The sequence below is a fragment of the Lissotriton helveticus genome, chromosome 1_1 (assembly GCF_964261635.1).
Source record: "Lissotriton helveticus chromosome 1_1, aLisHel1.1, whole genome shotgun sequence".
Lineage (NCBI taxonomy): Eukaryota > Metazoa > Chordata > Amphibia > Caudata > Salamandridae > Lissotriton > Lissotriton helveticus.
The window spans coordinates 130,760,671-130,904,849 of NC_136057.1; the positions used below are offsets into that span (position 1 = coordinate 130,760,671).

Consider the following 144,179-nt stretch of genomic DNA (forward strand, 5'->3'; position numbering starts at 1 on the left):
AATTTTCGGTGGGGGGTGAATCCCACAGGTGTTGCAGGCCCATTTTATTTAACAAACTTCTCAGTTTGCGCAGCCAACTAATTTCACGGAAGCGGTCCGTGTTTACGATATCCCTTAGGCCCTGTGTGAACACGGCCAATTCCTTTGTACAGCAGATTCTACGCCAGAATAGTATTGGGCGTAGTATGGCCAGGTCCTTCAGAGCTTATCTTCCTAGGTTGTTCCTTAGAGGGAGCATCGGTATACTTTGTGGCATACTAGTAATTGCGCTGAAGAACGTGTGTTCCGCTATTGTAAGGTGGGCCAGGTTTCCAAAGTTCCACAGCTCGGCCCTGTAGAGAACTGAGCTCACCACTTTGGTATTGTAACTTTGGAGTACCGGGCTTAGGGGTTTAGTAAAAGTAGTTTTAAATTCTTTTCTTAGGGTTCCAGCGAGCTGCCTATGCTTTAGTGTCATGCCTTCAATGTGTGGCTTCCACCTCATATCTTTCTGCAGTTTGATGCCAAGATAAATAAAAGCATCAACCTGCTCCAGGGGTAGCCCACCCATCATCATTCTCTCTTTAAACAATCTTTGCTAATTGAATGCCATAAACGTTGTCTTAGGAAATTAATTTTAAGACCCCTCAGAAGACAAAACTCTTCAAAGCGCTGGAGGGCACGCTGCAATCCCCCTGGCGTTTTTGAGATTATCAGCATGTCGTCCACGAACATTAAAATTGGAATTTTTCTACCAGCTAAGACAGGTGCGTCAGTATTAATAGCATCAAGAAAATTTGCAACTCCATTTATAACAAGCCTTGGCAATGCAATAGGTCTCGCATTTGAAAAAGTTAGAGCTATCGGCATTGTAAATGGTAAAGTTTTTATCTATGTGTTAGTTTTGAAAATAGATAAAGAAATGCCATTGCCATTTATAATGCTAATACCTTAAAATGTTGCATTGTAAATCACAATGTATTTTATGTATGTTTTAAAAAAAATAATAAAACACTTAATGCTGACATCAACTCACCCTGCTATCCTTACGCAGTCGGTACATGGTGTGCCATTCGTTGGGAATTCATAAAGGCAGAGGTTACAACTATAAAACAGCTTGAAGGGCTGAGCCCATGTTCACTATAACAAGAGCATAACTTAAAGTACAAATATTGATACTGCTAGTATAATATGCGAGAAAGTATGATTGAAGAACAATTTCACGTATGCTAATGATGCAGCACAGTGGACTTAGGCCCACTTTGGGAAGCAGATCATATGTTCACAACCACGAAGAATCGACTCCAGTGTCTTCCACCCGCATCCATACAAGGTGCATCAGGCCAGTTCGGCATTAGCCCTCAACTGTAAATAATGTCTGAAAAGGGAAACAAAAAAGACAGACTGAAAGTCTAGTATAGTGTGAAATGTTACATTTTTTCGCCAGTTGTGAAAGGAAACCAGGACAAACTAATTAAGTGCTTGAAGCCTTGCAGTAAAGATTGTAATCTCTTCGTTCCCAGCATCTGTGAGATGCAAATGAGCAAACTGCGTGATGCTAAGGGCCTTAAAAACAAGGACATTGTGCTGCATAACTAAAGACTTATAAGGTCCCAAAGGCGAGACCTATTGGCTATGCCAATGCTTGTTTTGTCTGTAGGCGAGACCTAAACATATAGGGGCAGATTTACAAGCCCCTTGCGCCTCTTTTGCGCTACCGTTGCATCACTTTTGTGACGCAGCGGCGGTGCAAAGGATGCGCCATGGTGCGGAGTATTAACAACGTGACGCATCTGGGAGATGCGTCACTTTGTAAAGCCCTGCGCCATAAGGAGGCGTTCCAGCGCTGGGGGGGGGCGTTCCTGCGCAGGTACGCCTCCTAAAAATGGCTGAGGGAAATCTACAAGATTTCACTCAGTCACTTTTAGGCCAATGCTGTGTCAAAACACTACCCCTGCTTGAAGCAGGCGTAAGGCTTGACGCAGTATTGTCCAGATAGGGCCTCCCAAAGCATTGCCCGAGCTGCGTCGCACTTGCGACACAACTCCAGCAATGCGCCGCTTTTCAGATGTCCCCTCCAAGCCACCTCATGCTTTAGTGTTTTTCGGACAGATTTACACTGCCAAAATCTCACCGCATCCTTGCGACTTGAACAGCGTGAGCTGCGGTGAATTAGGTGAGGGAGACGAGGGGACGAAAGGTGACGTGGAGGCACAATGGGGATCTAGCGTGGTAAAGTGCACTGTGCGGGAGACAGCGCCGCATTCCGTGCAGTCACTTTTAAGTGCGTCATTGAAGTGCTATTAACGAGCTGTAAAAGTGAAATGCCACTTTGCGATCATTGTGGAGATAAAGAGAGGTGTAGCGGCTGAAAAAATGTGTGCGTGGGACAGAATTACAAAGACGGGGGGAGGCTGCTGGTCTAGAAGACCACGTCAGCCTTTACACAAAACAAGCATTGGCAGCGTGTCTGTAAAAGTGACGCCGCGCGGCCGCGATATAAAACCCGCGGGTGGTGACGCAAGTTGTGCGCACGCAAGTTGTGCGCGCGCGCGACATGAAAAAGTGCTGTGCGCTTTTTAGCAAGCTGGTCGCCAGCCAACAGCGCTTTCAAAATTCACCTTCTAAAGTCTCTCCGAGCAGTGCATGCGCGCTGACTCAGCGAGACCTAAAAAGGGTGTGTGGTGGGGTGACCACCCAAAAAGGGCACTTTCCTACATGACCTTCCCTCCCCAGGCGTAAGGTGATGAGCACTGACCACCTCCCTCTTGCTAGTTCTCATCATCTAACAGGAAGAACCTGGAAAGGCCATCTGCACTGGCATGGTCAGTCTCTGGTCGGTGTTCCAGTGTAAAGTCCATACCCTATAGCACGGGTACTCATAGTACGGCCCGCAGGCCAACAGCGGCCCAGCAAGCCTTCCCTGGCGGCCCACGGACCGTCCAAACATCGTACCCGTGTTTTAATATATGTATTTTTTAAAGTGTGTCAGGAAACACCCCTGCGGCAACGGTCTTTTAAAGACATGTTAAGTGCTCGGGTGCGGCTGTGTGTGTGTGTGTGCCCGGAAGCTGTCTCAGCCAGGGCACACACAGGCAGGGTGAGATGAAGAGGGTGACAGAGGTAGAGGGAGGAGGTAGAGGGGGAGAGAGGAAGAGCGAGGGAGGGAGACAGAGGCAGACAGAGGGAGAGCGAGGGAGGGAGACAGAGGGAGAGCGAGGGAGAGGCAGACAGAGGGAGAGCGAGGGGGAGCGAGGGAGAGAGACAGAGGGAGAGGCAGAGAGAGGGAGAGCGAGGGAGAGCGAGGGAGGGAGACAGAGGGAGAGCGAGGGAGAGGCAGACAGGGAGAGTGAGGGAGGGAGACAGAGGGAGAGCGAGGGAGGGAGACAGAGGGAGAGCAAGTGAGAGCGAGGGAGGGAGACAGAGAGAGAGCGAGGGAGAGTGAGGGAGAGCGAGGGAACTGCAGACAGAGGAAGAGCAAGGGAGACAAGGAAAACCTAACCCACGAACAAGGATTGATTCATAACGCGCCTTAATGCATCCTGCGCTGTTTATTTACTAATTGCGTGCATTTGTGTGGCTTCGAATTTTAATAAGTAGGGACTCGTTCTCCTAGTTGGAGAATATTGTTTTAAATCAGAATAGTGTTTATATTTGTTTATATTTGTGATTGCCCCCTCACCTGCACATTAATCGGTCTTTCACCGCTGCTTAGCGGGTCCTCGGCATCCTTAGCTTAATTTTTTACGCCATCTTGGCTTGGGACGAGTCTGGACGCCGGGTGGGCGCCATCTTGGGACAACAATAGAGTTGTCAGGCGGTCTACTAAGACGCCTATTTAAGACGGGCTCCCCGGCAGGCTCGGCTTGACAAGGAAAACCTAACCCACGAACAAGGATTGTTTCATAACGCGCCTTAATGCATCCTGCGCTGTTTATTTACTAATTGCATGCATTTGTGTGGCTTCGAATTCTAATAAGTAGGGACTCGTTCTCCTAGTTGGAGAATATTGTTTTAAATCAGAATAGTGTTTATATTTGTTTATATTTGTGATTGCCCCCTCACCTGCACATTAATCGGTCTTTCACCGCTGCTTAGCGGGTCCTCGGCATCCTTAGCTTCATTTTTGACGCCATCTTGGCTTGGGACGAGTCTGGACGCCGGGTGGGCGCCATCTTGGGACAACAATAGAGTTGTCAGGCAGTCTACTAAGACGCCTATTTAAGACGGGCTCATGTTTACGTGCAGCGATTTCGCGCAGCGAGCGCGCCAGAGGCGAGCCCATCTGCGCCCATCCGCGACCTACCGGGACCCGGGGCCATAAACCCTGGACCTTCTATCAGGTATTGTAGATCAGAGTTAATGGCCGTGCTACACGGGAACTGTGAGCTCAGTGCGGACTGTCATGCATTATTAGAGAGGGAAGGGCTACTCAAGACAGTGTCTGAGCAAAATGTTGTAAAGCATAGGAAACTGGATAGGACGCTAAAATACGGCCTTTTAAATACTAGATCACTCCAGAAGCACAATTTCGAAATCTTTACGCTACTACAAGATGGGGAGATTGATATTCTGGGGGCTACAGAAACGTGGCTGGAAGATTCATCCATGCCAGACGTTGTGGCCTCCCTTCCCCCTGACTACTTGGCATTTTGCCAGAATCGCGCCAGTACCAAGAGAGGAGGGGGAGTCGCTTTTCTTTATAAGAATTGCTGGAAGGCTGAAATAATTTGTGCTGAATGCTTGGGAGGCGCTGATATATTAGGGGTTAAATTAGAGGCGGATAGAGAGTGCTTGGTCATCCTGCTGGTGTATCGTCCCCCTAGGGCTACCCCCGATTTTGTGGATGGCTTCGTGGAGCTGGTCCATGACCTTAGGTCGCGCTATAAGGACCTATTGGTCATGGGAGATTTTAATTTCCATTGGGAGGCCTCCCCTAAGGAGGGGCAAGCAAGCCACCTAGAGGAAGCACTAATCACGCTTGGTCTGACTCAACTTGTAGTTGGTCCCACTCATGACAAGGGCCATACGTTAGATCTGGTATGGTCAACTGACCCTGGAGATGGGATGATATCTGGTCAACCCTGTGCATGGTCTGACCACTATCTGGTTAGGGGACAGAAAGTACCACCCAAATTTGGAGAGAAATCTAGGCCGGTGTGGAGAACGGTGAGGCGATGGAACTCCATAAACGCAGAAGATCTGGTGAGAAACCTGTTAAACCCCGTCACTCCGACTATCGGTGACGATAAACTTGAGGTTATCCACCAGATGGTAGTGGACAAGTTAAAATCCACTATTGACCTTATGGCACCGGCCAGAAGGGTGAAAGTGGTGGACAAAGGGGCTGGAGCGCCTTGGTACAACGATGAGTTGAGGTTAAGGAAACAGGCACTGCGTAAGGCAGAGAGAGCCTGGAGGCGGGATTACAGCTCGATGGCACGGAGCCTATACCAACATGAGCTGGCTGTGTATAAAAAGGCTATTGTAGCTCGAAAATCCGAGTTTTTTGAGACCAGGATTGCCACAGCTCGTAACCCGCAAAAAGAAATTTTTAAGGTACTCTCTGAATTGAGGAAAAATAAGGAGCAGAGACTTAACTTCTCACAGGAGGACTGGCAACTTTTCCAGGACTTCTTCATCAAGAAAATTGAAGATCTTCTGCTAGAAATTTCGCGCACCCCTGTTTTGGAATGCTCGCTCCAAGTTGAGTCTATCATGCCCAAAGTGGATAACCCTCTAAATATCATCCCCTTGATTACGAAGGAGATGTTAACCAGCTTGATAGGGAGGGTAAAATCAGGCTCCCAGGCGGACCCCTGTCCTCCAAGTGTCTTTAAACTAGCTTTGCCAGGAATGGAGGAGGATATCCTCCACCTGCTTAATAAGTCCCTTGAAACTGGACAAGTTCCGGCTATGTTTAAGGAGGCCCGGCTGATTCCGCTGTTAAAAAAGCCAGGGGCAGACACAAAAAATTAAAAAAACTTCAGACCCATTTCCCAACTTCCTTTCTTAGCAAAGGTCTTGGAACAACATGTGTTGTCACATCTCTCTAAGCAGTTGGAGTTAAATGATCTGCTAGAGCAAAATCAGGCTGGCTTTCGGGTCCATCACAGCACGGAGTTGGTGATGGTGTCTATTTTAGACAAATTAAGGCGCAGAGCCGATAAGAGGATCCCCGGTGCCCTGGTATTACTCGATCTCTCCGCGGCTTTTGACACGGTTTGTCACAGTCAATTGCTGTCGCGTCTGAGAGACATGGGCATCAGGGGGCATGCGCTAGGTTGGCTCTCCTCCTTTCTGCAGGATAGATCACAGAGGGTGCAGTTGTCCGACCTAGTTTCAACATCAGCGGCCATCACCTGTGGAGTGCCGCAAGGCTCTGCCCTCTCACCACTCCTTTTCAACATCTACCTGCAGCCACTAATTTCAGCTCTTAACCAGATGGACTGTCAGATTTTTAACTACGCTGACGATACGCAGATCATTATCCAAATAGAGGACTCTCCAGGTGCTCAAACCCGGTTGCATAACATCTTAAGGTTTACAGTAAATTGGATGACTGCCAACTCCCTGAAGATCAACCCTGACAAAACCGAGGTGCTGCCCATAGCCATCCAGAGCAGTCTGTGGAACGACGGTTTTTGGCCCAGGGAGTTGGGCAAGTCACCGGAACCAGCAACCGTGGTGAAGAGCCTGGGAATTTACATCGATAGCACGTTGTCCATGAACAAACAGGTGTCTGTAGTCGTAGGAACTTGCGTTGGTCTTCTGAGACAGATTCGTAAGATCTCTCATCTGCTGTCTTTTTCCACCTTAAGAAGCGTTGTGTCTGCCATGATTTTGGGACGCCTGGACTACGGCAATGCGCTGTACTTAGGGCTACCCCAGCGACTACTTACGCGGCTGCAGACGGTCATGAACGATGCAGCAAGATTGATTTTTAAGAAACCTAGGACAACGCGTGCGTCTCCTCTCCTGTATCAGCTACACTGGCTCCCTGTCAGACAGAGGGCATTGTTTAAAGGTCTGTGTATTTCACACAAGGCACTTTATGGTAATGCGCCCAGTTATATTAAAAGCAGACTGGCTGGATACACTCTGGGTAGGGTACTTCGATCTTCTGAAGCTACTCTTCTGGCGAACCCTCGCTTTCGCCTGTCCACGGTTGGGGGGCGTGCCTTCTCCATTCTGCTCCCTGCAGCATGAAATAAACTTCCAACTGACCTTCGGAAGGAACCTAATCTTGTGCTCTTTCGCCGAATGCTAAAAACAATTCTTTTCCGAGAAGCATGGAGTGCGTTATAGGTCTGACATCTGCTATCTGTGGGACTGGTTTCTCTTTGTACAAGCGCTTAGAGACCCTGGGGTGATAACGCGCTATATATATGGAAATAAATAAATAAATAAAGAGCGAGGGAGGGCGAGCGAGGGAGAGCGCGAGAGAGCGAGGGAGGGAGACAGAGGCAGACAAAGGGAGAGTGAGGGAGGGAGACAGAGGGAGAGCGAGGGAGGGAGACAGAGGGAGAGCGAGGGAGGGAGACAGAGAGAAAGCAAGGAAGAGCAGGGGGGAGGCAGACAGAGGGAGAGCAAGGGAGAGCGAGGGAGGGCGAGGGAGGGAGACAGAGGGAGAGCGATGGAGAGGCAGACAGAGGGAGAGCGAGGGAGAGCACGAGAGAGCGAGGGAGGGAGACAGGCAGAGAGAGGGAGAGTGAGGGAGGGAGACAGAGGGAGAGCGAGGGAGAGCAAGGGAGGGAGAACGAGGGAGAGCATGAAGGAGGCAGACAGAGGGAGAGCGAGGGAGAGCGTGGAAGAACGCGGGTGAGCGAGGGAGAGCGAGTGAGGGAGACAGAGAGAGAGAGGGGGAGAGCAAGAGAGAGGCAGACAGAGGAAGAGCGAGGGAGAGCGCGAGAGAGCGAGGGAGGGACACAGAGGCAGACAGAGGAAGAGCGAGGGAGGGAGACAGACAGAGAGTGACAAAGAGTGAGGGAGGGAGAGCAAGGGAGAGGCACACAGGGAGAGTGAGGGAGAGCGAGGGAGAGCGCGGGAGAACGCGGAAGAGTGAGGGAGAGCAAGGGAGGGAGACAAAGAGAACGAGGGAGAGGCAGAAAGAGGGAGAGCGAGGGAGGGCGAGTGAGGGAGGGAGACAGAGGGAGAGCTAGGGAGAGGCAGACAGAGGGAGAGCGAGGGAGAGCACGAGAGAGCGAGGGAGGGAGACAGAGGTAGACAGAGGAGAGCGAGGGAGGGAGACAGAGGGAGAGCGAGGGAGGGAGACAGAGGGAGAGCGAGGGAGAGGCAGACAGAGGGAGAGCAAGGGAGAGTGCGGGAGAGCGAGGGAGAGCTAGGGAGGGAGACAGATAGAGAGCGAGGGAGAGGCAGACAGAGGGAGGGCGAGTGAGGGAGGGAGACAGAGGGAGAGCGAGGGAGAGCACGAGGGAGGGAGACAGAGGCAGGCAGAGGGAGAGTGAGGGAGGGAGACAGGGAGAGCGAGGGAGGGAGGGAGAGGGAGAGCGAGGGGAGGGAGACAGAGGGAGAGCAAGGGAGAGGCACACAGGGAGAGTGAGGGAGAGCGCGGGAGAACGCGGAAGAGTGAGGGAGAGCAAGGGAGGGAGACAAAGAGAGAACGAGGGAGAGGCAGAAAGAGGGAGAGCGAGGGAGAGCGAGGGAGAGCGAGGGAGGGCGAGTGAGGGAGGGAGACAGAGGGAGAGCTAGGGAGAGGCAGAGCGAGGGAGAGCACGAGAGAGCGAGGGAGGGAGACAGAGGTAGACAGAGGAGAGCGAGGGAGGGAGACAGAGGGAGAGCGAGGGAGGGAGACAGAGGGAGAGCGAGGGAGAGCGAGGGAGAGGCAGACAGAGGGAGAGCAAGGGAGAGTGCGGGAGAGCGAGGGAGAGCGAGGGAGGGAGACAGATAGAGAGCGAGGAAGAGGCAGACAGAGGGAGAGCGAGGGAGGGCGAGTGAGGGAGGGAGGGAGAGCGAGGGAGAGCCCGAGGGAGGGAGATAGAGGCAGGCAGAGGGAGAGCGAGGGAGGGAGACAGGGAGAGCGAAGGAGGGAGGGAGAGGGAGAGCGAGGGAGAGGCAGACAGAGGGAGAGCGAGGGAGAGCGCAGGAGAATGTGGGAGGGCAAGGGAGAGCGGGGGAGGGAGACAGAGAGAGTGAGGGAGAGCGAGGGAGAGGCAGACAGGGAGAGCGAGGGAGGGCGAGCCAGGGAGGGAGACAGAGGTAGAGCAAGGGAGACAGAGGCATACAGAGGGAGAGCGAGGGAGGGAGACAGAAGCAGACAGAGGGAGAGCGAGGGAGGGAGACAGAGGGAGAGCAAGGGAGAGCGAGGGAGAGCGAGGGAGAGGGAGGAACGAGGGAGAGCGAGGGAGGGGGAGGGAGACAGAAGAGCGAGGGAAAGGGAGGGAGACAGTGGGAGAGTGAGGGAGACAGAGCGAGGGAGGGAGACAGAGCGACGAAGGGAGGAAGATAGAGTGAGGGAAGGAGGGAGACAGAATGAGGGAGGGAGACCTCAGAGTGAGGGAGACCTCAGAGTAAGGGAGGGGGAAGGAGAGAGAGGGAGACAGAGGGAAGAAGGGAGAGGGAAGTAAAGAGAGAGGGAAGGAGAGAGAGGAGAGGGAAATAGAGTGAGGGAGAGGGAAACAGAGTGAGGGAAAGGGAAACAGAGAGAGGGAGACAGAGGGAGAGTGAGGGAGAGCGAGGGAGGAAGACAGAGGGAGAGCGAGGGAGAGGCAGACAGAGGGAGAGCGAGGGAGAGTGAGGGTGGGAGACAGAGGCAGACAGAGGGAGAGCGAGGGAGGGAGACAGAGGGAGACAGAGGGAGAGTGAGGGCGAGCGAGGGAGCGGCAGACAGAGGGAGAGCAAGGGAGAGAGAGTGAGGGAGAGCGCAAGAGAGCGAGGGAGGGATATAGAGCAGACAAAGGGAGAGCGAGGGAGGGAGACAGAGGGAGAGCGAGGGAGGTAGACAGAGGGAGAGCGAGGGAGGGAGACAGAGGGAGAGCGAGGGAGAGTGCGGGAGAACGCAGGAGAGCGAGGGAGAGCGAGGGAGGGAGACAGAGAGAGAGCGAGGGAGAGCCAGGGGAGAGGCAGACAGAGGGAGATCAAGGGAGAGCGAGGGAGGGCGAGGGAGGGAGACAGAGGGAGAGCGATGGAGAGGCAGACAGAGAGAGAGCGAGGGAGAGCACAGAGAGAGCGAGGGAGGGAGACAGAGGGAGAGCGAGGGAGGGAGACAGAGAGAGAGCGAGGGAGAGCATGGAAGAACGCGGGAGAGCGAGGGGAGAGCGAGTGAGGGAGACAGAGAGAGCGCGAGGGAAAGCGAGGGAGAGGCAGACAGAGGGAGAGCGCGGAAGAGTGAGGGAGAGTGAGGGAGGGAGACAGAGAGAGAGTGAGGGAGAGGCAGACAGAGGGAGAGCGAGGGAGAGCAAGGGAGGGTGAGTGAGGGAGGGAGACAGAGGGAGAGCTAGGGAGAGGCAGACAGAGGGAGAGTGAGGGAGAGCACGAGAGAGGAAGGGAGGTAGACAGAGGGAGAGCGAGGGAGGAGACAGAGGGAGAGCGGGGGAGGGAGACAGAGACAGAGGGAGAGCGAAGGAGAGGCAGACAGAGGGAGAGCGAGGGAGAGCGCGGGAGAATGAGGGAGAGCGAGGGAGAGCGAGGGAGAGCGAGGGAGGGAGAGAGAGAGCGAGGGAGAGGCAGACAGAGAGAGAGCAGGGAGGGAGACAGAGGGAGAGCGAGGGGAGAGGCAGACCGAGGGAGAGCGAGGGAGAGCGCAGGAGAATGCGGGAGAGCAAGGGAGAGTGGGGGAGGGAGACAGAGAGAGAGTGAGGGAGAGCGAGGGAGAGGCAGACAGGAGATCGAGGGAGGGAGACAGAGGTAGAGCGAGGGAGACAGAGGCATACAGAGAGAGAGCGAGGGAGGAGACAGAGGCTGACAGAGGGAGAGTGAGGGAGAGCAAGGGAAAACGAGGGAGAGCAAGGGAGAGCGAGGGAAGCAGACATAGGCAGAGCGAGGGAGAGCGAGGCAGAGTGAGGGAGAGCGAGGCAGAGCAAGGGAGGGAGACAGAGGGAGAGCATGAAGGAGGCAGACAGAGGGAGAGCGAGGGAGAGCGTGGAAGAACACGAGTGAGCGAGGGAGAGCGAGTGAGGGAGACAGAGAGAGAGGGGGGAGAGCAAGACAGAGGCTGACAGAGGGAGAGCGAGGGAGAGCGCGAGAGCGAGGGAGGGACACAGAGGCAGACAGAGGGAGAGCAAGGGAGGGAGACAGACGGAGAGTGACAGAGAGCGAGGGAGGGAGACATAGGGAGTGCAAGGGAGAGGCACACAGAGGGAGAGTGAGGGAGAGCGAGGGAGAGCGCGGGAGAACGCGGGAGAACGCGGAAGAGTGAGGGAGAGCAAGGGAGGGGGACAAAGAGAGAACGAGGGAGAGGCAGAAAGGGAGAGCGAGGGAGAGCGAGGGAGAGCGAAGGAGAGCGAGGGAGGGCGAGTGAGGGAGGGAAGACAGAGGGAGAGCTAGGGAGAGGCAGACAGAGGGCGAGGGAGGGAGACAGAGAGAGAGCAAGGGAGAGCGAGGGAGAAGGAGGGAGACAGAGGAGCGAGGGAGAGCGAGGGAGGGGGAGGGAGACAGAAGAGCGAGGGAAAGGGAGGGAGACAGAGGGAGAGTGAGAGAGACAGAGCGTGGGAGGGAGACAGAGCAAGGAGGGAGACAGAACGAGGTAGGGAGACAGAGCGACGAAGGGAGGGAGACAGAACGAGGGAGGGAGGGAGACAGAGCGAGGGAGGGAGACAGAGTGAGGGAGGGAGGACCTCAGAGTGAGGGAGACCTCAGAGTGAGGGAGTGGAAAGGAGAGAGAGGGAGACAGAGGGAAGGAGGGAGAGGGAAGTAAAGAGAGAGGGAAGGAGAGAGAGGGAGAGGGAAATAGAGTGAGGAGAGGGAAACCGAGTGAGAGAGAGGGAAACAAAGAGAGGGAGAGGGAAACAAAGAGAGGGAGAGGGTAACAGGGAGAGGGAAACAGAGAGAGAGGGTGACAGAGAGAGTGAGACAGTCAGAGTGAGTGAGACAGAGGGAGAGAGGGAGTGAGAGGAGTGAGACTGTCAGAGTGAGTGAGACAGAGGGAGGAGAGAGAGGTAGAGAGAGGGAGGAAGAGGGAGGGAGACAGAGAGACTGAAAAAGAATGAGAGAGAGAGAGAGAGGTGTGTATGCCGGGTCTGGTGGCTCAGTGGACGAGGCGTCCCCACCCCATCCCCCACTGACCCCGCCCCCACCGATGCGGCCCTCGGACACAACCACACTGTAAATTTGGCCCTGAGAGAAAGTTTGTGAGTACCCATGCCCTATAGGAAAGTGGACAACCTCAACAGTTTGGGGTACACTCATCAGCATTAGCCACCGGAGAGGCCTGTGGTTAGTTTGAACCTTGAAGTGAGTCTCAAACAAGGAGGTTCTCAGCTTCTTCAGGGACCAGACCACAGCAGAGGCTTCCCTCTCAATGGCACTCCAACGCTGCTCCCCAAAGTCACCTGCTGAAATAGGCAACTGGTTGATCCTGGCCCTCATCATTGGTTTGTGACAAACACTGCCCCTAGCCCATGTTTGAATAATGAACTGTTTCCCATAATCTGGTGCTTTTTGGGACAGGTGCTGAGCACGTGGCTGCTTCAGGGTGGTCAAATGCATTTTGACAGCCCGTGGTCCAAATGATCTTCTTTGGCTGCTTCTGGGTTTTAGGAACCACCCAGTCAAGAATGGTCTAGATCTTGGGTTGGAGAGGTCTCTTTGCCTCTACCTACAGGGTGGCACAAGTAGACAACTGAACTCTGTCCTATCTGGCACTTATTGACCTTGATAGAGAGGCCAACCTTCTGCAGGCATGCTAAACCACTCTCAGGTGGACCAGGCAATCCTCCCAGGTCGAGGTAAAGGCAGCAATATCATCTAGATATGCTGCTCTAAAGCCATCCAGGCCTGAACAAAACTCTACTCACTAACCTTTACAAAGTGTTGGGTGCATTCTTTAGACCAATGGGATTCACTTTAAATTAAAAATGTCCATCTGGCACGCGCCCTGGACATCTTTAGGGAATCCTGATCCTGCGCCCACCTCGTCCTGAAACACTTGAGTAAGGTAAGTCCCTGCGCATGCGCCCAGCCCTGAAAAACCGAGTGAGGTGTGAGCCGGAAAAGGTGCTGTCAAGAGTGCAGCAGGCGCAGTGGTACCGGGGCTGACACTTTGACTCTTGCACTGCCTCGCATGTCCATGGCTAACCCATCGGGTCACAGCGCATTTCACGCAGGGACTGCCGTCCCAACTTGAGTAGCGCACCTGCCGGCCCGCACCCCCAACCCTTCACAACATTAACACTGACTCACCGTGAGACACCCGGAAAGGCAATCCGTTTACGCCAGAGTGATTGCATCACCCCTAACCCCCCATCACACCCTGAAGTATTTCCTCTAATGACCTGACAGATTACCCCCCCCCCTTCCAGCAATGCACTGACAGGCAGGGGCAGAGCTCCAACTCCATTCACTTTGATGCCAGGTGCTAATCACCGCACTTCCTGTGAGTAATCCGGGCTGACCTTTCACTACAGTGACAATCATCAGGACTTGTCCGTTGAATGCAATGGGCCCCATTAAACACCCTGTGTATTAGCATGGCAGTGAAGTCTACAGCCGTGTGTGGGGGTGTAATACAGTATTACACCCCCACACACAGCTGTAGACTTCACTGCCATGGATGGGATTGTTAATCCTCCCCAAGTGGCTAGTACCGCACCCAGGATGGGGGGGATGCTTGGTTCAGTGCAATGACTCGACAGTGAAGGGTCTGTCTCTTACACCACTAAAACGCCCATGCACTATGTGAAAGTAGGCCAGAGGGAGGACTTTGAGAAAGTATTTTGAACATAAATTCATGGGGGGAGGGGTGCATTTTTGCCTTGTTGACGTCTGATTTACAGCGCTCTAACACCTTCGGGTAATGTCCGTGCTTTATAAAAAAAACACTAAATAAATAAAATTGTAACTCATGAAATTGGGGCCTTGAGTATTGACAGCTAATGTTTGCTGTCGGTAGCCGCAGCAGAATGAGGCCTGCGTGAATGATGGTTGGAGGATTTTCTTTTGTATTCTCTTTCTCAACCATTACTTTAATTTATCGTGAATGGACCCTGGGTTCCTGCATGTTAACAATACCTGGTCCATGGTATTGTGTTCTGTGCTGAAGCATTGCCATAGGCTATTGGCTCCCCTTTCAGCCAATGGCAGTCTCCTGCTGCTACTGTGTGAAAGGTCATCCCATTGTCTCTTGTTTTCAAAAGGACCAGCCCGACCTCTTCGACTTTCTCCTCACTCAGTTTAGTAACCGGAGCACCCAATAGGAAGACAGTTTAGTTAAAGCAGCAAATGGGAGGACACACACACACACACACACATCACACTCACAGCTACACACACACACAACCACACACACAACTGCACACACAACTGCACACACACTCAACCACACCGTCAGTGCACCCTTTCACCAGGCACAAACACCACCAGTCATCCGTGCACGCTTTCACCAGGCACAAACACCACCAGCCGTCAGTGCACACATCAATTGTTAACGCATCCACAATTACCTATTGTAGCAATCGCAGTATGGCGCACTTTACTTTTAAACATATTCATCTAAAGCGCAGCATGCCACCATTGCTACAAAAGTAAATACACATTTTTTTGGCCTACAATTTATAGACTTTTGTTGCAATTGGTGTTGCAATATTTAGCAATGCCAATAGCTCAAACTTAATTAATGCGAGACCTATTGCATTGCCAATGCTTGTTCTAGAATGTTTCCATTAACGCTTTACAGATACACACGCATTTATGCTTAATCCCATAAAAAGATAACTCATAATTTCCCTTTCTCTGTTCTCAACTTGCCTATAAACAACAAAACGATTACAATTTCTGAATAAATCAGAAAAGAAAAGGACACGTTTCCAGGATAAACAAAGTAAATGCAACCGACCATATGACAAAAAATATTGAGAATAATCCTTGTTTTTAACTATTTGCTTAAAACAATGTGATATTTTCTGTAAAAATAAATATTTAAAAGCATTTCTTTCAAAGTAAGACCTTTTGGTCCTATTGTTTTCGATACATAATTTTCAATAGCTTTATTTTACTTTGGGTCCTTCCACCTGGAGGGGTAGCTCTGCAGAGATACAGGAAATGAGGTGACATTGTGCCAGGAGCTGGCGTTGAGTGCCACATGGTACGGGTGGGGGGTACAGCACAGCTTGATCAGTTCTTGCAGGGAGAGGGTGAAGCACGTGCTTCTCCTTAAGTCCACCCATGGGAGATCTACCCTGTTCTTGTGAGGGGCGTTATAGAAGATGAGGTCATTTGCAGGCAGTACCTATGGCCTCTCACATCCTGAGTGGTAAAGTGGTACAGTCGGGTCCCACAGTGCCTCTGGATTTCTGGTATTTGCTGTATTTTAAAAAAATCTTGGAGTTTCTTGTTGCTCAGATGGGTGCAATTTCTGGTATTTCTATGTTTCCCTCGTCTTCATATCTTGATTTTGCTCATAAGAAAGTGTCACTCATAGTCATTTAAATGTCACTCTTATTTACACTGAAATTGTGAAAATGTCACACACAGCAATCTGAACCCTTGGCAGCTTTGAACTAGGCATTCTGTCGTTTCCAATGTACAGTGACAGCTATTATCACTTCCACATCATTAGACAGCTTCTGCTTGTTAGGTTACGTGTATGAGATTTCCAAAGAGAGGAGCACAGCATTGAAACGCAAAACTACAAATCCCATCCTATTGGAACGCGGAAGCGAAGACGCAGCCATATTTAAAACAGAAGCCAATGAGGTGCCGTCCTACGCATAATCTTCGGCCACCGCAATGACGTACACTGGCTCTAACCAATCGCTGCTATGAACGTCCTTCCTGCCGGGCAAGTGGCATATTCTGCGACCAATGGTTTGTCATCCTGTGCGTGTAACTGCACCAATCAACATAGGAGGCAGACCAACGGCTTTGGATGTAAACAAAGCCAGGCGGTAGATTCCGGGTACAGTGGGGCCCGGACGCACAATGGTGTCTGTGGGACTGGACGACATCAGCCACGGCCTGGAAGCGGCGCCAGTCATTGTGAGGAGGGAGTGGAGCTTCCAGACTTCAAAGTAAGCGCTACCAGGCAGCTCTTTTCAAAAGACGAAAGACAATCACTCACTTCTGGCCGAAGACTGCCAATCACTCACTTCCGGCCGAAGACCGCCAATCACTCCCTTCCGGCCGAAGACCGCCAATCACTCACTTCCGGCCAAAGATCGCCAATCAGAGACAGGGAGCGCTGGCACGTGGAGTAGGCCTCTCTACTGCGAAATATATAATGGCAGGGGGGGGGTTCAAAGTATGGAAGGGCAGCCTTCGAGGAGGGCCAGGGCCGTTTCTGCCATTAGGCAGGACTAGGCGGCCGCCTAGGGCGGCAAAATGATGAGGGCGGCATTTTAGTCTGGACTCAGTGCACTGTGCAAGTGAAGCGCACGCACCTGACCAGGCCTGGCTGTGGCCTGCTGATCTTTGCAATTGAATTGCATTTGCTGATGCTTGTTGTTGCTGAGCGGTGTGCGTGCGTGCACACCCTAGATTATTATGGCATCACGTGTGTGTATCAGAGCGGGATGCGGGTCTGACTGCGGGACACACTAGTGGGTCCCCAGGGCCGTCAATCTTGTAGCGCTGGGATAGCGCTGCCAATGACGGCCCTGGGGAACATTCTTGGCCAATCCACGAGCAGTGCTTCTGCCAGGTAGGGCAGGCCAGTGACAGCGGTGACGCACGGCGCACCAGTCCCACCATCTCTCTCGGTGCGCGCGGCGCGGGGGACGGTCTGTGTGTGTCGTGTCGGCACTGGCTGGGCCTGGCGCCCCTTTGCCCATAATTTAATTAGCACTGGTCTGCAGCTGCCACCTGCCAGCCAGTGCCATCACACAGGGAGTCTTTTCCTGGGTCTCCTGACTCCATCTCCCGCCGGCCGCCGGCCCTCTCCTGACCCGACCCACCCCAGCACCACGACTCACACGAGCCAAAAACAGCGTAGTCGCCCGTGGTCAGGCCTGGCCGTGTGGTGGTCGTGTCGTACGACGGTACGCAGCAAGCAGCAGGTCGTGAGTGACTTGAGCACTACTACTACACTAGCAGTCAATCAGTGCAAGCACCGCCCGCCGGTGAGTCAGTCAGTCAGTCAGAAGGCCGCTGGGCCTGGCTGCCTGCGAAAATAAATATAAAAATATATATTTCGGATCCATCCGATTCGGATGCATTTGCATGCTGCAAATTCGAATATTTGTAAATGAATCATCTTAATATGTATTGTAATTGTGTAATAATGTTCATCACTGACACTGAGTCAGGCCTAATGTATGTTGTAAATGAGGCGGAGGCGGGCGGGTGACGGCCGTTGAGGAATCCACAGAGATTACCAGGAGTGTTTCAGGAAATCTACGATACTCATAGATTTCCATGAGTATCTAGACTACAGAACAGACAGACCGGTAAATGCAAATAGGTGCAGCTAGAAAGAGTGTGAGCGATAATCACTACTGAGTACTGACATATACGGCCAGATAGGCATCAATAGCTGCGACATGAGACAGCTCGGTACGATGCGCGCTGGAACGACGACTGGTTCAGAGCTCTACAAAACAAATCATCTAAAATACGCAGAGCATTTTATCTGAGACATAGGCGATGATGGACAGACAAGGCTCTATATTGAAAGCAATGTTGTCGAAACTAAGACCAGCACAGGAAACAAGACAGACAAAAACACATACTGAGGGTTGGGGGCTGCTAGTTACCAAATCAGAGCCGTTCCCTGGCAACCGAAAACATCTCTCCTGATCAGCATCCCTTCTCTTGCTCTTCTGCTCTCTCTCCCCTCTCTCACTCGATCTCATTCTCTCTGCCTCAAGCTGCCTCGTTCAGAATCTCTCTGATTCTCCTCTCTTTTCTTCCATCTCCCTCTTTCTGCCTCATCTTTTCATTTTCCTTCTACCGCACTCTCTGTCTTCCCTCCAATCTCCTTCTTTCAATCAATCAATCAGGTCATTTGTAGAGCGCACTACTCACCCGTAGGGTCTCAAGGCGCTGGGAGGGGGGGGGTGCCGCTACTGCTCGAACAGCCAGGTCTTGAGCTTCTTCCTGAAGGAGAGGTGGTCTTGGGTCAGGCGCAGATTGGTCGGAAGTGAGTTCCAGGTCTTGGCGGCCAGGTAGGAGAAGGATCTTCCTCCTGTTGTCGCTCTTCGGATGCGGGGGACGGCGGCGAGGGCGTGGTTGGTTGATCTGAGGAGGCGCTTGGGAGTGTAGAAGTTGATCCGGTTGTTGAGGTAGCTCGGGCCTTGGTCGTGTAGGGCTTTGTGCGCGTGGGTGAGGAGCCGGAAGGTGATTCTCTTGTTGACCGGGAGCCAGTGCAGATCTCTCAGGTGTCCGGAGATGTGGCTGCGTCGGGGGATGTCGAGGATGAGTCTCGCGGAGGCGTTCTGGATCCGCTGGAGTCTCTTCTGGAGTTTGGCGGTGGTTCCGGCGTAGAGGGCGTTGCCGTAGTCCAGTCGGCTGGTGACGAGGGCTTGGGTGACCGTTTTCCTTGTCTCGGTGGGGATCCACCGGAAGATCTTACGTAGCATGCGCAGGATGTTGAAGCATGACGAGGAGACGGCGTTGACTTGTCTGGTCATGGAGAGGGAGGAGTCCAGGATGAAGCCCAGGTTGCGTGCGTGGTCCGTCGGTTTGGGTGCGGTGCCCAGGGCGGGGGGCCACCAGGAGTCGTCCCAGGCGGAGGGCGTGGAGCCCAGGATGAGGACCTCCGTCTTGTCTGAGTTCAGTTTCAGGCGGCTGGTCGTCATCCATTCGGCTACGTCTCTCATCCCTTCGTGCAGGTTGGCTCTGGCGGTGTCGGGGTCGTTGGTCAGGGAGAGGATCAGCTGGGTGTCGTCAGCGTAGGAGATGATGTTGAGGTTGTGTTGGCGTGCGATGGTCGCGAGGGGGCTCATGTAGACGTTGAAGAGGGTGGGGCTCAGTGAGGATCCTTGAGGGACGCCGCAGATGACTTTGGTGGCCTCTGACTTGTACGGTGGTAGGCGGACTCTTTGTGTTCTTCCGTCGAGGAAGGAGGTGATCCATTCCAGTGCCTTCTCCTGGATTCCGATGTTGCTGAGGCGCTGTACTAGGGTGCGGTGGCAGACAGTGTCGAAAGCCGCGGAGAGGTCCAGGAGGATGAGGGCCGCTGTTTCTCCGTTGTCCATCAGAGTTCGAAGGTCGTCGGTGGCGGCGATGAGGGCGGTCTCGGTGCTGTGGTTCGCTCGGAAGCCGGACTGTGAGGGGTCGAGGGATCCATTCGTCTCGAGGAAGGCGGCCAGCTGTTTGTTGACGGTCTTCTCGATGACTTTGGCCGGGAACGGGAGGAGCGAGATGGGACGGTAGTTCTTGAGGTCGGTGGGGTCTGCTGTAGGTTTCTTGAGGAGAGCGCTGAGTTCGGCGTGCTTCCAGCTCTCAGGGAAGGTGGCGGAGTCGAAGGAGGTGTTGATGATGTCCCGCAGGTGGGGTGCGAGGACAGCGTCGGCTTTGTTGAAGACGTGGTGAGGGCAGGGGTCAGTCGGAGATCCGGAATGGATGGAATTCATGGTGCGGATGGTGTCTTCGGTGCTGATCGGGGTCCAGGTGCGGAGGGTGGTGGTGGGTGGCGTCGTTGCGGTTGTGGCTTGCGTTGGTTGGTTGTTGAAGCTGTTGTGTATGTCCGTGATCTTGTTGTGGAAGTAGGACGCGAGGGAGTTGCAGAGGTCTTGCGATGGGGTGATGTCGTTGTTTCCGGCGCTGGGGTTGGAGAGCTCTTTCACGATGTTGAAGAGTTCCTTGCAGTTGTGTGCGTTGTTGTCCAGCCGGTCCTTGTATGCATTTTTCTTGGTGGCGCGGATCAGTTGGTGGTGTTTCCGGGTGGCGAGCTTGAGGGTGGTCATGTTGTCCGTCGTTGGTTCCCTTCTCCAGGCTTTCTCGAGGGCTCGACAGTTCTTCTTGGAGCTCTTGAGTTCGTCGGTGAACCATGGTGTTTTTCTGCTGCAGGATCTGCTGGGTGGGGTTCTCAGAGGGGCGAGTTCGTCCGCGCAGTCGTTGATCCATTTCGTGAGGTTGTCGGCGGCCTGGCTGGGGTTCGCTGAGTTGGCGGGAGGGTGCTGGCTCAGGGAGGCGGTGAGCTGGTCGGCTGTGATCTTGTTCCAGCTTCTTCGAGCAACCTGTTGCTGGAGGTGGTGGATCGTCGTTCTTCTGAAGGTGAAGTGGACGCAGCTGTGGTCCGTCCAGTGGAGTCCTGTTGCGTGGCTGAAGGTGACGTCTTTGCTGGATGAGAAGACGGCGTCGAGAGTGTGTCCGGCGAGGTGGGTGGGGGTGGTCACCAGTTGCTTGAGTCCGAGGTTGTCGAGGTTGTCGAGCAGGGTGATGGTGTTGCGGTCGTTGTTGTTCTCCAGGTGGAAGTTGAGGTCCCCCAGGAGGATGTAGTCGGCGGAGGGACTCTCTTCCTCTCACCCACATTCAAGCCAGTCTCTCCTACCTATCAGATCGACTCCCGGTGGCATACCAAAACTTGAGCCCCCCCTGCAAGGTAAGTAGAGGGGCCCCTTCCAGGCACAATCAGGAGCTCTCCGGTGTCTCACAATGGTGTCTGACACAGCGAGGTGTGTGTGTAGTGCAGTGTGCAGAGTAATGGTGTCTGACACAGAGAGGTGTGTGTGCCGTGCAGTGTTCAGAGTAATGGTGTCTAACACAGCGAGGTGTGTGTGTCGTGCAGTGTGTCTGACACAGTGAAGTGTGCTGGGTAGTGTGCAGTGGTGTCTGATACAGCGAGCTGTGTGTGCCGGGTGCAGATACAGCGAGGTGTGTCATGCAGTGTTCAATGGTGTCTGACACAGCGAGGGGTGTGTGTGCTCTACAGTGTGCAGAGCAGTGGTGTCTGACACAGTGAGGTGATCCATGCAGTGTGCAGTGCACATATGGCCACGAGGGCCGGTGACACTGCACTGCAGTCAGTGACCTCACCACTGGCAAAGCACAGCGCAGGCAACAGATGGGAGATGACCTCACCGCTCAAACTGAAGCTAAACTCGTGAGAAGCAGGGTGGGAGAAACGCGAGGTGTCTGTTTCCACTTCCTGTCCGGCCTGGATAGAGCCAGGAGGTCTTCACAGGAAGCACACGAGGACGAGAAGAGGCCTGTGGCATTCTTTGCATCTACACAGACAACACCAAGCCTGCTTCACCTCTTACACCCGCCCGTCCCACAGACTCCCGCAATGGTCAGCCTTCAAGGCACTATCTCTCCCAGATTCGCAATTTGACACATCTGCCCCCACTTACAAAATAGAGCAATGTTGTTCATTATTGTCAGAATTAGGACATGTGACTACTGCATGTGTGTGTGTGTACATATATCTAGAGGCATCTGCTGAGCGAGAACTGATGTGAGCTAGGATGCTGACGTCAGTTTTCACATCTATGAGCCGGAAGACCACCCCCCTTCTTCTTGCCAGGCGGTGCACTGAGAAGGCTTCCCGCCATTTCTGAGTTCACGTGTTATCATTATGTTAACTAGCTGACCTTCATGAACACAGATAGCACATAAATGCAGACAGAATCCTCAACAGGGAGAACTGTGCGAAGCTTGGGCAGAGATCGAGTGTGATAGGCTGCTACACAATGGTGGGATAAATTAGGGGTGCAGAGGCAGGGTTGGATTGGGATTCAAAACTGGCCCGGACACGCTAAAAAAAGTGGCCCACATTTGCATATTGCCTTTCCCCACAACACTGCTTCGGCGAAATTTTATATAAAGGGCGGATGGGAGGGGTTACAATACAAAAAGTGCACCGATTAGTTTACACTGTTGAACCACACCTGAAACAAGTGAGGCCACTTTTGCTCAGGCCCCCTGCCCCCGGCCAATCAGCATTTATTAATCGACCGGCCCAGGGAGACAAAGGGAGTGACACCCACAAGCAATGGAGGTAATGGACGCCCATCTGCCTCCAGCAAGGTCACTCGAGCACCCGCTGGGTCGCTGGCCTGGCCCACAGCTGCTGCTCAGGCACCTGCCCGCGTTACCTATCCGACGCTGTGCAGAGGGTAACATACAACTAACTCAAAGGAAAACATACATTTCAGTGCGATGCACAAGTGGCTGCCTTTGTTTTATCTACCTCGCCTTTCCTATTCTAGTCACTCTCGTAGCACTTGGAAGGACGTGAAACCCCGGTGGTGTAGAACAGCATGTGGGAGGGGTGAAAGGTCAAGGAAGCAGCTGCTGGATGGGGAGGGCCACCATTCATCTTGTGATGTCATGCTGTGATGGCTGTGGTGATGCACCAGCACGTGCCGGTGTCTTACCCAGCGAGGTGTGCAGTTCAGTGTGCAGTGGAGTCTGACACAGCAATCCGTTTGTGTGTTCACAGCAGTGGTATCTGAACGGCGGTGAGGTGAATCATTCATAAATAATTTATCTGTTATCTCCGCTGCGGCCTGACTCCGGACCGAGCCCGTCCTCACGGTCGGCTGGAGAGTGGCGCAAAAACACTGTCACTGTAGTCTGCCCTGCTGAATCTGGTCTACGGGCAATGGAATATATACTGCACTTCTGAGAGAGAGGGAGGCTTGCTTTACTACTGACAGGCACATCATTGATCTTTGCTCATCCTATTGTGCAGTGATGTGCTTCCGTTTATTGTATAATATGTTTGGATGTATATTATCACTGAAAGAAAGTACAAGGCTTTGTCTGTGTTCCACTTTGCCCTTTTTTCCAAATCTATAATTACTATTGGTTTCTAAAGTGATGGAAAAGCCTCAATGCTTGGAGGTGGAGATAATGATGTAGCCTTCTACCATGGTTGAGTCAATTACAGTGATTAAAAATTCTTTCTGATTTTGGGGTCAAGGGCAACAAGTTTTCATGTGTGTTTTGTCCTTGGGACAAGGAGGCCCAACCCCCTGCTGTACAAACCCTTTTGCTGCCAGTTTGCAGTACCACATTATGGATCAGGGAAGGGCACTGCCTCTGCCTGCAGTTAAGGTCATTTGTTGTCCATATGTTCATATTGTTCAAACTTGTATTTATGGTTCCTTAATTGAAAGCCTTTATTTTTAGGGTGAGTGCTCTAAGTAAATGTTGTAAGCTCTGACTGCACTTCTGACAGTGGTTACAGTATAAAAATGTGTACACATGATTGCAAAGTTAATACAAGTTATTGTATATCTAATGCATTTATTCTTCTAGCCTGGATGACGGGGGAGAGAGTGATGGTAGAAAAAGGGAGGGGGGGGGGGCGGCATTTTCAATTCTCGCCTAGGGCGGCACAACACCTAGAAACGGGCCTGAGGAGGGCAGTGACTGCGCGGCATCTGCAGTGCTTCAAAGTATGGAAGTGCTGCCTTCAAGGAGGGCAGTGACTGCGCGGCATCTGCAGTGCTTGAGGCAGGGGTTCAAAGTATGGAAGGGCAGCTGCTGTGTGTGGACGCAGTGCTTGAGGCAGGGGCTTATCCTCCATTTATTGCAGCATTATCCCTGTACCTGTGTCTGGTACTCTTTTGTAACATGCACATGGCACTTTTCTCTTGTAATACACTGTTTGCTACCGCTTACATTTTGTTTGCTTTCGATACTTGCACAAGTGCCACCATTGCCTACGTAACGTTTGTTCTTGTGTTTGAGTGTCCTCCATTTATTGCAGTATTTTACCTCTATTTGTACTTTGTACGCTTTTGTAACTTGCAAACATGTCACTTTTTCCTCCTGTAATGCACCGTGTGCTACCTCTTGTATTTTGTTTGCTCACAATTGTCACTTTTGCTTCATGTAACTTATCGCTTGCTTTTGTGTAATTTGTTCACTTGTAATTTTCTCCTCATGTATCATTACTGTTCCTATTGTGAAGCGCTCTGACACCTTCGGTTAAAGTCCGCGCTATAGAAAAACGCATAAAATAAAAAAAAGTTAAACACATTTTTCAGTTGTGTTGATTCAGTTGAGCAATCACACCCGAAAACATTATTTTTTTCTCCAATGCGCCGGAGTGGGGCATTGTGTGCTCGCTGGCATGGGGTTACCTGGTCACTAAACATACAAGTCAGTCTTTCCTGCCTCTGTAACATATTGTGATATTTTCTTTGAGCTTTACTGAACAACCTGTGTCATTCATCCACTATTAATGTTCAGTAAGTGCTGCTCTTTTTGCTGTAGTACAGACCGTTCCAACATTTTAGTTTTTCTATTCGTAGTTACGTTTTTTAAGTGTTTGTTTCAAAGGGGCAACAAATGCCTTTACTGATATCCCCCGTGTACCAGATTTTAGATAACAATGGCAGCTTGTCATTACAATATTGACAAGGTGGTAACCACAGAGGAAAGTGGAAATGATTTCACCTCAAAGGAGGGGGCAGTGAGTGTGGAGTTCTCCATATCAAGGTGGATTAACACTGCTTTGGAAACACCATTTGTTAATTTAACCTGTATTTAGACCATACTTGTGGCACAGCAGTGACGAAACTTGACATGGCACCTGTCAACTTTTAACCTATACACTTATGGTTTGGGCACAGCTGTTCAGATTGCCATTTCTAAAATTGACACATATTGTGCTCCAGGTGGGATAACACTTTTGTTTATGTCAGAGTAATCGTCCTCTGTAAGTTCTTTAGTGCTCATTCCTGGAGAAACCATTCTATATGGCAGAAGGTATAACCTACCATATATTTCTAAGGATAACGCTGGTTCCAAAAAGTGGTGACCATATTAAGGAACAAGGCTGACGAGTTCTTTACACAGTCGTGTAATCTCAGGAAGACTTGCAATGTATTTGTTAAGGCCACCTACGTGGTGTGTTATGGTGCAAAAAACATACCAAGCCTAGGGTGGCCAGTACTTTGAAACCACCCAGGGTATACTTTGGGTGGCCTCACTAGACTAAGCTGCTGTAATTACAACACAGTGGCGACATCGTTAAGATCAAGGAGACTGGCACTGATAAGTGTCTTTTCTGCTTTCCTGAAGAGACTGACATTGCTTATAGCATGTTTTGCAGGTCCCAGGTGCCCTTTGCATACACAAACTAAGGAACCAAAATCTACTCATTCCTATTTTGGGGAAAGTCCCACACTGTAAAGAAGTTAAGACAAAACATCAGAACCCACATACTGATCACTCGGTGTCTAAGATCACACATACAGTTAGAATATGGACTTTTCTGGATTGCTGAGATGCATGTTGCTTTAGCTATGTTCTAAAGCGATTGAGTGTATCACTTATGTGTTGTGATTCACCAAACTTTGATGCAAGGACATAACAGTGTGTAGTAAGTAAAGTACCTCAGTCGACTAGGGCAGCCAATGCACAGGTATGTCTGAAGGTCACAAGTTTGAGTCTTGACTGGTTCACTCTTCTCTTGCTCTAATTCGGTTAAAGGTGATAAAATGAGGACTGTTGTTATTGGCACCCAGAGAAGATATGATTTTGTTTGTTTCGTAGGCTAAATAACTAGTAATCCATATTATATGACATGCAATCCTTATAAGCTTGCAATCTCTGCATATTGTTTTCTTTATATAGTTTAATAGTGACAATACTGTTCATCCGTTATAAGGCATGATTTCTCAACTGTAATAAGCTTTGAGCTGCCACCCTACATTCTTCTTGAAATAGTGCAGCCCTCTTTTGCATCTCATCACAGACTTCCGAGAACAGACTGACTCGCCCTTTGTTCTTGCATCGCTAGTCACTGACAAGTCACCTATAGGCATCCTTGAACCTCAGGCCTCAATACACTAGTAGCACACTGCAACCAAACATTGACCCAATCATATGATAATTCGCATTCAATCTTCATATCGCACACCCCAGCCAATCAGATGTTGAATCTCCTCATGACCTGCAAACAATTCTTTCCTTCTTCATGTTGATTAGTACAGTTCATTTTCTCCCTCTGAGTCCCCCTTCTCAGTCAGACATGCACTCTAGACGTGTTGTTACTCTGAATGCATACAGTCCCTATGGCTCCAGAAGGGGTTGTTGAATCCTATTCCCTACTGACAAGGGGCTGTACCTAATCCCTTAACCCACCAAAGGAATGTCCTTATCACGATGTATAATTTACTCTAGAAATAGATTCTGTTTGACAACACTCCCATTACAGCTGTTATACCAGTCTATTGGAAAACACTCAAATGCATTAGATCCTTCAATATTTTTTTATGAAAATCCGGTACACCCATCTGAAAGTCTAGAAAGAGACACATTGCTCAAAAAGAGTTTGGCTAGCAGTAGGTCAGTTGAGATTACCCTGACAACACAATAGTAATTTATTAGGTATTCTACAATCACTAAGATAGTGGTGTACCCTTTGACAAACCAAATATCTGCATGAAATCCAGAAAGATAGCATTACAAAGCCTTACTGGTACTAGGACAATCTGACAGTCCTTCATGTGTTGTGTGCTCATTCCCCTTTTTGTATTTAGAACATCTGATACAGCTTTTTATAGCAGTCCATCAAATCGTCCACTAAAAATGCTTTTGATTGTGATCCTCCGTTATTCAGCTACTTAGGTTTACAACACCAATGAGGATGTGTATAATACAAACTCTTAAAGCTTTTACTTAGGTGGGTACATAGCTAAGCCACATCTTTGGTGATAGTGAGTTCTTTTCAGCTACTCACTTCTACATTTAGGGGATGTAAAATCCAGAGGGATCATATTCTTGAAATCCTTTTTGATGTAACATTCGTCAAGCCTCGGCTTTAATGATGCATTGGATTGGCATTTCTTCCAATGAGTCCATGTCATTTTGAGTTATTGCTTGTGCTTTTCTATTGGTCTCGCCTTGGGGGCCTTATAAGTGTTTTGTTATTCAGCACAATATCCTTGGTGCAACTACATCTACTGTTGCATGGCTAAACACTTATACGGTCCCAAAGGCGAGACTTATTGGCTATGCCAATGCTTGTTTAGTATTTTTGTTTACCCTGGCCTCTTCCACTACTTGTAGATATCTTAATCACCTTGTACATATCACGCATCCAGATATGTCACTGAGCACAATATGTCACTTGATCACAACTCGCCTTGACTTTCACCTTGTTGGCTGCCGTGTATATGAAATTTATTATATGTGGGTATATATAAATGATGCAATTTATATAAAATATCCCAATACCTTGAAACCCTGATTCTGTGCTTTTATTGTGTGTTCCAGAAAATGTTTTCACATTTAACCTGTGCATAAAATAACTTGTTCCTCAATTGAATTGTATTTATAAGAAATATTTTGGTTACACCCAACAGAACCATTGTACTTTTTGCAAGACTATACCCAGGTTCCAAGGGACACAGGGTCACCCCATTGTTTATTGAGCATGATTCATTGCAGCCACTCCATTTCTCCCTTGTTCAGCCTGGTGGCGGATTCCCATGCCATGGTCCTTTCTTATTTCCTACATGGCCCGCTTGTTTATACCCTCTGCTTTCATGCTGCTTTGTTGTTCTCACCAGTATATTCCATTCTTGGCCGTTTATGGTAGCAGGCTACTCATTTAGGAGGTTAATGTTTTTCTGAATACACAGTTTGTAGATCGAGGCAACAAAGTCTCGCGCTTTGTAAATTTGTCGCTGCTTCTGATGGCCAACGGCCGTCGCGCCCACTACCTCCGTAGTGGTGGGCACGTCCGTTGGCCGTCTCGGCCCCGCCCACTACACTAAACCGCCGCACTGCGGCGGAATAGCCGCCGTGGTTAAGCAGCTAAAATAAACAGCAAAGATTTGTAAACCTTGTTTCTAGTATAGTAATTTCCTTACTAATGTGTCTCTTTTAAGACGGCCGCCAATGTTGTTCTCGGCCAACATGGCCTACCCAGCTTGTTTCTCTTGTCCTTCAATGTCTATGGATCGCCTGCAAACACAACAAGCTTTCATGTGGTTGCACAGCAGCAGCAATTATCCCCGCAAGTGCTGAGCTAGTTTCAGCATGGCTGCCACACGCCCTTCTTTTTATCAGCACGGGACCCTTCCCTTGCCTCCCTGACTAGGAGTGCAAGTAATTCACTTCCCATCATTGAGTACAAAGTCTCCCATGCATTGCTACTGTGCATGCAGTGTCTCCTGTAGCACGTGTGCTGTCGGCAGCACACGCAATCGGAGCTCCTCCTGTGATGTGCACCCGCGCTCCCGGGGAGCCCCCAGCCGGGGAGCCTTGACACCGGTCCTGGACCCCTTTCACCCCAGACAGACGCATGGAAACCACTGAGCTCTAGTAAATGCATAAGGTCTGGTTTCATCAGCTGCTGTTGCGAATTGGGTTCTGCCATTGGAGTACGTAGGCCTTGTTACACAAGCACAGCTCTTGGGAGTACAGATCCGTGCACTCTCCCTCCTCAACAAGCAATAATAGGCCCACTTAGTGCATGTGAGAGTCTGGGACGAGGGTGAGAAGACTGTATTCAGTCTAATATTTACTGCTGTCTGTCCAACTCCACAAGTGGCAGCGGGACAGCAGAAAATCACCAAAAATGAGCACACACAGCCGACAGTGGCAGTGCCGCCTGCCCACCCAAACTCTGTGGTAAGGCATCCTGAGGGTGTCCCCAACTTACTCTCCATTGTTTACATTAACTTTATTGGCTGCCCAAAGCACATGTGTGTCAGCAGTATTGGAATGTCAATAAACATACACAGAGCAGAAGCTGAGGCAGCATATTGAAAAGTGTTGTATGTCCTGTGCTTGAGGGGACTCACAGACCCATACTTATCCTTCACCATCTTCCTATATTTCTGCAAACCTTTATTTTTTTGCAGATTTATATAACTCTACATGAGCGCCAGATAACATGTCACATTTTTTAGGCACAGAGATTTGCCTAGAATCACATGATGTTGAGCCAAGGCTGGGACTTAAGCCTGATTCCCCAGTTCCAAAGTTGGCAGCTCTGCCCATTATGGCACATCTCTCATACCCATAAAGTTCACAGCTCTGTTCCTCCACTGCAGCAGGAATTCCAAGTCAAGACTAGGTATGTACCTGTCGGAGACACATGACGGCACCAACATGGACTGCCCACACAAGGGGAGAGGAGTTGGCCCAATGGCTAGGGCGGTCGACCTTGAATCTGGGGAACCGTGTTCGAGTCTCGGCAGTGATGCGAAACATCCTGTGATGCAGGGCAAATCACGTAGAAACCTGAAGGTCGAAAAAAGGCTAAGATGTTCAGACAGACACTGGACTTAACGTAACTAACTGCAATACATCAGGTACCACAGAGTCAGGCAGCACTCAACATGACAGTTTGAGTCCTATCAGCCCACCCAGATGGCGGAGCCTCATCATGTAGGACATCGCGGAACCGGGTCTGTGTACTAAAGCCCTGATGTATTTTGGCTTTCGTATCACTAGGCCATAGTCCAGTCACCGTAAGTGTCCTTACCATCGGTGGAGCTGACAAAAGCAGTGCAAAGAAATTATAAAGTGATGTGCGTTAAAATGACTATCGAGGCAAACAATGAAAATTTATTAGTGTTCACCTGGACGTCAGTCTAGAAAACAGTGTAGGGACAGTGTGAAAAAATCACTGTCTGATTTGCTTGGTAGTAAGTAAGGCCAACATGTTTCTGCCGTGAGGTGTATATTCACCTGCATTCGTCAGGGCCAAGCTGATATATGTGCTACTGCAAATTGCACTATTATTTAGTGTACTAATAGGAACAAATCCTCTAACAAACCTTGCTACAATTACCAAGGGTCAAAAGAGGGGTCACTAGGACCATCCTACCGTATCCACTTGATCGGTGCAGGTGTTAGAAGAGGTCTTCCCTGTGAGAAATAAGAAAGAGAAGAAAAGGAATAAACAGATCTTGTGGTCAACTAGTACTGTTCTATTGATTGTAGATACAGAGTGCCGGAAAGTCTATTTATAGCACTTATTAAAAAGTGTTACGTATGCCAAGCCAGTGAAAGACGAAACAATCAAAACCTATGACTAGCCATTCATAAATAATGATGGCCACTTGAAAAGTGCGCTAAATAAAGTCGCAAACAGGTAATCTGTGCATCAAGTAAGTTATGTAAAAACTTACCCAACTCTGCGTGGGAAGAAAGCCTCACCTCACCCGGCAACTGCTCGGAAGAATGAGGCCCCGCTCTAAACATATAAATAAGGACACTTTCAGGATTTGATAAATGTCACAATCCATGTTTGCATGCATGCTCAAGAACAGATGTTCAACTAACCACTCGTTTTCTAAAGCTACCCACAGTGTACGCCGGACCCATAGGACCTAAATGGGAGCCCATAGTATATTTAATCTAAAAATAATCCTTTAGCAATTTGTTTTAGGAGACGGCAGCAGGCTGGATGTGGCTGAACCGTCTACATTCTACACACTAATGCCTTGGAAGTTAGGGACACTAGTCTCTATATCAAGAAATGATAGATAAACCAGAGAACGAAGGTCTCTGGAGCTGGATGATTTGACAGGAAGAATGACGTTCAATAGTGAGGCTCTTGCCTCGTGATTTGAAAACAGTGCTAGCATTGTTGGTTTCACTTAAGCAGGGACTCATGATAGTGCAGCACTCATGAGTTGTGGACAGGTTGACAGCGTATGAATTAACATGTCAGCCATCAAGAGTAAACTGATTGTGCCAATAGCCAGAGCAAGCGCTGAAACGGCGCCTGTACTCTGGAAGTGATATTACAGTGTATCAAGCCAAAACAGCCCTAGAACGCGCTGAATACCTAGAGTTTAGCCCTCTTACCTGTCCGTCGGTACCTCGCGGCGTGGTCTCGAGCCGAAGGGGAGGCACCGACGGTCAGGCGGGGCTTCGTTTAAATACCGTCAGTAAAAGTGGTAATCGACGGCAGCTGGTGCGCTGTAATCAATGCAGCGCATGTGCAGAGAGCCTACTGCTACTCGAAGACAAGCGCGTCATATCAAATAGCACACGCGCCGGCTCGAGATACTATCCTCTCGCGCATTTGAAACCCTCAGTGTAGGATCTTCAGTGAGGCGGCGGTAAGCCCTGGTGTCGCTCAGTTGTCTCTTGCATTCCTCGTGATAGATACAGGTATCTTGTAGCACGATGGCACCGCCTTTGTCCGCGGGTTTAATCGTCAGAGTTTTATCGTTTGATAAGACAGTCAATGCCAGTTTCTCAGAGGTGGTCATGTTGTGGAAGGTCTTCTTCCGAGGATGGGTCACTCCCATGATCTCTTGCGTCACCGCTTGTTCAAAAGCTATGACCCTAGCCGGCACCTGCTGGTTCAATGGGGTGAACGTAGATTTGGGTCTAAGACCTGTATTAAGATCCACTTGGTCTCCCATATTATCAGCGTCCAAATTTGGACGAGATATTTTGAAGAAGAAATGCAAGCGTATCTTTCTGTAAAAGCTCTCAAGTTCGCATCTCAGATTGAATCGATCCCCCTCGTTTGTGGGGACGAATCCCAAACCTTTGTTAAGGACAGAGTTTTCGATTGGTGTGAGGACCCTCGTGCTGAGGTTCACTACTAGAACGACGGGTTAGGTGGATACATGGGCATTGGGTGGCCCATAGGTGGTGGTCCCATTGGTAACTGATGGTAATTCCAAGGTCCTGGAGGCCACCATTGGCCCGGGTTAGGGTACTGATATGCTCCCCGACCTCTGTTTGGTCTCCGTTGGAAACCTCTCCCTCTGCCTCCGGTGTTGGATACTGCGTTGGAATTTCCTTGGTCACTAGAACCGGAGTCAGAGCCAGAGGAGGAGTAGTTAGACCCATATCTCTTGCCCTTGGAATTGGTCAGATTAGCTACATAGGAGTCACTTAAATATGGATAGGCTGATTCCATTGAGAAGCGTGCTAAATCTTTCTTAAACTTGTCCATTTTGTTCAACAAAATGTTGTCCCGGTATTCCTTGTTGGTTTTATTCGCATCTTCTAAGTTCTTCTTGTAAAGCACAGGTCAAATTGCCGCGTTGATTTGTCCCTCAAGAACTTGGATCTCAATTAAGAGGGCATCAACTGTTTTCTTAGCAGTTTTAATTATCAGAATGAGCCAATCGCGGGTGCATTTCCATGCGATCAGTGCCCAATTCCTCAAAAACTCTTTGTCGGTGAGAAAGAGTCACGGGGCAGTGGTAACAATCAAACCCGATGGTGCACATTTACCATGTAAGTACTCATTCATTATCACTCCATGTAGGGAAATACGGGAGTGATTCTTCTTAAGGTTCAGTAGTCTTACCCAATCATCCTCTGTTGTAGTACTGGATGTCGAGGGTAAGTCATCAAGTATGCTAGGATTATTAGTGAGGATGTTGTTCAAATCCTCTTCATCAAACGCCAAACCACCAAAGTCATCCATGGTCGGCGAACTACGGGTAGCTGACAGATGAACTGGGTGAGCGGATAGCACCGTCACACTTGCTGTGCGATGCGTGTATACATAGTAAGACCCGCAGCCAGAGCTGCTCACTGCAACAAAATAACAACTTTCAGAGGAGGGTCAGAGGGAAAATTTATTTAACGACCGTTCAGGTTAGTACCCCCAGTAGAACTAAGTAAACAACAAAGAAACCTGAAGGTCGAAAAAAGGCTAAGATGTTCAGACAGACACTGGACTTAACGTAACTAACTGCAATACATCAGGTACCACAGAGTCAGGCAGCACTCAACATGACAGTTTGAGTCCTATCAGCCCACCCAGATGGCGGAGCCTCATCATGTAGGACATCGCGGAACCGGGTCTGTGTACTAAAGCCCTGATGTATTTTGGCTTTCGTATCACTAGGCCATAGTCCAGTCACCGTAAGTGTCCTTACCATCGGTGGAGCTGACAAAAGCAGTGCAAAGAAATTATAAAGTGATGTGCGTTAAAATGACTATCGAGGCAAACAATGAAAATTTATTAGTGTTCACCTGGACGTCAGTCTAAAAAACAGTGTAGGGACAGTGTGAAAAAATCACTGTCTGATTTGCTTGGTAGTAAGTAAGGCCAACATGTTTCTGCCGTGAGGTGTATATTCACCGGCATTCGTCAGGGCCAAGCTGATATATGTGCTACTGCAAATTGCACTATTATTTAGTGTACTAATGGGAACAAATCCTCTAACAAACCTTGCTACAATTACCAAGGGTCAAAAGAGGGGTCACTAGGACCATCCTACCGTATCCACTTGATCGGTGCAGGTGTTAGAAGAGGTCTTCCCTGTGAGAAATAAGAAAGAGAAGAAAAGGAATAAACAGATCTTGTGGTCAACTAGTACTGTTCTATTGATTGTAGATACAGAGTGCCGGAAAGTCTATTTATAGCACTTATTAAAAAGTGTTACGTATGCCAAGCCAGTGAAAGACGAAACAATCAAAACCTATGACTAGCCATTCATAAATAATGATGGCCACTTGAAAAGTGCGCTAAATAAAGTCGCAAACAGGTAATCTGTGCATCAAGTAAGTTATGTAAAAACTTACCCAACTCTGCGTGGGAAGAAAGCCTCACCTCACCCGGCAACTGCTCGGAAGAATGAGGCCCCGCTCTAAACATATAAATAGGGACACTTTCAGGATTTGATAAATGTCACAATCCATGTTTGCATGCATGCTCAAGAACAGATGTTCAACTAACCACTCGTTTTCTAAAGCTACCCACAGTGTACGCCGGACCCATAGGACCTAAATGGGAGCGCATAGTAGATTTAATCTAAAAATAATCCTTTAGCAATTTGTTTTAGGAGACGGCAGCAGGCTGGATGTGGCTGAACCGTCTACATTCTACACACTAATGCCTTGGAAGTTAGGGACACTAGTCTCTATATCAAGAAATGATAGATATACCAGAGAACGAAGGTCTCTGGAGCTGGATGATTTGACAGGAAGAATGACGTTCAATAGTGAGGCTCTTGCCTCGTGATTTGAAAACAGTGCTAGCATTGTTGGGTTCACTTAAGCAGGGACTCATGATAGTGCAGCACTCATGAGTTGTGGACAGGTTGACAGCGTATGAATTAACATGTCAGCCATCAAGAGTAAACTGATTGTGCCAATAGCCAGAGCAAGCGCTGAAACGGCGCCTGTACTCTGGAAGTGATATTACAGTGTATCAAGCCAAAACAGCCCTAGAACGCGCTGAATACCTAGAGTTTAGCCCTCTTACCTGTCCGTCGGTACCTCGCGGCGTGGTCTCGAGCCGAAGGGGAGGCACCGACGGTCAGGCGGGGCTTCGTTTAAATACCGTCAGTAAAAGTGGTAATCGACGGCAGCTGGTGCGCTGTAGTCAATGCAGCGCATGTGCAGAGATCCTGCTGCTACTCGAAGACAAGCGCGTCATATCAAATAGCACACGCGCCGGCTCGAGATACTATCCTCTCGCGCATTTGAAACCCTCAGTGTAGGATCTTCAGTGAGGCGGCGGTAAGCCCTGTTGTCGCTCAGTTGTCTCTTGCATTCCTCGTGATAGATACAGGTATCTTGTAGCACGATGGCACCGCCTTTGTCCGCGGGTTTAATCGTCAGAGTTTTATCGTTTGATAAGACAGTCAATGCCAGTTTCTCAGAGGTGGTCATGTTGTGGAATGTCTTCTTCCAAGGATGGGTCATTCCCATGATCTCTTGCGTCACCGCTTGTTCAAAAGCTATGACCCTAGCCGGCACCTGCTGGTTCAATGGGGTGAACGTAGATTTGGGTCTAAGACCTGTATTAAGATCCACTTGGTCTCCCATATTATCAGCGTCCAAATTTGGACGAGATATTTTGAAGAAGAAATGCAAGCGTATCTTTCTGTAAAAGCTCTCAAGTTCGCATCTCAGATTGAATCGATCCCCCTCGTTTGTGGGGACGAATCCCAAACCTTTGTTAAGGACAGAGTTTTCGATTGGTGTGAGGACCCTCGTGCTGAGGTTCACTACTAGGTCGCCGCTCCTGTCGTTGGTGGACCGGTCCTGTTGTCGGTGTTCTCTGATGACCAATTCACTGACTGCTGCCCTCTTCTTTTGCCGCGGTTCCTCCCCCAGCCTCGCCAATCTTTATATGCATCAGTTTGAAGAGGATTATATCCTGAACCACAGCAACCCATTTCGTCATCAGGTGTTGCTGTGGAAAAGATATATTGATGACATCCTTGTGATTTGGAGAGGTTCTACGGCGGATGTGACGACTTTTCACAACTGGTTGAATTCAAGAAACCAATATCTAAAGTTCACGATGGAACGTAGTAAGGAGAAGTTGGCCTACCTCGACCTCCTTATTTTCCCGGGTGAAGGTGGGTTACAAAGTGAACTCTACAAGAAGCCAATGGCCCGCAACTCTTTGTTATCTTTTCAAAGTTTCCACCCTCAATCACTACGTGAGAACTTACCAGTGGGTCAATTCCTCAGGGTGAGACGAAATTGCTCTACCAACAGTTTGTATCAACACCATGCCAGAGAGTTGTCATCGAACTTGAAAGAACGCCACTATCCGAATCATTTAGTACGTCGCGCATGTAAAAGAGCGTTTAACAATAATCGGGGGGGGGGCGGAGCCAGACTGGCGACCAAGATGGTCGCCCGGGCTCCCGGCTCTGTCGACCTTCTTCCCCCGCCGCCTGATCCTGTCGGCTATCCTGCTCTGCGATGGTGCTCCCGGACGTCGGAAGGGGTGCTGAGTTGTTGTGTCCGACTCCGAGGGTTTTTCGAGCCCTGAAGACGGAGATATGACCCTTCGTATTTTGTGGCCTGCACGAGATCTGAAGCCGGGACCCCGCGTGATGCTGCTACCGCCCGCGAGTGCAACAACAACGGCCATACAGACCCTGAAGGTGCCGGTCAACCGCTATGGAGGTCGGCCCATCTCCGAGAGTGTACATCCAGCGCCTGATCCGCGGAGCCTGGTGAACGCGAACCACGCCACCCCTATATGCCGATTATGCTCCCCCCCCCCCGTCTGCTGACTGATGCTATAGCGACCTAGATGCCGTCCTTTGTTCCCACACGGAACCCTGGTTTGCCCGCGTGCAGCTGTTTTCATCCCGCACTCCGGGTGATCGTGGCCGGTTGAGGCACAATGCTGCTGCGGTACTTTTTGGTCTGGGGGGGAGCTCATTTGTGACCGTCAGTGGGGAAGTGGAATTGGCTACCGTATTGTGTGCAGCGTGGAGGACGCGGTAGTACTATGCTCCTCTCTATATCGAGGACTGGTGGCACTTGTGTTCGTTTGAGCGGCGCTCATGCTGGGAGCCCCTTTCGGGGGTAGCGCCTCCATGGGACATACCTGACCATAGCGGTGGCAGTCTGCTCTGCAGATCGAAGGGTGGAGACGAAATCTGGAATGGATCGATACAGAGACGCCCCGGTGTATGTGGACTGGAAAGGGAGCCCGAAGCTGGTACTATCCTTCTGAGACTTTGTTGGTGTGGCCCCTTCTACAGTTTTCCATGCAGACTTTGCGGTGAGGTGTGGAGATGACTATCGATGGCTGAGAGGGAGGGCTTGTACTTGGAGTACTCCCTGGTTTGTTCCAAGTGGATTGTCACGGAGATACCTGGTTCTATGGGTGCATGGTTTCTTTGGAGACACCACCAGATGTGTGTTTATCGCTTCCCTTTCACGCTCCTTTTCTGATGGCGGGCTTCCTCATGAGACCCAGACACTGCGTAATGACTATCCTTTTTGCACTCAACTTTATTCTCAGGATCGTGAACGACCAAGTGGCGGTGGATGGCTTTCGAGGGTGTCGTATACTGGTGCATTGCTAGATCTCCAGCTTCCTCCGGACTGGCCTGTCTGTTCACTCCGGTATTTTGATTGCCCGACCCTGCACCACTTGGACTGGGATTGGATTATGATTAGGGCTGGGTGGCTCTACGTGAATGATGGTACTCTGATTTCTGAGGGCGATGCACAGGGGGACTTTCATCTTGGCGGTGTGACTTGAGGATCTGAGCGGCGAATGTTATCCTGTTTATGTCGTTATCTTGAGGCTTTGTTAATAACTCTGGTGTAATTGAAATGCTACGTGGCGGTGGGGGGGGGGGCGGGGGCCCGTAGTGGGGACCCTCCAATGTTTTCTTCCTTTCCCTATCGTGGGGGGTTTTCGTTAACTTTTCTTCTTTCCCTCTTTCTTCTTTCCCTCTTTCTTCTGTTTTTGTGTAGATTATTGTCTTTCCTCTCCATTTTTCTTCCTTCTGTATTTCGGGTTTTTGACACTGGGCGATAGGCACGCTGCTAGGGGGGTGGGCCGTAGCCGTATGCAGGGTGGGGGGGTGGGGGGAGGGGTATTATTGTTTTTGTTCCCTTTCTGTTACTATGGCCCTTTATTTGTGTTGTATTTGCTTTTCTATAACTTTCTTCTTTTTCCTTCTTTTCCTGGGATCCGAGTTGAGGTAACTCTCCGTGTGATTTGCTAGTTCAGATAATAAGGGTTGATGTTTTTACTGTTTATTATTTATCCTGATTATATACACCAGTGCTAATATCTCACCTACAGTAGTCCTGACTGTGAATATCCTGTCCTATGAACAGCCCTTGACTTGTTGTGGCTTAATTGTACGGCATTGGATCCTGCTTTAACTTTAATTTTAAAAGAAACCTTCTTTAATCCTGTTATCAATGTGGTGCGAATATTCTCCTGGTTACAACGGAGTGTTTGGAAGGCGGATTTCTGCATTTTTATGGCTTAATTGATTTGAGTTGATCGCCTCTGTCCTGGTGGCCGACCGTGCTGGTTTGTAGGCCCGTGACTGTAACTGACTTAAGTAACAATAAAGGTTTACAAAAAAAAAAAATAACAATAATCGGGAGGCGCTCATACAACATAGGAAGAGAGACGCCACTAATGAACGGATGACTATGGTGCAAACCTTTAGCACATTATCAAACAGTGTGAAGAAGACCATATTGAAACATTGGAAGATCCTCAATACAGGAGTGGGTGAAATTCTTCGTCCACTGTTTGCTTTCAAAAGAGGACCATCTATCCGGGACAGTTTGGTACACACCAGACCCCGTACTCAAAAGAAGCCAACCACGAATACCCTCTGGAGTATGAGCCCAGTACGTGGTCACTATCCGTGTGGGGGCTGCGCGGCCTGTCCGCAGACACAAAAAACACTGACAATAGACATTGGCACAGCAAGACCCTGGCGACTAACCAACCACACTAATTGCAATTCAGAGAAAGTGATCTATTTGATCACATGTCCGTGCATGAAGAAGTATGTGGGCCACACCACAAGGAAGATCAAGTCACGTATCAGTGAACACAAGAGCACAATACATTGCAACAAACAATCTACATGTCTCACGAACCACTTCTTAGACATGAAACACAGAGCCGAGGACCTAACATGGGTGGTACTAGAACAGCCTTACATTCCTCCACACATCACAGATGTCTCACGCTTCCTCTTTGTCAAAGAACAACGCTGGATTTTTAAACTGAGGACAGACATGATTGGGCTTAATGACAACATTCCATGGATCTCGATCTGATGATCGCATTTACCATTGAGTACTCAATACACTAGTAGTCAGGCATGGTTCAATACCAGATTTTCATAGGGATCAGGTTGCTCAGGCCGCCACCTCAATCCTTAGAATTAAACATCGGGCACATCCCTGGCGAGGTCGTATCCGAATGGTTCTGGTGAGACCTGAGCACCCTGGGTGTTCAGGAGGCCCACCCGGTATTCATATCAACTATCAGGTATTCTGACAATATTTGATTAAATAGAATGGGTTACAACCAGGTGGTTGCCTGACATGACTCTATTCAGCTGCTTATGTAGTCCTGAGGCAGACATGCTTCAGTTTTGTGTATAAGAACAATTCTAGCAGCCCAGTATACCACGTGTTTTGCTGAGGCTACATGTCCTGTTTACACTCTGTCCCGACGTTCCAGATCCTGAGATGGCCACTTTTTAATAACATGCTCTGCTGTCAGGAATTATTTCATTTTATGAGCACTGCAGTTGACCAGGGCTGGACACGGCAGAGAGGGATCTTGAAGACACTGTTCCCCTTGTGCATTAACGAGGGATGCGTCTACACTATATGGTTAATACCACCAATCCAGAGGTGCATTTAAAAGTACATAGCACTGATTGATTTGCTGTGGCCAACTTTATTCCAAAGGGTTACCCCCTATGTTGGTTACTCTTCACATGCATTCCACCGGTAGGCATAGGTTCCCCTCACGAGCGCTTCTTAGCGGCGCTGCAGTTGGCAGGGAAGGATTTCGCGTGCACACACGCATGCGCGAGAGGATAGTCTCTCGAGCCGGCGCGTGCGCTATTCGCATGCGCGAGAGGATAGTATCTCGAGCCGGCGCGTGTGTTATTTGATATGACACGCTTGTCTTCGAGTAGCAGTAGGATCTCTGCACATGCGCTGCATTGACTACAGCGCACCAGCTGCCGTCGATTACCACTTTTACTGACGGTATTTAAACGAAGCCCCGCCTGACCGTCGGTGCCTCCCCTTTGGCTCGAGACCACGCCGCGAGGTACCAACGGACAGGTAAGAGGGCTAAACTCTAGGTATTCAGCGCGTTCTAGGGCTGTTTTGGCTTGATACACTGTAATATCACTTCCAGAGTACAGGCGCCGTTTCAGCGCTTGCTCTGGCTATTGGCACAATCAGTTTACTCTTGATGGCTGACATGTTAATTCATACGCTGTCAACCTGTCCACAACTCATGAGTGCTGCACTATCATGAGTCCCTGCTTAAGTGAACCCAACAATGCTAGCACTGTTTTCAAATCACGAGGCAAGAGCCTCACTATTGAACGTCATTCTTCCTGTCAAATCATCCAGCTCCAGAGACCTTCGTTCTCTGGTATATCTATCATTTCTTGATATAGAGACTAGTGTCCCTAACTTCCAAGGCATTAGTGTGTAGAATGTAGACGGTTCAGCCACATCCAGCCTGCTGCCGTCTCCTAAAACAAATTGCTAAAGGATTATTTTTAGATTAAATCTACTATGCGCTCCCATTTAGGTCCTATGGGTCCGGCGTACACTGTGGGTAGCTTTAGAAAACGAGTGGTTAGTTGAACATCTGTTCTTGAGCATGCATGCAAACATGGATTGTGACATTTATCAAATCCTGAAAGTGTCCCTATTTATATGTTTAGAGCGGGGCCTCATTCTTCCGAGCAGTTGCCGGGTGAGGTGAGGCTTTCTTCCCACGCAGAGTTGGGTAAGTTTTTACATAACTTACTTGATGCACAGATTACCTGTTTGCGACTTTATTTAGCGCACTTTTCAAGTGGCCATCATTATTTATGAATGGCTAGTCATAGGTTTTGATTGTTTCGTCTTTCACTGGCTTGGCATACGTAACACTTTTTAATAAGTGCTATAAATAGACTTTCCGGCACTCTGTATCTACAATCAATAGAACAGTACTAGTTGACCACAAGATCTGTTTATTCCTTTTCTTCTCTTTCTTATTTCTCACAGGGAAGACCTCTTCTAACACCTGCACCGATCAAGTGGATACGGTAGGATGGTCCTAGTGACCCCTCTTTTGACCCTTGGTAATTGTAGCAAGGTTTGTTAGAGGATTTGTTCCTATTAGTACACTAAATAATAGTGCAATTTGCAGTAGCACATATATCAGCTTGGCCCTGACGAATGCCGGTGAATATACACCTCACGGCAGAAACATGTTGGCCTTACTTACTACCAAGCAAATCAGACAGTGATTTTTTCACACTGTCCCTACACTGTTTTTTAGACTGACGTCCAGGTGAACACTAATAAATTTTCATTGTTTGCCTCGATAGTCATTTTAACGCACATCACTTTATAATTTCTTTGCACTGCTTTTGTCAGCTCCACCGATGGTAAGGACACTTACGGTGACTGGACTATGGCCTAGTGATACGAAAGCCAAAATACATCAGGGCTTTAGTACACAGACCCGGTTCCGCGATGTCCTACATGATGAGGCTCCGCCATCTGGGTGGGCTGATAGGACTCAAACTGTCATGTTGAGTGCTGCCTGACTCTGTGGTACCTGATGTATTGCAGTTAGTTACGTTAAGTCCTGTGTCTGTCTGAACATCTTAGCCTTTTTTCGACCTTCAGGTTTCTTTGTTGTTTACTTAGTTCTACTGGGGGTACTAACCTGAACGGTCGTTAAATAAATTTTCCCTCTGACCCTCCTCTGAAAGTTGTTATTTTGTTGCAGTGAGCAGCTCTGGCTGCGGGTCTTACTTTGTATACACGCATCGCACAGCAAGTGTGACGGTGCTATCCGCTCACCCAGTTTATCTGTCAGCTACCCGTAGTTCCCCGACCATGGATGACTTTGGTGGTTTGGCGTTTGATGAAGAGGATTTGAACAACATCCTCACTAATAATCCTAGCATACTTGATGACTTACCCTCGACATCCAGTACTACAATAGAGGATGATTGGGTAAGACTACTGAACCTTAAGAAGAATCACTCCCGTATTTCCCTACATGGAGTGATAATGAATGAGTACTTACATGGTAAATGTGCACCATCGGGTTTGATTGTTACCACTGCCCCGCGACTCTTTCTCACCGACAAAGAGTTTTTGAGGAATTGGGCACGGATCGCATGGAAATGCACCCGCGATTGGCTCATTCTGATAATTAAAACTGCTAAGAAAACAGTTGATGCCCTCTTAATTGAGATCCAAGTTCTTGAGGGACAAATCAACGCGGCAATTCGACCTGTGCTTTACAAGAAGAACTTAGAAGATGCGAATAAAACCAACAAGGAATACCGGGACAACATTTTGTTGAACAAAGTGGACAAGTTTAAGAAAGATTTAGCACGCTTCTCAATGGAATCAGCCTATCCATATTTAAGTGACTCCTATGTAGCTCCTCTGACCAATTCCAAGGGCAAGAGATATGGGTCTAACTACTCCTCCTCTGGCTCTGACTCCGGTTCTAGTGACCAAGGAAATTCCAACGCAGGATCCAACACCGGAGGCAGAGGGAGAGGTTTCCAACGGAGACCAAACAGAGGTCGGGGAGCATATCAGTACCCTAACCCGGGCCAATGGTGGCCTCCAGGACCTTGGAATTACCATCAGTTACCAATGGGACCACCACCTATGGGCCACCCAATGCCCATGTATCCACCTAACCCGTCATTCTATTATGACCAGTCTTTTTTATGGCAGGGCCGGGGGAGGAACAGCGGCAAAAGAAGAGGGCAGCAGTCAGTGAATTGGTCATCAGAGAACACCGACAACAGGACCGGTCCACCAACGACAGGAGCGGCGACCTAGTAGTGAACCTCAGCACGAGGGTCCTCACACCAATCGAAAACTCTGTCCTTAACAAAGGTTTGGGATTCGTCCCCACAAACGAGGGGGATCGATTCAATCTGAGATGCGAACTTGAGAGCTTTTACAGAAAGATACGCTTGCATTTCTTCTTCAAAATATCTCGTCCAAATTTGGACGCTGATAATATGGGAGACCAAGTGGATCTTAATACAGGTCTTAGACCCAAATCTACGTTCACCCCATTGAACCAGCAGGTGCCGGCTAGGGTCATAGCTTTTGAACAAGCGGTGACGCAAGAGATCATGGGAATGACCCATCCTCGGAAGAAGACCTTCCACAACATGACCACCTCTGAGAAACTGGCATTGACTGTCTTATCAAACGATAAAACTCTGACGATTAAACCCGCGGACAAAGGCGGTGCCATCGTGCTACAAGATACCTGTATCTATCACGAGGAATGCAAGAGACAACTGAGCGACACCAGGGCTTACCGCCGCCTCACTGAAGATCCTACACTGAGGGTTTCAAATGACATAAAAAGTCTAGTAGAGGAAGGATTAGCGGAAGGATGGATAACTCCTAACGAGGCTAGATACTTGATCACAGCACATCCAGTGACACCATACTTTTATTGCCTTCCGAAGATTCATAAGGCTGTCAGACCGCCACCCGGACGACCCATTATATCGGGTATTGGCTCTTTACTTGAGCCCTTATCCACCTTTGTAGACTTCTTCCTGAAACCAATCGTGAAAGAAACACCGACGTACCTACAAGACACGGGGGATGTGCTCAGACTATTAGCAGATACTGAGTTCAACGTGGAGACTGACCTTATGGTCAGCTTTGAAGTTGAGTCTCTGTATACATCTATCCCGCAACAGGAGACGCTAGATTGCATCAGAGTCCTCCTAGAAGCCAGGCGACTGGATACAATTACACCAGTACCCTTCATCATGGAGTGCGCCAGGCTTGCCATGATGGAGAATGTAGGAAGGTGGCTACCTGACTATGGTTACCCCGGATTTTTTGCCTGTGTTTAGCTGGTTTTTTGACTTAGTTGACCTGGTTCCCTGCTAATCAGGGCCCCAGGCCATCTGCTCTCTCTGTAAAATGGATTCCATGTACCCTATGTACATACCCCAATTGGAAATGGACCCCTTGTCAGCCCCTGTATAATGCACTATAGGTGCCCAGGGCATAGGGGCCACCAAGGCCTACCAGGGGCTGCAGCATATCTTTTGCCACCCCTGGCTGGTTCTTAAATTGACACAACTGGCTGATCACTCAGCTGGGGTGAGGTGGTGTAATCACCCCTTGCTTAGATGTAGTATACCTATATCTAAACCTATATCTGGACACATATTAACCTGTGAGCCACTCCTATGGAAGGCCTCATCAATCCTGGAGGCAGAGTGCGTGGTTTCATGTGAGATGGAGCTCTAGCATGAGCTGAGCCTGTCTGCAGCTGTCGGGAACAACTCCCTAAGCTGTTTCAGGATAATGCCATACCATATACTCTTAAGTGCCTTATAATCCTCGCGGTTATATAGCAACTTTGGTTTGGCTTTATCAAAACATGTCGTGTAAGGTGTCATACGATTTGGAATACTATCCCCTCGCCAGTTCTGGCGACGGGGATAGCATTCCACCCCTCTAGAGGGGTAAGACATGTTACTTTGCTTAAATGCGGTTGATTTCTCCAAAGACCTTAGATCCACAAAATGGATGCCTCTGCCACAGACAAATGTCTGGACCCCTGCAGTTGACCGAAACTCAGCAGATGGGGCCTGGACAAAGGGTTTCCTGTCACAGGAGGGTGTCACCACCCTCCAGACAGGAGATAGTGGATTGTAGCAGGGAGGTTTGAAAGAAACCAGACACTGCCTGGGGCGCACAAGGCTGCCCCTTGCATAATCCGGCCAAACCGGTTCTGGGGCACTCCAGCCCTCATGCCAGGGCGGCCTGGATCAAAGGAAAGGGGTGTATCCACCCCCTTCCTGGGTCCCACCCATAGGGAGGGACCTAGCAGGTAATCACGCCCCCCAGATTGGAATAAGAGTGGGAGCAGTGCCAATGCACATCAGATTTCCTGGAAGAAACATTAGAAACGAAACTCTGGACCCTTGGACCTCCATCTCAACGTGGAAGCCCGAAGATTCTCCCTTGTGGTCAAGGAGTGACCACCCTGCAGCAGCAGGCACCATCCAGCCCTCGACGTCTACTTAGTTGCAGTTCCCGCCGGAACTCGAGCGACTGAGATCGACGAGATCAAGCTTGCCTGCCTTCCAACAGCCCGATACACAGTCCCTGCAGAGCTGAGACCCGTGGAGGCGACCGGAAGCGTGGGGCACGCCATCTTGAATTGACCACGAGACGCTGACCGTGCAGCCCACGAGTGACCCTCGAAGCTGTGCACCGGGGTTTGAGAAGCCCCCACCCGGAGCTGCTCCTGAGCCGAAGTTCAGCCCTCCACACTCGACGAGTGCTGCGTGGGGCCCTTTGGCTCTATTTGGCTCAACGCGTTGGCCCGGTCACTTGCCAGCTGGCTAGTGGTCCCTGTGCCGACGAACTACCTAAGAAGACTCGTGAATCTGGTTGCTCCAGATCCACACCAGCTCCCCTGAAAAGGAGCCCCGACTCTGACCTTCCTGGTCCGAGTGAGAAGCAATCTTCCGATCCCGCGTGGATTGCTCTTACCATGCTTGTTTGCTCCTAACTTGAAGCCGACTGCACCGACGGTGAGAGCCTGCGTGGGACAGATCGTGACCTGCTCCTGGACGTCGCAGATGCCCCCGAGCCCACGTGACAGCGGAGAGAAGCTCCTCGACGACCACCTGATTGCGCCCGACATTGCCTGGTTCCGTCCTGGTTCCACCCTGGTCACTGCTGAGTGACCCAGACTCTGTCCCCTCTGCTTTCAGGTACTCTACAACTTGAGTCCACCCTTGGACTCCACCGGACACTTCATCTTCAACCTGCCTGCAGCCCTTTCAGCTTCAAGCACCAAGAGCCTGCGTGTCAAAACCCGACGCCACTTCGACCCTGTGCACCCACTTCCTGTGGGTGAGGTAACTTTGCTCCGCCGGTGTTCCCACACTGGTGCACACCTCTAGGGTCTGTGTGTTAAGTTTTGTTCCTCTAGGTTCAGCGGAAGTGTCCTTAAACTTTAACTCTATGACTTTTACGCACCATTGGTTAACATTGGTGCATGCGTGCGCTTTCCGCACATCTCCCGAATCCCGAGGGCCATTCCCGACTTCAGCATTGCTTGTCCTGACTGCTCCCAGCGATTCCCTAGGCCCTAGGCCTAACCACTGTTCGAGTGGCCTCTCTTATACCACTTGTTTAGTATATGGTTTGAGTGGCCACCCGCCCTCATCCATAATTGTGCAACTTGTATGTTTAAACAGTGCTTTTGATTTAACGCTTGTGCCCCTTTATTCATAAAGAATACTGGGGATTGTTTTTAGTAATAAACACATATATTTTTATAATATATACTTGTGTGGTGTCCTTTCATTTGGTATTACAGGATTGTATGTGGTAAAACAGCTCGCTTAACACGACCTCTTAAGTTAAGCCTTTAGGCTGCTTAGTCCATGCTACCCCTAGGATAGCTTGTCTAATAAGGTTGACTTACAACCAGACACCATAAGGAATTGTTTGGTCAGGTAGTAGGTGGTTCCAGAATTGGAAACATCCCCTACCAGGCCAACTTCTCACATTGGTGAGCAGCGGTGCGGATTTGAGCTTGCTGTTGTTTTACCATTGCAATCTTTATATCAAATTGAAAGATCACATCAAGTACCTCTAGGTACATATAAATCAAAAGCTTAGCATATTAAGTTCTACTGAACTTAGTAGTTGTAGGTTGAAGGGATTAGCACACCCTGACTACAACTCACTAGCAAGGTACAGTAGGAAAACACTTAGTGTAGGTAAGTGCACCACTTACACCTCACTAGTAACCATGTCTGACACAGGAAAAGCCTCAGGGTCTACTCCTGTGACAGTTGACCCTACCCAGGCAACTTTTGGATATGACAAACTAACCCGCAGAGACTTGATTGCCTTGTGCAAAGCAAGAGGGTTAAAAAGGGGCAGAAGCCCCACCTGCCTAATCCTGGTAGAAATCCTAGAACAGGATGACTTAGACAAGGCGAAGCAAGCTTCCCTAGAAACAGGAAATGGAGGGAACCCCCCTGAAACTGATCCCCCTCAGGAGGAGGAAGATGTTGAGGACTTAGAAGTTCAGGATCAGGGTAGCCAGGTTCCAGTTGCCAGGCTTAGCCAGGCCAACTTGGACCTACTGGGGAATGGAGAGGGCCAGCACCTCCCCAGAACCCAACATGTTATTCTCCCAGGCAACAGAAGAGTGAGATCTCCCTCAGGGGACTCTCATGTTTCTAGTGCCTCCAGAGAATCACAGAGAAGCATGGGTGCTTCTCAAAAGCTAGAGCATAGGGCCAGAATGAGGGCTGTCAAACTCCAGATAGAGAGGGAGGAGGTAGCCTTGGCTCAAGCTAGACTTGCCTTGGCAAGAGAGCAGAAATTGTGTGGCTTAGATGCCACTGGTGGCAGCAATATTCCTAAAGAGAAACCCAGGTCCTATGATAGTAGAAACCTGACAAAGATTGTGCCCCCCTACAAGGAAGGGGATGACATCCACAAGTGGATAACTGCTCTTGAGAGAGCCTGCATGGTACAGCAGGTTCCTGAGGAACAGTGGGCAGCAATCTTATGGTACTCCTTTTCAGAGAAAGGGAGAGATAAGCTCCTCACTGTCAGACATGAGGATGCAAACAATTACAAAGTCCTGAAGAGTGTCCTAATAGATGGGTTTGGCTTAACCACTGAACAGTACAGGTTGAAGTTCAGAGACACCCAGAAGACACAGACTCAGGACTGGACTGATTTTGTTGATTGTGCAACTAAGGCTCTGGAGGGTTGGCTACATGGCAGCAAAGTACATGACTTTACAGGATTGTATAATTTGATTATGAGGGAGCAGATCCTAAGTAATTGTCAGAACCAGCTCTTACACCAGCACCTGGTGGACTCTGATCTGACCTCTCCCCAAGAATTGGGAAAGAAGGCAGACAAATGGGTCAGAACCAGGATTAGGCCTAAGAATCAGGACAGTAACCAGAAGAAGGAGTCTACCAAGCCTCAAGATAAGGGTGGGGATAAAAATAAAGAAAAGACTTCCCCAGGGCCCCAAAACTCCACGGATGGGGGTGGGTCCCAAGACACTTCTTCAACTGAGAAAAAGCCTTATTGTTATGCCTGTAAACAGGTGGGGCATTACAAAACAGACAACTGTTGCCCCAAGAATAACAATAAAGAAAATATACCTCCAAAGCCAGCTTCCACACCTCCTGTTACTGTCAGCAGTAATCCCCCAGGAAGTGGAAGCACACCCAGGAATCTGGGTGGGTTTACTGTTGGAGCTCAGGTGGACCCTGGCCTATCCAGGTCCCCATCACCCAACGATCTTGTTTATGAGACTGGCATGGGGTTTGCCAACTTCTCTGCTTGCCCAAATACTTTGAGCAAGTATAGACAAGAACCCATCATCAATGGTTTGAAAGTTGAAGCTTTTAGAGACACAGGGGCTAGCATCACCATGGTGGCTGATGGCATAGTCCCCTCTAAGCAACTTTTACCTGGTGCCACATACCAGGTTACAAACATTGATGGAATCCAAACAAATCATCCCATGGCAGTAGTAAGTCTCAGCTGGGGAGGTGTCATTGTCCCAAAGAGAGTGGCAGTGTCACCAAACTTGCCTGTAGACTGCCTACTTGGTAATGATTTGGAAATCTCAGCCTGGGCTGAGGTTGAACAGGAAACCCATTCTAGAATGGTGAATTCCAATGGAAAGGTTAGTGGGGCTGTCATGGCTACAGCCCCAATTCAAGATGTCCTTCCTGAAAAGGTTGGTAGGGCTGAGAAACTCTCTGCCCCATCTTTAGCAAAAACTCTTCCTGAACAGAATAGCAAAGCTGTTATGATAACAGCAGAAACCCAAACTGAGTCTCCTCCTGAAAAGGTTGGTGGGGCTGTGATGGCCACAGCCCAAACTCAAACTGATATGTGTGTTGTGAAGCCTGAAATGATGGATAACTCCACACAAACTGAGAGCATGGAGGAGAAAGAGAAATCTCCCCCTCACCAGACTTTAGGACAGGATCAGCCTCCTCAGGGAACTGATCTTACCCCTGATGAAGGAACTGCCCCAGAGGTTGTTAGGCCTGGCCTGACAGAGCCTCTGATGGCGGTGGACCCTTCTCAGGTGGGATCCAGTCTGGAGCAGGTAACCTGCCCCTCTCTCCCTTGCCTTAGCCAGCCCAGGGCTGCAGAGGACAAGAAGGACAGTGAGACCCAGAGGGACCCCTGTCAAATAAAGCACCCCCATCAACAGATTAGGTGCACCAAAACTAGTAGCCCTAGTGAGGTGAAAACTTTAAAAACTCCTGAGGGAGCCCCCTTAAAAACAGTTAGGGACCTCCCACAGATGGATTCTGTTGGGCACAGCCAAACCTGGGACCCAAAGGGCCCAAACCTGAACTGTCCCTCCAGCAAGCCAAACAGAGGGACCCAGCCTCCAGCTTTAGGTAGCCAGAGGTTGACCCTGAGAGCACAGTGCAACTCAGTTAAAGAAAGAAAGGCACACATGGTGGAAGATAATTGGAGGAAGCCAAGCCCTAACTTAGTAGAGCCTCACTTCAATACTCCATATCCAAACCAGCCTTTAACTTTGCATAAACACACCCAAGGTAGTAATTCCCTATGGTGGAGACCCTCTAATACCCAAAGGGTGAGGGACTGCTTAGTGGACCATGAGACAGGGAGTACCCATGCTAGTGCAGGTACTTCCTTATATGGCCACTCAGGCAATATAGGCTTACCTGGCCAAGGATAGCCTTATCTCCTTTCGTTTGGGGGGGGGTTATGTAGGAAGGTGGCTACCTGACTATGGTTACCCCGGATTTTTTGCCTGTGTTTAGCTGGTTTTTTGACTTAGTTGACCTGGTTCCCTGCTAATCAGGGCCCCAGGCCATCTGCTCTCTCTGTAAAATGGATTCCATGTACCCTAGGTACATACCCCAATTGGAAATGGACCCCTTGTCAGCCCCTGTATAATGCACTATAGGTGCCCAGGGCATAGGGGCCACCAAGGCCTACCAGGGGCTGCAGCATATCTTTTGCCACCCCTGGCTGGTTCTTAAATTGACACAACTGGCTGATCACTCAGCTGGGGTGAGGTGGTGTAATCACCCCTTGCTTAGATGTAGTATACCTATATCTAAACCTATATCTGGACACATATTAACCTGTGAGCCACTCCTATGGAAGGCCTCATCAATCCTGGAGGCAGAGTGCGTGGTTTCATGTGAGATGGAGCTCTAGCATGAGCTGAGCCTGTCTGCAGCTGTCGGGAACAACTCCCTAAGCTGTTTCAGGATAATGCCATACCATATACTCTTAAGTGCCTTATAATCCTCGCGGTTATATAGCAACTTTGGTTTGGCTTTATCAAAACATGTCGTGTAAGGTGTCATACGATTTGGAATACTATCCCCTCGCCAGTTCTGGCGACGGGGATAGCATTCCACCCCTCTAGAGGGGTAAGACATGTTACTTTGCTTAAATGCGGTTGATTTCTCCAAAGACCTTAGATCCACAAAATGGATGCCTCTGCCACAGACAAATGTCTGGACCCCTGCAGTTGACCGAAACTCAGCAGATGGGGCCTGGACAAAGGGTTTCCTGTCACAGGAGGGTGTCACCACCCTCCAGACAGGAGATAGTGGATTGTAGCAGGGAGGTTTGAAAGAAACCAGACACTGCCTGGGGCGCACAAGGCTGCCCCTTGCATAATCCGGCCAAACCGGTTCTGGGGCACTCCAGCCCTCATGCCAGGGCGGCCTGGATCAAAGGAAAGGGGTGTATCCACCCCCTTCCTGGGTCCCACCCATAGGGAGGGACCTAGCAGGTAATCACGCCCCCCAGATTGGAATAAGAGTGGGAGCAGTGCCAATGCACATCAGATTTCCTGGAAGAAACATTAGAAACGAAACTCTGGACCCTTGGACCTCCATCTCAACGTGGAAGCCCGAAGATTCTCCCTTGTGGTCAAGGAGTGACCACCCTGCAGCAGCAGGCACCATCCAGCCCTCGACGTCTACTTAGTTGCAGTTCCCGCCGGAACTCGAGCGACTGAGATCGACGAGATCAAGCTTGCCTGCCTTCCAACAGCCCGATACACAGTCCCTGCAGAGCTGAGACCCGTGGAGGCGACCGGAAGCGTGGGGCACGCCATCTTGAATTGACCACGAGACGCTGACCGTGCAGCCCACGAGTGACCCTCGAAGCTGTGCACCGGGGTTTGAGAAGCCCCCACCCGGAGCTGCTCCTGAGCCGAAGTTCAGCCCTCCACACTCGACGAGTGCTGCGTGGGGCCCTTTGGCTCTATTTGGCTCAACGCGTTGGCCCGGTCACTTGCCAGCTGGCTAGTGGTCCCTGTGCCGACGAACTACCTAAGAAGACTCGTGAATCTGGTTGCTCCAGATCCACACCAGCTCCCCTGAAAAGGAGCCCCGACTCTGACCTTCCTGGTCCGAGTGAGAAGCAATCTTCCGATCCCGCGTGGATTGCTCTTACCATGCTTGTTTGCTCCTAACTTGAAGCCGACTGCACCGACGGTGAGAGCCTGCGTGGGACAGATCGTGACCTGCTCCTGGACGTCGCAGATGCCCCCGAGCCCACGTGACAGCGGAGAGAAGCTCCTCGACGACCACCTGATTGCGCCCGACATTGCCTGGTTCCGTCCTGGTTCCACCCTGGTCACTGCTGAGTGACCCAGACTCTGTCCCCTCTGCTTTCAGGTACTCTACAACTTGAGTCCACCCTTGGACTCCACCGGACACTTCATCTTCAACCTGCCTGCAGCCCTTTCAGCTTCAAGCACCAAGAGCCTGCGTGTCAAAACCCGACGCCACTTCGACCCTGTGCACCCACTTCCTGTGGGTGAGGTAACTTTGCTCCGCCGGTGTTCCCACACTGGTGCACACCTCTAGGGTCTGTGTGTTAAGTTTTGTTCCTCTAGGTTCAGCGGAAGTGTCCTTAAACTTTAACTCTATGACTTTTACGCACCATTGGTTAACATTGGTGCATGCGTGCGCTTTCCGCACATCTCCCGAATCCCGAGGGCCATTCCCGACTTCAGCATTGCTTGTCCTGACTGCTCCCAGCGATTCCCTAGGCCCTAGGCCTAACCACTGTTCGAGTGGCCTCTCTTATACCACTTGTTTAGTATATGGTTTGAGTGGCCACCCGCCCTCATCCATAATTGTGCAACTTGTATGTTTAAACAGTGCTTTTGATTTAACGCTTGTGCCCCTTTATTCATAAAGAATACTGGGGATTGTTTTTAGTAATAAACACATATATTTTTATAATATATACTTGTGTGGTGTCCTTTCATTTGGTATTACAGGATTGTATGTGGTAAAACAGCTCGCTTAACACGACCTCTTAAGTTAAGCCTTTAGGCTGCTTAGTCCATGCTACCCCTAGGATAGCTTGTCTAATAAGGTTGACTTACAACCAGACACCATAAGGGATTGTTTGGTCAGGTAGTAGGTGGTTCCAGAATTGGAAACATCCCCTACCAGGCCAACTTCTCACATTGGTGAGCAGCGGTGCGGATTTGAGCTTGCTGTTGTTTTACCATTGCAATCTTTATATCAAATTGAAAGATCACATCAAGTACCTCTAGGTACATATAAATCAAAAGCTTAGCATATTAAGTTCTACTGAACTTAGTAGTTGTAGGTTGAAGGGATTAGCACACCCTGACTACAACTCACTAGCAAGGTACAGTAGGAAAACACTTAGTGTAGGTAAGTGCACCACTTACACCTCACTAGTAACCATGTCTGACACAGGAAAAGCCTCAGGGTCTACTCCTGTGACAGTTGACCCTACCCAGGCAACTTTTGGATATGACAAACTAACCCGCAGAGACTTGATTGCCTTGTGCAAAGCAAGAGGGTTAAAAAGGGGCAGAAGCCCCACCTGCCTAATCCTGGTAGAAATCCTAGAACAGGATGACTTAGACAAGGCGAAGCAAGCTTCCCTAGAAACAGGAAATGGAGGGAACCCCCCTGAAACTGATCCCCCTCAGGAGGAGGAAGATGTTGAGGACTTAGAAGTTCAGGATCAGGGTAGCCAGGTTCCAGTTGCCAGGCTTAGCCAGGCCAACTTGGACCTACTGGGGAATGGAGAGGGCCAGCACCTCCCCAGAACCCAACATGTTATTCTCCCAGGCAACAGAAGAGTGAGATCTCCCTCAGGGGACTCTCATGTTTCTAGTGCCTCCAGAGAATCACAGAGAAGCATGGGTGCTTCTCAAAAGCTAGAGCATAGGGCCAGAATGAGGGCTGTCAAACTCCAGATAGAGAGGGAGGAGGTAGCCTTGGCTCAAGCTAGACTTGCCTTGGCAAGAGAGCAGAAATTGTGTGGCTTAGATGCCACTGGTGGCAGCAATATTCCTAAAGAGAAACCCAGGTCCTATGATAGTAGAAACCTGACAAAGATTGTGCCCCCCTACAAGGAAGGGGATGACATCCACAAGTGGATAACTGCTCTTGAGAGAGCCTGCATGGTACAGCAGGTTCCTGAGGAACAGTGGGCAGCAATCTTATGGTACTCCTTTTCAGAGAAAGGGAGAGATAAGCTCCTCACTGTCAGACATGAGGATGCAAACAATTACAAAGTCCTGAAGAGTGTCCTAATAGATGGGTTTGGCTTAACCACTGAACAGTACAGGTTGAAGTTCAGAGACACCCAGAAGACACAGACTCAGGACTGGACTGATTTTGTTGATTGTGCAACTAAGGCTCTGGAGGGTTGGCTACATGGCAGCAAAGTACATGACTTTACAGGATTGTATAATTTGATTATGAGGGAGCAGATCCTAAGTAATTGTCAGAACCAGCTCTTACACCAGCACCTGGTGGACTCTGATCTGACCTCTCCCCAAGAATTGGGAAAGAAGGCAGACAAATGGGTCAGAACCAGGATTAGGCCTAAGAATCAGGACAGTAACCAGAAGAAGGAGTCTACCAAGCCTCAAGATAAGGGTGGGGATAAAAATAAAGAAAAGACTTCCCCAGGGCCCCAAAACTCCACGGATGGGGGTGGGTCCCAAGACACTTCTTCAACTGAGAAAAAGCCTTATTGTTATGCCTGTAAACAGGTGGGGCATTACAAAACAGACAACTGTTGCCCCAAGAATAACAATAAAGAAAATATACCTCCAAAGCCAGCTTCCACACCTCCTGTTACTGTCAGCAGTAATCCCCCAGGAAGTGGAAGCACACCCAGGAATCTGGGTGGGTTTACTGTTGGAGCTCAGGTGGACCCTGGCCTATCCAGGTCCCCATCACCCAACGATCTTGTTTATGAGACTGGCATGGGGTTTGCCAACTTCTCTGCTTGCCCAAATACTTTGAGCAAGTATAGACAAGAACCCATCATCAATGGTTTGAAAGTTGAAGCTTTTAGAGACACAGGGGCTAGCATCACCATGGTGGCTGATGGCATAGTCCCCTCTAAGCAACTTTTACCTGGTGCCACATACCAGGTTACAAACATTGATGGAATCCAAACAAATCATCCCATGGCAGTAGTAAGTCTCAGCTGGGGAGGTGTCATTGTCCCAAAGAGAGTGGCAGTGTCACCAAACTTGCCTGTAGACTGCCTACTTGGTAATGATTTGGAAATCTCAGCCTGGGCTGAGGTTGAACAGGAAACCCATTCTAGAATGGTGAATTCCAATGGAAAGGTTAGTGGGGCTGTCATGGCTACAGCCCCAATTCAAGATGTCCTTCCTGAAAAGGTTGGTAGGGCTGAGAAACTCTCTGCCCCATCTTTAGCAAAAACTCTTCCTGAACAGAATAGCAAAGCTGTTATGATAACAGCAGAAACCCAAACTGAGTCTCCTCCTGAAAAGGTTGGTGGGGCTGTGATGGCCACAGCCCAAACTCAAACTGATATGTGTGTTGTGAAGCCTGAAATGATGGATAACTCCACACAAACTGAGAGCATGGAGGAGAAAGAGAAATCTCCCCCTCACCAGACTTTAGGACAGGATCAGCCTCCTCAGGGAACTGATCTTACCCCTGATGAAGGAACTGCCCCAGAGGTTGTTAGGCCTGGCCTGACAGAGCCTCTGATGGCGGTGGACCCTTCTCAGGTGGGATCCAGTCTGGAGCAGGTAACCTGCCCCTCTCTCCCTTGCCTTAGCCAGCCCAGGGCTGCAGAGGACAAGAAGGACAGTGAGACCCAGAGGGACCCCTGTCAAATAAAGCACCCCCATCAACAGATTAGGTGCACCAAAACTAGTAGCCCTAGTGAGGTGAAAACTTTAAAAACTCCTGAGGGAGCCCCCTTAAAAACAGTTAGGGACCTCCCACAGATGGATTCTGTTGGGCACAGCCAAACCTGGGACCCAAAGGGCCCAAACCTGAACTGTCCCTCCAGCAAGCCAAACAGAGGGACCCAGCCTCCAGCTTTAGGTAGCCAGAGGTTGACCCTGAGAGCACAGTGCAACTCAGTTAAAGAAAGAAAGGCACACATGGTGGAAGATAATTGGAGGAAGCCAAGCCCTAACTTAGTAGAGCCTCACTTCAATACTCCATATCCAAACCAGCCTTTAACTTTGCATAAACACACCCAAGGTAGTAATTCCCTATGGTGGAGACCCTCTAATACCCAAAGGGTGAGGGACTGCTTAGTGGACCATGAGACAGGGAGTACCCATGCTAGTGCAGGTACTTCCTTATATGGCCACTCAGGCAATATAGGCTTACCTGGCCAAGGATAGCCTTATCTCCTTTCGTTTGGGGGGGGGTTATGTAGGAAGGTGGCTACCTGACTATGGTTACCCCGGATTTTTTGCCTGTGTTTAGCTGGTTTTTTGACTTAGTTGACCTGGTTCCCTGCTAATCAGGGCCCCAGGCCATCTGCTCTCTCTGTAAAATGGATTCCATGTACCCTAGGTACATACCCCAATTGGAAATGGACCCCTTGTCAGCCCCTGTATAATGCACTATAGGTGCCCAGGGCATAGGGGCCACCAAGGCCTACCAGGGGCTGCAGCATATCTTTTGCCACCCCTGGCTGGTTCTTAAATTGACACAACTGGCTGATCACTCAGCTGGGGTGAGGTGGTGTAATCACCCCTTGCTTAGATGTAGTATACCTATATCTAAACCTATATCTGGACACATATTAACCTGTGAGCCACTCCTATGGAAGGCCTCATCAATCCTGGAGGCAGAGTGCGTGGTTTCATGTGAGATGGAGCTCTAGCATGAGCTGAGCCTGTCTGCAGCTGTCGGGAACAACTCCCTAAGCTGTTTCAGGATAATGCCATACCATATACTCTTAAGTGCCTTATAATCCTCGCGGTTATATAGCAACTTTGGTTTGGCTTTATCAAAACATGTCGTGTAAGGTGTCATACGATTTGGAATACTATCCCCTCGCCAGTTCTGGCGACGGGGATAGCATTCCACCCCTCTAGAGGGGTAAGACATGTTACTTTGCTTAAATGCGGTTGATTTCTCCAAAGACCTTAGATCCACAAAATGGATGCCTCTGCCACAGACAAATGTCTGGACCCCTGCAGTTGACCGAAACTCAGCAGATGGGGCCTGGACAAAGGGTTTCCTGTCACAGGAGGGTGTCACCACCCTCCAGACAGGAGATAGTGGATTGTAGCAGGGAGGTTTGAAAGAAACCAGACACTGCCTGGGGCGCACAAGGCTGCCCCTTGCATAATCCGGCCAAACCGGTTCTGGGGCACTCCAGCCCTCGTGCCAGGGCGGCCTGGATCAAAGGAAAGGGGTGTATCCACCCCCTTCCTGGGTCCCACCCATAGGGAGGGACCTAGCAGGTAACCACGCCCCCCAGATTGGAATAAGAGTGGGAGCAGTGCCAATGCACATCAGATTTCCTGGAAGAAACATTAGAAACGAAACTCTGGACCCTTGGACCTCCATCTCAACGTGGAACCCCGAAGAATCTCCCTTGTGGTCAAGGAGTGACCACCCTGCAGCAGCAGGCACCATCCAGCCCTCGACGTCTACTTAGTTGCAGTTCCCGCCGGAACTCGAGCGACTGAGATCGACGAGATCAAGCTTGCCTGCCTTCCAACAGCCCGATCCACAGTCCCTGCAGAGCTGAGACCCGTGGAGGCGACCGGAAGCGTGGGGCACGCCATCTTGAATTGACCACGAGACGCTGACCGTGCAGCCCACGAGTGACCCTCGAAGCTGTGCACCGGGGTTTGAGAAGCCCCCACCCGGAGCTGCTCCTGAGCCGAAGTTCAGCCCTCCACACTCGACGAGTGCTGCGTGGGGCCCTTTGGCTCTATTTGGCTCAACGCGTTGGCCCGGTCACTTGCCAGCTGGCTAGTGGTCCCTGTGCCGACGAACTACCTAAGAAGACTCGTGAATCTGGTTGCTCCAGATCCACACCAGCTCCCCTGAAAAGGAGCCCCGACTCTGACCTTCCTGGTCCGAGTGAGAAGCAATCTTCCGATCCCGCGTGGATTGCTCTTACCAAGGCTTGTTTGCTCCAAACTTGAAGCCGACTGCACCGACGGTGAGAGCCTGCGTGGGACAGATCGTGACCTGCTCCTGGACGTTGCAGATGCCCCCGAGCCCACGTGACAGCGGAGAGAAGCTCCTCGACGACCACCTGATTGCGCCCGACATTGCCTGGTTCCGTCCTGGTTCCACCCTGGTCACTGCTGAGTGACCCAGACTCTGTCCCCTCTGCTTTCAGGTACTCTACAACTTGAGTCCACCCTTGGACTCCACCGGACACTTCATCTTCAACCTGCCTGCAGCCCTTTCAGCTTCAAGCACCAAGAGCCTGCGTGTCAAAACCCGACGCCACTTCGACCCTGTGCACCCACTTCCTGTGGGTGAGGTAACTTTGCTCCGCCGGTGTTCCCACACTGGTGCACACCTCTAGGGTCTGTGTGTTAAGTTTTGTTCCTCTAGGTTCAGCGGAAGTGTCCTTAAACTTTAACTCTATGACTTTTACGCACCATTGGTTAACATTGGTGCATGCGTGCGCTTTCCGCACATCTCCCGAATCCCGAGGGCCATTCCCGACTTCAGCATTGCTTGTCCTGACTGCTCCCAGCGATTCCCTAGGCCCTAGGCCTAACCACTGTTCGAGTGGCCTCTCTTATACCACTTGTTTAGTATATGGTTTGAGTGGCCACCCGCCCTCATCCATAATTGTGCAACTTGTATGTTTAAACAGTGCTTTTGATTTAACGCTTGTGCCACTTTATTCATAAAGAATACTGGGGATTGTTTTTAGTAATAAACACATATATTTTTATAATATATACTTGTGTGGTGTCCTTTCATTTGGTATTACAGGATTGTATGTGGTAAAACAGCTCGCTTAACACGACCTCTTAAGTTAAGCCTTTAGGCTGCTTAGTCCATGCTACCCCTAGGATAGCTTGTCTAATAAGGTTGACTTACAACCAGACACCATAAGGGATTGTTTGGTCAGGTAGTAGGTGGTTCCAGAATTGGAAACATCCCCTACCAGGCCAACTTCTCACATTGGTGAGCAGCGGTGCGGATTTGAGCTTGCTGTTGTTTTACCATTGCAATCTTTATATCAAATTGAAAGATCACATCAAGTACCTCTAGGTACATATAAATCAAAAGCTTAGCATATTAAGTTCTACTGAACTTAGTAGTTGTAGGTTGAAGGGATTAGCACACCCTGACTACAACTCACTAGCAAGGTACAGTAGGAAAACACTTAGTGTAGGTAAGTGCACCACTTACACCTCACTAGTAACCATGTCTGACACAGGAAAAGCCTCAGGGTCTACTCCTGTGACAGTTGACCCTACCCAGGCAACTTTTGGATATGACAAACTAACCCGCAGAGACTTGATTGCCTTGTGCAAAGCAAGAGGGTTAAAAAGGGGCAGAAGCCCCACCTGCCTAATCCTGGTAGAAATCCTAGAACAGGATGACTTAGACAAGGCGAAGCAAGCTTCCCTAGAAACAGGAAATGGAGGGAACCCCCCTGAAACTGATCCCCCTCAGGAGGAGGAAGATGTTGAGGACTTAGAAGTTCAGGATCAGGGTAGCCAGGTTCCAGTTGCCAGGCTTAGCCAGGCCAACTTGGACCTACTGGGGAATGGAGAGGGCCAGCACCTCCCCAGAACCCAACATGTTATTCTCCCAGGCAACAGAAGAGTGAGATCTCCCTCAGGGGACTCTCATGTTTCTAGTGCCTCCAGAGAATCACAGAGAAGCATGGGTGCTTCTCAAAAGCTAGAGCACAGGGCCAGAATGAGGGCTGTCAAACTCCAGATAGAGAGGGAGGAGGTAGCCTTGGCTCAAGCTAGACTTGCCTTGGCAAGAGAGCAGAAATTGTGTGGCTTAGATGCCACTGGTGGCAGCAATATTCCTAAAGAGAAACCCAGGTCCTATGATAGTAGAAACCTGACAAAGATTGTGCCCCCCTACAAGGAAGGGGATGACATCCACAAGTGGATAACTGCTCTTGAGAGAGCCTGCATGGTACAGCAGGTTCCTGAGGAACAGTGGGCAGCAATCTTATGGTACTCCTTTTCAGAGATCTACTTGTGTGGTGTCCTTTCATTTGGTATTACAGGATTGTATGTGGTAAAACAGCTCGCTTAACACGACCTCTTAAGTTAAGCCTTTAGGCTGCTTAGTCCATGCTACCCCTAGGATAGCTTGTCTAATAAGGTTGACTTACAACCAGACACCATAAGGGATTGTTTGGTCAGGTAGTAGGTGGTTCCAGAATTGGAAACATCCCCTACCAGGCCAACTTCTCACAGAGAACTACTTCCAATATCAGGAGGACCTGTACTTACAGGTCTCAGGGACCTCAATGGGGAGTGTCTTTGCACCCAGCCTCGCCAATCTTTATATGCATCAGTTTGAAGAGGATTATATCCTGAACCACAGCAACCCATTTCGTCATCAGGTGTTGCTGTGGAAAAGATATATTGATGCATAGATGTGAAATCGGACAGTATCCAATATCATCCCTTTAAGGCACACATTTTAATTATCTTTCCCGTTGAGGGAAAAAAATACTTCCACTCGGTACTATATTAGTTGAATATATGAATCATTTAATGGAATTTAGTTTTCTTTCGTATTTATCAATTTCTTTGCATTTTTCATATGGATTGTGATCCAATGCATTTCAGGCAATGTCATTATGTGATATCCAATGCATTTCGGGCATTACACTCATGCCCTTCATCAGGGAATCGACACTGAAAACATAATGTGATAATGGTTTGTCATATGGTAAAAAATAAGGGGTAAAACATAATCATAGTGGTACATTTCCTAGATTGATGACTATACTTCATATAAACATAAGACGTACAGTGATACATATTACTTCAAAATAGTGTCAAGGGTGCACAAACAAGGTGAGGTGAACAAAAAACGGCGTATCACTCACAAGCCTTTCCTCAAATGGTTGAGTTACATCTGTAAAGAAATGTAGAGTGTAGGGTTAGCGTTATGCTGGGCGCTTAACGCGGGGATGCTTTCAAAGGGCCGTCCGCCCTTCGGCTGATGTGGACTAACCTGGTAGGTTGGGGATTCAAATCCGTAAGTGAATCTTCTGTAGCAACGGCACGAGCGGATGCCGGCAGTGCTTTAATGTGTAGTAAAAGTTCCGATCACGTGGGCATGAACATAGTCGAAAGACTATCAGAAACTTCTATCGGAAACTTCGATGGGTATATCTCGCGGGAGGGTGCTACGGGTAAACCGTGGGGTTGGGAAATGGTAAATGCAATTGGGTAAAAAATATTCGTTGCTGGAATAGGGTTGGAAAAATTGGAGAACTATTGGGTGGTTAGGAAATGTTGGTTATGAGGATTAATAAAAAGGTGCTGGTGGGACTCGAACCTTTAGGTGGCCATGTTAGTTGTGGGGATGCTCTGTGGGTAGAGCTATTCTGGATGTGGGTAATGGGTTTGTGTTTGGTAGTGTCTGGTAGTGAATAGATCTAGCACATTGTAAGCACAGTACAGTCATAAGAACAATATTCATAGGTAACACGACAGTTCGATTCTTTCATTTAAACCTGCCGGTTTCTGGGTAGACAGTTTATGAATCCAAAAGTTCTCTCTTTTGAGGAGGTGTTTAGTATTGTCTCTTCCCTCTATTTTCTGGGCTGTCTCTAGTATGATAAACTTAATTTGGGAAACGTTGTGATTTGCTTCTGTGAAGTGCGCTGATAATGCTGACTTCGTGTTTTTCAATCGTATATTAGATTTGTGTTCTGTTAAGCGCACTTTTATTCGACGTTCGGTTTTCCCAACGTACATCTTGCCACATGGGCATCTTATTCCATAGATCAAGTTGCTAGTGTCGCACGTAGCATTTACCTTCAGTTTTATCGGGTGGCCTTTCATTGGGTGGTTAATCGTATTACCTCTTATTGTGCTGTTACAGTTGCCGCAATTCAGGCAAGGTTTAGTTCCTGAGTATGTGGTGATTTCTGGAGGCCTACTTTGCAAGATTTCGCCGATATTCCTAGCTCTGGTAAATGCAAATAGTGGTGGAGCGTTAAAAGATTGTTTGAAATCAGGTTCCATGTTTAATATTGGCCAATGCTTCAGAATCACTTTTTTGAATTTCTTGCTGGCTGTTGAAAATTTTGAAACTGCTACAGTTCGCTGTTGTGAAGGTTTATTTCTCGGTGTTAGGAGTGTTGTTCTATCAATTTCTTCGATCCTTGCTTTGGTATTTTCCATTAGTGTTTGAGGGTACCCTCTATTGATGAATTTGTTGGTGGTTTCCTTAAGTCTTATGTTGAGAGTATTTTCCTCTGAGGTAATTCTTTTGACTCTGGCCATCTGAGAGAAGGGTAAGTTTCTTATCAGATTAGGTTCATGGAAACTTGAGTATGATAGCATGTTGTTTCTGTCTGTTGGTTTAACATATAGGTCTGTGGAAAATCCATGTGGGGTTGTTGTAACTTTAACGTCCAGAAAGTTCACCGTTGTGTCTGACATATCCCAGGTAAGTTGGTTTCGTGGGTCTATTCTGTTGAATTCGGTCAATTCGGTTTGCAGTTTTTCCTCTGTATTAGTCCAAATGATGAATAGGTCATCAATATATCTGATGATCATTTTCAAATTGTCCGTCCATTCTTTTTTGGTCAGGATGTGTTGATTTTCGTACCACTGCATGAAAATATTAGCATACACGGGTGCCGCGGAATTGCCCATGGCCATCCCAGTTAGTTGTTGATACCATGATTCATTGACTTTAAAATAGCTTTGGTACAGGGTGAAATACATAAGTTCCATTAGAAAGGTCTGGAGGTCCTGGTCTAATTCTGTATTCATGAGTGCTGCTTCCATGGCTTCAATCCCCATGTTATGGGGTATGCTGGTATAGAGGCTACGCACATCTGCTGTGCAAAGTATGATTTTGTCTTGTGGATCCCATTTCACTTGTTGTAATTTCAATAGGAATTGTGAGGTGTCCTTTACATAGGTCTGCATGGCTTGTACTGTGGGTTGTAAGTACTTGTCAAGTAATTGGCCTATTGGTTCGTGGAGACTCCCACATGTCGATACTATGGGTCTCATTGGTGGATCCATGGTGTTTTTGTGTATTTTCGGTACCATCCGGAGGGTTGGGCTTTTAGGGTTGGAAGTTATGAGAAAATTTCTTGTCCTCTCTGTGATGGTTCCTTGTTTGTATGCCCTATCAATGATCATCCGTAATGTTTTGGAATATTCTTGTGTCGGGTTGTAATCCAGTTTGCTGTACGTGCTGGTATCATTGATGTGTTCCATCACTTTGTTTTCATACATGGTTTTGTTCATGATAACAATTGCACCTCCTTTGTCTGCTTTGGTGAATACTATGTTGTCATTGGATGCAAGTTTATGTAGTGTGTCCAAGTCTTTTTGCGTGGTATTTCTATGCTTGGGTTTAGTATGTTTCAACTTGCTTAAGTCTTGTTTGACTAAGTTCTCAAAAAGGTCTAATGTTTTGTGGCTTATGGGTGCTTGGAAGGTACTTGGAAGTCAGTTTCTTCAAATTAATGCGTAAACTAAGACTAAGACATTTCTTTGACAATATTGTAACCAGAACAACCACAACAAGAGAAGGATCAACTATTAGGGTTAAGACCACCAAGTACCTTCCAAGGCGGATGTGATGACTTTTCACAACTGGTTGAATTCAAGAAACCAATATCTAAAGTTCACGATGGAAAGCAGTAAGAAGAAGTTGGCCTACCTCGACCTCCTTATTTTCCCGGGTGAAGGTGGGTTACAAAGTGAACTCTACAAGAAGCCAATGGCCCGCAACTCTTTGTTATCCTTTCAAAGTTTCCACCCTCAATCACTACGTGAGAACTGACCAGTGGGTCAATTCCTCAGGGTGAGACGAAATTGCTCTACCAACAGTTTGTATCAAGACCATGCCAGAGAGTTGTCATCGAACTTGAAAGAACGCCACTATCCGAATCATTTAGGACGTCGTGCATGTAAAAGAGCGTTTAACAATAATCGGGAGGCGCTCATACAACATAGGAAGAGAGACGCCACTAATGAACGGATGACTATGGTGCAAACCTTTAGCACATTATCAAACAGTGTGAAGAAGACCATATTGAAACATTGGAAGATCCTCAATACAGGAGTGGGTGAAATTCTTCGTCCACTGTTTGCTTTCAAAAGAGGACCATCTATCCGGGACAGTTTGGTACACACCAGACCCCGTACTCAAAAGAAGCCAACCACGAATACCCTCTGGAGTATGAGCCCAGTACGTGGTCACTATCCGTGTGGGGGCTGCGCGGCCTGTCCGCAGACACAAAAAACACTGACAATAGACATTGGCACAGCAAGACCCTGGCGACTAACCAACCACACTAATTGCAATTCAGAGAAAGTGATCTATTTGATCACATGTCCGTGCATGAAGAAGTATGTGGGCCACACCACAAGGAAGATCAAGTCACGTATCAGTGAACACAAGAGCACAATACGTTGCAACAAACAATCTACATGTCTCACGAACCACTTCTTAGACATGAAACACAGAGCCGAGGACCTAACATGGGTGGTACTAGAACAGCCTTACATTCCTCCACACATCACAGATGTCTCACGCTTCCTCTTTGTCAAAGAACAACGCTGGATTTTTAAACTGAGAACAGACATGATTGGGCTTAATGACAACATTCCATGGATCTCGATCTGATGATCGCATTTACCATTGAGTACTCAATACACTAGTAGTCAGGCATGGTTCAATACCAGATTTTCATAGGGATCAGGTTGCTCAGGCCGCCACCTCAATCCTTAGAATTAAACATCGGGCACATCCCTGGCGAGGTCGTATCCGAATGGTTCTGGTGAGACCTGAGCACCCTGGATGTTCAGGAGGCCCACCCGGTATTCATATCAACTATCAGGTATTCTGACAATATTTGATTAAATAGAATGGGTTACAACCAGGTGGTTACCTGACATGACTCTATTCAGCTGCTTATGTAGTCCTGAGGCAGACATGCTTCAGTTTTGTGTATAAGAACAATTCTAGCAGCCCAGTATACCACGTGTTTTGCTGAGGCTACATGTCCTGTTTACACTCTGTCCCGACGTTCCAGATCCTGAGATGGCCACTTTTTAATAACATGCTCTGCTGTCAGGAATTATTTCATTTTATGAGCACTGCAGTTGACCAGGGCTGTACACGGCAGAGAGGGATCTTGAAGACACTTTTCCCCTTGTGCATTAACGAGGGATGCGTCTACACTATATGGTTAATACCGCCAATCCAGAGGTGCATTTAAAAGTACATAACACTGATTGATTTGCTGTGGCCAACTTTATTCCAAAGGTTTAGCCCCTATGTTGGTTACTCTTCACATGCATTCCACGGGTAGGCATAGGTTCCCCTCACGAGCGCTTCTTAGCGGCGCTGCAGTTGGCAGGGAAGGATTTCGCGTGCACACACGCATGCGCGAGAGGATAGTCTCTCGAGCCGGCGCGTGCGCTATTCGCATGCGCGAGAGGATAGTATCTCGAGCCAGCGCGTGTGCTATTTGATATGACGCGCTTGTCTTCGAGTAGCAGTAGGATCTTTGCACATGCGCTGCATTGACTACAGCGCACCAGATGCCGTCGATTACCACTTTTACTGACGGTATTTAAACGAAGCCCCGCCTGACCGTCGGTGCCTCCCCTTCGGCTCGAGACCACGCCGCGAGGTACCGACGGACAGGTAAGAGGGCTAAACTCTAGGTATTCAGCGCGTTCTAGGGCTGTTTTGGCTTGATACACTGTAATATCACTTCCAGAGTACAGGCGCCGTTTCAGCGCTTGCTCTGGCTATTGGCACAATCAGTTTACTCTTGATGGCTGACATGTTAATTCATACGCTGTCAACCTGTCCACAACTCATGAGTGCTGCACTATCATGAGTCCCTGCTTAAGTGAACCCAACAATGCTAGCACTGTTTTCAAATCACGAGGCAAGAGCCTCACGTCATTCTTCCTGTCAAATCATCCAGCTCCAGAGACCTTCGTTCTCTGGTATATCTATCATTTCTTGATATAGAGACTAGTGTCCCTAACTTCCAAGGCATTAGTGTGTAGAATGTAGACGGTTCAGCCACATCCAGCCTGCTGCCGTCTCCTAAAACAAATTGCTAAAGGATTATCTTTAGATTAAATATACTATGCGCTCCCATTTAGGTCCTATGGGTCCGGCGTACACTGTGGATAGCTTTAGAAAACGAGTGGTTAGTTGAACATCTGTTCTTGAGCATGCATGCAAACATGGATTGTGACATTTATCAAATCCTGAAAGTGTCCCTATTTATATGTTTAGAGCGGGGCCTCATTCTTCCGAGCAGTTGCCGGGTGAGGTGAGGCTTTCTTCCCACGCAGAGTTGGGTAAGTTTTTACATAACTTACTTGATGCTCAGATTACCTGTTTGCGACTTTATTTAGCGCACTTTTCAAGTGGCCATCATTATTTATGAATGGCTAGTCATAGGTTTTGATTGTTTCGTCTTTCACTGGCTTGGCATACGTAACACTTTTTAATAAGTGCTATAAATAGACTTTCCGGCACTCTGTATCTACAATCAATAGAACAGTACTAGTTGACCACAAGATCTGTTTATTCCTTTTCTTCTCTTTCTTATTTCTCACAGGGAAGACCTCTTCTAACACCTGCACCGATCAAGTGGATACGGTAGGATGGTCCTAGTGACCCCTCTTTTGACCCTTGGTAATTGTAGCAAGGTTTGTTAGAGGATTTGTTCCTATTAGTACACTAAATAATAGTGCAATTTGCAGTAGCACATATATCAGCTTGGCCCTGACGAATGCCGGTGAATATACACCTCACGGCAGAAACATGTTGGCCTTACTTACTACCAAGCAAATCAGACAGTGATTTTTTCACACTGTCCCTACACTGTTTTTTAGACTGACGTCCAGGTGAACACTAATAAATTTTCATTGTTTGCCTCGATAGTCATTTTAACGCACATCACTTTATAATTTCTTTGCACTGCTTTTGTCAGCTCCACCGATGGTAAGGACACTTACGGTGACTGGACTATGGCCTAGTGATACGAAAGCCAAAATACATCAGGGCTTTAGTACACAGACCCGGTTCCGCGATGTCCTACATGATGAGGCTCCGCCATCTGGGTGGGCTGATAGGACTCAAACTGTCATGTTGAGTGCTGCCTGACTCTGTGGTACCTGATGTATTGCAGTTAGTTACGTTAAGTCCAGTGTCTGTCTGAACATCTTAGCCTTTTTTCGACCTTCAGGTTTCTTTGTTGTTTACTTAGTTCTACTGGGGGTACTAACCTGAACGGTCGTTAAATAAATTTTCCCTCTGACCCTCCTCTGAAAGTTGTTATTTTGGGGCAAATCACGTAATCTTCCCGTGCCTAACAAAAAAATGAATGTGTCCTTATGTAACGCAACTGGTGCTATGTAAAGCGCTCTGATACCAGATACCTTTGGGTCAACCGTTTTGCCCTCAAAAGCTTTTGCAGGATGCTCCATGACTTTCCCTACATTTGTCACGTGGTACGAGGTCAAATGCCGCCTTGAAATCCACAGAGCACATGTGCTGAGCGGCGTCTTACACTCTTCGTGATCAGACACACAGCCATCAGATTGGATAGGATCCCTTGGTTCTCTGTGAAGCCCGTCTGATTCAAGGGCAGTCTTCCAGCTTCTAATGCCCACTCAGACAGGCCTTGTGACAACAGGGTTGAGAAGTATTTGACGTCCACTTCTGTCAAGGCCCTACTTGTACACTCACTGTCCTCAGTTCACTCACAGTAGCAGAATGATAGAATGATGTGAGTTCTCTTTTCCCCCGGCAGACCTCCACACAAGTCTTCTGGTTATAAGCTCTCGCATGAACCCCGAAGGGAAAGGGGACAGAGAAGAGACTGCCTTGCTTCTGGGTTCACTTCTGCACCGCCAGGCACCCACTGTTGCTAATCTGGAGTAACACTTCTCTGCGAACTGCAATTAAATAACATCAAATTAATAAGCTTCTCTAACTTATTCTTTTACACTATTTTACTCTCTTATTGAATACATTCGCTTATACCACCTTTGTTAAGGCTTAGCCTCTCTTCAATGAGTCTTTTTGTACCTTTAACTTATAACTACAGCGGTATCCGGGACCATGCTCCAAATTGAAATTATCAGACGGTCTCCAAATATTTCTTATAACTAAAACTGTATCTTTTTTCTTTCAGGTACATGCAGTTATAAAGACTGGATTCTACTCCTTGATGCAGACCTCCGTGAGGTGAACAGGTGAGTGTAACTGATTTGCTATGAACAAGTTTCTCCAATATTTACATTGTACTCCTATTTAATAAATATATTAATATCCTATCTAGCTCATCGTCACACGAGACGCTAGCTACCCTAAAACTGATTCTACAAATGAACTTGAGCTACACTAAACCCTGACTACCTAAGAAAATTCCTGAGCTCTCCTTCTCTCTCAAACCGTTGTTGAAGTGCGCAGCTTCGAACGCTGCCAATGCACTTCATTGCTGAGCAGCTGTCCTCGCGCCTTTAAAGGCTGTAACCGGCAACTTCTGAGTCTTTAACGCGTGCCTGCAGTGATCTCTCTCTGATCACTGCAGGGGGCGCGTTCAAATCAGACAAAGCATAGCTCAATCTGTGTCCCCCGATCCGACTGCAATAGATTACGGCTACACAGTCTGCCGCACAGGCAGTCGGACGCGGAGCCTTGACAGTACCCCTCTGCAAGGCCACACCTCCTGGCTTGGGTTTGTGAGGATACTGGTGATGAAAGGCTCGTATTAATCTAGGAGCATGAACGTCAGATCTCTCCTCCCAAGATCTTTCCTCTAGTCCATAGCTTTTCCAATTGATCAAATAATGTCTTTTCTCTAACCATTTTTGAATCTAGAATCCTTTTTAACCTCATATTCTTCCTTGCCTTCAATCAACAATGGTTTTGGAGGTTGTGTTTCCATAAAATATGGTGACACCTTTTTTAACAGAGACACATTAAAGACGGGATTTATTTTGACCTGCGAAGGGAGTTTTAGCCTGTTAGTCACGGGATTTATTTACTGATCTACTGAGTATGGACCTACAAAACAGGGCTGACATTTTCTATTTCCTCTGAGCCTCAGATTCTTAGTGCTCAACCTCACCATATCTCTCAAATTTGCCCCTGGTCTCCTCTTCTTAGTCGCACTTAATCTGTAACGTTCTTTCACTAGAGCCAAATTTCTAGTTGCTGATTCTTGAACTTTTGTTAGATGTTGAACTAGATCTTGTACGGCAGGCACCATCACCTCTTGAAATGCTACAGAAAAGTTTAGGTGCCGCCCATAATTTAAATAGAAAGGGGAAAACCCTGTGGAAGCATTTTTAGCATTGTTGTGTGCGAATTCAGCTGCCCAAACAAGATCTGGCCAATCACCTTCCTGATCTAACAGAAACAACCGTAAGTATTTTTCTAATTCCTGATTGGTTCTCTCTGTCTGACCATCAGTTTGTGGGAGAAAACTTGTGGAATACCTAATTTCTATGCCCTGCTTTCTAGTAAAGGCCTTCCAATAATGGGACAAGAATTGATATCCTTGATCGGTATTCAGAATCTTAGGGATTCCATTAATCTTAATCAAATGCTGATTGAACTGCATGGCTAACTGTTTGGCATTTGGGTTTCCCTTTAAGGCGACAAAGTGAGCCATCTTAGAGAAAGCTTCCACCATTATTAATATTGAACTGTATCCCTGACTGGAGAGCAAATCCACTATCAGAACCATGGTGAACCATGTTGACAGTGTGCCATGGGTGAGGAGGAGTGGGTAAGGGTTGTTACAGCCCGTGAGGGGCTTGCCGATCCGACTTTCCTCGTGCACAAGTCTTGCATCCTACTACATATTGTTGAACATCTTTTGTCATGCTGGGCCACCAAAATTGTCTCTTAAGTAATTCTTCCGTATGAGGAATTTCAGAATGACCGGCCAAGGTACTGTCATGGCAGTCAAACAATGCTTGCTGTTGGAGTTCACAAGTTGGCCAATACAATGTGTCTGCGTGGTAAGGCAATCGCTGGCGAATCTCTCTCCCAGGACCTTCTTCAACCCATTTTCGTATTTCCTCAAGTGTCTTTTCTTTCCTGATCTTTTCTTCTATTAATTCCTTCACAGTGGCCCCAATTATTTTGGTTTCAGGAATGATTCGCAGCTCCTGCAAACATGTTTTTTTCACTTCAGTATCAATTCTGGATAAGGCATCCGCCTTTCCATTATTCTTGCCTGGTCGATTGGTGATGACAAAGTCATAGTCAGCGAAGTATAGGGACCATGGTAGTTGTTGAGGAGCCAGAGTTCTGGCTGATTTCAAAAATTGCAAATTCCTGTGGTCCGTAAATACTGTCACTACATGATTTCCCCCTAAAAGATTGTGTCTCCACTCCTGAAAGGCATCCTTGATGGTCAATAATTCTTTTTCCGTAATAGTGTAGTTGATTGCTGCCGGAAGTAGTTTCCTAGAATGTATGCGATTGGATGCAACTGTCTGGTATCTTTATGACGCTGTGACAAGACTCCTCTGATAGCTTCCTCTGAAGCATCAGTTTCTACGTAAAATTGTTGACTTGGATCAGCATGTAACAACACTGGTGCTGAGGTGAAGCTGTACTTTAAAGACAAAGGCTTCTTCTGCCCCAGTAGAACAATGGAAAGGAGTTCTCTTTTTTTAAAGTCTGGTGATTGGTATGACCTTCTGAGAAAAATCCTTAATGAACCTCCTGTAGAAATTAGCAAAGCCAGTAAAGATTAGTACTTCCTTCACAGTTGCTTGAGTAGACCATTCAAGTACCACTTCAATCCTTTTTCTTGTCCATAGTCAGACCCTCTGGAGCAACGATAAATCATAAGAAATCCACTGATCTTACTCCAAAGGCCCATTTCTCTAACTTTGCATACAAACTGTTTTCTCTTAGACGCTGTAAAATTCTTTTGACCTGTAACTGATGCTCCTCTTCGGTAGATGAATAAATCAAAATATCGTCAATTTTTTACAATTGCACATTGATCAATAAATTCCTTTAACACGTCGTTGATAAAGTATTGGAATGCCACGGGGTGTTGCAGAGACCATATAGCACTACCTGATATTCAAATAATCCATATTTGGTTCTGAAGGCCGTTTTCCACTCGTCTCCTTTACGCACGCTGATAAGGTGGTACACACCCCACAAATCTAATTTCCTAAAAGTATTTGCACCTTTCAGTTGATCCAGTAAAACTGAAATCAAAGGTAAGGTATAACGATTCTTAGTAGTTATTCTATTCAGTGCGCGATAGTCAATACAAGTCCTTAATTCGCCATCCTTCTCGGGAATGAAAGAGTGGTGAAGAGACTGGAGACTGTGAGGGTTGGATGAAACCATTTTCAAATTTGTTTTGCAAATAGTGCTTCAAATACTGATTTTCCTTTTCAGTGAGAGCGTAAATTCTGATGCACGATAGATTAACTCCTGGTTCCAGATCAATTTTACAGTCTTAAAACCGGTATGGCAGTAGTTTTTTTGCCTCTGTTTCATTGAACACATCGGCGAATTCTTGATATTCTTCCGGGAGTTTTGCAATTTGAACCGTACACACCATTAGCTTGTTCTCGCACAACTGGGAGGCTGGACTCTTTCTTGTTTTCCACCTTTTCATGACTGCAATGTTCAGTGCAATATTAGGAGTCTAAAACCACAGTTCTCTCACTCCAATTTATTGTCGGGTTATGTTCTGTTAACCATGGGAGTCCCAAAATGAGTTGGAATTGGGGGGCGTCTTTAAGATTAAATTGTATCTCTGTACAATGACCCTCCGAAGTAATTAATTCAACAGGCTCAGTGTGGATCACGATTGGTCCTGACGATACATTTGTTCCATCAACTGCCCCTTACTGCTGCACTTCTAAACTTCCAAATTGATTCTAAGCCCACCATGGAGGCAAATTTTATGTTGCAAAAATTCCATGTGGCCCCAGAACCCAACATCACAGTGACTCCTAAAAGGGTCTTTTCTCTAAACTTCAAGGTCGTAGTTAAGACCCGATGAGGAGCCAAAGACTGTAACGTCTTTGCAACTTGATGACCTTTTGGAGCAGTTTCCTCTTTTACATCCACCATTCCAACTCCTCCTACTGGTGGTGCTGCGAGTTTTCCTTCTTGTAGAGTTTTGGCATTTTTGGGCAACTTTTAACAAAGTGCCTACTTATACCACAATAGAGACAGAGATTATTTTGTCATCTTTTTTCCTACTCTTCCTTGGAAAGTGGGCCCCTAATTTTACCAATTTTCATTGGTTCGACTCCCAATTATTTCTCCAACGTTTTCATGAAGTCTGTTTGTCCTCGATCGAATCTAGGAATACTTGTGCAAAATGATCTTCTTTTCTCTCAGAGGCGGTAATCGATCTGCAGTACAAGGTCTATCAAAGCAGACACCTCATTGGGAAGATTGAGAATTTGTGCCAAGGCGTCCTTCAGCCCATCCTTCAAACCTCTATAGAATAAAGCTGCTCTCTTTCATTTGGGCCACTCAGTCACTACCACTAATTTATTGAATTGCGATAAATAAGTCAGCAGTTTACAATTTCCTTGTCTTAATTCCAGCAATTCGTTATCTGTTGCCTGAGCCATCTTTCTTCGATCAAAGATTCGCCAAAATTTTTGAACTCTTCATAATCAGATAGTATTGGCTCATGTTGCGTGACCAGTGGCATTGACCATGAAGCTGCATCTCCACTGAAATGGGAGAGGATAAAAGCAATACAAGACTGTGCATCTGGAAAGACGGTTGGACGGCACATGAAATGTAATGAACACTGAGTGAGGAAGATCTGAGCCTTTTGGGATCTCCTCTAAAACGTTCTGGTGGAGCTAGGGGAATGACTGGGGCAAAGGCACTACTTGTGTGGTACTACCTGGATTCAGGTTTGCACTGGTACTTGTCGTAGCTGAACTAGAAGTGGAATGGTGAAATTTAGCCCCAGGACCCTCACTCTTCAACTTGACCGCCAATTCTAAGGTTTTCCTCTTGGAGGCTTCAATTTCAGTCATTAGGGCCATATTCTCCTCTCTAACCGCCATTAACTCCTGCTGTATTACTTCTAGAATTTTCCCCAGACTCTTCTAATCGTAACGTTCCGCCATTCAGTTCGTAGGAAATGGTGCTCCTCTGCCACGGCCAGGACTGCCGTGTGTTTAATCTTCATCTCAAATGCCCTGAGCTTTACAGAGGTCACACGATGCAGCCCTTTACCATCCGGTTTAGAAGCCTCGAGGCTGCTTGCAGTTATTTGCATCCATTTCGTTTCTCGATTCTTTGCTTGATCCCCGACGCGTTTCGAAGCAGAACGCCTCTTCCTCATGGGTGCAACACAGGAAAAATGAATACCTCACCAATGTTGTCTCACTGATTATTCTATTGAGAACATCGCCCCCAATGGGCGTGGCACACAAGAATTGCCCGATGGCATGCTGGTCCATGTAGTTCTTGGGGTGAGTGTTATATTGAAAGTTCATTTGAAAGTTCATTGTCTCTGTGTTCTTTTATGAAGCTTATTATAATCCTTAAGTAGGCTGGATTGCAAAACTGCAGGCTTCGTTTTGCCATAGAGCTACATGCTTTCACGGAAAGAAAGGGTTTCTTTTTTCAGAAAGAACACTTTTTCTTAAATGGTGTATATCCGTTCAGTAGTTGCTGAGAAAATCAAAAAAATAATAGTTTCGTTGGATCCGCTCACCCTCCCGACCACAAGCTTTATTCTAATTGGCTGTCAACACTCCAATACAGGAAGTGTTGGCAGCCAACTTGTGCCTCGGTAACCATGGCACAAGAAAACAGAAAAACAAACGCAAAATACAAGAAGAGGGGGCAGGGTATATACACCCTGACCCCCTAGCCCTGCTCAGGGGGTCCCACAAGGACCCCCGAGGCAAAAAAAAAGCATTTTTTTATCGGTGATATTCACGCACCCAGCGCGAATTTTGCCCCCCCACCCCCCCCCCCCCAAAAAAACCGAAGCGCCGGCTCCCACGCTTTTTTATTATTTAGCCCCCGGGTGGGCCAAGTTCCTGGGGCATGCAATATTGTAATTGCCATCATGACACTGACAGCCTATGGTTAATACTGGGTGAGGGTGCTTCTTCTTACCAGACACTGATAGCTTAGGGACCGCTTCCAGTGCCGCCCCTACCGCAGCCATGACACTGACATCCAAGGGTCAGTACTGAGTGTGGCCACTGGCGGCTGCAGTCGGGTGCTGGATTCATAGGGTAAACCTTGGACGAAGGCACTGCTGCAGCTTACACACTGCCCAGGTAGGGGGTAGTAATGGGTGTGTGCCTTGCTGAAGGCCAGGCAGTAGGAGCATAGGGGTCAGTACAGGGCTAGGGCATTGGTGCAGCACAGACACTAGCAGGGTATTGTTCGTGCAGGGTGAGCGCACGTCTGCGGTCAGAACACTGGCTGCCCGGGTACATTTTTGGGAGAGTTCATAGCAGTACCGGGGAGGGGAGCAATGCACCGAAGAAAGTTTGACAACTGTGATAAGATGGGCTTGTAGTTAAAAGCAGACTGGTTTGTATCCAGATTTGAGACAACATCTGTTCAAGTGTTTTATGAAACTCCTGAGATAGTGCATAGAGGGTCCTCTGCTCACTGACTGGCTTACACCTGGGGGATGGGATGGGGGTAGGGAGGTGGGTAGGAGCACACCTGGATGGGGTTTAGTGCTCCTTTTTGCATGTGAGTGTGTGTAAATTCTGCATGCATTCTTATACATTGTACAGGTGTTCGCCCGTTTGTGTGTCCGAGTGTATTTGCTCGTGCGTGTGCATTTGTGAGTCTATCTATATTCGTATTTTGGAATGTGTGCATGTGAGGTGTGTGTGTGTGTGTACACGTGTGTATGATTTTAAATGTTTGCGATCTGTTTGTGAGTGTGTCTTGCATCTTTGCTTCTGTGTGTCGCACATGTCTGTGCTTGCGTACGTACCATGTATGTGTTTGTATCGTGGTACATGTATTTGCTTCTGTGCATGCGTGCTTATGGCTGCTGCACGTGTTTGTGACTGGATGGTATGCCCTAGTTGTGCTGTAATATCTGCAGACACTTCACACCCGGCTGCTCTTTTCCTGGCAGACACACACCGTACACCGATCCCCACTCTACATCTCTGCGGTGTATTTATGAAGGACGAGTTATTTTAGGCACATCCCTTAACAGTGGATCACTTCACTGTTGTTAAAAAACTCAGCGTTGTCAAAACATCAGCAGGCATCAATAACAATGACTAATAATGAATAATGAATGCTCCAGACAGAAACGTTCAGCGGCGCTAGAAACTCTATAAATACTTTTTTTCTAATGGCACCCACAGGGCAGTTTCTGAGGGGGCCCTCGCGGTTATTTTGGGAAGCAAGGGGGTCATCTGGTTGTGTAGTGTTTTTGTGAACCTATATATGCAGATGCATCGGATGAGCCATGATATTCGACCAGGTGGACTGCGCCTGGATGCCACACCTAGGGTTATAGCGCTACATAAAACCTACCACATATTCTGCTGAAGACAACTGATCTCCGGAGCATGGCGTACAGCGGCCTGGAAGCAGGGGCGGGTGTGGGGGCATTTAGGGCAGTATGAGAGTAAATGGGGAGACGTGGGAGCAGAGAAGCAAAAATGGCAGCGCACAGGTAGCTTAAAGGGTAAGCCTGGTCGTGTAGAGGCTGGCCTAGCAGGAAAGAAGCATGTACTGGATCTGCGCCTACTGGACTAGGAGGGGAGTTAATCCACACATCAGAGAGCACTGTGGCAGGTCCTAGGTGCCTTAATGACCTGTTACCATATCATGTGATCTGAGAACACAGAAACTGCTAGAAAAGCAGTAGGCCCAGAACACACAGGCAGGCCTGGTGATATAGGGACAGACCTTTGAAAACAGGGCAAGAAGGCCTGTCAGTTCACAGGGAGTTCTGGGAACCACAATACAGCTTGCAGCACACGGATGGCCTGACGAAATAATAGAGGCCAAGTGCCCCACTGGTCAGCCCTGAAGCCCAGGGGAGGCCTGGCAGCAAGTGAGCCTTCCTGTTAGCAGAAAGTGCACAGCTCCTATCCAGTATACAGACACTTGCCTTGGCTGTTCACTTTTCCTCTAATTGTTGTTCACTATTCCTCTAATTACTGTACACTTTTCCTCAAATTGCTCTTAACTAGTCCTCTTATTGCTGTACAGGACTTCTTTAATTCACTATTCCTCTAAATACTGTACATTATTCCTCTAATTGCTGTTCACTATTCCTCTAATTGCTGTTCACAATGCCTCTAATTGCTGTTCACTATTCCTCTAATTGCTCTTCACTAGTTCTCTTATTGCTGTACAGGACTTCTCTAATTGTTGTTCACTATTCCTCTAATTGCTGTTCACTATTCCTCTAATTTCTGTACACTATTCCTCTAATTGCTGTTCACTTTTCCTCTAATTGCTGTTCGCAATGCCTCTAATTGCTGTTCACTATTCCTCTAATTGCTCTTCACTAGTTCTCTTATTGCTGTACAGGACTTCTCTAATTGTTGTTCACTATTCCTCTAATTGCTGTTCACTATTCCTCTAATTTCTGTACACTATTCCTCTAATTGCTGTTCACTTTTCCTCTAATTGTTGTTCACTATTCCTCTAATTACTGTACACTTTTCCTCAAATTGCTCTTAACTAGTCCTCTTATTGCTGTACAGGACTTCTTTAATTCACTATTCCTCTAAATACTGTACATTATTCCTCTAATTGCTGTTCACTATTCCTCTAATTGCTGTTCACTGTTCCTCTAATTGCTGTTCACAATGCCTCTAATTGCTGTTCACTATTCCTCTAATTGCTCTTCACTAGTTCTCTTATTGCTGTACAGGACTTCTCTAATTGTTGTTCACTATTCCTCTAATTGCTGTTCACTATTCCTCTAATTTCTGTACACTATTCCTCTAATTGCTGTTCACTATTCCTCTGATTGTTGTTCACTATTCCTCTAATTGCTGTTCACTATTCCTCTAATTGCTGTTCACTATTCATCTAATAGTTGTCCACTGTTCCTCTGATTGCTGTTCACTATTCCTCTAATTTCTGTACACTATTCCTCTAATTGATCTTCACTAGTCCTCTTATTGCTGTACAGGACTTCTTTAATTGTTGTTCACTATTCCTCTAATTGCTGTTCACTATTCCTCTAATTACTGTTCACTATTCCTCTAATTGCTGTTCACTATTCCTCTAATTGTTGTTCACTATTCCTCTAATTGTTCCCTATTCCTCTAATTGCTGTTCACTATTCCTCTAATTGCTGTTCACTATTCCTCTAATTGCTGTTCACTATTCCTCTAATTTCTGTACACTATTCCTCTAATTGCTGTTCACTATTCCTCTGATTGTTGTTCACTATTCCTCTAATTGCTGTTCACTATTCCTCTAATTGCTGTTCACTATTCATCTAATAGTTGTCCACTGTTCCTCTGATTGCTGTTCACTATTCCTCTAATTTCTGTACACTATTCCTCTAATTGATCTTCACTAGTCCTCTTATTGCTGTACAGGACTTCTTTAATTGTTGTTCACTATTCCTCTAATTGCTGTTCACTATTCCTCTAATTACTGTTCACTATTCCTCTAATTGCTGTTCACTATTCCTCTAATTGTTGTTCACTATTCCTCTAATTGTTCCCTATTCCTCTAATTGCTGTTCACTATTCCTCTAATTGCTGTTCACTATTCCTCTAATTTCTGTACACTATTCCTCTAATTGCTGTTCACTATTCCTCTAATTGATGTTCACTAGTCCTCTAATTGCTCGTCACTAGTCCTCATATTGCTGTACAGGACTTCGTTAATTGTTGTTTACTATTCCTCTAATTGCTGTTCACTATTCCTCTAATTACTGTTCATTAGTCCTCTAATTTTTGTACACTATTCCTCTAATTGCTGTACAGGACTTCTTTAATTGTTGTTCACTATTCCTCTAATTTCTGTACACTATTCCTCCAATTGCTCTTCACTAGTCGTCTTATTGCTGTACAGGACTTCTCTAATTGTTGTTCACTATTCCTCTAATTTCTGTTACACTATTCCTCTAATTGCTCTTCACTAGTCCTCTTATTGCTGTACAGGACTTCTCTAATTGTTCACTATTCCTCAAATTGCTGTTCACTGCTGCTCTGTTTGTGGTCCATCACTTCTCTCATTCGATTAGCTGCAGATCTTTGAATTGGCGCCTCTTGGCACTTTGAAAGGATATCTTGATTATGTCTCTGGCAGCTAGACTGTGAATGTTTTACATTCCTGTGAACTTCAGGCACGAGGAGGGTGCTCACAAGTGTGACGAGGTCCGTTGATGCGTGGTTCAAGAATGCGATTTAAACATGCAATCCAACAGTTTCTTTGCTCTTTGTTGAATGTTACTCCTCTGATCCCACTAGTGCTCTGTGTGACTTTCTCTCCTCAAAGCCCCCAGAATACCGTGTTTAAGCGCATCCAGTGGCATTGTTCTGACACTTGCCAGGGATTACACCATGACTGTTAGCCTGGGGTGGCGGGGTCGGCACCCTGCCAGACATGTACACATGGAATCAAAGGCTACTGTTAGTGGCTGTCTTTTTAATTGTGTTTACATGTTCTTGTCACATCCTCCGGAGTAACTTCTGTTTGCATCGCTTTAAGCCGTGGAGGAGCATTTTTTTAAGAGCAGAGGGGGGAGGTTGAGGCAGTTACCTGCTCCAGCACAAACAAACCAGCGTTTCCTGTGCTGTGAAGAGGTGTCAATAGTTGTACAAAAGGCAGCTCACAAAGCGATTAGTTCCACTCTGCAAACGCGTCGGACGTGGAGAAATGTGAATGGAAGCATCATATGCGTGCATCTGCAAGGCAAACAGACCGGATGGTAGAGCGGAGCGCTGTGAGCCCTTCTGAAGCGCGAGTGCTTTTTGGTGAACTATTTCTGCACGGCTTTCCTCAGTCGTGGGAAGGAGCTCCATTCTTACTCGTGACGGGTGTCATTAAAGGAGTGAGAAGGCTGCAGAGTGGAACTAATCGCTTTGTGAGTAGCGCGCTGCTCAGGGGGAAACAAGCACGTGGATGAGACATTCCTCCCTACTTAAGGGTTATACAAAAGCATTATAAATACAAGGGAAGATGAACCTACTGAAGGAAAATAATGCACTCACTTACTATGGACTCTAACTACCAGCATTCTGCTTGGTGTAAGCATGCCACGCCCACTGAAGGGCGGATTCATTCAATAAAATGCAGAATGAAAATAAGTGAGTCTTTCATTGCCCCTTGCACAGCTAGTCCATGATTAAGGGGCGTACCTGCCTTGAAACGCGTCGGACGTGGAGAAATGTGAATGGAAGCCTCATATGCGTGAATCTGCAAGGCAAACAGACCGGATGGTAGAGCGGAGCGCTGTGAGCCCTTCTGAAGTGCGAGTGCTTTTTGGTGAACTATATATATATATATATATGTACATATATATATATATATATATATATATATATATATATATATATATATATATTTTTTTTTTTTTCTCACTACAAAAAGCATAGGTATTTACTGACTTTCACATATGTAGTTACTCACACATTTACCACTGAGATATACATTCACTCACTAACACACCCATACACTCACTCCCCACCCACCCATACAGTCCATCACTGATGCACTCTTGACACCATGCACCCAGTGAATCATCCACTCACACATCTATGCATAGTCACACACACCCCCCACACAAACACTCAGGCACCCATACAGATACTCAGACAAACGTCATCAGTAGTGCATTGCGGGGGTGCGAGTTAGTTAGCTGAACTAACTATAACGGAGGAATTTCTATGCTTTTATACCAGTGAAATATCCAACTAACTATAACGCCCCTGAAACCTATGGTTTTTTCAGTGAATTTCTAAGGTTTTTTAAATGCTAATTTCTAACTATAACGTGCCTGAAACCTATGTTTTTTTCAGTGAATATATATATGTGATCAAGGCATGTCTGGCGGCCGAAACGAGTCATTTGGACTCTTGATGCTTGAATAAATCATCATTTAACTTTCTAACTTTGCCTTTGGAGTCTGTTTCCTAGTGTTGCGCCTTTCTGTAGATGGTGGTACCCCTGGGATCTTGCTGTGGAATATATATATATATGTATATATGTATATATATATATATATATATATATATATATATATATATATATATATACATATACATATATATATTCGTCACATGGTCTGCTACACAATCTGATACAGACTCCAGCACGCTCGGGGATGCTATCATACATGTTTATTTGAGGCTACAAATCTGGTAGGTAACGCGTTTCAACAGCCTCCTTCTGTCGTTTTCAAACCATATATTCACTAAAAAAACAAAGGTTACAGGGACATTATAGTTAGGATGTGGATGTGGCCTAACAGCTAGAGCGGTCAACCTCGAAGCTGGGGAACCGGGTTCAAGTCTCATCAAGGGCACTCAACATCCTATGATTCTGGGCAAATCACTTAATCCTTCTGTGCATAACAAAATGAATGTGTCCATCTATAATGCACCTGGCGCTCATGTAAAGTGCTCTGATGCCTTCGGGTCGAATTCACGCTATAGAAAACTCCCTCCCACAAATAGCATTAAAAATATAGAAATTCACTGAAAAAAACAAAGGTTACAGGGACATTAAAGTTAGGATATTGCCAAATGACTATAACTTGTGCTCTAAGGTAACCATAACTCTCGTCCCAGTTTTCTAATCAATCATTTTACAACAAATGTTGCACTGATATTATTAATAATGCCATAGATGATGTCATGAGTGATGTAATATGTGCGGTAATTAGCAATGCATGGCTAGTATTCACCTCAAATACTAATTATGTGCAGAATAAGGAACACTCCTTGCCATATTTTCAGTAACTGGGAGTGTTGGTTTCACAGTAATTCACAGAACATGAATCTGATGGCACAGAGTGGGGTGTCTTAGGCAATGGTCCCAGCCTAACTGGCCTCTGTGTCGAACATGCAGAATCAAAGGCAGTTAAATTGAAACATGCCTTGATTCCCACGACCCCACAGCCTAATGCAATATAGAATGCCGAATTCTCAACAAATTTAAGATTTAAAAAAATTCCTTCAGTAATTAATAATGATTTTGCACAATTTACACCTACACTGGGAGCTCCTACTGGACAGAATCAGACACAGTGACGGAGCCCGAGACGGGAGAAGGTTTGCATGCTTGGTGCAGTCCTAGAGGTGAAACCAGAGTGACCCTTTTGTGGAAGGAGAAGCCATCCAGCATCACTTTTAATCTGTGAAGGTGCTCCCCCATTCCACAGTCTCATGTACGGAAGCTCCAAACGTACTCCTCTTGGGAAAAGAAGTACAAGTTGTAGGCACTTTGATGACCAACTAATTAATAGGCTGTCAGCAAATGTTCCTGTACAAATTGTGTCCATAATGAATGGCCACAAATTTATACTTGGTGAGACAAGCTCAGTGTTTTTAGAGCATTACCTTCTTTGTAAAACGAACTGTATAATTTACTGTACACCGGATATTGTTGTCATTTAGACCCAAAATGAAGACTTTATATTACATTCACAAGACTCAAGAGTTCATTTGTAACCAGTCTTCACCTCCAGATTTAAATGGCACAGAAAATTAAGAGGCCTGGAATTTTACAGGAAAAGAAACTGAGTTGATTGACAGTGCAGAGCCAGTACAACCACGGTGAAAGTAAATGAGGTGTATCCGCACACTCCTCTTTGCAATCTTACAAGAGCAGTAGAGGAGGGAATTGTACCTGTCATTGATAAAATGATTGAGCAGGGCATTCTAAAAGGAGTGCTAGGGAGTCAATGCAATCATGGGAATTACAAAAACAAGTGGGAAATTGAGGATAATACAGCACCTGAGAAAAAGTAATATTATTTTCCCAAGTTGATGTATTGTAGAACATGCAATATCCATTGTCATCCCCTTGCTTTTAGTCACAATTAATTATTCATTTTGTAGGTGTGTTTTGTAAAATTGCATTTGCAATAATGTGAAAACTTATCAAATGTACTGTTTTTGGGATATTTGCTGAAATTTTTTTGTACCCTTTTCCAAGAGGCAGACTTCATGGCAGACCTCTTACAGATTTTTTATGGTGGTGGGCGAAACTCGCTGAGTTCTTCTCCACGGAATTCCAGTGACATTTACAAAAACTGCAAGATTCTGCAGTGTTCCACCCAACCACCCTGACTACAACACAGTACCACACAAGAAACAAAGAGTTCTTGCCTCCTACCCCGACTCCTGGGCTTTGGGCTTTACACAAAGGGCCAATGAGCAAGTGCAGTCCACTTGCCATGGTCTGTTACCTGCGATTTTCTGCATGTCAGCATGCTGCCTGACACGCCAGAAGGTGCAAGGACACCACGCTGCAGACCAGCACATAGACACAATAAAGATAAGGCTGAAATAAAATACTGCCTGGATCAGAGGGGAAAACTTTTCTTTCCCTGTATAATAAATCCTACTCCTAGCAGGTGAGATTTTCGGTGGGAATCAAAGAGCTTCTAGGAAACAACATGACAAAAATGAGGCCTTGCTAGTTTTGGCATGTGGTCCTGCGAGTTGTGACACCTGATACTAATGCCTGTGAGCTCTGCCTTTTTCGAACATCTCAACTTCTTCTTAGGCAGTGAGGCTTTGGCGTTAGGGAACACCCCATGTCCTACCTGATAACCACATGACAGAAGAAAGCACCCAAAAGCTGGATCCCTGATGTCAGTGCGAGTGGTGCAATCCTAGCGCCTCACACCCATCCTACCAAGAAGTGTTGAGAACAAGGGTATGTTAGAGGGCCTATTCTTATCTGTATGAGTACACTCTTTGGTAAATCCAACTCTGCACCCAAAGACTTTACGAAGTATGCACACTTCGCCTACCCACAATAAGCGCCTCAGCATTCTGAGTAGAAAGCGCTGGGGCCCCATGTGCTAAGGGCACATCTTATGATCTTTTAATCTTTCAATCCTGCCCCCAACCCTTTCCATTCAGGGGCTAAGGCAACGCAAGACATTGTCAACATAGGGAGTGTAGCCTGTCTCCTTGCAGGAAGGATCGCTATGAAACCCTTTAACTTTTAAAAAAAAATATCCTTTAGAAACTTCAGAAACCTCACATTTTGACTCCAACGTTTTCTGATGGCTCCAAAGGGCAAGCAAGTTTAGTCCCTCTGCAAAGAACACATGCTGGTGCCAATGTGGGGGCTCCAGGATTCAGAAATCATTCTGTAACCGTGAGGCGGAGCTCAAATAGCACTCTACATAGAATTAAACAGAAGCATGCATACCATCGACTCAACCTCACAATTTATACTACTAACACCCCTCACCTTTGCACAGACTGACCCATAGGAACTGGAAGCAAAACCTCAAAGAGTAACATGAGGGTCAGGGAGATTTACAAACAAACAATCTTTTTCAAGCTTCCTGGGCTAGAAATGTCAACAAACTGCATTTTAGGGGCACTGGCAACAACAACCCCATGTGAGTCAATGAAAATAAACCTCAACAAAAGGTCACCCCCAAATAAGAATTCTCACCCCATGTTCACCAACCACTGTAAGCCTTACCCACACAAGAAGAAAGTGTCATCCCGCAAAAGATACCGTGTTCCGGACATAATGGAGAAAGCAGGATGTGTCTCTCCCTACCTCCATCTCCATAGAAGTCTTGGCTATTTCCCAGAAATGAGAGTAATACCTTCCACTAACAATCCAGCCCGTCTCTGTTGAGTCCATCTGTTCAGGTTACAGCGCCAGGATACCCGTAGGGTGACAGTATGTGCTATACAAGAACGATAATACAATACAATGCAAGCCGAGCTCTCCAGCGATTGATGGGGGATGATTAGGACTCCCCCTCCTTGCAGCAGGGAGATGACCCAAGCAGCAGCACAGATCTTTCAGCAAAAATCACATCGAGCAGCGGCAGCCTTAGTCCCAGCTTTCTGCCTGCACAGCGCCAGCTTCACACCAAGTGAAGTAAAGAAGGGACCTGCCCATTAACCCTGGAGCTGCACAGTCCACTCAAGTGCCGGCTGCCCCATTCTCTGGCTTTGTAGGGATATTGCAAGGTGGGGAGGGTAGACTCAAGGGAGGAGGGAGGGGGTGAAACCTTCTTTGTCTGGGAACTCTGAGGCATGTGATCCTAAATGGACTTTCGGATTGGCTGGGATGGGCAGCTAGAGGTAGGGGCCTCCCACACACTTCCCATCCCCTCTCAGTTGGAGGAGTAGCCTTTTCGCTTCTGGCTGAGGAGTTTACATCACTGTGCCCATCTGTCACTGAAAACTCCCACCCTGATAACGAACTAGAGTGTTTTTGAGAGGCACATGCACCTGAGCTGTGGGCCGAGGGGGCCGTGCACTGCAATAAATGCAAAAAAAAGTCCTAGTCACAAAAATAGATATGGTGCAAGTATATTTCTCTGAAAGAGTAACCATGTTTATGACTACTGTAAGTATTTTAAATCTTTAATATGGCCTTACACCTCCAAAGGCCTCTAACCAGGGAGCGGTCCTTTAATGACCGGTATAGCCTGCTGCTTAGGACTATAGGTCCATCATTTGACTAAGGAGGGCAGAATGTATTAATTAATAAAACAAAGGGGACCGAGACCGAGGGGGTTGAGATACCCCTGCGACTCCGAACCTTTGCTTGACAGCTGTAGATGTGAATGTTCAACAGTTAGGAGCTGCATGCATTGCCACGGCGGTTAATTATTGAACATTAACAGCAGTAGCTATGAAAGGGGCTGGCGTCCACACCTTGTTCTCCCTGGGCTCGGCTAAACTTCTTTTTGTTGTTCAGGTGAGCCAGGGAGATGCAGGAGCTGAGCCGTAATCCCCACCCCCCGTTCCGAGACGCCAATGACACTGCGAGCTACGGGAAGAAGAAGGGCGAAGGCTCCTGGGGCCGACTGCACAGGCACTATCTTTTGCTTTTCTCTGCCCAATCCATATATTTTGGAGAGACATGGGAAAGAGAGAGGCTGTGTATTAAGACATTGTAATGTTGAGAGCAGCGGGCCTATATCAGGCTTTAGAGGCTGCTGCTGCCCCTTGTGTTCAATGGAGATCTCAACATTCCAATGTTCTAAGCTTTTTCCTGCGAAGGTTTGAGTCCAAATTCCAGCTCTTGAGTCGCCGTCCTTTGGGGCTTTCAAGACACCGACCCTCCACATTATCCCTTTAGATAATTTATAAATAAAAAGCGTCAACACATTGATGCCCTGTTTAAAAAAATGTTTCTAAGGCTACGTATGAGTATAAATCCAAAAAAGGAGGGCAACCGTTCTTGGATCAAACAGTGGCCGGATTCTAATTGTAGATTCTGTGGATGGCCACAGGAAACTCTTGTACATAGTTGATTAATCTTAGACCTTATTTTCTGATGAGTGGTGTGAGATCTGCACGTCAGGCATTAATCAGGTCATTATCCGGTGAATAGGTTCCACTACTATGTCAACTGGTAAAAAGGTTGAAAAAGGTTTAATATAGGGCAGATTCCCTCTAATTCTATGTCCTTGTAGCAATTAATTTTAACGGTTTTTAATTTTCATTAATTAAATATTTTTGCTACAATGGTATTAATTTGAAATGTAATAACAGCCGGTTTACCATCGCAGCCAACTGATGCACTTTTTGTACATTAGCACTTTTAAAAGGATGGGAAATTAATGCTTATTGGTTGATAATATTCCTTTGTGATATTCATGGAAATAGTATGCAAAGCACTCCGTCACTTTAAAATGTATTTATGGCATTGTGTTTGTATTATGTGAAAAGAAGATCTCTTGTTTTAAATGTAAATGTGTTTAATTTTGGTGAATTAAGATGCTGTGTTTTATTTTGGTGAAGTAACATGTTGTGATTGAAATGATTTTAATTAATCAAGCAATAAAGACTATATATACTCACATTGATGCCTTGTTGCCTGTTTCTTCTTTCTCTTTTCACTCTCTCTATCTCGGTTTATGTCTCTCCAACTTCAGTATTTGACTCCCTCCTTACACTATTCTTGTTGCTATCAGACTTCCGATGACAACCTGATGGAACATGTTGGGTGCCTAGTGCAGGTCAGGTTCCTTATCAGGTCAGGATGCACTGGACTGTGAGCACTTGCCTCCTGTTCCTTTACAATTGGTGCATTTCTCTCCTCCTCTACACCACGTGATACTATCCTCCCTATGTCTGTTCTTTCTGCCTCTCTTCTCTCTGGATCTGACTTCCACCTCTTTACTTCCTCCCATCATGACCTTTTCTGTCTTCTTTGCCACTTTAGGGGTCATCCTGGGTACTTGTGGTGAGAGTGGAAGATAGTCTATTTTTTCTCTCGTTCCTCTGTTTGTTTTGTGTTTTTTCTTTTCTTGCCCTTTTTGGTTTCTTTTAAGGTTGTGATGTTTTTCCTTTGTCAGGTGTTGCAGTGCCTGGGCCCTGTCGGAGGAGTGTGATGAGTTTCAGGCCACAAAGTAAGTCCTTATCATCCCCACAATTTGAAATGGTGAATTCCACTGAGCTAACTGGACACAGCCTCAGTCTATGGTGGCATTTGAAGCAGTGATTACAACAGGCCAATTCCCTTGTTCAATTAAATTGCCCTTTCATAGATCACTGGAAAAAAATAATAAATGAACACTTCCAGTGTGCAGTGTTTCAATTTCAGTTTATTGTTATTAGTTAATAAAAACTGTCACAATACAAGTTAGATACATATAAAAAATTATAATCCATTTTCATTAAAACATTGATAAATATTGGTGCAACACAAAATAATATCATGGATTTGTTAAAATAGAACTTTATTAAAATGCATTCAATTCATAATTGTTGGGACACTTCACCAGATTATTAGTGTAGAGTATGCATCGGTAAGAAGAGACAGAAATTCGGTAGTTCTAGATATCGTCATCCTGCTATTGTTTTATCATCATATCGATGTCTTATAATCTTGCGTCTGGACATGATCCTTGTGTTGTTGAATACTACTTACAATCCTGTTTTACTGCTTTATCATGAGATTGTAAAAACTTCAGAAGTTTACAATTTAGCTGGGGATCTGTGGAGTCCAGACTTCTCATAATGGCTGTTCTACACGTACGAATCACTCGCTCGTTAAATAAGCGCTTTAAAAGTACTCGACATGCATTGTTCAGTTTGGGACATATACAGACCAAATGCACAAAGTCCTCGCCTGGGGCATCACATAGTCTGCGCATTTTTGATCCTTTATATCTCTAAGACGGTAGATCACCTAGGCGCATGGCCAATGGTTTTTTCTTTAGATGCACCAGATCGATTAGCTGAAGGTAAGTTGCCGGTAGCAATGGGCTCGCCGTGAAAATATACTTTTGTCATCAACTAACAAATTAATTTTTGCCGCTTTATTCATGGCCTGACAAAACGTAGGATGCGACAAGTTCAAGTCCCACAAATCACCCGCATTGGTTAGTTGTAAAGATGAGAACAGATATTTATTGTAACTTGAAGTGTCATCGTTGGACACGGCTTCCCATAACGCACTGACTAGAGGGCTAGATTGATTATTTTATATTTTATGCATGGTTTTAATGAACTGGTACCTTCTTACTATGTTTGGCTGTGTTAGTCCAAATTCCAAACGAATTTGGGCTGGGGAGGCATTACAGGGCAAATGAAATACCTGTTTGTATGTTTTGATTTGTAATCTGTCTAACATTTTGGGATCCCTACCATGCATCGCCATACTTGCATAGGTTAGAGAGGGAAGCAATTTTGCTTTAATTACAGAGAGAAGTGGTTGGTAGTAGGGACCTCTAGTTTTTTTGGGAGCAAGCTGTATGCGTGTATTAAAGCATTGTTCTTCCTAAAAACATACTGCTGATGGGCATGAAAGTTACATTTTTTTATCAAAATTAAAACCCAATTACTTATAGGTACTGACTTCTTCTATGGTTACATTATCCAGCTTGATCTTTAAAGAGACACAGAGATTGTTCCCAATAAGCATGGATTTTGTTTTAGCAATGTTTATTTCTAATTTGTTAAGTTTTGTATACGCCGCTGTTTCTTTGATCAATCCTTGAAGTCCGATTTCTCGATGACTCAGCAGCACAATGTCATCAGTGTATGCTAGATGGGATATCGTCAGTGGACGTAACCTTGGAGCATGTGAGTTAACTAGATCCAGGTGGGTAGTCAAATCTGCCATAAATAGGTTAAACAGATGTGGAGCTAGCACACACCCTTCCTTAAGACCCCTTGCGTTTGGTATTTTCCTTGATAGTTTGGTCCTGTCCCCTACCTTGATTTGAATCCTTGTTTCAGTATATAATGATTCAATTGCTCTTAAAAAAAATTCTTGTATACCCAACGTCTTAATTTAGCCCATAGGAGGGGTCGATCCACCCGATCAAAAGCATCTTTCAGATCTATAAAGCAGAGTTGTAATTTTTTCTTTAGGCGTTTGCTTTTTTCCGCAATTAGTGCTACTGTTAACATATTAATTGAGGTACCATACCCTTTCCGGAAGCCTGTTTGATGGGGTGGAATCAGATTCTTAGCATTTGACCACTCTATTAGATCTTCCAATATTAGTGATGCATAATAGTTTGCTTCAGAGTCAATAAGGGCTATTAATCTGTAATTAGATGGTTTTGTTTTGTCTGCACCCTTAAAGATGGGGTTTATTATAGATCCCCTCCAACCATCTGGAATCATACCTGTATTTTCCACCTCTTGAAATAGTGGCATTATTGGATTCGCCCAATATTTTGGGTCCAATTTAAATATGGCCTGTGGGATGCCATTTGGTCCTGGGGCACTGTCACTTCTTCCTGATTTAATAACATTTTCGACTCTAGTAAGCGTTCACGATGTATCATCTAAAGTGGGTACGAGCTCATGATATGGCAATATATAATCCCGATTTCTAACCCACGTTCAGTAGTTTTCTTAATTTTGTTGTTTTTATTTACTTTCAGCTGTTCTTCGTCAATAAAAAGTTTTTTTAGATACGCAACCCAATCTTCCTCTGTAACATTCGATGTTGCTATTACTTTGTGAGTCTTGTTTAAATCATTTATTGTTTTCCAAAATGCTTTGACATTTGATTGTTTGCAATTGTAAACCAACTTTGCCCAGACCTCATCTGTTGTTTTTCTTTTTTCTTACCAAACGTTTTTCTTAAATTCCTTCTTAAGTTGTTTTAACTTGCCCCATGCATCTGGTTGGTTTCCTTGTTTTTTTACCTTCCTTATTTCTCTTCTCAGGCCCTTTTTTAGCTCTTTGATTTTCTGTAATGATGGGTGAATATAGATTTTGGTCCGTCTCAATGTTGAATTTGATTTCGGTTTCGTTACTTAAATCACAAATTTGATCCAGGCATTTAATACTGTGGAAGATAACAATATACTATCCTCCAGTATTGTTTTGGCTTTGCCTGCGAATTCCGGAAGTCGATTAGATGACCAATTCACTAGTTTGTGGGTAGTTACTGTACTTCCCTCATCGATTGTTGGAACGGACTGGAATCTGTCCAGATGTATGTTTATTGCTATTTGCTGAATTGAATGATTGCTATCCGTTGTGCACTTAAATTTAAACGTGCTTAGTTGTTGGATTAGTGGCAAGGAAAGAATAGTATAGTCAATGACAGACCCCAAAGTTGGTCCATAATGTGTTAAACTTGGTGGATTATCATCCAGTGTTCTCCCGTTGATTACTCTCAAACCTAAATGTTCTAGAGTGGTGACCAATTCCTTACCTACTTTATTAAGTTTCCTCCATGGATGGGCCGTTTGATGATTTAACCGACCAAATTTCATTTTTTACTGTTAGCTGGTCGTCTTCGTCTGGTGTAAAAATAAGATGGGTATTGAAATCTCCTGTTATGGCTATTTCCCAATTCGGGGAATTATATCTTACTTTGGATATTTCATGTATTAACTTTTTGAATATTATTGATTTATCTTGGACGTTTGGATGAGCGTATATGTTGAAGAAAATTAAAGAGATTATCCAGTGATTGCTGCCAAAATTGAGTCTTATTATTTGTATATTATTTGAAGTTGTCGACATTTGTTCTGTTTCTACCTTAATGTTGTTTGATATGTAGACCGATGGACTGCCCTTTGGTCTTCCGAAGCGGTTCGTTTTTACGGCATTCACCTGGTGTAATGTAAATCCCGGCAATTGAATTGAACCTGTCAGCCAGGTTTCTTGCAGTGCTATGATGTCACATAGAGCCCAGATTTCCATTAGAGTCCTATCGGAGGGAGAGGTGTGGCGCTGCGGCCAGGGCGACTGACGCTGGAATCTGGGGATCACGGTTCGATCCCCGGCTCCGGCGGCAGGTTAGCCCAGCACCATGTGACTCTGGGCAATAGCTCGCTTAATCTCCCCGACGGCCCCCCAGCGCCTAGAGACCCTTACGGGTGATTGTGCGCTTTACAAATGTGGACTTTACTTTTTTTTTACTTTATCGGTAAGCTTGGTTATTGCACCTGCAATATTCCAGGAAAATATATTTAGGTTATCAGATTGCAGGGCACATGTTGGTTCGGTAACTGGTCATTTCATATTTAAGTTTTTTGATATTAGCGGTGACCAATGCCTATAGTTATGCCTTCTTTCAATTGGAGTTACTGTTTCTGTACCCATGGGTCCTCGAGCATTATGCAAAATCGAATATACAGAAGAATGAGTGCTATTCTTATTATCCCAATGTGCCAATGGAGAGGGGTAACGCAGTGGTGTACATTTTAATTAGGGCTCCTGGTTTTATGGTATTTATTTTTTTGCCATTTCCGTCTGTATTTATCCATATTTATTTTTGCAACAAGCAAAAGACGATGCTACAGCTAGTATTTTTCCACATTTATTTAAATTGACCCCATATTTATGATGAAAGAACAGATCCCTGCTTAAATCTTACTTTAGGCTCCTGTTAAATGGGCTTGCTAGTTCATACGAGATGGAATGGGGTTTCCCAGTGCCTGCATACCCTAACGGTTGACCAGAAACGCTCTAGAAATGTACCACTGATTGACTGTAAGACGAACTAACAGCTAGGTTCAGAAAGGGCGGATTTCCTCCTTCCCGAGCACATGGCAATGAATATGTTGTTCCAAATTCTGTGATAACAGTGATGGCTTGGAAGTCTGACATCTAGTGATTTATAGCGCATTGTGCCTCGCTTCCGCTATTTCTAGGATATTCAAGTATTCTGTCTAGTTTCTCTTCCTCTTTTGCTCTGTGCCAATGATGTGCTCTCCACCTGCTACCCTTGGGCACTTGGTTTTATCAAAATTAGTTCTGCCAGTTACTTGATGCCTTCTTGAACAGTGGCGCTCGTACCAGTGCCAAGGTTAGCCCTGCTATGGACCCAGAGTATGGAACATCTGTATCCTATAGCACAGTGGGTTGGTGCGCCTGTTGTGTACTCAGGCCATGTGATCAATTTTTAGCAGGGCTACTCTGCCTTTTATCCTTCCAAGATGCCTGCTACTTTCATGTGGTTTACTTTGCTGAAAAATAACATACCAGCATGTTCCTTGGAGCTCTAACACTCCACAGCCTGCCAGGCTCTCAAAGGGTAACCCCCACCCCCACCTCCCGTCCTGTGTGGCAGCCCGGGCAGAAACAGCTTCGCAGGCACACACAGCTGCACCCGAACACTTCACAGGTCTTTAAAAGACCATTCACACGTTAACGAGGCTTGTTGTTTTTCACCCCTTAGAGCCCCTGCAGCTAAACTCTGCATATTTCAGAAAGTTCACAATTACAGTAGTGGAAACGGGACTGTTGGCGTAATGGGTGTCGTGGGAGATGGAATGAAGCCCCCTTACAATTACTATCTTATCAAGTCACTCCGGAATGCAGCTCTCCCCGTGATCACAGGCAAACTTCTCCGCAATCAGAAGCAGGCTCCCACAATTAAACTTGCCATCTTCCAGGAAGGCCAGTGGTGAATTCACAATACACGCTGAAGTACGGCAAACAACAGTGGGCATTCAGGGAGACAGGAGGGGCCCATACTGGGATGAGAGGCACAGGGGACAAGCAGAACCGGGGTAGGGAAGGGCACAGCAGGCAAGTGGAGGCTGGAGTGCGAGGTGCACGAGGCTGACTGCTACGATGTGCACGAGGGCTTGCAAGAGGGTCTGGGAGAGTGGCCACGCTGTGATTTTAGTGTGTCCTGGGGTCCCCTCCCTACTTACCCATGGTGCCCCCCCCCTTTCCTTTCGAGCGATCTACACAGGCACCGAGTCCAGAGAAAGAGACAGCTAATTACAGCCTAAACAGCCGAGAGTGTACATTAAAAAAAGCTGATAAGCGCTCCTGGACTGCTGCTGTCAGGGCTCCCTGGAAACAAATCACTCAGCAGGGGAGTGCTTAGGGTGATTTAGATGGAAGAATAGCGTGCTCGAGAATCTGGAAAAGGTTTCAAATTTCTTTCTGAAGCCCCTGTGAACCTCAGACAGGGATAGACACATCGCTGTTTTGTCAGTATTTTTCCGTGTCTATTTTTAAATACAGACAAAGGAAAAAAAAAATTCTGTCTGTATTTATGTGTATAAATCCGTTTAAACGGAAAACCGGGAGCCCTAATTTTAATTAATGTTATGCCCCATGATTCGAATTGCTCTTTGGCATCAAGAATTTGATTTGCTATTTTTTCTGACTTCCCTGATGTTGCAGTTATCTCTGTCAGTTGATTATGTGTGTTTGGCAGAAACTTCACCGATATTAAGTCTGTTGTTTCGATAAAACGTAATGTTCGCACCTCCCCTAGCAGCTTCAAAATGTTTCCCCTATTTAAGATACCTTGCTTGCCTCTTGACATGTATAGGGGGATTATGTGATTTGCCACCGGTCGCTGGAATCCTTTGTTTCTGTTGGTAAAATCTCTTCAGACAATACTTAATTTATATGATCCTGCATTGGAGTTTTATATTTTATTTGGCCTGTACAATTAGAAGAATTCTTTCTTAATTTTATCATCATTGGGGAGCAGTGTACTGCTTCTTGTACAATGAGGCTCATACTCTGTGTTACTTGCTAATGGGGGACATGTGATCACAATTGTTTTGTCCACCCTAGAAGTTATTATATCAATTCTATATGCTCTAAACTGGGTGAATACATCGACTATCAGCTACAACCACTCATGAAGGACCTACCATCATTTATTCGGGACACTAAGGATATTCTCCTCAAATTAAACAACATCCCATGGAACAATGACTGTCTACTAGCCACAATTGATGTGGTTAGCCTGCACACCTTAATTCGTCACGATGATGGACTGGAGGCAGTTCATAAATCATTGGCTACTAAATCAGTTCATTTCTTAGAGGCTAATGAGATGATCCTTGAGATGCTTCACTTTTGTCTCACAAACAATGTGTTCACATTTAATTCCAAACACTAACTACAGACCCAAGGCAGTGCAATGGGAGCTAAATTCGCTCCTCCATATGCCTGCATTCTCATAGGGCTTGTTGAAAAATACTGGCTATGGGACGATAAGTTCACAGAGTATACCACCCACATAACCTACTGGGGTAGATACATTGACGATATTTTATGCATCTGGCAGGGAACAGAATCCATGCTGAAAGAGTTACTACACAAAATCAACACAAACAGATGGAATATTCAAACAACCAATAACATCTCAGCTAGCCTAATAGATTTCTTAGACCTAACCATATATGTGGAAGACAACAAATTGCAAACCAGGACCTTTCGCAAACCTACATCAGCAAAATCCATTCTGGCAGATAGCTGGCACCCACATAAAACCATCGGCAATATTCCTAAAGGGGAATATCAACGCATGAGAAGAAATTGCAGCAAACTAGAGGTCTATAAAGAAAGTTAAGAACTCTTAACCAAGAGATGTCTCAATCTGGGATACCCGGAAAAACTCCTGGAGAAGACATCTAAGGATTGCGAAAAACTTTCAAGAGAAGATTTACTCAAACCTAGAGAGGTCACAGAAAACGAGATACCCAATAAGATCCGGTTCCTCACGGATTATCACAACGGACATCATCACATCAGAAAAACTTTGAAGAGACACTGGTACCTCCTAACTAGCAACTCATCACTAACGGACCAAATGGAGGAATATGCCCAAATGGGCTGCAGTAGAGCTAAGAATCTCAAACAAATTCTGTGTGAATCCGAATTCAAGGAAAAAAGGACCAAAACAAAGACTAACTTTCTTACCAAGCCCTGTGGATTCTACATCTGCCATGATTGCAATGTGTGCAAACTAGGAGCGAATGAACAAAAGGAATACCAATATGACTCACACACTACTATCTGGATCATGGATTGGATTACCTGTACGTCAACGTATGTAATGTACATCATTATTTGCCCCTGTAACAAAATCTTTATCGGGAGCACCATCGGGTCACTCAAAATAAGAATCATGGAACACTACCAGAATATCAACAAAGAAGAGGTGCGACCACCGCTAACGGAACACTTCCAAGAATTTCATCCGCACAGAAAGACCTTAAAATTCTTTGGACTGGAAATTGTCAAACCAGCTTCCAAAGGTGGAAATCGGGAGCTGACCATGAGACGCAGAGAGAGTGAATTTATCATGCGTCTAAACGTCACCACTCTTGGACTCAACAAAGATGCAGAAATGCACTATTGGCTGTACTAAGAAGGTGGCCCCATTTAAATCGGTTGCCCTCATAAGGAACATACACCATACTGACAGGGCTCCAGCCATTAAGCCTAGATCCACACTCATTATGTCCTTAACTCTCTTTAGCTTCTGTATACTCTATATCACATTTGCATGACATTTCCAATTTATTGACTCACGTGTGGTGACTCTCAATGGGGACTACCGTGGGCTCTATTATTCCCTTGGACCGAACGCTGCAACATACATGATAAGTATTCCTAATTCTCTATATATAACCTTGTTTCCCCTTTCAGATTAGCGGGGTGCTAATTTAGTGTATATATACCTCATCCATATCCCAGTTGCACGACAATTCCTATTTATGGACTTAGATATGGACTTACATGTGGTAACTTTGGGGACTACCATGGTTCCCATTACTCTCTTTTGCCGCTACTTACCTCACAGATTCCGTGGCAAATGGCATGTACTTTCCCTTTGCACCTAACGCTGCAACCCAATTGTCAAGGACTCTTATTTCTTCCAATGTAACCTTGTTTCCCTTCTCAGATTAGCAGGATTTTTAACTAGTGGAGATCTATTTCAATCTGCCTTGACTTTTCCTAGCTAGTCCCTTTGAATACTCCGACTCTCCTGATTATAATATTTATGGCCTTCAAGTTCCATTTAATCCCAGCATCCATAACCAGCATTGTTTATAATCCTATCGTTAACCAGACTCTCCTTTACTATAGTTCTTTAACTATGGCCTTTTAACTTCATTGCTGAGCATAGTAACTCTTCAGTGGCCCCTGTAACATGCCACGCGTCAGAATGACTGAATTGACTCTGACGTCAGGACACGAGTCACAGTATAATTGACGGCGGGGAACGGAACTCCTATTGCTCCAGGACCACAGAAACGGAATACCGGTCTTTTAGAGGTAAGACATGAACGCTGACAGTAGCACAGGTCAAAAGGCTTTAAGCGTTATAACGCAGACCTGCAATTATTTTTAGTCAGCGCTCCCATTTCCAGTGCGGCTCCTTGTTTCTTAATTAATAGTGTTTTCACTTCACTCAGCATCCACTGATCACGGTCTTTTGTCCTCCCCCTCAAAGCTTTCACAGCGTAGGTCGAGGATTTGAAGGGTACATTTCAGCCTCTGCTTCTGACTGCAAATCCTTCCAACCGGGCCTCTTTCCAGCACGTCCTTGACTTCTGGCTAAATGCGTTTCTAGCACACCTCTCTAACACATAGGAGAATGGGCTGCCAGCATCACTACGCCCTTCCAGCTGTAATGACCGCTGCTTTCCTCAGGGCCTCCTAGCCCAATTCTCTATAATCGTGCCTCCCTCACACGCAATATGTATTAATATATATTCCATATTTTGTCTCTACCTCAGAATCACAAACCTCACCTGAATACATACCTGACCTTTGGTAAGCGTGTTTCTCAATCTTTAAAATGGTACAGCTCCACTTATTTTTCAGTATACTTAGTGGATTGATTCTTTTTAGTAATGCCTCCATTCTGCTGTTTTTACTCTGACTCTGAATAGCTGAAATCATGCCCATACATACACCACCTTCACGTATGGAACCACTAAGCATGATTACTCTATTTGAATTTGTGACACTACTGCTTTTGCATACAACACTCTTTTTCCGTTTTATACATTCACAAGAATTATGTGAGAACACAGGTGGGCTCACCGGTTGAATATAGATGATTTGATTTGAATAGGATATGTGTTAATACCAGTTTCTACAGCTTTTGCTACATTTGTAATTGCATAATATTATACCGATCATGAATCGCCTGTTGATTGAATCATCCTCTATGCACAGTTAATTAACCTTGCATTGTTTTATTCTGATTTTTTGACTTTCCGTGTCTACAATATTTTGAAAAAGTATGTTTAAATGTTTTACATCATTGCACTTTATTTAAATATGTCACCTTCTCTCCCATTTATTTTTCTCCTTTCCTTTCTTTTCCCTCGCTCCGTCCCTTTTCATCCTTATTTGTCCTTCTCTCCTCTACTGTGGTTTTTCTATGTTTCATCTCTCCTTCTTTCCCTATCTGATTCTCCCGATTCTGCCCTGTCCTGCTTCCCCACCATCTTCTCACATTCACTCTCTACCCTTCCCTGTCTTATCTTTGGTCTTTGTCCCTCTGTCCCATGTTTTGACATCACTTTCTCCTCCATGGCTTTTGATATTCCTACATCAACACCCTATCAGCCTTGAAAAAGCCCACAGCCATTAGGCCACCAGGGCGAAACACGTGTCGGCTGTTCTTTTTTCACATGCAACAATAAATAAAAACCACGCACGCAAAACCATTGAAGAACGCTTGAAATTTCTTTTTGGACCAATTTTGACAGACTGTGAGGGCACAATCCTCCATTTTCCTCTATAAAAGTTATTATACGTTTGTGCTTGTTATTTTTATTACAGTGATTAATTTGGTGGAACCACTAGTGGGCTGTTATTGGTAAGTTTGGGCCTTTCCTTTTTGTTTAAATTATTCTTTTTTATTTTCAACAAAAAAGCAGAGTATATAGCCAATTTATACAAGCTAAATCTTAATCCCAGACGTGATCATAATAATCAAGCCTTTTACATCACATTAAAGAAAAAGAGGAAAAAAAATACAAAAGCGTAAGCGATCAGCAAGATAGTAACATACATTATTCTAACACCAGAGAGCAGGATGAATAGATATCCAATTTATATATTCATTTCAAAAATTACAATTTGCCTTTTAGTGCAGTGGTCCCCAGATTAAATTAAATTTACACATGGGCTTAACGCCCTTCGATTTGGCTAGTGCTTCCTCCATATTATGTATTTGCCTAACTAATAGCCACCAATCCATAACTGTGGGAGCTTTTGGCGATATCCAGACCCGTGCCAATCTTGCACAGACAAGCACAATTGTTAAAAGATCTTCATTACCAAATGTCAGGTCCCTTGCCCACAACAATATTTCCATGACCGTTAGTGGTGTTTCTATCCCCAATTTTTGCATCAAAATTTGTTCCACTTTCTGCCAAAATAATGAAAGTTCAGGACATATAACGAACATATGTTGTATGTCTGCCGCATATTACTCGCACCTTGGACATTTTGTCCTATCATTTGTCCTATCATTTGCCTGATTATTTAATGACCATTTTGGAATTCGACCCAAGCGTAATATAATAAGCAGATTGTACGGAACTGTTGAATTCGCAAACTGGAAGAATGTACTACCCTAACAATTTTACTGAGTGAATATGTTCTATTTTTAGCTGAGACTGGTGTCCCCGTAATTCTAGTCCAACGGGCAGCTATTCTTGGGCTATCCTCCAATCTGTGACCACATAAGCTTTCATATGCTCTGCTAATCATAGATTTATCATTAGAACCATATAAGCAGTCCCATATATCTGAATGGGATAGATTCACCAGTTCCAGATGATTAACAAAATAGTCATGAATCTGTATATATTTAAACTGCATATTATCCGTAAGCTTATAGACAATCTGCATTTTACCGAAATTCATAAAACCACCATAGTCGTATAGGTCCCTGTTGTGCACAGAAAGTCCAGTAGCCAGGTATACAAAACAGGATAGCTTTATTATTCAGGCTTAAGTTCCAGGTTACGTTCAGGATAAGAAGATGAGTAGATGGAAATGTAAACCCCACCAGGAGCGACCTCCCTGTCGCTCAGCCTGCCTGCCCTCAACTGCCACCCTACACTCAAGCCATGCACCCAAAAATTCCATGAGGTCATCAGGCATTCTAGCACACATACTAGCTGAGCAACAGGGAAGACACCACCAGAGTAATGAAAGGCATAAGTCACTTATAACACATCCCCCTTCCTTAGGGAAACAATAATACAGCAGTGAAAGAAAGAGATGTGAACATCAAGAAAAACACTCCATTACATCTTCAAAAACACTGCATTACATCTTCAAAAACACTGCATTACATCTTCAAAAATATTGCATTACATCTTCAAGAATAAAAACATTAAGATTAGCCCCATCCCGCTCCCTTCGGAAGATACACAACACAAAAGCAGTGAAACAGAACAGGCACGCATCCACGACCAACATGTAACCGGGTACACACCACCATGTGGCCCAGTATTGGGACAAAGACTGCCCCACAACCTATAGATTAATTTGTGCCTGATTGTGCCATTCACAGGCGCTATATTCGCGCTACTGCCGATTGTGCCCCAGTCCTGTTAAGTTATTGGCTTGCTGCCATTTTGTTGTTGTTGTTGGTGCCTCCCTGCCCTGATCTCCACCCCGCTCCCTCCTCCCAGCTGACCCTCCCTCCCACTGATACTGACTACCCCCCGCTCCGCTGTGCTAGCGCTGTGACCGTCCTGCTCCCAGCAGAAGCGGCCGCTCCACACGCTGCTCCCTGCCTCCTGCTCCCAGCCTCACCTGGTATCGTAGCGATCTCGCCTCGCACTGCTCTAACCTGCATAATTATTTATTTAATTGCAATCCGTAACGATAGAGTGCCCCGCCTGCCTGTTATTAATAATTATTTTTGCTGAGCTGAAACTGATCGTAGCGCTTGATTGCCAAGACTTTAAAATGTGTGCCGTGCTGTCTGCAGATTAATTTGTGCCTGATTGTGCCATTCACACGCGCTATATTCGCGCTACTGCCGATTGTGCCCCAGTCCTGTTAAGTTATTGGCTTGCTGCCATTTTGTTGTTGTTGGTGCCTCCCTGCCCTGATCTCCACCCCGCTCCCTCCTCCCAGCTGACCCTCCCTCGCCCCTCCCCCCCACTATCCACTTATGTCAGATACTTTTGCGCCAGCGTTCACGCGCAGCGGTCGCGCCCCATGCGCGCCGAAGGTGCGCCAAAGGTAAGCCCGTCTACGCCCGTCCGCGCCTAGATCGTGCCCAGCGCCAGACCCCCTGGTCCTTGCAAACCCCACTCCTCCCGCATAACATACGGCGCCGCTACCCTCTTTGCCCTTAACCCCGGACGCACACCACAATGCTGCGAAGCTGCCCCAGGACACACCCATGGTCCATTCGCTTGCCACTCCTGCAAGTTCGCCTGCACCAGGACCCACACCAAATCCACTACCTCCATACACAGCTCCAACTCCAACCACCTGAAGTGCATCCTGCTGAACACCCACTCGATCCACAGACACGCCACGGAACTCTGGGATCTACTCGACACCACGTCGCCGGACGTCGCCTTCCTTACAGAAACCTGGATGAACGCCTCATCAGCGCCCGACATCGCCATAGCCATCCCGGACGCTTACAAGATCATCTGAAAATACCGTACCAACCAAACAGGAGGAGGCATCGCCATCGTCCATAAGAATACCATCAGAATCACGACCAGCTCCGACGATAACCTCATTACCCGCCGAACACCTCCACTTCCAGATCCACACCGACCCCAGGACCACACTTAGAGGCACCCTCATCTACAGACCACGAGGATCCCGCACACAATTCAACGAAGACATCACCGACTTCATCAGCCCACATGCCCTCACCTCCGAGAACTACATTCTACTGGGAGACCTCAACTTCCACCTGGAAAAGGAAAACGACAGCAACACCACCACCCTTCTGAACAACCTGGCCAATCTCGGACTCAAACAACTTGTTGACACCCCCACCCACCTTGCCGGACACACGCTCGACCCTATCTTCACCTCCAGCAAACACATCTCCTTCGATCACACCACAGCTCTCCACTGGACGGACCACAGCTGCGTTCACTTCAGCTACAAAAAGTCCACGACCCACAACCCCCCACAACCTATACCTCGAAGAAACTGGAACAAAATCACCACCGACCAACTCTTCACATCGCTTAACCATAACCCTCCTGCCATATCAGCGGACCCAAACCAAGCTGCCACCAAACTCACACAATGAATCACCCACTGCGCTGATGAATTAGCACCCTTGAAAAACCACCAGATCAAACAAGGTAGCAAAAAGGCCCCCTGGTTCAACGATGATCTTAAGAAATTCAAGAAGCTATGTCGTACCCTCGAAAAAACCGGGAGAAAAAACCCAACTACTGACAACCAGACCTCCTTCAAGGACGCCACCCGCAAACACCACCAATTGATCCGATCCACCAAGAAATCTGCATTCAAGGATCGACTCGACAACAACGCTCACAACAGCAAGGAACTATTCAACATCGTCAAAGAATTCACCAACCCCACCGCCGGCACCAACGACATCACTCCCACTCAAGACCTCTGCGACTCTTTAACCTCTTTCTTCCACAACAAAATCGCCGATATACATAACAGCTTTGTAAACCAATCCGATGAACAGCCCACTCCACCCACCTCCGAACCAAAACAGCACTCTCACAACCTTATCGCCTGGAACCCAATCACCACTGAGGACACCATCCGCCTGATGAACTTCATTCACTCAGGATCGCCAACAGATCCATGTCCCCACCACATCTTCAACAAAGCAGACTCCATCATCGCACCCCATCTCCGCGATGTCATCAACTGCTCCTTCAACTCCGCCACCTTCCCAGAAAGCTGGAAACATGCCGAACTCAGCGCCCTTCTGAAGAAACCCACAGCAGACCCCTCTGAACTTAAGAACTACCGCCCCATCTCACTCCTCCAATTCCCTGGCAAAGTCATTGAGAAAGCCGTCAATAGTCAGCTCGCCGCCTTCCTGGAATCCAACAATTCCCTCGACCCTTCACAGTCCGGCTTCCGTGCCAAACACAGCACCGAAACCGCCCTCATCGCAGCTACAGACGACATCCGAACGCTACTGGACAACGGAGAAACAGTTGCCCTCATCCTACTCGACCTCTCCGCCGCCTTCGACACAGTATGTCATAGCACCCTCATACAACGCCTCAACAACGTCGGAATACAAGGAAAAGCTTTGGACTGGATCATCTCGTTCCTTGCCGGAAGAACTCAGAGAGTCTGCCTCCCCCCATTCAAATCAGAGGCAACCGAAGTCATCTGTGGTGTACCACAAGGATCTTCACTCAGCCCCACCCTCTTCAACGTATACATGAGTCCCCTCGCATCCATCGCGCGCCAACACAACCTCAACATCATCTCCTACGCAGACGACACACAGCTGATCCTCTCCCTCACCAAAGACCCAAACATCGCCAAAACCAATCTTCACGAAGGAATGAAAGAAGTAGCCGAATGGATGAAAAACAGCCGTTTAAAACTAAACTCTGACAAAACGGAAGTCCTCATCCTAGGATCATCCCCATCAGCCTGGGACGACTCATGGTGGCCACCGGCCCTGGGTACAGCACCCATACCTACAGATGACGCACGTAACCTGGGCTTCATCCTAGACTCCTCCCTCTCGATGACCAGACAAGTCAACACCGTCTCATCTTCATGCTTCAACATACTACGCATGCTCAAAAAAATCTTCCGCTGGATCCCCACCGAAACAAGAAAGACAGTCACCCACGCACTGGTCACCAGCAGACTGGATTATGGAAATACCCTTTACGCCGGGACCACAGCCAAACTACAGAAAAAACTCCAACGCATCCAAAACGCCTCAGCCAGACTCATACTGGACATTCCCTGTCAGGCTCACATTTCCGGTCACCTGAAGGATATCCACTGGCTCCCTGTCAATAAGAGAATAACGTTCCGTCTCCTCACCCACGCACACAAGGCCCTCTTCGACCTAGGACCCGAATGCCTCAACACACGACTGTCCTTCTCCACACCCACCCGCCAACTACGATCATCCAATCAAGCCCTCGCCGCAATTCCGCGCATTCACAAATCCACCATGGGAGGAAGATCCTTCTCCTACTTAGCAGCCAAGACCTGGAATTCTCTCCCCACTCACATCCGAATTACACAGAACCACCTCTCCTTCAGAAAGCAACAAAAAACTTGGCTATTCGATATGTAATGCACCCACCCTCCCTCAAGCGCCTTGAGACCCTCTGGGTGAGTAGTGCGCTATACAAATTCATGAACTTGAACTTGAACTATACTGAGAGTAGGGGTCAAACGCCTTGGGCAGCAGGCTGTCCAAATGGCAAAGGACACTGGTGGGGTTAGGCAATGCGTTTCCATGTATTTTTAAGTAATGTCCTTTGTTCCAGTAGGCTCTTCTAATCAGATTCTCCTCTTTGCTGTAGTTTCTTTGTTTCCAATATTTCAAATACTTTTCTCTCAGTAGGTTCTTTGTTTCCAATATTTCAAATGCTTTTTTCTCAGTAGGTTGCTTGGTACCTTTAGGCATAGAATCTTTAGTACACATTGTAGGTTCTTTAAAACGTCGCCAAAATGTTGTACACAGAAAGTCCAGTAGTCAGGTATACAAAACAGGATAGCTTTATTATTCAGGTTTAAGTTCCAGGTTACGTTCAGGATAAGAAGATGAGTAGATGGAAATGTAAACCCCACCAGGGGCGACCTCCCTGTCGCTCAGCCTGCCTGCCCTCAAATGCCACTCTACACTCAAGCCGTGCACCCAAACATTCCATGAGGTCATCAGGCATTCTAGCACACATACTAGCTGAGCAACAGGGAAGACACCACCAGAGTAATGAAAGGCATAAGTCACTTATAACAGTCTCCTAGGCATGTTACCCCATAATTGATCCAGCGATTACTTGCCGGGTGCTTGTCAACCCTGGATTACCCCAAAGGGGTAATTTTCGATTCACAAATGTCCAGCCATTCTTAACACCTTCAATGCTAAGGCAAATCCACCAATTTACTGTAATTTCCATTGAAATGAATGGGCACTCCATGACGGGCTGACCTTGTCATTAGCATGGAAGTGGTTAAGAGCGATTGCACACCATATTGTTATGCCCTCGCGAATAATCTTAAATTGAACCCTTTTATAATAGTTTGGGTCACTAGTTCTAAACAAAAATAAATTGCTCTCTGCTGACAACATAAATTTGTGATAGTAGGTGCTCTTCTCAGAGTGAATAAAGCTACGGAGGCGACCAAAAAAAGCAGCCCAAAAATAAATCCTAAAATCCGGGAAATTTAGACCCCATGGCTAAAGGGGAATTTTTAACAGATCCAGAGTTTTTCTCGCTTTTTTATAGCCCCAAATAAAACTGCTGAGAATCCCGTCTAATCGCTTAAAGAAAGACCTAGACAATCACAACGGAACAGATCTAAACAGGTACAGAAATGTGGGCAGAATCTTCATATTTATGTTGTTATAATACCAATAGGCAGCATATGCCAATTCTTAAATGATTTAGCCGTCTCCTTCAGCAGAGTCTCGTAATTTAAAGGAATTATTCCTTCAATCTGTGCCGCCATCTTAACTCCCAAATATATAGCAGTTGAAAAAAAAACCTGTATTGGAAGCGCTAATTTATAGTTCAGTAGGATCTGAGTCTTGTTGATATTCAGTTTGTACCCAGATATCAAACCGAACTTTTGCGCTTCATCTGTAATCACTTGGATAGCCCCCTGCAGGTTCATTGAGAACACCGCTATGTCATCGGCATATTCGATGACTTTAAGGGAGTTATCCCCAAGCGAGAAGGGGCGGATTAGCTGCTGATTTTGGAGGATTGAAACAAAAGGCTCTATATAAAGAGCAAATAAAAGTGGTGATAGGGGGCACCCTAGCCAGGTGCCCCGGAGAATCGAAAAAGCAATTGATTGTAAACCTGCATACATTAATTTAGCCCTGTGTTTATCATATAGAGCTTTTATCCAAGGGAGATATTGCCCCATAATGCCAAAAGCGTCAAGTATGGCCCACAAGAAGTCCCACCCCACTCGGTCGAATGCTTTCTCAGCATCTAACAATATCATACCGAGTGAGGTTGACTGTATTTTTGCTGCATCGAAAGCAGAGACAGCCATATTCACATGTGCAGTCGTGTCTCTCTCTTGAATAAAGCAATGCTGGTAAGGCAACCCCATACTAGGTAACACTAGAGATAATCGATTCGCTAGTATTTTTGCAAAAATCTTTGCGTCAGCGTTAATGAGTGATATCGGCCGATATGACCCGTACTCATCTGCCGTTTTATTCTATTTAGAGAAAAAAATTATTTGCGTTACTTTACATGAGTAAGGAGCCCTGCCTTCTTCACCAATAAATCCTATAAGCTGACTAAGTGGTATCAATAGTTTCTCCATAAATTGCTTATAAAATTCCAAAGGAATGGTATCGTCTCCTGCTGCTTTGCCTGATGGTAGGGAAGTAATTGCTAACCTTATCTCTTCCATTATGTACCTAGCTAGAGAATTGGTTATTTCCGCCTCCATACTTAATACGGGATTATCTTGTATATAATTATATATTTCCTCTTCCTTTGGCTAATTATCCGGAGTATATAGCTCTTGTTAATAAGCCACACATTGTTCCAATATTTGATTTGGGCGTTCATATCATTTATTATCGATCCCCTTAATCCTCTTTATAGTTGTCTTGGCCCTGACATCAGCTACTCTAAAAGCTAAAGCTAAAATCTTACCTATCTTTTCCCCAGACTCATACTGCGAAAGACGATACTTATTCAGTTTCACTATACTCCTCTCCCTGAATGTCTTTTTCAGTGCTGATCTAAGATCCACTAGTTTGCACCCCAGCTCGTCTTGGTTTTGATGGCCTCTGGTAACTGCCTCTATATGATCATTTTCTATCTTCCGTATTTCCTATTTAGTTGCTTCCAATTTCGTTTTCTGCTCTTTGTTTTGTCTCAAAATGAATTGCTGGACAAATCCTCTAGTTGTTGCCTTAAATCTGTCCCATACTACTATGGGAGAGGCTGACCCTATGTTAATTTCAAAGAACTCCTTAAGTTGTTTCTTAATCTGAGTCGTAAACCCTTCATCTGTCTGCAAATATCTGGGAAAGGAGAAAGATCGAGAGCTTTTATGCTCGGGGGAGATTTTAAGTGTGAAAAGAACAGGGTTATGGTCTGACTTGACCCTCAGACATATTTCTTTATTGCTCAACCATAAGATATTATCTGATGCCCAAGCCATATCAATTCTTGAATATAGCTTATGAGGGGCAGAGTAGTACGTATAACCTGCTATATTGGGATAGAGGGTCCTCCAAACATCCTTGATTACCAGCAAACGCCCCAGCTCCCATATAGCTGCCCGTGTTTTCCTCATCCTTTGAAAAGCCCCTCTCCTTGTAGTGTCTACTCCATAATCCATTATACAATTAATATCCCCCATTACCAACCGCTCCCCTTGCCAATTTAATAACTCCAAAGTCACTGCCTCTATTATAGTAGGATTGTCTATGTTTGGGTCGTAGAGTGAACAAAACACATACTTTTCGGACTATGTCCTACAAATTTCTGCTCCAAATCGGTTACTCTTCAAAATAGCTACCCCCCGAATAGACATAGTTTGCGCCGAGCTAACTATCACTTCATAATCTAAATGTCTCAGAAAACCTCTATCTTTGTAAGAAAGGTGTGTTTCTCACAGCATAACAATCTGGGGGTTATACATTTTAAGTTCTTCTGCTACTAACTGTCTCTTAATCTTGCTGTTGAGACCAACCACATTCCATGCTAAGCACTTTATCACTGCCATCCTAGCATTAATTCCTCCCTGCTTTTTCTATTATTTACCTCCATTAGCTTTTGAATATTTTTTTGATTACTTTGTTGCTTACTTTCCATCTTAGATATGCACTTGCTTTTTTCCACCTTTATCCCTACAATTGTGTTGACTTTTTCCCCTTTAACACACCACCCTCCACCTCCCGCCCCCGCAAACTAAAGGAGGAATTAACCCCTTCCTGTTGCTGCCAGTGCTCTGGAAACTGGAAACCTGCAGCCATGATGGCCGCCAAGTAGTCACAATCCCCTAATTCAATTAGCCGGAGAGAAAAAAAACATACGAGGTGGCTGAGTCTTCTGCAATCTGAGCGACAGTAAAAAAGAAAAAAAGAAAGAGGAAAAAAAAAAGGGGAATAAGAAAACCAGTTTAATGCAACAAGGATGATTAGGATAGCTAGCCACGAACAAAGAGGAGCCAGCTTATCCTCTTTAACTAGTTTTAGGCCTTAACATTACAGCTACTAATCCCTTCTCAATCTTTAGCAGTCCCCTCTTTCTGCCATTTTAATAACACCTCCTTTGCCTCAAGTTTAGACGTAAAAGATAACATTTGGCCACTCCTGATGATCTTCAGGCGAGCTGGCTTCTGTAAAAAAAAGCATGTGCCCCTGTAGCTTTTAGGGGGTCAATTAACTGTCTCAACCGCCATCGCCTGTCCATAGTTGCCTTTCAAAAGTCCGAGCAGAAAAAAATCGAGTAATACCCTACAGCGACCGTGGTGCGGGCTCGCTTTTAAAGAAACTGCTTGTCTCAGCAAATAGTTCCCAAAATATATTAAAAACAGCCTTGAATAGCGGTCATTCTTTCGACGCTGATCTAGAGGGAGTCTGTGAGCCCTCTGGATCTGGCAGTCCAAGTCCCAGTCCACCAGATCCGGGAAGGCCTTCTGCATCACTTGGACAATGACTGATCTGGTGTCTGAACCCTCTTGCCCTTCAGGGATCCCAAATAATTTAAAATGTTGCCTACTTTGCTTATTTTCCAACTCTTCAAGTTTAAGTTCGAGGCTTGCTAACTGGTCGTCATGCTGCTGTGTTAAATTTACTACTTTAGCAGTAACCTCCTCAATAGTGACCACTCTCTGCTGTATCTCTGTTATCTCGCCGGTCATTTCCCCAACTTTCCCTGTTACTTCAAGGATAGTTGAATACTAAGATTGTCTGCCCTAATCTGAGCAAAGAGCTCTCTCGTCTCCTCCCTCTGATCTTTTAAGGCTTGTAATATCAAGAAGAGTATTGGAGCATTGTTTTCCTTGGAGCGCCTTCTTTGCGAATCCTCGCCCGGTCTCAACGAGTGAGATAATTGAAATGAACCACGTGAACCAGATACCGTAAGTGGTCCATTTTGGCCTGAGTCACCATTTCTCTTAGGCGTTATGCAGGATTCTGAATCAAGGTCAGTTTCTGAGCAGCTTGCACCACGTACACTGGTGACATTTGTAGCCTTGTCCGTCAACCCTACATCAGATAACATTGACATAACAGTTTTTATCCCTCCTTTTGATTGAACCCATCTCCGCATGGGGCTGTTAGCAGACAATCCCTTAATTTGTTCCTTCTTATTGGTAGACCCGACACTGGATATACTCTGTCTCCTATTTATGTTTTCCCCAATTTTGACCTTTGGGCTCTTCTTTTTTTTTCAAGGAGAGGGAGACCAAGGAAACTTGATTGTTGATGATCCTGGTATGGTGCAGCAAGTTTATGCAAACACAAGTGAAGTGCAATATAATTATACAAATATCCCGGCACTCAAAAGTGACATCTCCTGTTCGTAGTTAGTCATAACACACTACATTGTTCATACTTATAATATCACTGGCAACAAGCAGATTTGAGTTAAAAAAAACAGTGATTATTTAATCCAAACAATCATTTAAGACATCATGGTTTACAAAAAGGACCAAGAAGAGACCATTTCCCCTCAAAAATATATAACATTCAAGAGAATCCGATTGATGGTTATTTCCTCATAATCTTGATCCAAATACACGACAGCCGACACGTGTTTCGTCACACCAAGTGACTTCCTCAAGGCTTTTTCCCGATTTTAAGGGCGTGAGAAGCTGCACAATAGTTTGATTCCCGAAGTCTTCCACTGTGGACGGCGTCGACCAGGGAAGTTGCTGGTCAATAAGAAAAGTCCATCTATTTCTTGTTTCAAATATTAGAGCAAAAAAGCTGCCTATGAAAGTAATTCAAAAGGACGTGTCATGCGAATAAATACTAGGTATGTCTCATGTATTCATGTATAATTAGTTCAAAGTGTCCCCGTTGGAACCATAATACTGTTGACTTTCATTAGCTTCAGTATAGTTATCCTGCTATTTTGTGTGCCACCGAGACAGTTGTTGAAAATCAGGCTGGCTTTGATAGGCCCCGCAAGTTTTTCTGTCTGTGTACCAACAGCGCGGACTCAACTCGGCACGTCCATGATAGGGTTCCCGTGTGAAGTGCAAACGACCTCTCCGGTCTTGGTAAGTTTGGGCCTTTCCAAGAGGTTCTGTTCAGAGCAATTACGCAATGGTACCTCGGGGTGACTAAGTTGATGGAATGTCATGTTCAGAATCTGAAGTTAATGTCTCCATTTGCAAGGTGTCTAGAAAGCCGCCCTTTTAAAAAAAAAATCTATTTGCATCTATTTCCTTTAGAGGTAAGGCTGGTTTGGGTAGGGTATGCTTGTCTTTGTCCTTCTGACTTGCCTTCCACTTTTTTGCGCTATTTTCATTAGCTTTATTTTTTAACTTATTAGAACGAGGGGGCGAAATTCGATCCGCTGATTGAACCAGTAGCGTACATTTTTCTTCTACGATCTTTGTTTCTGGAAGAGATTTCTTTTTTTTGCATAGCACTAAACAGTGAGTAGAATGTTTTGGCCTCTGCACCGTTTTGCGTGGGACCATTCATGTTCTGTCTATCCTTTCTAGCACGTTTTTTTTGCCTTTTTGTTAATACTTGGGTGAATATGTTTTTTGCTTTTGTAGTAAGAGATTGTAGGCCACTAGTTGTTAACTGGATCAGCGATATATCGTTTTGGGTTTCTTTTGTATTTACACAACCTGACACATTTGGTTGTCCTCCCTGTTGTTCATAGGTTTCCTTTTTTGGTGAGTTGTCTAATAACTGCAATTGCTCTTTGTGTGTTCCTCTGGAATTTGCCTTAAAATTAGTTTATGATCGGCCTTGTGCTTTATTTCTTTCAATATATCAATTAGTATAGCTGGCAGAGTACTTAATTTATCTATTATGTGGTCGCATTTGCAGATACATTGTGGATCTGTGCTCTTAGGTGATTGGACCTTCTTCAGCTGTTTGGTAAGTATATCTATTTTGGTGTTAATACTAGAGATGTGTGTTTCCATAATGTTCATAGGGTCGATCTGAAGATCTAATTTATCAGATTGCATAATTAGTGCTGATATCGACGTTTGCAGAATGCTTAATAATGAGGAGTGTAAAGAGGATAGTTTGCCTGTCTCCGTTTGGTTGATATATTTTTTCGGTTTACAGGTTTCGTATCCTCCTGTTTTGGAATTATTCTGCTGAAATGACGAAATACTTAAACGTTTTTCATGTTTGTATATCAAATTGATCCTGCCTTGAGTTGGGTACTGAACCATGTATTGAATAATTATTTAGGTCTGTTAGGATTTGAGAAGAAGAGTGGCTTGATGTTTCTATAATTGAGGAAAGGTCCTGCTTTGTTTCAGTGCCAATTGATCTTGTTGCAGGAACTTGTTTTGTTTTGTATAATTGATTTGTAGTTTCTATTTGTGAGGTTACAGGAGTAATTGCCAAGTTTGACTGATTTTTTTTTGTCTCCAGGGCTTTTACAAGTTCAGCATTGTCCATTATTAATGTGGAGTGCAACCATGAAGTTTGCAGACTGTCCTTCTTTGAAGCCTTTATATCACAGGGTGTTGAAGGGGAATCATAGCATCGATTCTCCTCAACCTGTTTATCTCTGTTAGGAGTTGAGTGAAAGTGATCCAGTGTTTTGAACTTGGATGCTATTGCTATTTCATCATGTTGATGGTTTCTTTTTTTAGGTTCAGTAGTCAGTTCTATACATGTTTGCTTAATGTCTTCCAAATCGCTCTTGTGATTATTCACTGAGTGTATAATTGCCTGTACAACGGCCCCGAAAGCGCTAGGATGCCTGGCCTCACCTTGGAGGTGCCCAGTAAGGGGGCATCTCACAGGGAAAGCCAGGAAGGGTTCCACAGCGGTATACAGCGCCAAGATACCTTTCAGGTGATAGTGCGCTTTACAAGTATACACACATTACATTACATTTTACAATGATTTTTTTCCTACTTTTTGTTTAGTGGGTTTTTAGCTGATTTTCCTCATCTATTGAATCTGTTATTATTTGTTCAATTTTTCCTACACTTTCCCTGTGTCTGGCTCTGTAAATGGTGCCATTGCATAAGGTGCTGGTTGTTGTGCCTCTTGCGTTTCCGAAGGCATTGGTTTTTGTGGGGCAAGAGGTGTGAGCAAACCCTTTATGCTTCCTGTTCGTGAAAAGATTGCTGCTGCCAGGTCTTTCAGAAAGAAAAATGTATTTATTTCTTGTTCCGACCTTTTCGCTTTTCCAAAATTGGTTTCCAGTGGAGGAAGTATTGGGCTGGGATGGTTTCCTATCCCTTGGGCTCTTGTTGATGTCCCCCTTGTTGTAGTTGACTTCTTTTGTGACTTTTTAGTTTGTGTGATTTTTGTAGCGGGGCACCTGCCTAATCTGCCCTGATCTCATTTCGCTTATACCACTTTTCTGGTGTGACACCAATTAGAGGTTGCCGTCCGGGTTTCCCTTTTTTTAATTGCCTGCCGGTTTAATACAGCAAGATTCCTCACTGTCAGCAAAGGTCAAAGGGCAGATAGCACAATTGCTGGAGCCAGCCCTCCACCCACTCCCAGTGTGCAGTGGAATAAATAGCATCTGATAATTCATTAAAAGTATTACAAATATATTGGTTGCGTGTGACAATAAGTGTTAGAATATATGTCTAACTCGTGATTCTTTCCTAAAGATTCACTTGTTTTGCTTTCACAACCTTGAGTTCCAGTGATTCCAAGCTCCCTTTCTACACAGTGTCCCCGAGCTGTTTCACCACTATTAGAAATGCAACTCAAACTGATTGCCTATCTTGCTTCTATATATGCTTTCTTTCTGCAAAGTACAAAGTCATAAATATTTGTTCTTTATGTTGATTTACAATATGAAATTCTATTTCTCCAGGTGACTGAAGCATGAACAGAAAAAAGAAGGTTTTAATTTAGTGAAACACAATAAAAAGGATTATTTCAAGGAAAGTTAAAACATCCTCGAGCTCTAGAGGAGAAACATATTATATGTGCCAGGAATGTTGATGAATTTGGAGCGGAAGAAACTGCTGAATGTGAAATTTGTCAAATATTTAAAGAAAAATTACGGTAAATGTTTACGAAGAGTCATTTACTGAGATTGAGGACTCTCTGAAGTATGAATGGAACTCAAGAGTAAATTGAAAGTCTTCATCTACTAATTGTAAAAATATTTTCACTTAAAAGAAACATTTCAAGATTGGTTGGACAAAGAACATTTGCTACATTGGATACCCACACAGTGCATTTGAGAATAATCAGTGTTGCAAATTCTGTCTGATGGTTTATGAGAAATGCCCTGGAGACCCAAACCCCTCCTAAAAAAACAGTATTTGTGCATGTGATGTGACAGAATTGTCAGAACGAAAAATAACTGCAGTTTAAAAGAACGAGCTTTTGTCTACGTCTCAAGTGATTGTTAGAGAGAAGACATTGTTAAGAAAAAAACAAATTGTAAATGCTCTTTCTCATAACAGCAAAGACGCTGGATTATCATCTCCAATATCGAAACATTATCCCCCATCAACTCTGTCTCTTGGGTTGATCAGAGTGAGTACTTTCAAAGAGGCTCGGACTACCAAAGTTGATCATGTACCTGCCCTAGCCACTAGAGTGGCAAAGAATGTACCTGCACAAAGTTTAAAAGAGGCCAGTGCTATGTATTGCTAATTCATAAAACCACCCTAGCATGCCCTAATCACCTGTCATTACTTGTATGAACAAATATACTTTAACGGCAAAAACTAAACCCCAAAGACCTTATCAGTTATTTTAAAACTTCTAAATCGAATCTGATAAACCGGAGTCAGAAAATTAGTTAATTCAACTTGATAGAACTCACTCGGGCATAACTTGGAGAAAATGAACCCATCTCACTAAATTCAAGGGGCTCCTCAGTGAAAGTTTATAAAACAGGTTAGACAGGCTGCCTTTAAAAGTAGGAAAATAGTCTCCAGATAAGATATAATTAGTTAAATACAAATGTTAAGAAGAGCTTCTGCCGTGTATTTTAGAAGTTAATGCTGAGTGTAGCATAAACGAGTACAAACTCTGGAATCAGATACAGTCTTAACATGGCCGGTGTCCAGGAGCAAACCCAACATGAAAATTCCCATAACTCGAATAGGAGTAATGGATTTGAGAACAGCTTTAGTTATCAATCCCACCCCACTAAACACGAGAGAACTGACACTGGACAAAAACCTTATCAGTGTCCTGAATGCCAGAAATGCTTTACTCAAAAATCCTCTCTCATTCAACATGTGACGATCCACACTGGGGTAAAACCATATCAGTGTCCTGAATGCCAGAAATGCTTTACTCATAAATCCTCTCTCATTCAACATGTGACAATCCACACTGGGATAAAACCATATCAGTGCACTGAGTGCCAGAAAAGCTTCAGTAAGAAAGGTAGTCTCACACGACATGAATGGATTCACAGTGGGTACAAACCTTATCAGTGCTCAGAGTGCCAAATAAGCTTCAGTCATAAGGTCAGTCTAATTTCTCATGAGAAAATCCACACTGGGCTAAATCCATATCAGTGCTCAGAGTGCCAGAAAAGCTTTAGTCGGAAAGACTGCCTCATTCAACATGAAAGAACACACACTGGGCTAAAACCTTATCAGTGCTCTGAATGCCTGAAAAGCTTCAGTTCGAGAAGTCATCTCACTCGACATACGATAACACACACTGGCTACAAAACTCATCAGTGCTCAGAGTGCCAAAAACGTTTCCGTTGCAAAGAAAATCTCAATCGACATGAGAGAATCCACACTGGGCAAAAACCTTATCAGTGCTCTGAATGCCACATAAGCTTCAACCGGGAATCAAGTCTTGCTCAACATGAGAGAACACACACTGGTGAAAGACCTTATAAGTGCACCGAATGCCAGAAAAGCTACAGTCAGAAAGGTAATCTCACTGAACATAAGAAAACACACACTGGGTACAAACCTTATCAGTGCTCAAAGTGCCCAAAAAGTTTCAGTTGGAAGGCCAGTCTCATTAAACATGAGAGAATCCACACTGAGCAAAAACCTTATCAGTGCTCTGAATGCATGAAAAGCTTCATTTGGAAAAGTTATCTCACGCAGCATGAGATAACACACACTGGGTACAAACCTTATCAGTGCTCAAAGTGCCCAAAACGGTTTAGTTGTAAGGCCAGTCTCATTAAACATGAGAGAGCTCACACTGGTGAAAGACCTTATCAGTGCACCGAATGCCAGAAAATGTTCAGTCAGAAAATAAATCTCACTGAACATAAGAAAACACACACAGAGGACAAACCTTATCCGTGCTCAGAGTGCCAAAAAAGCTTTGTTTGTAAGGTCAGTCTCATTCAACACCAGAGAATCCACACTGGGGAAAAACCTTATCAGTGCTCTGAATGCCAGAAAAGCTTCAAATGGAAATCTAGTTTTGTTCAACATAAGATAACTCACACTTGTGAAAGACCTTATCAGTGCACTGAATGCCAGAGAAGCTTCAGTCGGAAAAGTAGTCTCACTCAACACAAGAAAACACACAATATTTACAAATGGTAGTGGTGGTCCTGCTGGTAGCACATCACTCTCTAAGTGCATTAGATATTAAGTCACAGTATTGGTGCCCCTCAAGTTTATAGATTTTCACCCCACTCCCTAAGGTGTTATCCACTGTTCTCAAAGAGCCCAGTGGCAATGTCAAAGACTATAGATAAACCTCGGCACTCAAGTCAGTTTAATTTGATTCATACAAAAAGATTTTTTATTTGATGTATCTACAAACAGTGAGTTTCATAGAGAAATTCAAAATGTCATTGCTTGTTGTTCAATAGAGTAAATATATAAATCAAACGCATTTAGATCATATGTTTGGAAACAGATGATATATGTTTTAACAATGGAAAGCTTGATACAGTAATCCTTCCACATGCGTTGGACCGGCAGCCGACACGTGTTTCTGTTGGAACTGCAACACCCTCCCTAACTAATAATGGAGGTAGGGACGTCAAATAAAATCCCATAGGAACTAATCTTACATTAAATATTGTAAAGTAGATACAAATCTAAATAAATGGAATTGAATGGCAAAAAATAGCTAAAAAGAAAGCATTTTATTATTTTGAGATTTTTTAAAAATTATTTACTCATAGAACTTTCATTTTTAGAAAAGTATAAATTATCTTTTTTGTACTCATTCCACCGTCAGTCACTAGTTAACCTAGTCGATGGACTGAGAAACTCCTTACCGTAGATGTGACTGCGTGTCTTGCTGAATAGTATTATACACGATACAGTCCGGCATCAACTCAGCAAAGTTATGGTGTAATCATTGAACTAATAGGATTTGCTTGCTAGGTTACAAAAGGAGACCTATGCTTTGAAGCTTCTTTATTGTTATAAAACACAGCAATGCTCTCGCACACAACAAGAAATAAAGTTTGTAAATGGTAAACAATTGTTTAAAACACAACAACAATATCAACCAAGGACAGATGTAGAATCCTGAAAGTGTATTTTAAGGTGGTTCGTTTTAATAAATCCACAATCAGCCGACACGTGTTTCGTCGTGTAGGTGTGGTCCACAACGACTCTTCAGGGCTTGTGGCGTTCCTGCACGTGAGCAGGTTTATTAAAAATGTAGACATCAATCAGATATTCATTGATTAGTAGTTGGTAGGTTGTGTGGATGGTATGGCAAGTGTGTATGCCTCCATATAGTAGTAGGAATCAAGTAGAAAGTAAATTCGTTCTTAATACGTGTCCTAGCTAAAGAACGAAACTTTTTAAACTGAAAAGCAAAGCTGGGGATCTGGAAATCGAGTAAGGCATAATGTGGGCCTGAAAATGGAGGTGCTAAGAGCTCTGGGAGCCTCTGTTAAGTTTAAATTCCTCGCCAAGTTGAAGGTTATATGGAATAATGAGATGCACAGTCTTAGGGAGGGGAGAGGATGCAGATGAATTAGAAAAATTAAGTTAACAACAGCCTTTAAGAGTTTGTGGGCCAGGAAGAGGTGAAGATCCGGTGGGAGAACGGTCTAGAGAAGGGTAATGTGGGTAGGTCTCCAGCAGTAGTAGATAGTGGAATGTCTGAGACAAGCCAGATGAATCCCTGGAGCTCCCTGCGACCGACGTCAACCTGCAGCCATGTTCCCATTCCCTTCTGCTCCTCGTAAAGTATAATTACATTTATTATCATTCTCTCTACAACTCATTTAATAGTTCTTAATACATAATGCAAATGTTACTTTATGTGTGAAACTTTTAATTCAAGCTGAAGAAAAGATACACATATTAATATATTGCACTTGGGTGGAGCTCTCTCTGTAAAAACATAAGACAAATTAAAAAAGTTTATTACACTTGGAAAAAAATGAAATATTTTTATGTTTAATATCAATGTAAATTAATTTTATGTACTTCAAATGTAAAACAAAATGAAAAATGCTACAATATTTGTAATTTGTATTTTAATTAAATATTTAATTTTAAATGCGTTAAATAAAAATGTCTTTAAAGATTTGTTGTAAAAAATCACATGGAAAATGAAATTGTGTTTTTTTTGTTATGTACTCAGAATATCTAAATTGCCTCACACATATCTGTTTAGAGAGGACACTGCCTTACAAAGAGTTATGTATATAATTATTTCTAATTATTTTCATAATAGTTGTAATATTTTTTAAATTAAAAGTTTAAAATTTTTATCATGAAGAAATTATTTTTGTTATTTTGTAAAACAAAATTGAATTTATATGCAGGCTAAATAAATCATTTTAATTCATCTTAATTTACTATTGGGTTCTATTTTTAAGTCTCTGTCTCCAGTATTTTCCAAGGGAGAGTTTTGTATACCGTTGACTGGCTATGTGTGGGGCTGCACTTTCTATTGCTCAACTTTAGGTGTAGTAAGTTACATTTGGTATATTTTGCCCCACCTCAGTTTAATGGCGTAGAGACGCACAGTTCTACATGTTTTAGTGTGTTTACGCTCGTAATGTTGGATAGCTAAAAGTAGCACAGTAAGTCTGAGAGCATCCTTGCATGTGCAGAGTACTCACAGGTGTAAGATACCTTTGTGAATAGCCCTCGAGGTGTTCATCTCGACGAGTGTTTAATTTTTGTAGTAAAGCTAAGGTGGATGCGGTTACTTGGGCTGTTAGAGTGAAAGGGAGGATCCTGCACGAACACCAGAGCAATGTGTTTGACGGAGGAGCGGCAACAAATATCTAGAAGTCATTTTCCTGGACTTGCTACATCACTCAGGCTCCAGAGGGCCTGTTGTAACAGTGATTCGATACTGCAGTAGTAGGATCAGATTATTTCTCCTTGTTGTTAACCGTGTTATCATGACTTGTTTTTATATTTTCCCTACTCGTCCGTTCACCTGATTTTGTTGTGTTTACCACCCCATTCACCGCTCTATATAACTACTCTAGTGCATGTGGATTATTCTTCCTGGTACTAAGACGCTTTTGTCAATTGAACCACACATTGACCCATAGTCCCTACCAATCTCAGATATTTGTCTTTCCTCACATATGAACTACCATATGGAAACGCCAGCCCAGTCAAGCATTTATAAATTGAGTAATAACCTTAATGGTATACTCTCTTTTGTAGTTTTGTGTGCTTTAATTGGTTTTGACTAAACAATATGAGGTACATCCCATTATCAATGAACATAAATCTCCTTTATTTTATATATATCAATTAGGTTGCCTGCCCCGCATTTTGTCCTGATGAGGACCCCACAACAAGGGCACTACTAATCCCTGCAAACTTTAGAGGGTCGAAACGTCGACAACAACCTGTTTGGTCGTCAACTTCACGCCAATATTTTTACATTTATTGTATCTTGTGAAGTATGATATGTTTTGATTTATGCATCGAACCAACGGTCTTATGTTTTGTATATAAGAATTAACTCGTCAACACAGTTTTATCAATTGGCTGATTTTACTGTCACTAATTCCTTTCCACCACACCATCCTCACCTGATCACCTCCTCCCTCCCCCCTGGGGCACTGTACAACCGTTTATGATATTGATTAATTGTTGAGTATATTCAGTATACCTAGTTCCATTGTGAATAAAACAATGTGGATGCATTCATTGTCTGTGTAAATATTTTTTCAATTGCTTATATTATTTCACACTCACACTGGGACCCCTCCCTCTCAGTACCTATTGAACCCAGGTCCCAGTGACTATGTTTGGGTAAACCCCCCTATATATACACTACCACCCCATAGGCACTGAAATAGACTTTGCTGCTCAATGGTCCTGAGATCTTATTATTCATGTACATTTTTATACGAAGAACAGTTGTTTTTCCTCACTGTACGGCTACAGTGTAGGCACCAAGAGCCCAAAACCTGAGATCCCTCCACCTTGATCTCCCTTTATTGGTATTCCACCTTTCCACTTGGATAATTGAGATATGAGTCGAATTGCTGATTATCGTTTGAACCTGCTGTGGTATAGCTTGGCGGCACAAGTTTCATGTTTGTACTGTCCGTATGAGCTCCCATACGCTACTTTTTCTCACACCACATTCTGTGCGTTGGTCAAGATCATCAACCTTGAACCATCTCCATAATCTGGAAACCTTGAACACTTTGCATCTGTTTTAATTGCCTGATGTTTGACGCATTTTGATGGCCAAGATTTAGGTTTGACTTGATGAATCAACTCTTCTTTGTGACTATTTTGCACTTAATGCCAGTTCAGTGCATCTTGTCACCTTCTCTGACTGGTTCTGCCCAAAACCTTGCATCAAATTCCAGTGTTGATCATCACCGGAGACTTAACAGTTCCCCCTCGAGCACAGTTTGTACCTTTTTTTTAAGTTGCTTCAACATTGTTTCAGTGGATCTTTTTTATTTTTATTTATTATTTACCTTTTTTGTGCTTTTGAATACATGACTGAGCGTCTTTTTTTTTTTAGATCAGTTTTTGCTAATCATTAATCCTTAAATCTTGGACCTGTTTTTGATTTTGCTTCTTGTAATTATCAAATATTCTTGTTGGTATAAACCTGGTTTGACTCAGGAAGCCCCATGTCTCTTTATAAGACACTGTATTGAAATGTGTGTCTTCCACTGTTTTGCTTTATCTTCGAGCGTGACCTTACTGCTCAAGACACTTTACTAAAGGAAATCCAAGAAAAGACACATTTACCTTTGTTGACCGCACTATGGGAACAAAGCAGGCTGATTTCAGGAAGCAAACTTCCCAGCTGAAAAGGTTACCATTGTGCTTTTTGATTGGGCTCGTGCTCCCGTATGTAAATGAGCCCTCCGCCTGGGACGACTCCTGGTGGCCCCCGGCCCTGGGCACCGCACCCAAGCCAACCGACCACGCACGCAACCTGGGCTTCATCCTGGACTCTTCCCTCTCGATGACCAGACAAGTCAACGCCGTCTCCTCATCGTGCTTCAACACCCTGCGCATGCTCCGAAAGATCTTCCGATGGATCCCGACCGAAACCAGGAAGACGGTCACCCAGGCACTCGTCACCAGCCGACTGGACTACGGGAACACCCTCTACGCGGGAACCACAGCCAAACTACAGAAAAGACTCCAGCGCATACAGAACGCCTCTGCCCGACTCATCCTGGACATCCCCCGACGCAGCCACATCTCCGGCCACCTGAGGGACCTGCACTGGCTCCCCGTCAGCAAAAGGATCACGTTCAGGCTCCTTACCCACGCACACAAGTCTCTCCACGACCTGGGCCCCAAGTACCTCAACGACCGCCTGACCATCTACACACCCACCCGCCAGCTACGTTCTACAAGCCTCGCCCTTGCCGCCGTACCACGCATCCGAAGAGCCACCGCCGAAGGAAGATCCTTCTCCTACCTGGCAGCCAAGACATGGAACTCCCTCCCCATCCACCTCCGGATGACACAGGACCATCTCGCCTTCAGGAAACAACTCAAGACCTGGCTGTTCGAGCAGTAGCAAACCCCTCCCCAAAGCGCCTTGAGACCCTTCCGGGTGAGTAGCGCGCTATACAAATGGCATGATTGATTGATTGATTGAGCCTCTGTGACCAGAAAACCCAGGCTTTTATCTTCTTTAATATTGATGATGATGTAAGAACTGCAACAGAATCACAAACAAGGGCTATATTGAGAAATAATTGGCATCCAAGTCACACAATTGTGGTTATGTAATTATTTATTCGTTTTTTAAATTTGAGTTAATTTGCAGCAGTTCTGCAGGTTACTTATTACTAAGTATATCACTAATGAATGTTTATTCATTAGTATTATGCATTTACCAAGTGTTTTATTATTGCTTGCATATAAATATATATCTCTATATACATTTGCATTTGGCATCTGGGAAAGCCTTTCTGTTAGAGAGCATTGCATGAATAAACCCCAAGGCTTTTAAAAAAAATACATTTCTTTATTAGGTTTTTGCCAAATCGGCAGTTCACATCCAAAACAACATGTATACATTTCGTCCAACTCAGCCGAGGTGAGGAACATCACAGTAAGAATACATGTCAAAAATAATGTCTGAGTTTGCAACCGTGGAGGGTCCACTATCTTCAACATTATCTTTGGTTTGTCTTTTTATATGCATAATCAAACCCAACTGTATTAAACTCCCTGCCTCCCATCCCCTCACCCATATCAACATCCCCCCTCAGTGCCCTCCCCCCCTCTGCCGGGTCTATGTAACTCAAGGTCCATGTATCGAAGTAATCATGTGGGGCCACCCTGTGTCTCCATCACCTGTCCTGGGCCCCCTCCCTCCACGGAGGACATCTCAACTGTGCTACTATGGTGACTTGGGATGCCTGTCCTGCTATCTCCTGCATCATCGCTCCCCATGCCATTAACACCTCGGGCAGTTTGGCATACCTCCTGGTGCTCCGTATGTGCCCTTCCTGTGCTAGGGCCCACTCCCATAGATCCTTCCTCCATTTGGCCAGTAGCGGTCCTTGCTGAGTTAACCAGTGTATCGCAATACGCCTCTTGGCTATAACTAGACCCACTACCAGGAATCAAGCCCAGTAGACGAGCACGTGGATCCAATGCTATAGTCCATCCCGTTATCCAGGTCAGATCCCCGAGAACCCCCCCCCCAATACATCTGGCTAGGTGGGCATGTCCATACCATATGCAGAAAATCTGCCCGATCATAGCGACATCTGGGGCAGTGAGGGTCTCTGGAGTCATCAATGGCGTGCAACCTCCTGGGTGAGAGGTACGTCATATGTATTATGCTGCACTGGATTTGCTTAAAGCGGCTGCTCACCAACACCTTCCGCACACTTTTTAGGGGGCCATTCTTTTTATCGTCCCTCAATGCCCTATAGAGGTGAGTAACACACTTTCCCCCTCCCGCCATAACAATCATAGTAACCAGGGGTTTGGGTGTGCCCCAGGGCTTCCAGAAATGTGGGCCATAGTTGCTGTGCCGTTGCCGCTATTTTTGCATAATGCAAAAACTGCCCTGCCCCCAACTCAAAGGTGGTCACTGCCTCCTGATAAGTGATACATTTACCGTCCGGGTAGAGGTCAGACAACATCAGGCAGCCCCCCTTCCAGGCCTCTAATCACATCACCTGGTCACTGTGAGCAAAGGGCGGCATCAGCCAGAAGTCCGCCTCCGGAGCGAAAGGTCTTTCCTGAATTATACTGCAGACCAATCGATTCCAAATTGCAGCCCCAAGCCGTACCAAAGTCGGGCGTGCACCGTGAACCCCCCGGCCCGCCATTACAACGCCCCGAGCTGTCGGTCCCCGTACGTACGTGCCAGCAGGGACCTCTCCTAGGAGGGATCCACGTCCAACCAGGCTATGGCATGTTGCAATTGCGATGCAAAATAATAAAGTTCCAAGTCTGGGATCTCCAAACCCCCTTTACCCCAACTACGTTTCATGACTTCTAAACTAACCATGCATTGCTTTCCGTTCCATAATAGTTGGACCAGCAGTGCATCAAGTTCCCTGAATACCCGGTATGGAATTTCAAAGAAGGAGCCTTGCATGGTATGGAGACATCGGGGCAGGACTACCATCTTTATTAGTGCAATCTTTCCCAACAGGGAGAGGTTAAGTGTGTTCCAAAAGGTAATACTACCCTGCAGCCCCCGGATTATCCTCCCCATGTTGTGCTGATAAAACACTGCCTCGGTCCTACCAACCCATATCCCTAGGTATCGGACCGTGTCCTCTGCCCATGGAAGCTCCAGCATTGGGCGTTGGCCCCCCAGTCGCTCTACATTCCAATCGCCTAGAGCTGTGACTTTGTTCTGTTAATGTAAAGCCCGGAGGCATCAGCGAATTGGGCCAGCGCTGTTATCAATGTCCGCAATGACTGGGACGGTTGATTCATGTACATTAACGCATCATCGACGTATATTGACACCACTTGCTCCGAACCCCCCACACGTATGCCCTGTCCTACAAGTATCTTGCGCAGATGACACGCCAACGGCTCCATTGCCAGGGCAAAAAGCAAGGCGGATAGCAGGCAACCCTGCCGTGTCCCTTGCTATAGGAAATGTGTCTGACACGTAACGTCCCGTACGGATCCTCGCCATCGGACGAGCATATAGTATTTTAATCCAGTTTATGAACCCTTCCCCTAGAACCATTTTAAGCAGTACCTGCCATATTTAATCCCATCTGATCAAATCGAACGCCTGTTCGATATCGAAGAAAAACCAAGGTGCTCTATTGGGCCCGTCCCTCCAAAGATTGCATAATGTCCGCCAGGCGGCGGATATTCCGCAACATATTTCTGCCCGGTATAAACCTGGACTGGTCGTCACGGACCAGCTGTGGCAGATAGGGGAGGACCCTAGATGCCAACACCTGGCTGATAATTTTAAGATCAACATTCTGCATAGAATGGGCCTATATGAGCCGGGGAGGAGGGGTTCCTTCCCAGGTTTGGGGATTATCAAGATCACTGCTTCCCGCCTGGAGTCTAGGAGCATTCTGCGTTCCTCGGCCTCCACTTTGATCTCTAGTAGTTTGGGGATCAGCACTCCGCCGTACTCTTTATAGAGTTCGGCTGCTATACCATCCATTCCCGGGGACTTGGCTGTCTTTAGGTGGGTGATTGCCGCCCTTATTTCCTCCCCACTAAAGGGGCCCCCCAGGGCCTCCTGACTGTTCGCGTCTATACTAGGCAATTCCACTCCTGCCAGATAGGCCTCCACAGCCTCAAGGGTCGTGGGTGACTGGGTCTTGGAGTATATTTTACGTAAGTGGGCCAGGAAAACGTTATTTATTTCATGTTGAGCATACACCACCTGTCCAAGGTCGTTTGTAAGTGCCAGGATTGGGTAAGGCTGAGTCTCCACCCTAATCAGGCACGCCAGCAGCCGCCCTGTCTTATCCCCTTCCGTATACCAGCGATCTCGGTCTCGCCAGCGAGTAAGCAATTAGGAGTGGGGAATGGTCAGTCAAATAGCGGGCTAGGTATTGCGTCTCTGCCATCCGATATATCGCCGTCTTTTGAATGAAGAAGTAGTCTAATCTACTATAGGTATTGGTAGCAGGTATGTGACACAAGTACACTCTACGACTAGGGTTACGGTGGCGCCACACGTCCAGCAAGCCATAATTGTGAAGCATTTGGCCCATCGCTTCTCTGACTCTAGGTTTGGCATCCAGTTTTGGGGGGAATCGGTCGAGCTCCCCATCCTGGGCACAGTTAAAGTCACCTGCCACTACCAATCCTGTATCTGGGTCCAGATCCAGCTGTCCCATAACTCGGCTCAAAAACCCACCATCATCGCTATTCGGGCATAAACATTTACAAGGCATATACTGCACCCAACTAGTGTCCCCTCCACCACCACCACCACCACAAACCTCCCTTCAGGATCCTGTTTAACATGCACCGCCTTAAAGGGGACTCCCGGTGCCTACGGTATGATGCCACCCAGATCCGTTTCACCCTATTATTGAGCCCCCGAACATTCCATGTGATCAGTTTGTAATTCTGGTTATCCCCTGGCATGAGTGAACAATTTTCGGTATCACAGTCCCCCGCCAGTGGTGTGGGGACCCCCCCAGTACTGTCATAGCTTGCCCCCGAAAGAGGAGGACGTCTTCGATCTCCTGTGTAACAACATAGACCAGACCCGGCAGCAACCCCAACAAACCAACAACTGGAAACCCCAACTCCCCCCACCCACTGGCGGTAGCCCTTCATTCTCACAGCCAGTCCTGGTTTGAGGACTCTGAACCCCACCCCAAAGCTCCACCCACCCCCTGGAGTACCCCTCTCAACTTGAAAGAACGATTACAACCACGCTTACCGACCCAGGTCCGTTTAAACCTCCCTTCCCACTTAGACTCTGTGAATCAGCCGACTGACTGGCACCGCGCAGACCCGCCCGACCGAGGTCTAGCCAGGTTGCCTCTGCACTCCACAACCGGCGAACCTAACCAGCATATAGGCGAAATAGTGTACCCTCCTCCCTCATTTATCAAACCCCACCCCCTCAAGTCCATTCGGCTCAATGCCCGTTCATACGAGTCTCACAGTAGAGTCAAGTGCCCTGTGGGCCAAAGCTGGTACTCACAGTGTCTATGGTTTAGAACCTCCCGATCTCAGTGTCAGAACCCTCTACAGCCGGGCCAGTGGCACCATCCTAGTATGACAGTGTTTCCTTGTTAGACCTGGCAGCCTTGGCGTGGGTCTCCTTACATTCTTTCCCACTAAGCCCCCGTGTCTGTCTCAGTCTTCCAGCTAAACTCCTTTGTGCCTCACCCCTGAACACCGTGTGAGGCCACATCCTAATCAGTTAGCCCCGACCCCCACGCATTCACCCGACCCCGGGGGAGTAACAGAAACTCTAATATTATGGTCAAAATTAGATAATTGGGGAATATCCGACGCACTTTTAAAAATGATTAAACTGCTATATTCTGATACTTGGGTCCAGATTAAAGTAGGCGACGGTAGTTATATAACCCGACGCCTGGAAACAAACATCGGCTTGAAACAAGGTTGCGTTTTGGCCCCTTGCCTTTTTAATCTTTTTATGTCCGATCTCCCTGCCCATTTTAAGGATATTAATGCTCATTCCCCTTTTGTGATGGGCCAAGAGATTAAATATTTACAATACGCTGACGATACTATTTTATTAAGTCAGACAGTTATTGGCCTTAAAAGATTAATAGACTCTTTTAACGTCTATGTCGCAAGGAATGGTCTAAAAATAAATATTAAAAAAACTAAAATAATGACCATGGGAAAAGGTAAATTAGGTGTTAAAGAATGGAATATCAACGGTATGGTTGTTGACTGTGTAAAAACCTATAAATATTTGGGTATAACATTTGATCACAATTTATCTTTTAGGAAACATTTTAACAACCTAGAAGCTAAAGGCTCTTCTCTCACATTTGCCTTTAGACAATTGAGGGATAAGCTATTATGCCCAAATCATGACCATTTGATGAAGGCCATGAAAGTGAAGTTAATTCCTTCATTGGACTATGGTTCTGTTATTTTTCGGGGCAAAGATGCGAAACTTTTAGATGATATTGAAATAAGATCATATAAGTCGGTATTTAGAATCCCAAAAAACATCAGTCGAGCGAATGTCAGACTAGAATTTGGATTGAAGAAACAGTGTCTCGTTAGGCAATCTACATTTTTAAAATCTTTACTGTTATTATCCAGATCAGAGGAAGGGTTGCTGGCCAACCTTTGTTGGCTAGAGATTCAAAGAGGGGCCTATTCGGGAAGTTGGCGATCTTATTTAAACGAGTGCTTGCTTGCCTCTGATTGCCCGAACTTAGAGGATGAAACAAGGTGTAAAATGGTCTTTAAAAAAACAATCAATCAATCAGCAGCACTGTTGTCTTGTATAACGGATAAAGACGATTTAAGGGAAAAAAAACATCTTTGGACAATAGCAAACTCTTAACAATTTGTATCCCCAGCCCTATTTGAAATTTTATCTAAAACCTTATATCAAAAATAAATTTATGCTGCTACGGTTTGGGAGATACCCAACCAAAGATGAAATCCCAAAATGGGAAAAAAATTGGCCGTCTAATGTCTGTAGATTATGTGGTAAAAACGAAGAAACTCTACAACATATTGTAACTTTGTGCCCAAGATTGCTTGTTGAACGAAAGATGTTTTTAAAACCGCTTTTTAAGGAAATGGGAGTAAGAACGTTCACAACTGCAATCATTGTATGTCTAAGTGGTATTACACCTAGATTAGTTCATCAGTTTGTTAAATATATCCTTACAGTGGAAACAAAATTATGTAAGGAAGACGCTGTAATCGATGAAATCCATGTAATGAATGCTATCTAAAATGTCAATGACTCTATAATAGTAAATGTTTTTAGGGATCATGAGGAAATTTTATGGAAATTTAAAAATTTAATTGTTATAAATGTATTATGTCATTTCCTAGATAATATTTGCTGAAAGTACATGATCATCTAATTTGTTGCCTTAAAGTACATCAAATTAGTGGGGAGATAGTATATTAATTATTATTCTAGATTAAAATGGTTTTATCAGAATTCTTTGATTAGCATCTAAAATATTTGTTATGGAACTAGAGCGCACATTTGCACTTTATTTAACTTCTGCTGATAATTTATTTATTAACAACTCGTTGCACTTTATTTCACATTTGCTGCTAAATTGTTTATTGGTCATCCTACTACAGCTGAACTAAGTATGTATATGAGTGCTGGATAATCTGGGTCTGTGTTTATATTGGGTTTTTTTAAACCAGGTTGTAAACTGAATTTGCTCTTTGCTGTTTGTAATGGTTTTAATTAATCAACAAAATAAACTTTACTTACTTAAAAAAAACAACTCCAGAATAGCGCCCCATCCCCCGGGTCCACGAGACCTACCCGTAGCCTAGACCTGTAGCACCCCCCAGCATAGGAAAACCCGGTCCTGTAAGATCCCTGACTCCCTATCACCCCCACCGTGCTTCAAGCCATGAGAGACATAGGGCCGGAAACACCCTGCCAAGTTGTCCCCCAGCCTGGTGTTAAGCATGCAGGCACTAAATGAGGGGGGTGGAGGAGTTTCGGCCAAACATCCTGTCTCCACCGAGGCTGTCCCCGCTGGCCGTCTGAGCACCCTGCCCCCAGCTGGAGAGGAGCCAGATGCCATCTGGCAGGAAGCCCGGGCCAGGGAGGAGAGGACATCAAGGAAACCCCTGGCCGATCAAAGAACTTCAAAGGGGTGAGGCCCTATAACTGGAGGCCCCTTCCCCACTGGCGGCGGTTGACTTGCGGAATCTCGAGAGCCCTGCTGACTTCGTCGCGGCTCTGTCGACTCGGACCTCCAGAGCCCTGCTGACTTCTTCGCGGCTCTGTCGACTCGGACCTCCAGAGCCTTGCTGACGTTGTCGCAGCTCCATCCTGCGAGTACGGCTCGTACTCTTGCCCGCACCCGCTGGTGCGCCTCGTTGATCCTCAGCCTGTCGCTACGCTCCGTACCCCTGCACGCACCCGCTGGTGCGCATCCTTGAATCTCCACCTTGTGAGTACGGCCCATACCCCTGCACGCACCCGCTGGTGCGCATCCTTGGTCTCCATCCCGCGAGTATGGTCCGTACTCTGGCACACACCTGCTGGTTCGCATCCTGGATCTCCAGCCGGCGAGTACGCCTCGTTCTCTTGGACGCACCCTCTAGTGGAGGAGTGTGGCTCACTGATTAGAGCGGCAGACCCTGATGCAGAGGTCTGGGCCGGGACCAGGGTTCAATTCCCGACGCGGCAGGGTCCTGAGCCCAAAAATGTCCACGGACTCGATAATTCTCGCCTCGGTGCCTATTCTAATCATGGGGTCCTACGCTGCAACTCTGGGCAATAGTTGCTTAATCTCCACTACGGCGGCCCACCCGCTGCGGGATGCCTGGCTTTCACCCTAGGGATACCCAGTCCGGGGTTATCTCACAGGGAAATGCCAGGACGGGTTCCCAAGGCAAGCGCCTTGATGCCTTCGGGTGATACGTGCGCTATATAAATCGCAATACATTTACATTTACATAGTGTGCACCGCTCCATTAATACCAACCGCGAGTACGCCTCGTACTCCTGGATGCACCCGCCGGTGCGCAGCGCGTCTTCACCGGTAGCCTGAAGGGACTACCCTGACCAAGGAGTGCGGGCCGTACACTGGGTATGCCTCGCAAGTGGGCACCTTCGTATCACGCGGCTTAAGGATTGGGAGCCGTACGCCTGATACGCCCACAGCAGTCTTCCATCAATACCCACGTGGCTCGAGGATTGAGAGCCGGCCGCCAGGCAACCACACCACTGCTGCTCTTCACGGTCTTGCAGGACCGACCCGGGCGAGGGACTTCAGGCCCGTGGACTGTGAGTACTGAGAAACCACTGCATCTATATCCCGATCGGACTGTCTCCTACACCCCTTGTGCTGACGGATACCCCTATCCGGATGACATAGTGTACCCGTGGATCTTGCCATCTTGTTGACCCCTGTTATATAAAGAATCCCTTTCTACCTGTAATCCACTGGTGTTTTGTCCTTTTGTGGTAGGGTGGGATCTTGCTGTGTGCAACTATCGATGCGTAACCCTCTCATCTGAGGGTCAGACCCCAAGTGCTCGGCAAAGTTCCTGGGAGAGGGGGGTCCCTGTGGGGTCCGCAGTAACTACCTCGGGCACACCTAGTGACCTCCCCCTTCTAACATTCCTGCACCAGACAGAGCGGAGAGAACTGGTTCTGCGTCGGGATCGCCTCTCTCTTCGTAAGAAGAGTGCCATTCGGTCCCACCACGATGCGTCCTCCGTCTGCCCAATCTCATTCTCGCCGCTGCTGTCCTTCTTCACGATGTTGCTGGTTCCTCTGTCAATTGTTCTGGCAGCTCTGCTCCTGCCATCCCTGGTTTTGGTCCAGACCGGCCAGGCCCAGCGAGTCCATAAAGTATGAGCGAAATTTGCGAATTTGAGGCACGTGAATTCGTGCGAAAGCGAATTGGCGTTCCGCATAATCTGTGAATTTGTGCGAATTTGCAGAATTTTTTTTGCTTTTACGCAGGGCGCTTTGCGTGTTTGCGGGCCTCTTGCATCGCGAAGTTACCCATGCGGTCGTACATGGGCGTGGCCTTCTTGTTCGCGTTGCGTATTTCCGTTTCCGCTAGTTGCATGCTCGCATTGTGCGTGGGGCGCGATTACGTGGTCGCGTGCGTTTTTGCGTGCTCGCGGGAGAAATATCGTGCAAACTTACCCACGCAGTTCTCAATGTGCACGGCCATCTTGTCTTTCATTCATTGCTATGGTTCTGGGCATGCTTTTTCAATCCTCCCCTAATCTTTGCAATCCTTTGTTTCTTTGAACTTTTTTTAGGTTGAGCCTGTCAATGCGCTTGCGCATTGAGCTTGCGAGAGATAAAGGGGCTTAACAATCGGCGGCGATTTGCTGCTGTGCCCGTGAAAAAAGCGCGTGCACAATGCACATCAAAGCCACCAGCCTCCCTCCCACAAGCTTCCCCCAGCGTGCGCTCTGCCTCAGGCATTTCTCCTCCCCTAATTTATTCACTGCTCACGGCCGGGCGGCCGTACTTTCACTTTCACGGCCGCCAGGCCGTGTCTCGTTTTCCCTCTCTCTCTGCCGCGCTCACTTTCTCGTTATTTCTGCCCCTTCCGCCTCGTTCTCCTTCATACACCGTCGCCGCCCCTTTCACTAATTTATTTGCTGTTTTCCTTCCCTCAAATATTCAGGATTGTGCAAGCTCCGGTGTTAGCAGCTCTTCTGTGCCTCTCTGTACATGTGAAAGTTTAGTCTTACTTCTATTTTTGTGAAGTGTATGGTATTTGGTTAGAAATATCCGGTCACATTATGCTCACCGATTTTGGTTCACCCTTTACTCTGCCATCCTCATGTCCCTTCAACATCACTCTCGGTTTCTCACTTTTCACTTAATGAACCCTAGCTCTCACTCTCACTCGCCTGTCCTGTGCCCCTTCCAACCCTTCTCCCCCTGTCTTCTCTTTCTGTCTCTTCCCCCCAGCCAGTCATATACACACACTCTCGATCAGAGGCTCACACAAGCAGTCTCGTTCTCACTCACCTCTCTCGGTGGCACTTTTTCTCTGCTGCGCTCTCTTTCTCGTTATTTCTGCCCCTTCCGCCTCGTTCTCCTTCCTACACCGTCTCCGCCCCTTTCACTAATTTATTTGCTGTTTTCCTTCCCACAAATATTCAGGATTGTGCAAGCTCCGGTGTTAGCAGCTCTTCTGTGCCTCTCTGTCCATGTGAAAGTTTAGTCTTACTTCCATTTTTGTGAAGTGTCCCAGTATTTGGTTTGTAATATCCGGTCACCTTATGCTCACCGATTTTGGTTCACCCTTTTCTCTGCCAACCTCATGTCCCTTCAACATCACTCTCGGTTTTTCACTTTTCACTTAATGAACCCTAGCTCTCACTCTCACTCGCCTGTCCTCTACCCCTTCCAACCCTTCTCCCCCTGTCTTCTCTTTCTGTCTCTTCCACCCAGGCTGTCATATACACACACTCTCGATCAGAGGCTCATACAAGCAGTCTCGTTCTCACTCATCTCTCTCGGTGGCGCTTTTGTGCAGTGTTTGCACTGTCTCACTCCCTGATCACCACCACTCTAGCTTGCTCAACCCCCCCACCCCACCTCTGCCCTTCGCCGACTATTTCGCTCTCTTTCCTGCCTTCCTCTCTCTTTCTCTGACTCTTCGCGCTCTGGTGTGTTTTTTTGTCTGACTCCTTCCTCCCTGCCTGGCTCAGGAAAGCGCTTTGATCTATATCACTCCCCCCTCCCACTCCCTCCTCCCACTTGCTCCTGCTGAGCCTCACAAAGTGGTTGCATCTCAGCCACAAACTTCCTGGCTCACACGCATTACGTTAAAAGACCAACAGTGTATTTAATGCTGCCTGCTCCCTCAGTTTCCTACCAGGGCACCCCATCACGGGGCATTACAGCACCTCATCCTTCAGCATTGATAACTGCGCCACAGCTCACCTCTCGTTCCTAAGCCTCCCGCAACGGCCATATTAGAAGCCGCTTCTCATTCTTATGCCTCACCCCCGCCCAAACAGGCTCTCGCCCTTGTGTCACAGCATTGCCGTCCCATGCCTCACAGTCTTACAACTATGTAACATAATCACACCACGGGACACTCCACCATCAAGCGCTTCTCATCTCAGTCACCCGAGAGGCATATTTGGTGCTTTTTTACCCGCCTGTGCGTTACAGCACAAGTCAACACCTCGACAGGAATAGTAAGGCGCTATGTAAATAAATATGTACATCCAGTTCATGCCACCGTGTTAGCCTATTGCAATTGTGTCACATTGCATGGCGATACTGCAGCAAGCGCTTCGCATCTCACCAGACACCTCTAATTGCGTTAGAGGTGACATCAACAGTATATGTGGTGCTTCCCAGCCTTGTGAGTGGTACTCAACAGTACACACACACACAACCACACACACACGCAAAACCCCAGACACACACAACCGCACACACACACACAACCCCACACACACACACAACCCCCCACTCACAAAGTGGTTGCATCTCAGCCACAGACTTCCTGGCTCGCACGCATTATTTTAAAAGACCAACAGTGTATTTAATGCTGCCAGCTCCCTCAGTTTCCTACCAGGGCACCTCATAACGGGGCTTTACAGCACCTCATCCCTCAGCATTGATAACTGCCCCACAGCTAACCTCTCGTTCCTAAGCCTCCCGGAACAGCCATATTAGAAGCCGCTTCTCATTCTTGTGCCTCACCCCCCGCCCCAACAGGCTCTCGCCCTTGTGTCACAGCATTGCCGTCCCATGCCACACAGTCTTACAACTGTGTAACATAATCACACCACGGGACACTCCTCCATCAAGCACTTTGCATCTCAGTCACCCGAGAGGCATATTTGGTGGTTTTTTTAGCCGCCTCAACAGGACACACACACACATGCAAAAAAAAACCAACACACACAACCCCCCACACACACAACCCCCCACACACACAACCCCCCCACACACACAACCCCCCCACACACACAACCCCCCACATACACATACCCCCCACACACACACAACCACACACAACCCACTCACACACTGCCCCTCACACACTGCCCCCTCACACACACACACCCCCCACACACACACCCCACACCTACAACCACACACACAGCCCTCACACACAACCCTCAAACACACTGCACCCTCACACACTCTGCACCCTCACACACTCTGCACCCACACACACTCTGCACCCACACACACTCTGCACCCACACACACTCTGCACCCTCACACACTCAATACAACATACACTCCAAATACCACTCAGTGCCACATAATTACACACCACATAATTACACTCTACTGAATTCAGCACGCACTCCACACAATACCACTCAGTGCCACATAATTATATGCTACATAATTAAACTGCGCTCAACGCAACATACACTCCAAATACCACTCAGTGCCACATAATTACACGCCACATAATTACACTGGACTCAATGCCACATACACTCCAAATACCACTCAGTGCCACACACTTACATGCCACTTAATTACACTCTACTGAATGCAACACACACTCCATTCAATACCACTCAGTGTCACATAATTATATGCTACATAATTACACTGCACTCAATGCAACAAACACTCCAAACAATACCACACAGTGCCACATAATTACACGCCACACAATTCCACTCCACTGAATACAACATACATCACACAATAGCACTCAGTGCCACATAATTATATGCTACATAATTACACTGCACTCAATGCAACATACAATCCAAACAATACCACTCAGTGCCATATAATTATATGCTACATAATTACACTGCACTCAATGCAACATACACTCCAAAGACCACTCAGTGCCACATAATTACACGCCACATAATTACACTCTTTTCAATGCAAAGTAAATACACTCCAAATAATACCACTCAGTGCCATATAATTACACACCTCATACTTACACTACTCAATGCAACATAAATACACTCTATCTGATTATCTATTTATCGCCCTCACTCTCTATCTATCGCACTCACTCTATATATCACCATCAATCTATCTATCTATCTATTATCGATCGCCCTCACTCTATCTATCTGTCTATCTATATTTAGGCCACACTCTATCTATCTCCTTCACTCTATCTATCGCCCTCACTCTATCTATCGCCCTCACTCTATCTATCTATCTATCTATCTATCTATCTATCTATCTATCTATCTATCTATCTATCTATCTATCTATCTATCTATCTATCTATCTATCTATCGCTTCACCACAGCATCACTCAGCACTACCACAGCATCACTCAGGGGAAATACAACATCACTAGACGCTACCTCTGCATCACTGAACACCACAGCATCACTCTTCGCCACCACAACATCACTCAGCCCCACCACAGCATTAATCTGTTCAACCATTCAACAACAACTGGTTAAAATAGGTTCTCTCAATGTTTTAAGCTTTATTACAAATGTCACAAAAAGATGTTAATATTTCACTTCTGTGCTTGGGTTTTCGTCACAGTAAAATACAATTAACATAATCTTCACAAAAATTATTTACAAACGTTTAAGCTATTGCCATTATAAATTACAATAACTTTAAGTATTAATTATTAAAACATTTAAAAGCCATTGTCATTTGTAATATCAATACATCTAAGTCAAGTAAATACAACACATATTGCATTACAAATGCTATAGGTGTCACATTGGCGAAAGTTAAAACTATTGCCATTGTAAATGACAAAGCTAATAATTTCGCTATTTTCAAAACCAACACATAAATAAAAAAAGTGTCATTTACAATACCAATAGCTCAAACTTTCCTAATGCGAGACCTATTGCATTGCAAATGCTTGTTTGATCTTTTTTACTGATTATCTATCCCTCTCTTTTTCTACATCTATATTTTGTGTTTTTTTCTACTTTTGGTTACTTTAAACTTCTTTTTTAAACTCTTTTCTTTTATTTACTTTTTCCCTATTCTTTCCTATTTTTTATTTAACTTTCCTAGTGTCCAGGACCATGGCAAAGGGAGCCGGAAAAAACAGCAAGGGAAAGGGTCCTGCACCCTGTACCCGGGTCCCAGGCGGGCGCTTAAGGGGGGAGACAGTAGTAGCCTGGGAGATTTTCAGCGCGGTTGAGGTGGCCGCACTGGTTTATTCCGTCCAGCGCCACCTTCCCAAGACCGTCGCGGCAGGCCCGGTCTCGGGTACGGGCTCCGGGAGCGTCGCCAGCTATGGGGAAGGGTGTGCCGGTCCATGTATCACGAGTCTGGGGCCCGGCGCACCTACAGCCAGGCGACGCACCGGTGGTCCGACATCATGGACCGGGAACACGACCTGCTCGACCTGCTTGGAGTCGAGATCCCGGGCCTTGGTGAGTGGTAGTAGCTAGTATTTAATCACTACTTTGTTTTCTCCTTCTCTGTGTTATTATGATATTCCAAATATTTGTTTTTTCTGATGCACAAGCATGCTGCCGATTACCTTGCAGGTAAATTAAAATTATGTTTCAAAAGCTCCTGTGATAGCAGGTGCTCGCCTGGTGCTCACTGGCGGTGCTACTATGCTTAGTACTATCATTTGGCCTGGGTGATGATGATTATGTATCAGTGTACTTTACAGAACTGCATAATGCTAGACATTAGAGACTCAAGTCCAGTCCTTCTTTGTACTCATGCCACTAAGAAGTGATAGTGGTGGTGATCATGACAGACTGTGTCTGTCACTTTGCGTGCTGCGTAGTGCTGCCTGCCGTCCTAGTGGAACCTTTTTGTAGTTGGTTTAGTGAGTTACATAACTTTCCAAGTAGGCCTTCAGTGAATCCAGCAATACTATATCCTAGTAGACCACATCAGATATGGGTCAATAAATGTAGTGCAATTGTTGTCTATTTCCCCGAAATAATTTGTTATTGTTTTTTTTAAATGTTTGATGTGGTTGACAACAATCATCCATGTTTGTGTCTTTCTTTCATGTTGTACATCAGGTCCCCCCAGGGGCAAGGGGACACAGGAGGAGGTAGCGGCGCCAGCGGAGCAGGGATAACAGCAGGAAGGCCAGGATCAGTCCGCCGAGGGCTCCTTTGCTGGCCCCAGTAAGTTTTCCTGTTAATATTAATAATTATACTTCACTATCTTTTACAGCACCTGTATTTTTTCCAAACATTCCTCATTCTACTTTTTCCTAAATCGTCTTTGATGTTCTTGTAGAGTGTTTCTAAATTCTTATCCTGCCTCTAGTATGACTGCCTGTGGTACTACTATATTATTATTAATCTGTCTGTGTAGCTAACTAAGATTTCACAGTTGGCAAAATGTGTTAAACAAAACTCCTATTCTATTCAGCGATAGCTCAATGCACTGAGTGCAGTCCTCTGGGTTGTCCATAATGTCTATTGAAATTTTCTAAATGTTTATGCTTTGACAATTCCCAACAATAAAATGTCAATGGCCACCAAGAATAAGATACTAGTTTACTTTTTTATTGGATAGAAGGACAATCCATACTACTACTGTTGCAGGGACTATTCTGCGCAAACAGAACTATGGACAAGAAATAGGGCATTGGTTATAAATTATAATAGGCAAGTTAGACTTTCCACATACCTCAGTGCTAACAGAAGTTGAACCCCCAATCTCCTTACTGACTAGCTAGTGTGTCAGAGTCCTTATTTAGCTCCCGAATGCAGCAATAATTGATCCCCAATGATTATACAACCCAGGACATAAGACTACGGAGTCAGAGTCCTGACCTCTTTGAGCCACGGACTCATGCTTGCAAATTGCAAACCCTTTCGCTCACTCACTCATGACCAAAACCCACAGAGTCTATGTAAGTTTTAAAGCTTTATTCCTTACTTATTGAGATTGCAGACTGCAGAGTGTGCTCTCTGCACGGGTGTATATGTTGTACAGTACAAGTACACTTTACTGTTAAGAAGACTTACAAATTTAGAACTAAGTTTTTGTCAACCAGGTAGAAGACATTCACCCTTGACTTCGCATTAGCGGCGGGAGTTGACGAGTAACCAATGGCCTCCTCTAAATTTGACTTCAATTCAGCTGTGAACGTTTAATCAAGAAGGGGCGTGGCTAAGGCGCGTAGCGGAATGGCTGCCTTCTGAGGGAGCTCCGCGCGCCGGAATATCCTTTGAGATAATACAATCCTTTTCGTCCCTCCTGCTGGCGCTGAATCTCCCCCCAAGGCATTGAGGGTGGTCAGGAGAGCAAACTGGCGAACTGTGGCGACTATTACTACCGAGGGCTGCTCTGCAGATCGCCGTGATAGTGCTGGCGAGTGAAACTAGAAAATGGCGGCGCCCTTACGATTGGGCTGAGAGAGTGGAGGAGCAGTGAGTGGAGATCGGCCGAGCACAGCACCTTCGGGGCTGCGGAGGCCCGCAGCAGCCCTTGGACGTTAGAGGACACCCTCCGGTTTGTTGCGAGCGCCCACACTAGAGAAGTGATGGCTGAGCGGGCGGACATTTTGAGGCACCGAAACTACGGAGGCCCTTACGTAGGGCGAGTGGGGGTGGTGGCTTCCGGCTAGCATCTCTTGCGTGGTAGTTGTGTTGGGGGCGCAGTCCCGGGACTGGGCCATAAGCTGTGTGCCTTCTATAATTCCTTGTGGCGTGATACTGCTCCTGGCAAATACGGGGGCCCCACGGGGTCAAGGCAGATGCGTGACTCTAGCGATACCGCGTTGAGAGACAGCGGTGAGACCGCGAGTACAGCTGGGCCATGAGATAGACACGCTCTTGCAGGAGAGAGTGGCAGTAATCGATGTGACGGCGTAATTCAGCGATAATTGGTGCACCAGTGCCTTGGGCAGGTCTTAGGAGAGCGGAACTGCTTGTGTGTGCCTACAGAGACTCGACCTGTGGAGAGACGCATTCAGACGACGGAGCCTGCCCCGGTTGCACAATGGGCAAGTCTGAGCCGAAGCAAGCGAAGCTTCAATTCGAGAATAAGAGACAAACCAGAGCTGCGGAAGGTCCGGGTGACATGGGGGACACCACAAGTGCCACGGGCCAAGCAGAGGGGGCGGAAGATGACATGAGAACCATCCTCCTAGAACTAAGGGCAGGGATGAAAACAATAGACAGTAAGATAGATGCCCTGGCAACGGGACTTGACGTGGTAAAGAAGAAAGTCGAGAAGCATGAACATCGTCTTGATGTACTGGAGAATAGAGTGTCAGATGAGCATGATACGCAGGCTGAGATGCGCACACAGTTCCTCCAGATGGAAAAGGTGCTAGCGGTGATCAGTGCCAAGAATGAGGACTTAGAAGCGCGCTCACGCAGAAACAATGTCTGCATCCTCTGTCTTTCGGAGACAACGCCCATAAACAAAATGGAACCCTTTGTGGATGGACTGCTGCGCGAGCTGTTTGGGCCGGCCTTGTCGTCAGTGATGATAGTGGAGAGGGCTCATCGGTCGCTGGGGCAGCGGCCCAAGCCGGGTGCGCCTCCGTGACTAATTATTGCGTGAATCCTAAACTACGCCGACAGAGACGTCATCCTAAGAGAAGCCAGAGCTAAGGAACCTGTGGTGTACAAAGGAGAAAAGTTATCATTCTTCCCTGACTATACACCTGCAGTGCAAGCGGCGCGCAAAGAGTTTGTGCCGACAAAAAAGCTACTGAGAGAAGTGGCCGTGCCTTACGCTATGTTGTATCCAGCTAAGTTAAAGATCACGCATGAGGAACAATCTCACTTTTCACGGATGCGAAATCGGCCCTAAAATTTACAAAACACATTTGCAAGACGAAATCCAAGAAGCAGTCAGCTGAACTAACGATGCTGGAGTCAGGACTAGAGGATGCGGACTGAGATGATGGGAGCTGCATCAGTGACCTACGGATCGATCAGGGTGCTTTAAGTGGGCTTACAGCGAACGCTGGGGAACTTAATTGAGAAAGAGCGACTGGGGGAACGCAGATCTGTTTTTGGAGAGGATGATTCTGATAATCGGGGGAGTTCAGTCTTATTGTTAGCAGTATTTGTACAGGAGACAAGCAAGGGGGTCCACTAGTGATTCCGGCAACCGCACCTCGGTGCGTGTATAGGCGCCATGTATCTCCCCCATTTGGGTGATCCCCAGATGGTACCTGGGGCTACTGGGTGCACGACGAAGAGGTTGGGGGGAGGTAATTGGTCCCGACCTGATTGGGAGGTTGGAGTGGGTGGTGGGCAGGGTGGGATGGAGCGGGATGGGTCATTGTTGGTTATTTTGTGTTTTGTTTTTTTCGTTTGCAGGCAATTCACATTTCTTAGCTGTTTGTATGAGATGGTGCCGCTATTAGGCACTATTGGGCGCTGGGTCCTTGAGACACTGATCAGATGGCGATCTAGCACGATCTTTACCCTACTTGATGGCAGGTAGATGTAGATTATTAACCTGGAATATGCGTGGTCTCAACTCTCCCAAAAAAGTACGGCAGGTTGTGGCATACCTGAATAGACAGCAGATTCTATTGCAAGAAACGCACTTAACCAAACATACAGAGCGGGAGGTGGCCCGCAGATGGGCGGGATCCGGCTGGCTGCATCATACTCATCTTATGCACGAGGTGTGCTGATACTGATCAAGAAAGGGCTGAAGTTCACACCGCTACACACATATGCTGACGATGAGGGGAGATGTGCGATGGTGTGTGGTAAACACATGGTGTGCTGATATCTATTGTCAATATGTATGGTCCGATCTTGGATGATCCGGCATGTGTGGATCGCATATTTGGTAAACTGCGCGAGTGGCCGACTTCTTCTGTAATATGGGGAGGGGACCTTAATACTTATCTGAATGTGACGTCAGACAAGTCTAGCCCCATCTCGCATAGGACCCCTAAGGTAGATAAGAGCGTAGTCAGAGCCATTGCGGAGTTTGGACTATACGATGCATGGAGAGAACGACACACGGAAGAGAGGGAGGGTCCGCACGCCACGCCTGTATATGGCAGCTGGTCACGACTAGACTATTGGCTGATTGGGGGAGAGGTGATGGACTGGGTGGCTGAGGTGACACCGATGGCTCGGACGCTGTCGGATCACAGTCCGGTGGTCCTGGAAGTAGTGGTTCCCGGGACGGTGAGACGCCCCTTCACTTGGAGATTGCGCTCAGAGGCGCTTCTTGACCCACTGTTCGATTCAACGGTAAGGGAGGCTATAGTGCATTTTACATTAAACAAAGGGTTTGTGAAGGAGTCCTCTACCCTTTGGGAGGCCTTCAAGGCTACAATCAGGGGAGTTTGCATAGGAACAGCGGCGGGCATACTAAAAGATATATGCACACAGCTTCAACGTGTGGAAAGTCAATTGCGCGTGTTGGAGAGGGAGTACTCGGTCACGCCGGAGGAAGTGACACTGGCTCGCATACAGGGACTGATCGGAGAGTATGAAGACCTAGCCGACACAGAAATAAAATATTTGTCTAGAAGATGCACGGCGAGGCACTATGGTGAGGCTGGTTGCACGCTGGCGCTCAAAATTAAGGAGAGACTTGACCAGCCTAGGGTGGATAGGATAGTTGATGACATTGGGGGCGAACATCATCGACCTGGGGATATAGTGGAACAATTCCGTAGCTTCTATGCAGAGCTTTACACGTCGCGTTGCTTGGCTACGGCACAGGACTTTGAGATGTACTTGGACGACATTGCCTGCACCTGGCTCTCTGACGTGCAGAGAAAATATTTATGCTTACCCATAGACGAACAAGATGTTAATATGGCGTTAGATGCGCTGTCCAATGGTAAGCCGCCTGGCCCGGACGGGCTTACGGTTGAATTCTATAAGAAATATGCAGATTTGCTTGCCCCGTACCTCCTGGAGATGTACGCTGAGGCGTATGAGAGCGGGGTGCTTCCCTCATCCCTGAGAGAGGCTCTGGTCATCACGCTCCTCAAAAAGGACAAGGCTCTAGAGAAGTGTGAATCCTATCGACCGCTATCGCTTATCAATATTGATGCCAAGATCTTGGCGAAGATCTTGGCGGACAAGTTACAACCATTACTGCAGGGCCTAGTGCTGCCTGATCAGGCGGGCTTCGTTCCTGACAGATCCACTTCACATAACCTGCGCACGATTTTTTCAATGTTTCATGTGTTAGACCCTAGTTTGGAAGCGGCGGCGGTATTATTAGACGCGGCTAAAGCGTTTGACTCAGTGGAGTGGCCCTATCTGTATCGAGTGCTGTGACGCATGAGCTTCCCCCCGCTTTTCGTGCAGTGGATCAAAGTGCTGTACACGGTACCGACTGGGAGAGTGCGTGTGGGTGGGCTGACATCCGGGCCGTTTCGGATTGAGAGAGGCACCAGACAAGGCTGTTCACTGTCACCGTTGCTGTTTGCGATAGTCCTGGAGTCACTGGCCTGTGTGATTCGACAGATGCATACGGAAACTGCACTTAATTTTAATCACAGACCGGTGGCGATATCCTGGTATGCTGATGATATGGTTCTCTATGTGCGAGAGCCAGCTAAATTTATAACGCAACTACTCCGAGAATACGTCCGATTCGGGTACATATCTGGACTCCACATAAACTGGGATAAATCATACGTCATTCTGCTAACGGAGTGCACCCCTAAACCCAGTCTCAAATTCCCACTAGTGTGGACGACTGATCCTGTCAAATATCTGGGAGTCTGGATACACTGAGACCTTGTGGTTGTAATCCGCGAGAATTATGGCAAGAAGTGCTCGAAATTGGAAGATTGGGTGGATGTTTGGATAGGGATTCCTCTCTCGTTGGCAGACCGAATTGCGTTGATCAAGATGATGGTGTTGCCACGATTTCTGTATCTATTTACAAATGAACAAACAACCTGGACATCTACATGCTGGCGACCTGCACGCTGAATTACAAGCTAGCGCTTCGCGCTTTTTAAAAAACGCCCGTTTTTGCATTTTGGTTTATTTTATTTTATTCTTCCCTGTTTTTAAGAGGGTTCCTGGCCCCTACCTGCATTATAATTGTTACCATCACCGCTGCTTAGCGGGTCCGGGTCTGTGGGCTTTCAGCCTCTTGCTCGCTTCTTGGCCGCCATCTTGGGTGTGGATGTGCCGCTCTAGAAGCGCCGGACCGAGCGCTCTAGTTTTGCGGACCTCCTCCGCCCGCCCTTCTTAAGGCTGGCCTCTAGTGGGTCAGCCTGAACAAACAACCTGGACATCTACATGCTGGCGACCTGCACGCTGAATTAAAAGCTAGCGCTTCGCGCTTTTTAAAAAACGCCCGTTTTTGCGTTTTGGTTTATTTTATTTTATTCTTCCCTGTTTTTAAGAGGGTTCCTGGCCCCTACCTGCATTATAATTGTTACCATCACCGCTGCTTAGCGGGTCCGGGTCTGTGGGCTTTCAGCCTCTTGCTCACTTCTTGGCCGCCATCTTGGGTGTGGATGTGCCGCTCTAGAAGCGCCGGACCGAGCGCTCTAATTTTGCGGACCTCCTCCGCCCGCCCTTCTTAAGGCTGGCCTCTAGTGGGTCAGCCTGAACAAACAACCTGGACATCTACATGCTGGCGACCTGCACGCTGAATTACAAGCTAGCGCTTCGCGCTTTTTAAAAAACGCCCGTTTTTGCATTTTGGTTTATTTTATTTTCTTCTTCCCTGTTTTTAAGAGGGTTCCTGGCCCCTACCTGCATTATAATTGTTACCATCACCGCTGCTTAGCGGGTCCTGGTCTGTGGACTTTCAGCCTCTTGCTCGCTTCTTGCTCGCTTCTTGGCCGCCATCTTGGGTGTGGATGTGCCGCTCTAGAAGTGCCGGACCGAGCGCTCTAGTTTTGCGGACCTCCTCCGCCCGCCCTTCTTAAACCTTCCCTCTAGCACGCAGCGGTGACGCGCAGCGGTTGCGCCTTCCCTGTGCCTGAGTCGTGCCAGAGTCCTGCCCGTCCGCGCCAGACTGGGCCAGACTGGGCTTAGGGATTTTAACCACAGCTATGCCTCCGTCAGCATGTCAAGCTGTACCTACCTTATCATACACTGGTGAGTTTTTAAAATCATTACGCCCCCCTTCCTTTTTAGCTTGTTCCTTATGTTCCTTAGCGACCCACAACTTCAACTGCGAAGGTTGTAAATTTCGTACAGGCAAAATGTCTACCTGTAAGGCCATGAAACCGGTACGAACGCGAGGAAGAAGAAGGACAAATATATCTTCCTCTAGACACCCTATCCTCCAGTTTTGGAGTATTAATTGTCGGTCCCTTCCCAAACACAAATCAAATATTTTTGATATTTTGGTCGCTGAGCAGCCAGACGCCTTGTTTCTTACGGAGACTTGGCTCCGTGGCAGCTCCGGCCCTGACATTGCGAGTGCCGTCCCTAATAACTATGTTATATTGAGACAGGACAGAGACCCCGGAAAGGTTGGGGGCATTGCAATAATCTTCAAGTCTTGCTATTTTTGCAAACTTGAGGCCTTCCCCCTTTCTGGATGTGAGGCGGCGCTCTTTAAACTCGCAATCAATCCCCAATTCACTTTATCTGGCCTCCTAATATATGGCCCTTCCGGCAATGCTCACACCTGGACATCCTCGCTCGCCGATTCTTTAGCCCCCCTACTCCTTAGGGCCGCAAACTTCACAATTCTTGGAGATTTAAATTTACATCTTGAAGACCCCTCATGCGCCATCAGTAAGAGTTTTCTAAACGATTTAGAGGTCTTGAGCCTCATGCTGTGTAATTCGGGCCCTACTCACTCTGCTGGGCATCAATTGGATCCGATTCTTTCCAACCTCTCCTTTGATTGCTCACAGAGTGCCCGTCCTCTGGAGTGGACTGACCATTTTGCAGTCCATTTCGCCCTATCCGACATTAAACAACCTATTCTGAATAGACAGGGCAAGGGTGAACTAATCCATAGGTGGGGTAAACTTGACATCTCGAAGTTTAACCAGTATCTCTTCGATACCCGCCCCCTGAATGACGAGGCCTCACTCAAAGAATTGAACATGGCGATAATATCTTGGCTCACGAATGCCGTAAATATCGTGCTTCCCTCTACTCCGAGACTATCTAAACTTCATCGTTGTCCGGCCCCATGGTTCTCGACCGATCTAAAGGCTCTGAGAACTAATTGCAAGGCTTTAGAAAGAAAATGGAGGCGTACCTATTCGGCTTCCTGGAAGATCGTTTATAAAGAAGCACTGAAGGAATATCACTCCAGGTGCAAAGATGCAAGAGCTGCGTACACGGTAAACACAGTGGCACAAGCTCAGAACTGTCCCCGCACTCTATTTGCAGTAGTCAAAAAATTGACAGGAGCAGACACCATACCGACTCCCCCGGTTTTGGAGGAAGCTCAGTGCAATTCCATTGCGGAATTCTTTATCGCTAAAGTCGAGCGTATTAATAACTCTATGAGTCTCCCCATCATAGCAAATCAATCTCAACCGGGGCACACGGTTGTGGACGCACCCCCGTTCTCGAAGGCAATGATAACTAACTGGCTTCCGTTTGATGATCACTCGTTCCTTGCTTGCCTGAACAGTGTTAGATCTGGCTCTCCGCGTGATCCGGTGCCTGCAAAGATCTTAAAGCTGCTTGACCTTGAATGTCGGCGCCCTCTCATGAGACTCTTAAACGCTTCTTTGAGTAAATCTCTTGTGCCGCAGGACTGGAAACATGCGATGGTAGTCCCACTTCTGAAAAAGGCCGGTGCGGACACATCAAACCTCTCTAATTTTAGACCTATCTCCTTGCTGCCTATTTTTTAGAAGGTACTGGAGAGGCATGTTAATACGCAGCTCACTCATTTAATTGAAAACCAGGGCTTTTTACACCCCTCTCAGTCCGGTTTTCGTGCTCACCATTCTACCGAGACTGCACTACTAGGGGTAATGGAGAGGCTTCGGCACGGTATCGATCGCGGAGAAACTTCTGCTCTCATCCTTTTGGATTTAAGCGCGGCGTTCGATACCGTGTCTCACTCCATCTTACTGAACTCTCTCCGGTCCCTTGGAATAGCTGGCCCCGCACTTGCCTGGTTTGCCTCCTTTTTAAGTGAGCGCACTTTCCAGGTTTTTTCTCCGAAAGCAGCATCTACGATCTGTCCTTCGGCGTATGGTGTCCCTTAGGGGTCCATTCTCAGCCCGTTGCTGTTTAATATTTACATCAAACCTCTCGCTACCATCGCAGAGGACGCCGGGCTGACCATTGTTTCATACGCCGATGACAAGCAAATTGTCTTTTCCCTCTCCAGCACCGAAGCCAGCAATGTGTCTGGTTTGAAAACCGGTCTGTCACTTGTGGCTGAGTGGATGCAGAGGCATCTCCTCAAGCTAAACGGTGACAAAATCGAGATTGTCATCCTGGGGAAGCAGAAAGATCTTTGGGGTCCGCAACATTGGCCCAGTGCTATGGGTCCCATCCCACAACCGGTCCCGGTAGTACGCAACCTGGGATTCCTCATAGACGACAGATTGTCTATGAGGCAACAGGCCACCAAGGTGGCGGCCATCTGTTTCACCACTCTAAGATGGCTCCAGAAAATTCTTTGGATGTTGCCTCACGCCACCAGGAGAACCGTAGTCCAGGCGTTAGTAACATCTCGCCTGGACTATGGTAACGTCCTTTACCTTGGTGCGGATGTTGCGACTATTAACAAACTACAGGTCGTACAAAATTCATCAGCCCGACTCCTCTGCAACATCCCGAGGAGATCCTCGGCCTCCCAGGCTCTTCGTGATCTTCACTGGCTCAAGGTTTCGAGCCGTATCAAATTTAAAGCCTTATGTTACCTTTTTAAAATTAAACAGGGCTCTGCCCCACTGTACCTCCAGAGTCTAGTCCAACCCTACAGGCCCAGCCGTACCTTAAGATCATCGGCCAATTGTGACTATGTCATTCCCAGATTCAAACTGGTGAAGATGGGGGGAAGATCTTTCTCTCATCTAGGCCCCAAATATTGGAACGCCCTGCCTGTTGCCCTGAAGGCTGAGACTAATATGCTCTGCTTCCGCAAAAAACTGAAGACCTTGCTTTTTTAATTATCCCTTGCAGTTTTTGTTGTTAATACTCAGCAGTGTCGTTGTTCTTTTTCTTCTTTAGTCTATTCCTTGCGCCGGGAAACCCACTGCGGGTAGCTGTTGCGCATTACAAGTTTTAAATAAATAAATAAAATAAATATTCTTGTTGTCCTCACTAAGACTTTTTTTAGAAACCTTCGAAGCCAGCTGATTCGGCTGGAATGGGGGGGGTAAGGGGGCGAGAGTGCAGTGGTCAATTCTCACGAGGTGTTATGAGAGGGGAGGCTTTGCTGCTCCAGACTTTTATGTCTATTATTTGAGTGCGCAGGCTCAGTATGCTTACTATTGGTACAGGCCACACACCTATACACCACATGTCGCAGTTGAAGAGGGTGATGCTGATCCATTCCCGCTTCATAGTATTATTACTCATAACACGCGTGGCACTCCGAAAGCGGAAATTAATGCGGTAGACGC

The 144,179-nt window shown here is 46.4% G+C and overlaps 1 protein-coding gene across 4 annotated transcripts; it reads left to right on the forward strand.

Annotated features, from left to right (window-relative positions):
* The first annotated feature begins 15,976 nt into the window (after positions 1 to 15,976).
* Positions 15,977 to 115,478, forward strand: LOC144769141 (uncharacterized). Of its 4 annotated transcripts, none has more exons than XM_078653319.1 (5): positions 15,977 to 16,163; positions 67,192 to 67,252; positions 85,510 to 85,563; positions 108,600 to 108,650; positions 110,575 to 115,478. In XM_078653319.1, the coding sequence occupies exon 5, from the start codon at positions 111,773 to 111,775 to the stop codon at positions 113,249 to 113,251; it is 1,479 nt and encodes a 492-aa protein (XP_078509445.1). In that variant the 5' UTR covers positions 15,977 to 16,163; positions 67,192 to 67,252; positions 85,510 to 85,563; positions 108,600 to 108,650; positions 110,575 to 111,772; the 3' UTR covers positions 113,252 to 115,478. The 4 variants fall into 4 exon arrangements, with proteins under 4 accessions (XP_078509445.1, XP_078509309.1, XP_078509502.1 ...); XM_078653254.1 differs by lacking the exons at positions 15,977 to 16,163; positions 108,600 to 108,650 and adding exons at positions 65,283 to 65,347; positions 65,611 to 65,651; XM_078653183.1 differs by lacking the exon at positions 108,600 to 108,650.
* The last annotated feature ends 28,701 nt before the right edge of the window (positions 115,479 to 144,179 follow it).

Bases quoted from the DNA above. Each gene is read 5' to 3' on its own strand.
- LOC144769141 (XM_078653319.1), top strand. From the start codon at position 111,773: ATGGCCGGTGTCCAGGAGCAAACCCAACATGAAAATTCCCATAACTCG.